The sequence below is a fragment of the Argiope bruennichi genome, chromosome 4, assembly GCF_947563725.1.
Source record: "Argiope bruennichi chromosome 4, qqArgBrue1.1, whole genome shotgun sequence".
Lineage (NCBI taxonomy): Eukaryota > Metazoa > Arthropoda > Arachnida > Araneae > Araneidae > Argiope > Argiope bruennichi.
The window spans coordinates 98,840,126-98,984,304 of record NC_079154.1 but is presented as its reverse complement, the minus strand read 5'-3'; the positions used below and the strand labels follow the sequence as shown (position 1 = coordinate 98,984,304).

Below are 144,179 nucleotides of genomic sequence, written 5' to 3'. Positions count from 1 at the left end.
TTCATTTCTGAAACGAGGATACGATTATAAATTCAGAATTTTCTGAAACATTCCGGTATCAGTGTACTGTATCCGAGATTTTTTGAAAAGTATCAATCTTTTGTGAACATTAAAAAAGATTATGTAACACAAGAATGAATTGTTGTTTATTCAAATAAATTTTCGGACATTGTAAAATATCCATATTATTTCTCGCTTTCTGATGAGAAATGAATCGTCATTCCTCCATATTTTGTATAACAATTTTTGCATGGTCAGTTTTTCTCAAATATAGAAAACATTCGGAATTTGATTCAATGATGAAAATGAATTCATGATTTCACAAGGAGATAAAATAGTTTTAATAACGTCATGCCCAGACACAACTAACCCTCGCTTTGTCCATAAAGCTAGAGTCCAACTTATGATGCATGTTGAAATTGTGGAATTAATGTGTGTGTGTGCGTGTGCGTGCGTGCGTGCGTGTAAAGATATCTCTTAATCTTATTTAAATCCTATTTAATTTCCTAATTTTTATCTTAATTTAGCCCATATTAATTTCAGTCTAAAATTAGATCTGAGAAATGAGATCATTCCTGATACGATTCCCACTTTTTTATTCAATTAATTCTATACGTGATCTATAAAACTGCTGAATTCCTCCTATTCTCACGCTCTGAGCAAAGGGATAAAATCCCTTAATGTTTATCGCATTCTTTTAAAGATACTTAAAATTCCCTTGCCAAAATCGACACGTGTCGAAGAAATCCCTATCAAAATCTCATAATAAAATGATCGGAGGGAAAATTTTTTGTCTTTTCTGTTCTTGTGTCGTGATATAGACTGACGTATTTATTTGTTCATAAATTATACCTCCCGCGGTGAAATAAATCAAAGTTTTTAAATTTGTAAAAGTTTCTTTATTCGACCCACAACTGCTAAAATATATTTACTTTAATATATTACTATAATATATTTACTTTAATATATTACTATAATATATTTAATATATTATAAAAAGTATATAATATATAATTAAAACCCTTATTATAAAATCAAAAAAATTAATAAGAAACCTTAATTACATAAAGTAAATTTTAAAATAACGGGAATGGAACTCGAAATGAATTCCAAATAAAATATGCATTAGAAAAGTATATAACGAAATACAAAATTTATAATAGTCTTAGCAGTAGAGGAAAACAAATTTGTAACTGAATAAGACATAGTCATACATTTGCAATTCCTTTTGGACCTATAGACGAAAAGAGAACACAAATTCTATCACCATCATCGAAGTTTTTATTTCCTTCCATCCGTACGTGTTTATTTCCTTAATCATTCGACATTTAATTTTTCTCTTTTGGGAAGATTTGCTGCGCCCTCTATCGGCGCGTGTCTCATCTTTAACAGAAATCGGTTGACGGAAGTTCATTTAAGAGCTAGCGCTCGCGATGTGAACTCATCAGCTCTCAGCCTTTTTATTTCCTTTTCCCAATTTAAATATCAGAACTGCCCAAACACGACAGTCCATTAAAAAGTTAAAATGTAGGAAATCGGAGAAAAAGCAGTCAAATCATATGGCCAACGAATGATTCTACAATATAAATAGAAATATTTAAGATGAAATTTGCATTTTTTATTGTATATGAACAGAATGGTTTCATTTCATTTAACCATTTTTTTTATCAGCCTCTTCTTCAATTTCATGTTGAATCTTATTGCTTTAAATTGAATGAATATAATTTTTTGAATGGCTTAAAGATTCTTTTAAATTATTTACTCCAATAAAAACTTTAATAAGTGCTGCATTCAATGGGTATTGGGCTCTAAAATTATCAGACATTATTTTATTTGGCGTTCCACTGAACATATTTCAGTGATATTAATGGAAAAATTTCTTCTTATGGTTTACTTAGCAAAACATCAACGTGTAATTAGAATTTAGCAGAAAAGAAACTTTATAATATTTTTTTGCTAGTCAACTTTGGCGACTAGCTAGGTCACTGAGAATATAGATTATGTGTATTTTCAATTAAATCGCTTCTGCATTTCTTAATATTTATGATTCTTTCCATAAAATATTTTTAAGCTTCTAACTGTGGTGGAAATTAAGGTTATAAAACTTTAATAGGATTCCAGCTGTTCTGCTAATTGTGTACCTACTTAATGGAGATGAATAACAAAAAAGTACTATTCTAAACCAAACTATTTGGAAATCTATTCCAAGCTGCGTCTTATCTTTTGTGGTAATCCAATCTCACCGTCTGATTCCTCAAGTAAACTGAGGAAATAACTATCAAAATTTGTCTTCCTTGGCTTGAAAGAGAGAAAAACTTGCAACTGACAACAACTTTGTATACTAATATTTTCGGATGTTATTATGTTATTCAGAAAAAAACATCTTGTAAAACTTTTGATTAATTAAACTTTTAATGGCTGATAGGTACACATTGTTACCCTCTTAAATAAATAGATAGATACATTAACATATATATATATATATATATATATATATATAATATTAAATTTAAAAGCTCTAGTTGGATTTTCCTGAAAATGCCAATAAACATATTTTTCTTTCTCATTTGAGAAATTTGATTAACTGGAATTCTGTAAAACAAATCTTTGATGTATGTACCTAAGATTAACGTTTCAGGGAACGTACGTGATTTCAAATGATAAAATAATTTTTTATGAAAAATACCAAAATCTTAATTCTTTCACCTAAAAGATATCAGGTTGCAATGTCATTTTAATGAAAAAAGTGATTGAATTGTGTTATTTTGATATGGATTTTTACTTTTTTTAGAATTTGACTCTAAATTCAAGTTATACAAACATTGAGTGAAAGAATAAGAATTAACATTTTTTGTCGCTATATTCATAGTAGTTTTTAGTGATTGGCCTGAGCTATTTTTGTCACATCTAAGAGGAAATGTATTTAAAAAAATCTTAAGAAGGAAATATGAATGATTTTTTTCGGTAGATATTTATTTTATATGCTTTTTTTTTAATTTTTTTTTCTTATGAAAAACGAGTCCAGCCTTCAGTTGATTAGAATTTTCGTGATGAAATATTTGTAACAACATCTTAATTTTTTTTTTCTTTTTGATGTTTTTCTTAAACATTAAAAAAGAACTTTTACCTACAGGATCTCTCATTAATTCATTAATCTCAACGCTTTTCATGAACAAAAGATTAAATTTTAAATCAGTTATATCAAGATCGAATTCGTTAATATAATAAATACATTATACCAAATATATAAAATCGAAAATACTGAAAGATTTAACTTGGTTTCGATTTTTTTTTTTTTTTACCCAGACATTTACCTATAAACTGATTGTTATAAAAAGCAAACAATTTTTAAACTTTCGCTTATATTAAATAAAGAAGAAAGGCATTAATTATTATTGATGAATTCTATCATCAGTTGTCAACTTCAGAAAACTAGGCCATTTATTAAAAAAAATTAATTTCTAATTTATCATTTTTTGAAGAAAAATTATTCCTTCACGGATAATTTTTTATGCCTTACTTGTAAGAAAATGAAATAATATGAAATTTTTTGAGAAAATTAGGCATTTATTTTGAATTTGAGTATGTCAAATGAAACTATTCATAAACAATTGCTTAAAATAAATATGTATTAAAATTATCATGAACTTTAAGATATATGCATTATAAGATAAAATTATTTCTAAATTTTAAGTTATTTTAAGCTGTACTTCTAATATAAATATTTCGATATTTTTCTAGATTTTTTAGTTTCTGAAAACCACGTAACTTTGTATTATATGGAAACTTTTGAACCGTATTTGAAAAGGGAAAGTTTTTATACCGAATGATAAGAAGAATATAAAGAATAATAGATAACCTTATTTATACACAAATCTTTGCACCTAAGATAAAAGAAATTTTGAGAAAAATGAATACGAGTTATTACAGAACAGAATATCGATAACCTTATTTATACACAAATCTTTGCACCTAAGATAAAAGAAATTTTGAGAAAAATGAATACGAGTTATTACAGAACAGAATATCGATAACATTTAAACGAGCGAAATCGAAACTGTAAAACTGCACACCTTTCTAACCAGAGGTATTGTTTACCAAATTCCACATAAATTCTAAAACAATAAGCTTTAGGAAGTTTTGAGAAGTTTCTCAAAGTTCTTGCCAAAATATTTTCAAAATTGCTTCAATTTTACTGGATAATGTCAAATAGTATAAAGATTAGCTTAGTCTCATACATCTGAAATGATGATCGAATGATCCAAAAGAAATGGAACCATTGCATTATTCATGAGATCCACTGGTATAGAAATATGATGCTATTCCATTCAAACCCCCATGAGAAAAGATTTCTCTTTTTAAGCATTTCCTTGTTGTGGAATCAGTTACGTTCCTTCAGAGATTACTGAAGATTACAAAAATTTATTTCCTTTTCTTTAAATCAGATTCTTTTTAAAAATGTGAAACATATTTGTTAAAAAAAATTAAGATTTTTTTTATTAAAATGACAGTTAGTCGTAATATTTTGTGTGTGTGTGCGTGTGTGACTTCTTTTTTTTTTTTTTTTTTTTTTGCCTACCCATTTCTATTTCTGGACACCTTGTGGACATTAATACAAAGGACAGAACGGTTAAAAGGCAAGGTTTTGTTTTTGTGTGATTTTCTATACTGCGAAGTGGCAAAACGATCTGAGAAAGAAAGAAAAAAAAACAAGCTATTACCATATATTTTTATCTGAGATATTCTAATTTCAGCTCATCAACTGCAATGTAAATTCGGATTCGCGTTTGGATTTCACCTTGCGCTTGCTGGAACATAGAGGTGTAGCGGATTTTGTTGAGCGAGGATAGAACCTGGGACCTTGTGGTTCGCAGTACAGTAACATGACCACGATACAAAAGCAATTGCTCGGTTTGCGTAGCTGTTAAATGGCTTATAAGCTTTCACCACAGACTCTCCCTCCAGTGAGTCGGAGGTGAGACGAGCGATATGGCTATTGAGTGGTGATGTATTAGCTATTGAGCTTTCACCACAGAGGGCGATACGTTCGTACAAGCGTCCGTAATGCTTCGTTCAAGATCCGGCAATGTTTCTGAAGGGTTGCATATACTTGCTTTTTCAGCATCTTTTGAAAGGGGATGGGAAGCGATATCTCTATGCCACATTGCGGGTCGTGTTTTGCCTTGAAGATAATCATTCTTCCTTCCATTCAAGTTCCGTGACGTCACCAGTGTAGAGAATCATGAAAAGACAAATGAGTATTTTACCAGTTCTATTCTTCACACTAATCTCCACTTGGTGTTCTTTTCGTAATAAATCAATAATGCCCCACATCTGTGTAAATTAGCTCTCTGAAATAGGAATGTTCTCTTCTCGGGTTTCCACCAGATGGCGCCTTAGGCGATTTCATTCAAAAGAACATAGGTACTTTATTGTAGAGACACCACTTTTAAGAATATAACAGAGCCAAGAGGATGGCAAGGGATTTTAGTTGGTGTAATATATATATATATATATATATATATATATATATATATATATATATATATATATATATATATATATATATATAATATAATATAATATAATTTTTGGTTGAAACAGAGTGCAGGTTGAAGACATAGACGAGACGTTGTATTTTTAATTTCGTTTTATTCTATCTCGGGAGGCAAACATGATTATTTACATGAAGGCGCAGCTCGGCACAAACGCAGCAGGCAAAAAGGGACGAACAAATGATCACTACTCTTGTATAACATTGGATTTCTGGCCACACGCCAAGGGAATACATAGGTTGACCTTGAGAAGAGTAACGGAAGTCTCACTTTCATTTGATACGTAGTACTGATGGCGCATTATTTTTACAGAGGAATTAATTAAACCGAAAGTGGAATTGGATCACGAAATAAGAGAATATTTTAGAATGAAGTTACGATGGGCTACATTAAGATAAAATCTACATTAATTTGGATTAAATTACGAGTTTAAAATATCATTACACACACACACACACACACACACACACACATATATATATATATATATATATATATATATATATATATAGAGAGAGAGAGAGAGAGAGAGAGAGAGATTATGAGAAATCCAAAATTATTTTTCTTTTGATTCTCATGCTGTTGAAAATTTGCCTCATGAATAATTTTATTTATCACTTTCTTCTAAAGGACAAAAATAATAATAATTATTATTATTATGTTGTTAAAATTTGAAATTAATCCTAAATTTAACTTTTCTGAAAATCTATTGTAAATATAAAGCTTCATTTAATTTCACTCTCAATATTTGCAGTTTCAGTTTATATCATCTTATTTAATACTTTGGTTTAAGTTACATGAAGTACGGGCTTGGATATTAATTTTTTTAAATTAATTCTAAACCTTGTTTTGCTGAGAATCAATTCTTCTTTTATCATAAGCAAAAACTTCAAAAACAACAAACTTATTACATTCAAAAGTAAAAAATTCGAACATTGCTTTATTTAGAATCAGTTATTCTTTTACCATAGTCAAAAACACAACTTATTATAGTCAAAAGTAAAAAATTCAAATCTGCACTTTAAAAAAAATTGCGTTTTCTAGAATAAATAATATGACGGTCATAAATAAAAAAATAATTAACAACAAATAAACTAAAATATTATATTTCTTGTCTATAATTTTTTTCCAATCTCTTTTTAAGGAAATGACTCCACTTTACATGAATTTTCTAACATTTGAATCTCACTTTTTTTAATAATGCCGATGAGATATTAATGTGTAATTTTCTGGCTTACTGATTTTCTAATAAAGTGTATTTAATAGAAAGTAACTTTTAAATTCATGTAAATTTCATCATCCGTGAAATTATTCGTTATATTTAAATAGAAGACTTTTTCATTACAGAAAAGAACAACATAGAACAGAAGCAACACAGAAAGGGCAAAAGATTATGGGAATCTTGGAATCTTTCTACAACCTTTCAATCAAATTCTATTTTTGCGGGAAAAGCATTTTGCAAAATTGTGCCAGTTTTATATTTTTTTTATATGTCCAAAGGCAATTTCTGATCCAAAGTATGCATCCAAAAATATATGGAATATTTTTGTAAACATATTTTTTTCCTTGTTTATATACCTACAAGAAACATCTTAGAATACCTTCGGTTAAAATTTGATACATAAAACAAAATCCATTCAAAAAGCAGAAGTTTATTATCAAATATTATCTTTAATTATTTTTATATTTATTTCTCTCTTTCTCAGAAAGAATCTGGGTAATGCTTTTACTATTTTTTTTTTTGTTGTTGTTAAGTTTATATTTTAAAAAATAGATAGTCACTATTATGTTATTTTATTTGTTATAATCACATATTAAAATAAGGAATGCTAGAATTTTGAAAAATATTAAAACTTTAAAAAAGAATATTATGCCCATCTTTTTCTAGAATAAATTTGACGAAATTTGGAAAATAATTCTAAGAGGAAAATTCATATCAAAGATTCTTAGCCATTTTTTATTATTTTAATTGGGATAAATGCAGTTTAGGTCAATTTTTATGCAATATTATAAATAATGGTGAAGAATAATTGATGGAGAATTTAGAAAAAAAACTCATAATTTTTTTTAAAATCAATCATAGGTCCGTTTTATTAAAAAAAATCAATCGTGCTCATAACATCTAAATTATAATTCAATGACTAAAATTCACCTTTTATCACCAGTGTGAAATAAGGTTTGGCATTAGTGATGTCTTTTTTTTTTTTTTTCGCTTTGTAGTATGAAGAAAAATATAAAAAATTTGAATTAAAACTTCAGTACATTGAATTTATTCCAAGTAATAGACCTAATTTCTCTACAATGCGCCAAAACTACAATCAGTTAGTCATTTTTTCATAAAATGTGTATTTTAAAATTTTAAATTTACTATTCTTCCATCACTTTCCAATGCTGCCAACAAATTATTCAACATTCTCTATACCCAACCAATTATTAATTATTTTTTTCTCTTAATCACAAATGGCACTCTGATCTCCCAAAGGTACACGGAAATTTTAAAAGATCAGAAAGCCGCGACAGCATCTGCAGAAACTATGTTTGAGTCCTAAGGGCCATCACGGGCGAAGGTATAACCTCCCCCGTAAAAGGATCGATCCATCATGTGTAGGGAGTAACAGATCCCACACCATTTCTGTACCTACTAGGATGGTGAGAAGCAACCATCGTGCTGGAAGCTTTGCACTTCCATACCTAAGCTATTCCCACGAGAGAGGTGCTCATAAAAAATAGTTGAATGATTTAAGATTATAAAGAATGATCTTTATGATAAAATTACAAGCATAGAGTGAAATAATTTTCTTGTTACAATGCAATGTTTATCTCTAAGATTTCATTCAATTTTTATGATAAGTATTGTATTATGAGAGGAATTTTATTCATATATATGTACTTTTAACATTACTATCCATAAATGGATTCAAACCTTTGTGGTGAAAGCTTATAAGTCAGTTAACAGCTACGCTATCCGAGCAATTGCTTTTGTATCGTGGTCATGTTACTGGGCTGCAAACCACAAGGTCCCAGGTTCTATCTTCGTTCATCCCAATTCGCTACATTGGTGACCTTGGACGATGAACCTTCAACCTTCGTACAGCTATTGTGGCGCCATCTACCCACAGCAAACCAAAGTCGTCAGATTCACTTGACGCAGCAACATAAAGCCGTCAGACTCACTTGGCGCAACAGCATCAGCAACCACTCATCCACACACGCTCGCCATAACGCTTGGCGCTACTCAAATGTGTACAAGCGCATTAGACACAACAGGTAATAATACATCACCACTCAACAGCCATATCGTTCGTCTCACCTCGCTTATAAGCCAGTTAACAGCTACGCTACCCGAGCAATTGCTTTTGTATCGTGGTCATGTTACTGGGCTGCAAACCACAAGGTCCTAGGTTCTGTCAACGCTCAATTCAATCCGCCACATCATATGCTTTAGAAATTCCCTGCCTTTTACAGAACTGTACCAATTATCTTTAAAAGATAATCGAATTATTTCTAAAAATTTATTTTTAATGAATTATTTAATAACATAATAATAATATTTATTACTGCTTTTTACCATGCTAAAACAAGTTTTAAAAATCTATTTTTTCATTAGATAAAAAATGTTGAAATGGAACAAAAGTTTTAAAGTAAATATAAAATAAATGATAATAACATTATCGGGACCATTTTTTATGAAATCGTATTATCTTTGCAATAATGCAAGAGAAGTCTTTATCCTGCTTTATCAAATACATAATGATGGCAAAATTTCTTGTGATGATAAAACAAAAATGGTAAGCATTTCGATTCATTAGTGTATCGGCATAAGTGATAAAAAAATATCTATTTACATATCTATTATTATATCCTCGCCACGAGCAAATGATATTTATCTAAGTGAATTTCTTTATTGGTATGAACAATTTTTTTAAAAAAAATTCTAGTAAATTTAATTTTGATCTCGTGATAGAAATATGCCACAAGGGAAATTGGAATATATACTAGGAAAATATTAAATATGATAAAAATTTTTGAATTTAATATACTTTCAAATAGTTTACTTTTAAAAATTAAGCAAAAAAGAATTTTTTGGCAAGTTAATATTATTAAATATTTTTGAAAAATAAATATTTTATTTTTTTCTAACATTTCGTTATTTTTCTTAAACATGAAACTTATTGGTAATTCATATCTTAGCATTACATTAACATTTCAAATAATTATCTCTACAAAAACAAATAAATTTACTATTTATACCACTGGAAAGTATTTGGAAATGTAAATATTCATAGGTTTATCTGATAATTGTGTTCTTTTATTTAAATCAATCCATCGAAAATTAAAAAGTTTTCAATAAATGCAAAGGCACTCTTTATTTTTATTATTTAAAATACTGCTATATTATGAAAAGAAAATTTTAAATCATAGAAAACTCATTACTAATGATTGGGAACAGAAAATTATATTGAGTAAAAAGAGTCTCATTTAATGCTATGTACCTCTCAACTCCGCTTCTATATTTCAACATATACAGATTATCATAATCATATTTTAAGTGATTAAAAAGGAGATTTAATTTAATAGCGAGAAAAATATTTCTTTGTTTGAAAAGAATTGCAATCAAAACTCATCAGAATTCATTTTCTCAAAAACTTTTCTGCTCAGAATTGAATTAATTTTTTTTTCTTTGTTTAAAAAGAATTGCAATCAAAATTCATCAGGATTCATTTTCTCAAAAACCTTTTCTGCCCAGAATTGAATTAAATTATTTTTTCTTGGTTTACAAAGACATGCGCTGTATACTTGAAGTATCTTTAATAAATAAACACAGTGAGACCAAAGTTTAGCTATATGATAGTTCAAAGTAGTATTTAATATAATTTATATTTTTGAGCCACTTCTTCTGAAAATGAGATACGTGACTTAAATATAAACCAAATTTGAAATATTCTTTTTAAGATTCACAATTTACAATTACAGATTAACACAGTTTATTGCATTTTATTCTGCAAAATAACGTCTTTGGATTGAATAGGTTTTTTTAAAAAAAATAGAGACTTTTTTTAAACACATATTTACATAAATTGATAACATAAAAACAAAGATAAAAAAAAGTTGTTCTATTTTTTTTTCTATCAAAAGCTTTTAAACGCCTATTATTCTTGTAACGAAGTACTTATAATGTGTAGTTTAAGTTTAAAAGAAACTTTGGTGTCATGAAAGTTTTTTTTTAATGGAACGATTATACAAAAGAAAATCTTTAATAAGTTTTAAATAAAATTGCCTGAGGAAATTACCTGAAGAATTCATCACAATCATAAAGAAACTAAATTCTGTTGGTGTAAATTTTATATAAGTTATACGAAATTTATCTTCCCAGTTTTCATGAAAATAATGTCCGAATAGTTATAATAATTTAAGTTCAAGATCATTTAAGTATTTAATGATGTTTACAGTGCTTTAATTATATTTAATAAAATAATCGAAAATTATGTTTTGTCATAGTATTTATCAAACCATTAGAATTTTATTAAATAAAAAAAATAACTAATAGTTTTAAAAATTTGTTATACAAAGGCCATTAATTAAAAACAGAATTAATTAATTCAAACACGGTATTTGAAAGTAATTAAAGGAAGCAGAATGAAATTAGAAACATAAATTGCTAGCTAGCGGTATTTTAAGCAATATAAACGAAAGCGTTTAAAATAGTTTTCTTTCAGCTTCTTTCTGTCTTAATTCTATCACATAGAGTGCCTAATTAATCAAAATATTCTTTCTTTTTGGTGCTCTAAGACCAAAAATGCAGAGAAAAGTTTCTATATTTTATTAGTTACCATTCGTGATATTTAATTGCAAACTATTACTTGTCACTTCGAAATTAGTTAAGGTAATAAAGCAATGAACATCCCATTGTGATTTTGCATTTTGATAAGAAAATAAATAAATATAATCAAAATAAATAACATACTTTGTAAAAAAATACAGCTTTCTAAAGTGTTATTTTTCCTCCAATGCTGTTTACTGCATTCCTTTTTAATGTATTTTTAATCATTTGCCCGTGTTGCTGTTAATAATTATTTTTACTCTGTCATTTTGAAGAAAATGTCAATTACTTTTATTTTTATTTTCTTATTTCAAAATATTTACCTATTAATAAAAATGAAAGATAGCATTTCACTATCAGTGTGTGAAGTTTTACATGACAAATTCTTAAGCAATATTGTTTGATTTAGAATACTCGTTCACGGAATGATACGTTTAAGGGTCTCTTTCTCATGTAAATAGCAGAGAGAAAATATCAGGATATTGCTTTCAAGCAGATTGAATTTTGCTTCTTCGAAACAGTTTTGTCTCGTTTTATGCATCCGGGCAAATAAGATCTCCTTGCCTTTTATAGAGGATATAATTCCTCTCTCATTTACTCCTCTTTCATCGACGGGAAAAAAATTCTTGAAAAAGCTGCTTGAAAGAAGGAAAGTGCTTAAGCATGATTACCACTGATGAAATTGTCGCCTTTGGATTTTGTTTTTGAAAAGCAATTTTGTTTGATGACAATCAACTGTAGCATTATAAAAAAAGAGAAATAGTATGATAAATGAACATCAATGTCTAAAGAAGATTATCAACTGAAGAGTGGCTTACTCTTAAGAATGCGACAAACATTCATGAATTAACTATTCATTATTTTTTAGGATTGAACAAAAAATGTGTTTTGAAAGTCATCATTAAAGCTAATATATTTACCTAAGTAAAAAAATTTTTATGAATGATTGTTTATAAATTTCTCCAGATAGTGAACTTACAGATTTTCTTGAAATAAATGCAACGAATTTACGAAGTAAATTCGATTCACTGAGATATACAAAAATTCAATTTATAACAGGTTTATAAAACAATTTCTAGTGTTCATTTATTGCTTTATACTACTATCATTTTTATTATTCTTATTTTATACTATTATTATTTTGATTATAAAATTCATTACTTTATTGATATGGAAAATTATGTAGTAAAATTAATATTTATTTCGAACATTTAATCTTATTAAAATTGCGCTCATACATATGCAATTTTTTTATTTTTTTATATTGATAAGTTCGCGAATATTTTGACATTATTGACATTTAAATTGGACGGAATCTATTATTTCGATTAACATTGCATATCAAGGACATAGAAGAAATTATCCAAAATAAATTATTAACCTTTCAGCAGCAAGAGTAGAAATTAATTCCCATTTTGCAAAATTTCTTCTGATACCTATTTAGATTATCCTATACATAATGGCTGCACTACGTACTTGTAACAAGTCACTAATTATCCATTTCGGCATCTTTGAAATATGGAAGTCTTCAAATGATTTTCATAATTTAAAGCAGTGTTTTCGAACACTTAAATAAACTTTTATCACGCCCATTGTCAAAACGCAACTGGTACAGAATACAAATGTTTGTTAGAGAATGTCTTTTTCAATAATGGCATTGAAAATTCTCGATTAAAATATGTTCTGAATTAAGTAATAGCTTTGATATTAATACTTTAGATGCATTCTAATGTCAGAATTAAAAAAAACAGTGCTCTGACCTATGTTCTGAACTTCTCTGGCATTGCATAGTGTAAACAGTTTATGAATACTGCTAATGGTTCATATTATCCCCTAAGATATTTTTTATTTCATAAATATTTAACATAAAGATCCTTTATTTTCCATACCTTCTTTGCCATAGAATGGAGAAATGAATTAATTCACTCGATATCGCAGTCATGTGACAAAAATACTTTCATATACTATATTATTTTACTGTTACAAATATGTAACTTCGACGTTTCCCTTTTCACTTTCTCGTACACTAAGCATGCAAGAAAAAAAAAATATTACTATCTTCGAAATATTCTAAATTAATATTTTGACGAATCTCCTCATTTCAGATTTCCACTAGTCTAAAAAACACGCTTTTCGAATTATGTCTGTCTATTTCTCTGTGATTTGTTATTATTTTTGGAATCTTGTTGCCTTATTGTCTGTTTCTATTGAGTAGCATAGGATTTCAGTCATCGCCATATCTCATTAGAATATCAGCCAACTTGTTAATAACGACTTTTGTTTACCTAATGTTAAAAGCCACTTACTGAATTTTAGTCAAAAAATGTCAGACATCATTCAATTAGGGTGATAGTCATAAAGATAAATACTTGAAGAGCGTCTTCCGATGCCTCTCCCACTTTATGTCCCCTACACTGTTTAAATAACCAAAAAGATATTGTTGCAGGAGCATTAAATGGAGCTATGTCTATTTCTGAATACGATAATTCAAAAATACTTTATGCTAGAGGGATAAAATTTAGTGTATGGTCTTCATACCAAATTATTAACTTTTTTATGAAATTTTGAATGAAATCCATATAAAGGAAGTCTTTGTATCCGAATAAAAGTGAATGCGGCAATTACAAAATGCATAGAGCTAAATAAATAAAATTTGGTACACAAATTTAGCTCTATATTGTAAGTCCTTATCAAATTTGGAATCAATTCATCAGAGTATTGACTCCCTATCAGTCTGTACATGTATGTAAAAGCGATAGCTCAAAACCTCAATGAAAGAAATGAAATTTCGTATATGATTTTATGATTACACTTGTATTTCTGTGTCAATATCTTTTTAATCGATCGGAAAAAAGCATCAAACATATGTATCCGATTTTCTTATAATTCTGCGTTAGCTACATGTCAGAGATTAATGATAAAATAGGTCGTTTAAGATCGATTTTCAGTACCTATTGTACCTTGTGCAATGGCAAGCAGTTAATACACAAATACCAGTTTTCTTTACTATATTGCAAAGCACATAATTTTCTTATGTGAAAATAAAAATTTGCACACTCATGGCCTTACCCAAGTTCCAAAATTTTGTACATGGGATAGAAATAGCAACATTATTAGAGAATACGTGTAAACCTTTTAAGGAGACCATTACCCCTGGATTCATAAGACGAACAAAATAATACAAAATTAAATTCACACGGCTTATTTTAGGTGGATTCCTGAGTGTTATTTGACTTAATTTAACATAGAATTAGAATAACCAATTCAAAGAGATAGATCTATCTGTTGATTCTTGGAACGACATCATAAAACGATAATTCATTTAAAGAAGGTCTGTATTCAGAATATTTTGCAATGATGAACAGATGTTAATAATAACACTACCAAATGCAGAAAGTTAACAAGAATAAGACAAAGGCATTGTGAAACATATACACATAGACAAATGTTTCCAAGACTAAATGATAACATTTTTCAAACGAAATGCCAGTTAAGCTATGAAATGGAAATCAGGCTCGAAATCCATTAGAGACAATCAAATTATTAGAAAATTAAGCAGAAGAGGAGACATTATTTGGTTTCATTGTTGCAAAGGAATTCTTTATTTCTGTTAAATAAAAAGAATTTCAATATAAATTTATCTTTAATTACCAGAAACACTTTTCAAATTGTTTATAACTTTCTACTGATTATTTTTCTTTGTATAGAAGCCTGTAATTCCAACAAATAACCTATAAGCAATAAAGTTTATATTTTTTTATATTTTCACAATTTCTGAAGTTATTATTATTTTAAAATTTGTATATTAATTCCCTAATATAAATCTTTAGTATGTTCGTAAAATATTTTGTATCGATGATTTCTGTTGTGCAATTTCATTATTAAGTCAAATTTTTGATGCTATTGAATTTATGACTATTACGAAAAACAAACGAAATTTCCCTTTCGTCAAATAATTTATCTATTGCGTTTGTTGTTTCAGTTTTTTCTAGTACTATTTTGAGGCCATTTTTAAACAAATTCCAATTTCAGTCTTTTTATAATTGATAGAAAAAATTATTATTAAATAAAAACAATATATTTTAATAAAATCTGAAAAACCAACACTTTGGGCAGACAAACTTATCATTAAAGAAGCTATTAATGAATACAAGGAATTAAAATAATGTTTATTTGCTAAACATTATCAAATAATTACTGCTAACTTCACTGATTAAATTGATGATGTATGCATTGATTGTATACTAATTAGTACTTTCAATCATTTTCAATAAAATCTTCTGCTTTTTCTTATTTGTGATTGACTATTCTGCAACATTGTGAAAGAAAGTTTCATTGTACTGTATTTCAAAGTGTGCCAAAGAGGGAAAAATATGAAATTTAAGTTAACCATTTAATAAACAATGACATAATGTAAAGTAGAAAAAAATAGTATTTAGAATGGTATAATTAGTAAAATAAAGTATATATTCCTTTTCCGCCCCACAGCTAAATAAATTTTTCATCTTAAGGTGTACGTACACCCTAGAAGACTTTTTTTTAAATTTTAACTTTAAAAATCCAGTTTTTTCACAGTAAGTCTTTAATATATATTTAAACTCATTTCAGCGAGAAAAAAACCATATTTCACTAATTATTAATTAATTACATACTATTTAATGAGCTAATTAGCATATTTTTTTAAACATGATATCTTAAATTCTAATTTGTACAGACACACAATTCTATTTGGAAATTATGCCTAATATTAGTCTTTATGTTGTCTGCCTCAATAAAGTTATAAAAATTTATAGTTTTTTTTAACATGTTTTTCCTCAACGATGAATAGAAAAAACGAGATTTTTTCTGTAATTTTAACTTTTAAATAGCTATTAAAAATTTATTTCTATAAATATAACTTTGGTTGAAGCACAAAGCATCCACTGTTTCATACAAATTATTTTGATATATAAATAATTGTATTTGGTTAATTTCTGGTTGAGTTATGATTGTTTGAAGGAAACAACATAGTGGAAAAATATCATTCTTCATAAAATGAGTTTTAAAAAATCCGTAACTAAAGTTTTTAGTGAAAGCACCTCAAAAAAAATAATTATAACTCGAGAAATATTTCGAATATTGACAACATCTTGGTATCGTTTGAAAGCTAAAGGATCAGAGAACATTTTTAAGCAATAAAAAAATATTCGATATTTTGAACGATTTTCGAAGTTTTAATTAAAATATATTCTGTCTACTTGTTCTAAAATTTTGAAGAAAATATTTTGTTTCGCAATACAATAATAATAACAGTTTTAATGAAATCTCTAAAAGAATATTCTATGTAAGATAACATTTAATTAATCACAAAAAGAATATAAACGTTCATGATTTTCTATAAGAACATTCTGAAAGAAATTATGTATATCAGATAAGAATTTAAATTACTAGAAAATTTTGGAAATATAAACTGTGAATGAATAAATAAATTATAGTAAATTCTTATTTTATCATTATGATCATCTGTACATTTAACTCAATCACAGAAACGAATATTTACTTTGTTTCCATAAAAAGGCTTTTTTTGAGGTAACTCAGCTGTTGGTAATTTATCAAATAACTTCCGTGCCTGGAAATAAAATAAATGTGCAGAATATGTATGAAAGACAAATAGTTTCTAGAGTTCCCTGGATTGTTTAATATCATGCTACCCTACAGACATATTATCACTTCTGCAAACACGAAAATATGAGGGGACTAAATATCTTTGTTTGAGTTGCGCTCTGTATAAATCCTTATATCAAATTATTAGATCTTCTCTTTTTCGCTTAAAAGGCATTAAAGTATCCTTGTTTTGTAACAAAAGCTTAATCATCATTAATTATTTCTTTATCATTTATTATAAAAGGAAGAAATTTATTAACAAAATGACATATGTGAAGAAAAGAAATTATTAATAATTGATTCTTTATCTAGCTGATAATATCTAACAATTTTGCCATTTTTACAATATTTTGGAGAAAGACAAGTTGTGTTTTCAACATAAGAAAAGTGTATTTCATAAATTAAACCTTTTTATTTATTGACCTTATTTCATTGTTTAACCTTTTTATTTTATTATTTTATTTATTTCCATATGGACGAAAAGAAATTATTAATAATTTATTCTTTATCCAGCTGGTAATATCTAACATTTTTGACATTTATACAATATTTTGGAGAAAGGCAAACTGCGTTTTCAACATAAGAAAGGTATATTTTATAAATTTAACGTTTTTATTTATTTCTTGAATTTAGATTTTTGTTTGTAAAAAAATGAAGCTGAAATTTAGCAATATATTTAGCAAGCTTGTTTATATTGCCGTCCAAATACAAGTGAACGTGCCAATACAAAACGTATGTAACTAGATAAATGAAATTTAGTACATAAATTTAGTGTCCACAATATAGGTCCGTATCACCTTTGGAACCAACTCATCAAGGAATTGACGATCTGACGGTCTCTACTTAATCATGCATGTAAAAGCGATAACTCAAAAACTGAATGAAAGATATGAAATTTGATATATGATTTTATGATTACAATTGTATTAATGTTTCAATTTTTTATGTTTAACTTTTCAACATAAGAAACGTATATTTCATGAATTTAGCCTTTTCATTTATTTATTTAATTTAGATTTTGTTTGTAAAAAATGAAGTTAAAATTTAACAATATATTTAGAAAGCTTTTTATCTTGTTGTTCAAATACATGTGAACACATCATACAAAACATAAATAGCTAGATAAATGAAATTTAGTACACAAATTTAGAGCCCATACTGTTGGTTCATAACAAATTTAGAACCATTCATCAAACAATTTCAACATAAGAAAAGTATATTTCATGAATTTAGTCTTTTTATTTATTTCATGAATTTAGATTTTGTTTGTGAAAAAGTAAGTTAAAATTTAGCAATATATTTAAAATATAATAATTGAATTCTGTTACTATACACTATTTTTTTCAATTAATTCCAGTGTATTATTATAAAAAAATAAAATATAAAATAGTATGTAAAATGTTGAAATGTAGTTTTAATTTTCACCTGGATAATTTCTGATAACTTGAATTTCTGATAATATGAAATTTGCAAATTATCCTGGATATTTATTATTTCTTTGTTTTATGACAAGCTATTGTTACAATTGAGATATGAAAAGAGAATAAATATGAAATGAAGTTTATATTTATTTTAATCTTAAGCATTGAATTGAATTTTACACTGTCTTGCTTTAAAAAATATATAACTCATTTCAATCACCAAATCATCTTTCTGAGTTATCGTCTTTACAGGCACATGGACAGACAGACATCCCACAAAGAGATTTAATTATAAATTTGATATGTGTCTAAATTTATAAACTCAATATCTATTCTGTACCTATTCGTTTTATCATAATCAAAAATAGTCCTTATTATAATTATGAATGATGAAGACTTTTTTTGGACAAGAGGAAGTTTAAAATATGAAGATTCATGAATATATTGGAATCATTTTTGACAATCAAAAATATTTGCCTTTGTAAAGTTAATCAGCCACTAATTGGGAATCTTCATGATTCTGGTTGTAGAAGCATAACAATGTTAAAATACAGGAAACAAAGTAATAGGAACTGTATGCTGATGATTCTTAAATTACTTCATCATTTAATTCAGTCTTTTTTTATTCATTATTGCCATTGAACCATCATGATTTATAATATAAGTTGAAACAAGAATTCTTTTCTCATGATTATTGTACATTTTCATGATACGATCTTGCAAAAAACACAAAGATCTCCTTTTGAAATGTTATATTGATAGAGTTGCTTTAAAAAAAGAAAAAAATTTGGTTAATTATACAGCATAACAAATGAATAATCATTCTAAAGATTTGATATCAATTCAGAAAATCAGGTGCCAAATTTCATTTATTTTTCGTATTCCATGTCTGAATTGTGCTGTTTACTGACAGAAAAAAACAAAAATTTTTAAGCAAAAATAAGCAATACCATTTTTTAAACTTGGGGCTTCATCAAAATAACTCTGAGAATAGATGCTTTGACGTTTATAGCATTTATTCGTTTGATATGTCATATACAAGATAATAAAAAAAGATACGTTGAAATAGAAGAAAACGAAATTAATTAGGCAGGCAAATTAAATTATGTATCCAAAACTTAGCAATAATTTCATGAAACCATAAAAACATATCGACGACAATATAGTTAACATAGTTTAACAGTTTTTGATACAAAATCTGCTTATTTTATAAGTTTTTCCTGCTTTTTAGTAAAAGCATGATGTCTATCGATTACTTTTCAATTTTTTTTAATAATATGAACTCGCTTTACTCGAAATAATTTTTATTTCCTCTGTAAGAAAATGAATAAAACGATATGTTATTAAGGCGTATTTATTGGCTTATTGATTCTTTAAAACAGTGATTTATTACAAAATAAAAAAGCAGCATTTATATTCACGTAAAATGTAATCGTTCATAAGATTATATTTAATACCAAAATAAAAGGAATTTACTTTGAAGCGATGCAGATAAAACGAAAAATTATTAGTCTTAAAATATTTTCAGAGGCTCTCCATTAATTTTCTTCCATTTTTAGACGTTTAAAAGGATATTTTGTAAAATTGTGTGTGTTTTACATTTTTGTGATACCCAAAGGCAACTTCTGATCCAGATTAAGCGTCAAGGATGTATAAAAGATTTGACAATCGCCATTTTTCATATTTATGTTGCTGCACGAAAAAACACTTTAGAATTTCCTCAGGGTAAATGTGGAACACAAATACCAAATACAGTCACATGATGGATCTTTGTCGATATATTTTGAGAAGCTCCTTACTTATTCTCAATTTTATGTTACTTCATCTAAAAATACTTTTAAATAATCTTTTGCATTTTTATTAGAATACATGACAAGTCAAAAACACTTTTATAAGCTACGTTATGTATCATGATATTATAATGAAATTGTCTTTGTGCTTTTAAAATTTATGAAGACATTTAAATATCGTAAAAGAAGTAATATTTTATATGTATTGTTCCTTTAAAATAAAAATCAACATTATTTTAAAAGTAATAGATTTATTCATTAATATTTCAATGTTTGAAATGAGAATGTTGAAAATACATAATGATTCTCATATTTCATACTTTGCCTAAAATCGTTGGGCATTCTATAAAATTTCGGCGTTTCATGCATTGTGGAAATTGACCCTATAAATTAATTGTTATATAATTTAAATTAGAGGCCCTAAAATAATAAAGCATTGATATAAATATTTTCTAGTTTTCATATTTAAAAATGTATCTATACTAGTATGAAAAATAGTATCTATTAATAAGAGCAATTTATAATGAAATACTATTTATAATGAAAGCAATGCTAGAGTACAATTGTATTTAAATAATAACCGTAAGCCATTTGTATTATTTTACAAATAGCTTAAGTAATAAAATGAATTGGTTTGAATTACAATCTAGTTGATTTGGAAGTTGCATCTACAGATTTTTGTTTAATTATCAAATATTTTTGCATAATGAAATTCGTTTATTAGTAAAAAGAGTTTGTCAAAACATGTTGCTTCTCAACTTAAAAAAAAATGTTTAAAGTTTCATTTTCTGTCTAATACATGCATTATTTATTCAACGGAAAATATTCTTAAATACCATATGTTATGATGTATAAATTCTTTTAAATTTTAACTAAAAGTATTTAATATTATTAAGAAATAAATGTGAACACGAAATAAAAATTTACTTGGAAGTTTTTTTAATTCTTTATTTTAACGATCACTAACTTTTTAACTTAATGTCAGATAATCTGAGTTAATATGATATTCTTTCACGCTTTGATTTCTCTTTGCTGAAATGTTGAAAGTAATTCCTTGTGAATTTCAAAATACATAAGAAATATATAAATTCAGAGTGTGAGAGTCATGCAGAAATATTAAAGTAACAGTTTCCAAAAACTTAGTAAGATATTTGATTAAAAAAAATTATTCTGAGAATAATTATATGCAGTTGAATAGCTTTAAAAAATTTGTATAAATGTGAAATTAACATTCGATAAATAAAATTAAAAACAGCGTCTTTCATTATGAGTAGAATAATTGGTTTAATTACAAACTTCTGTCGTTTTCGTAATTAGGTTTGCAGTCAGAAAAACTGCCTAAAAATAAATAAAAGCGTCAATTTTTCAGAATAATTTTCGGAAAGAAAAATGAACTGCTTATTCTCATTAATTTATAAAATGCAAAGATTGCTAACAGTGAAATAAGTTACATCAGTTTCATTACTAAGCTTTCTTGTTTTTTTTCTTTATTTTTACTCAAGTATTTTAAATAAAAAAGATACCACTATTAAATTATATGATCACCAAAAATCTTCTGTTAATATTTTAAACTAATTATATGTTGTTGAAAAACATTATAAATAAAATATTATAATTAAAAGCTGCAAAAATGATAATTTTAGAAAAATTCCGTTGTCTTTTTGCTTCGAAATTTATCCGGGGACCTAGGCGAATAAAATTGTGTATTGAAAACAAAAATATTTTTAATATTTATAATTAAATATTTAAAATATTAAAAATGAAATTAAATATTTAAAAATTAAATTAATATTTAAAAATAAAATTTAAATATTTAATTTATTTAAATTAAATATTTAAAATGAAAAATATTAAATATATAAAATATGTTTGATAAATGCTACATTTACGATAACAAGTCAAGATTTATAAGACTCTAAACTAAATTATATTTTTTATTCATCAAATATTTGAAATTAATTAAAAAAGTAAACAATATGAAAAACAAAGTAAAATAAATTTATTTATTTATCCATTGTACAATTGAAATTTAATTTTAACTGAGGGAAAAGTTTAGTTTATGAATTCAAAACTAAATTCGGTCTCATTGTTGTCAAAATTCTAAGAAAACATTTTGTTTCATTATTTCAATATCAAAATAACAGATACGCCAAATTCTTGTTGTATTTTAAACAGCTTTTAATTTTTTTAAAAAATCATATTTATTTTCTAGAAATTAATATACACAGCTAAAAAAGAATAAATAATGATTAAATAATCGAATAAAACTTCGTTTGATTACTGCGACGCGCTTTACAATTAATTCACTCACATATAAGTTTGTTTACCCAAATTCCATAAAGAAACTTTATTTGAAGCAATTCAAAACATTGGCAGCTTATAAAATAAATTTCTTTCCATCAAATGGAACAAATATATAGAATACAATATATCCATTGTCTACGCATAATATATTGTCTTATACAATTACATTCATTGTCTATGGGGTTTTTTTCGTTGTTTTATATTCTGATATTTTGTAGACATATTATCGTCAGTGCAAACACAAGAATAATGGATAGGAAACTAACATCTTTATTTGAGTTACATTCTGTATAAATCCTTTTATCAAATTATTATAGATTTTCTTTTTCTGCTTCAGGCACATTGGAGAGGCTCACTCTGTTCTAATCATCAATGAGCCTTAATTATTTTTACGTTATATGACAAGAGAATGAAGAAAAACATATCAAGAAAATAGAATCACATCAAGAAAACAGCATCAAAGTAAGAAAAATTTTTGATAAGAAAAGTATTTATTTCATAGACAACTGATTATTTAAATAGTTAGATATTTTCGATACTGTTTAGCTTTTTTGTCATTTCTGTATATTTTTAAATGTAAAAGTGAAAAGCGATTGAAACTCATTTTATGAATTTAGAAAATTTTCATAGTGAATTTCAAGTAAAATGTACTCAAACGTTAATTATTAGAGCGATTTTTGTTGTGGAAAGATTATAAATATGGATATACCTTTCGCATATAATAAAAAATATGCTTAAAAATACTTAGATTCGAAAAAGTTAGATTGTTAAATTTTTTAATTAACTGTTTTTTCAATATGCTTATAATTCTTCGACTTAAAAAAAACAGTATTTGAAAATATATTTTTTTAATGTAAAATTGTTGAATATCCAAGAGGATTACAAATGAAGAATATTTTAAAATCTTGAATAGAAAGAGGTGAAAAAGAGGATAAAATATGATACAATGTTTCATTCATAGAGATATAATGCATTTTTATAATATACTTATTTGAAGAAACATTTATAAGAAAAAAATCAATAAATATGAATGGTAGTCTGTAGAATATAGACAAAAATTATATAATTATGTCCACTTTACAAAAACTGCACATCTAAGTAATTTTTTTTTATAGAGTAACTCTCTTGTGCTCTCGGTCACTTTCTATTATCAAAATCAATACTTTCCAAAAGAAAAAAAAACACAAAATTTTTCATTATGAAACTGTAACTAATATATGAAAATGACATCGTTGACAGATATAAAAGTTCAAAAAATACTAACGTATGGGCGTTTAAAAGGAAACTTTTCACATAGTTTTAATTTTATTTACTTTAGTTTTATTAACATCCCATTTTTGAAACAACACTACGCCGATTTTAGGACGGACCTCGTAAGTTTGAATCGTGGTCAGATAACGAGGACGACACTTGAGCTTGCATCCCCTGCCCCTCTAAACTTCCACACCACACCAGCGGCCTTTTCACCTAGTATCAATTAGAAAGAAGAAACTTAAAAAATAAACTACTTAATCCATATTTATATATCTATTCCGTATTCCTGGTGCCTCCTTTATGATGAAAGCAGCCTGCCTTTATACACCATTCTTTTAAATAATATGATTAATTTTTATTATGATTATAGTTCATGATATTTAAATGAATTGAAAAAAATATTTTGCATTCTGTAATATCCAAATCTGTAGTATAATAAGTAAAAACTTTTCAGTGATTAATTAAATCATGTAATCGCAAACTTTTGCCCTTTTAAAGCTATACTAATTATAAATAGTAAACTAATTAGTGGAGATTTCATTGAAAACAAATGCAAAAATATTACCCTGGCTATAATAAATTGGCCCATAGAGATGACTGTGGTAAATACACTTGTTAAAATCTGAGTTTTATCAAAATATATCGGAATTTTTTATTAGATTCACTTGTCTTAAATTGTTTGATTTTGCATCGTGTTTTGATATTTTAATAAACATTCTTGGATAAATTTTAAGTTTCAATAGGATAACATCTTCCAGTTTCATCATATCATACCCTGATGTCTCATCTTTAAACCAAATTTTAATTAATAATGTAAGCTACCAGTTTTAAAAGTTTAATAGAATGGAAAGCCAGCATTTCAGGCGATCGAACTGATGAGTTAAAGCGGATAATAATAAAAATAAGGACTTAAACAAATATTTGTTATCTGAAGAACATTGTACAAGATCTTCACGCTCCAAGCCATCAAGTATTTAATTGTATACTGATTGGCAGGTCGTAGGTTGGATTTATATTTTCTAATTATTTTCATTCAAATGGATTATAAAAGTTGTATATTGAATATAAAAATCCTGCATTTGAACTTAAAATTCTTGTATATAATATACAAAGTATTCTGTATTACATACTTCAAACAATTTTTAATCAAATATGGAATATATTGAAAATGTTTAAATAAATATACTATATAACTGAAATCATATTTTATTATGAAATTTGATATTTATTTATTGTTATTGGAAGTAGTGGAATAGATGTATAGCAAATATTCTCTCTAATGTTTCAAAATATAATACATATATATATCTTGTATATGATTTAATATTTTCGTACATTAGCGATGTCATCTTAACAGTCATACAGAATATTTTTTAATTAGTGAAAGACAAATGAAAAAAAAATCTTCATATAATGATGTAAAGAGCTGAAAGAATTTCTGACATATTTGTTGTTGAGAGTGAAATTTTCAGTTTTTATCTTCCGCTTACAAAATTCTGAAAATTGAAACAAAAAAATATGTTTATTTAGGACAAATTACGACAGTTACATAAAATATTGAATTGATGATATTCGAAATTAAATTAAATCATTTAATAAGAGATTATTTTTTGATAATAAAGAACAAGTTACATTTAATACAACATGAATAATGATAAAGAGAACATGTGTGCGTGAGTGTAAGTGTGTAGGTTGAAATCAAAAATTAAATTAGGTTTTTGTATTTTGTCAGTGATAACTTCCAAAAATATTTCTATTAATGATAAAGATGAAAATGTTTGCATTTGTCAGGCACGACCATTTGATCTAGAGCTCCCGAATTCGAAAAATATATTTAATAGAAGATGTAAATATACACTTTTTTAATTTCAATTAGAATTTTAATTAATTAAAAATTAAACAAAATTTTGAATAATGACATTTTCCAAAATATTACAAAAAAAATTATTTTTAAAACTCCTCAAATTTTTTTTTTAAAAAATGTCTTTTCAATGATGTTTTTCCATACGCCTTTTTTCTATTTTAAATCAATTTTTTAAAAAAAATATATTTCAAGTATATTTTATAATAATAATATATTTTATTACTGATGTTAAGTTCAAATCGCTGGTTCAGTTGTTTCTATTGATATTTCACCCTAGCTCTTTTATATGATATGATATTTATATTATATGATATAATGATTCGATTTATTTGTCATGTTGAATAGATTGAATTCAAAATCAAGCAATGATGAAAAAATTTTGAAGTGCGCCCATTTTTAAATATTACTGTTCTTTCTTATGATATAATTAGATGTATAAAGATATAGATAGAAAAATAAGGAAATGCATAGAAAAATAAACAAAAAAAGGCGTAGCTTCTAAAAAAATATAAATTATATATCAATCTAAATTTCAAGTGTAAAAATTTTTTGTTGAGGATGCCATTAAAACATAATTACAACAATTATTCAATTAATTTTTTAGTAGCCATTAATTTTAGTGAACCAAATAGTTTCCAACGGCAGTTAATTATTTATTTTTATTCCATTTTAAAATATACAAAGGTGTCTCCAAAGCTGGTTAATTATTCTATGAAATTGATTTTTACTCCATTTTAATATACACAATTTTTTTTCTTTTGATGATGCCAATTTAGTTGGCATGCAGTTTCTTTCCTGAATTTTTGCAAATTGTTAAAAAAAATTGCATAGTTTTAATGATAACTTCATTATTTTAATGGAATCCATATTGATTTCATCGCTTTAGCAAATGTTTAATCACAAGTGTAATTTTTTTTTTAAATCTAAGGAAAAAAAAAAGATTATGTTTATTATTTGCCCGCACATACAGTTCACATGAAAAATAAGAAAACAAAGATACTTTATCGTGAAAGACGACTTGCAGTCAGAAGGCAGATTACAATAATAGTTATTTTTTAATGGTATTATAGTGACATGCGACTTCATTCCCTTAAGAAAGCTTATGCACACTATAAACTGAATATGTGTGAGATTAATGAAATAACTTGGCTTCAATATGTATCATCATATATTTTTTAAAAAATACTTTATCAAAAGAATTATGATCATCAAGCTATGCATAAGAGAATTAATTGAAATTGAGTATTAACAACATGTACAGGGTTTGGTTACATCAAACAATAAACAAGTCACCAACGGCTGCTAGTGAAAAATAATATATTCAGATTTTCAGAGCACAACTGTAAATTGTTGTCAGTTGTATCTGCAGTTGAATGAATACCTCAGTTAACGGTTTTTTAAAACATATTCGTTCTCGTTATTTTTAAATTCCAAGAAAATATTTTATTTTTTTATTCCAGCATTAATGCAATTAAAATAATATAAAAAGATTTGAAATGGCGCTCTGTTCAATCTGTCATTTACTTAATCTGAAAGAATATTATCGCTCTTTGTTCCGAAATAAGCATTATCAGAGGAAGTAAATGCATTAGAAAAGAATTTACTCAGGTTAAATTAATGTATGCAGATATAAATTTTGTATAACTAAGTAGTGCAAAGCAAATTCATTTCTTATCTCTATTGCCCTTTTCACATTAAATTTATTTAAATTCAAATATTTACTCAGATTCTATAAAATGGATACCCATAGAAGTTAAATATATTCCCGATTCTGTTATATTTTTTGATGTCATATTACTCTACAGAAATATTATCACTAGAGTAAACACAAGAAGAAGAGAAGAGAACAACACATCTTTATTTAAGTTACGTTCTGCATAATGCCTTATATCAAATTATTATATCTTTTATTTTGCCACTGCAGATAAGGAAGCAATTTCGTTTTATAAATAATAATCATTAATTATTATCATTAATTGATTATTTATAGAGCTGGATACTTTTGATAGTTATATCATTTTTGCCGTTTTTTGATTATAAACGTAACTGCAAGTAAAAATGAAGTGATTACATCTCTTTCTATGAATTAAGATTTTGTCCATGATGAATTAAAACATGAACTGGCGTTGTCGTTAGAATATATTAATTGCAGTCTAACTTAGTATATTGTTTATTTCATTTCTCTCAAAAAAATGTGTTACCGAATATACAGAACATAATATTGCTAATAGATATTTCAAAATAAGAGAAATTTGCTTTGGCCTTTTGTCTGCAAAACTTTCTAAAAAAAATTTATCAGCATAAGATCCAGTTTTTTGGGATAACTCGTTCTAACTTAATGTTTCTGATTTATTTACTCCTTAGCAAAGAATGAAACTATTTGGAATAAATTATAAACATTTCAAAAGGAATGCCACGAATTTAATCATAAACATTTATTTTTCATAAACTTTATCATTAATAATTCAAAGAAGACATAATTTTGACCATTATTTATTAAAAATTCCATTTTCAGACCTTTATAAGCAAAGCTTTAAATTACTATTTATGTGCAATACTATAACTGTAACAAAAGAAAAAGTATTGTACCATATGAAATGTATATACTACACTCCCGAGTATCCGACCTAAAGTGGTAGAAGTGCTGGCTAGATAACAAAACAGCCAAATGGCTAGAATTCTTTGAATTAATTTCTTTGCTCAACAGAAAACAAAGATGTTATACAAAAATTCGCTGTTATAAAACGTATTTTCTCACTTTTTGTTGATTACTATGTCTTCCATTTATTTCAAGTCACATAAAATGTGAACTTGGCCGTGGTCCGGTGAATCATAGAAGCAGTTTCTGGCAACATATCGACTAAAAACAGAAAGCTCTGTACTGGTAGTGTATATATGTTTATATGCTACACTGCATGTTTTAAGAATTTATTAGAGAAAAAGTAAGTTAAAGAATATAAATTGTTCAAATTTTATTTTCACATTTTGCATCACAACTAACTAAATTTTTGCTGTTATACCAGAGTGTAGTCGCTATATAGCGTGTATTTGCTCCTACATTGTCACTACATTTTTTTTCGTTTATCACCCATTTTGAAATCTTCATTGCAGTGCACTCAAAAAACATTAAACATACCACAAGAACAATTTACGAATATTGTAATTGCTGTGCAGTTATAATCAGGAACAACGGCAACAACTGAGGTTCTTTACACACTGACGAAACAATGAACAACTAGCAGAACGCTGCTCCTTTCCTACACAACTTGTATTTTACATGCGATTCGTAGGAGGATGGTAGCAGACACCCGCTTCCAATATCGTGACAATGTTGCCAATGCAATATCTTGCCTTCCACATTTAATTATGATAAAAGAAAGCTAGACAAGATAGACAAAGATGCTCAGGAGTGTATTGTGCTTTAAAAAATGTGTTGAATTAAGGGAAAAGAACCACTAAATTGATATTATAGATAGAATAACTTTTTGAACTGTAAAATATACAAAAAGCATTTTACGTCATAATTTTTTCAGTAGTAATCATCAAAGATCGTTTGAGATATTAAATATATTTCTCTGAAAAGCTTATTCTTTTTTTATTAAAAACATATTCTTTAAAGATATTCTGCCAAACTTGATCTCTCTGAGTCTAACAATCCGTCTTTTGAACGCCAATGATTGGCACGTCCCAGACTATAAGTTGAAATAGAAATTGTTTTTTAAGAATATCAGTGCCGTTGATTCATATTCTTTTATCATATAATCGGAGTGCTAAACTACGATTCATCAATTTCTATTGTAACTTTCTGTGTACAACATACACAGAAAGAATACAACAATTTTCATACATGGTATAATAATTTCATTCTTGAAAAAATAAATGGAAAAAGTGCCATATTCTTTCAAAACAAATAGAATATAAGAAATGATGGATAACTCTGTTTAAATTCAAAAACTTGGATATAAAAGGAAACGAAAGGGGCAAAGAGAGTATTGATTAAACAGCGAAATGGAAAGTGTGAGATTGTGTGTTTTCGTTGCCTGTGGTATATAAATTTGAAATAAGTAACTTCAGAAACTTTAAAGAAGTTTGATAATATCTTCGGAAAAAATTTCAGCTTTACAGAAGACTATGGCAGTCTCAACACCAGAAATAGCTTATAAAGATTAGCTTAGTATCATATGTCCGAAATGATGATCGACTGATCCAAACGAAATGGAACCTTTGTTTTATTCATAAACGCAGCCATGAATGGTATCAAAATATGACGCTACTCCCCAAGGAAATAATATCGCCTCTTGGAGGTTCTTTGTTGAGGAATCAGTTTCATTTCTTCGCAAATCAATAACATTTGTTTAATTTTCGTCTTTTAAATCAATAGATCTTCACTTGAATATGAAAACCCTTGAAAATAGGTATTATAATTCTTTGTGATCCATTAAAAATTTTGGAATTGAAGAAGATAATAATTTGGAAATCCTTCTATCTAAACTACAAATACAATAATAATAAATTTATTGAAACAATTTTTAAATACATAATTTATTAAAGCCTTAAAAAATAATTTATTTTTTAGTTTCATGGAATCCAATAAGAAAAAAAGGTAGTTTATATTAACTATTATGGAATCCTGAAATCATTTTTTTCTCAAATTCCCAATTAGATAACGTCTGAGAATTAGGCTCTAGAAATATTAAAGGAGAATGTAAATGAGATCTCACAAGTATATAGGATTTCAAAACTTTCACCACAGAAAAAGATGGGAAATTAGGTTTCGAAGTTATAAAACATAAAGCAACACAAATAGTAGTAATATAATCACGAAATAAATGACAAACAAAATATCTGTAAAAAAAGTTTACTTATAAAACTTTGAAAATTACATTAAAATCTCTCTTCACCAATAAAGCAAGAACATGTGCTTCAAGAAATCTATTTCTCTAATGTGGTATTTGTAGAAATTAAAACATGCGAGATCTATTGCTATGCTTTTAGAACTGTTGGTCACAGTTTAATAAATAATATTGAAAATTGCATCGATTATTTATATAAAAAATTATTTAAAATCAATTATTAAAGATTTCGCAATTTTGTATCACAGAAAACCAAAAAGAAGTTATTTAAAATTAATTATTAAAGATTGACTATGCAAAATTTTGTATTTCAGAAAACCGTAATTAAGTGATATATGAAACTGACCACGTATATTATCACATGAAAATTGGTGTTCTTATGAGTTATATCATACGACATCGAATATCTGCCTGATTAATAGTTCTATTTTATCTGAATTTTATATTTTCACTTTGTAGTGTTATAAATCTCTGCCCGATGAATATGGTGAAAAATAAAATAGGCCCTATAACATATAGCAATGCTTTCTTTATTCCACAAAAAAGCACCAATAGTAAAACACAGCCGATGCATACATAGAAACAGAACGCACATAGCAAATCGTTTGTAAACAATAGTATTAGCACAAATCACTCAGAGAAAACTCACTGGAGATCAACACTCTGAAGATAAAATTTCTTCGCCTGGCTTATTTTTGCTTTCTCGCATTTGTATAGTCTGCAGTATAAGGATTAAAAATTCAAGAAAAAGCTACAATCTCTAGTTCTAACAAAGAAATCGCCAAAAATCTAGCACTTCCGATAACTTTCATTTTTCTCGCCAAGCCTGGGAGTTGTTGACCTGACATCCATTAAAAATATCGATAAAACTCTCTTCCTTATAATGAGACTTTCTGCACTGGTTATATTACAGATTCATGAAAATTTATAACGAAGCTTCATAATACCATACGTTATGTAGCTCGTCGTCTTCATTATATCCACATTTTGTCCCATAGTAATTAATAACCGATTCGAATCCATTATATCAAGAGTTGAAAATCGTAAAGGAAGTAGAATTGTTCGTATCTACTTAAGCCTACTTCTCCTCTTCGTAAATACATCACATATTCCTTTTGCTTTAAATACTAAAATTTAAGATTGAAAATCTTGCTTTCCAAAGTGCTAATATTTCTGTATTACCGGATGCAAATTTCAAGAGAAATTAAAATATTTGATGATTCAGTTGTTATATTATTACTAAATATATTGCGAAATATAATTTCAAAGCTAAAATTTTACGTATTAAAAACTTTCTTTTGTTACAGTGTAATAAGCAGCTATTATGTCCACTATTTCTTGCGATTTTTCTCAAATAAAAATGCTTGGTCTCACTTCAATTAATTATGTAATTATCAATTTTGGTGATCCTTTAATGCAATGACCTTTTTTAAATATTGTTCAACATTTTCACTCATGCAAAATTAAGTCGTATGTTAAGTTGCTCTTCTAATGAAATTGAAGATCTTATTTCTTTGGAATTACACACATACAAGCACTTAAAGATTTACAAAAAAAAATGAAATGTAAAATCATGAAAGTCTCAAACTACTTCTAATGTTCTTTCAGTCAAATTCTTTTTTCATCATTCTTGGAGCCAATTTGGCATTTTGCAATACCATGCTTGTCTTTTATTTCTTAGAGTACCCAAAAGTTATTTCTGATCCAAAACAAGATTTGACAGTATTCATTTTACCACACTTATGTAGATCTATCTTCAGAAATTTCACAGAATAAATGTGGAATACAAACTGCAAGCCCATTTGAAAACGATGCATTTATCAATGTGTACATTGAAATGAATTATGAAATTATAAAATGAATCCTTTAATTATCGTTTAACTCATGTGACATTTTTCAAAATTATTTTGCTTTAATAATTTTGAAAGCGTTTTTGTTTGTTAATAATCAATAATTAATCGAAATTTTACTGAATGATATTTAATTATGTTATTAAAATTATTCATGGAATGATATTTTTTATAAAATGATGTTGTGACTACATAAAAATGTTGGCTGAAAAAGTATGTCTAATATCTCATTTTTTGACCTAAAGTTTGTTTGTTCTATGAAAAAAAAATATATGTTTAAAATGAATAATTTTATGAATTTAATTTCTTTTTTAAGGCATTAAAGAGCATGGGGGGGGGAATCCTTTCAAGTATTTTAATATTTAAGATTTATGATTTGGATTAGAAAAATATTTTTAAGCTTATTCCTTAAGTTTCTCCAATGGTCGTTTGGAGAATTTTCTTATGAAAGTAATATAACTTAATGGTTAAATACCTGCAAATTTTGAAAGCAGGACAACACATCATTCCTTTTTATTATTAAATGTTCGTCATTAAATATGTGTGTGTTATTTTTTGTATATTAAATTTAAAATTCCAGTTGGAAAAGTTATTCACACATGAGAGGTTGTTTAATATAAACTTTAAGTTCAAATTAGTAAGAGCAAAAAAAAAAATTATGAAAAAAAAAGCTGTTTGACTCTGTATTGACAACTATCCATTAGGGATTTTAACTCTTTTATTTGGTATACTATATTTCACCTGCTTTCTGTTGTGTATTACAAACTTCAACATTCGATGTGTTTGCTTTTATTTTTTGTGTTATTTTTAAATATCGTTTGGCGCTTCTGTTGTGATGATATTGGATGATTTATGCTTTTAATACAAATATACTATACTTAATATTTTGCAATAAACTTTCCCACATATTAATAAGTCTGTAACTGCATATAAAACGAAAAAAATCTTAAAAAAGAAAAATTTATTCAACTAATAAGCATTTAAACATTTTATAAATCTTTCCCTTAAATTTAGATTTAGATCCAATGCAATCAACTGGGATTTTAATAGTCTATCAATTAAATTTGAAAAAACTGAAAATAAAAATGTATATAAAGATTTATTTTATATATTTCATTTCATATCATAATCAGTATGAATATGTAAAGATTCGTCCGATTTATCTTAAAAATTAAAATTTTCAATGATGATAAAAAAAGTGAAGCACTTGTTTTAAAGTAATAATAAAAACAACGAAAGAAATAAATTTAATGAACTTTTTCCTATGTGTTTCCTAAATTCGGCAAAATTTTGTCTTCTTATTAAATAATTAATGGCCTAAAAAATGCTTAAAAGTTGAAAGCGAAAATTTGAAAACATATGTTTTATTAGCATTGTGTTATTAATTATTATAATGAAAAATATCTGATACTGTCTGTAATAAGAATTACCTGGAAAACTTCAATTTTGTACTCTTTACAGGAATATACTATAAGAAAACATTAAAAGAGCATGTAAATAAAATAACCCCATACAAATTGACGTAAAATATTTGAAAATTTCAAAAAAAAAATCTCAAGATAGTCTATATGGATCTAGGAAATATTATTTTATATTTTTTAATACGCTTTAAAACCGTAGTATATCAAAAAATTAATTTAAATAATTATTCAATTTTATAGAGTGGTAATATAATTTCAGAATAGGGGGCAGCGTTAGGGTACTTTTTTAATAGACTGAACTTTGAATAATATTGTTAAATGATTTGTTTTAGTCCTGTTTCGTTCTGTTTCCAGTTATAACAAAGAGAGAAAAAAGCTAATCTCTATTTTATATCTTAGAGAGTTTTAAAGAAGATTTCAAAATTTTTAGGATTCAAAAATTATCCATTAGCAAAATTCTTTTTTCTAGCTTTCAGATGAATAATTCTGTAATAATTTTGCTTCATCGTAAACCACTTGATTATCACTATTTGGAAATGTAAATTGCCACTCCTTATACCATTCATCACACAATAACTATCTTTAATCTTAATATTTTACCATAGATAATGGATTCAAGGTGCGTTATGCTAATTATCTTGTTCTTTTACAGATTATAATACCAAGCCAAAAAACAAAGCGAAGTGAAAAGTGTAAATGTATTGATACTGAAGCTTTAAAATAACGAACAATTAAAGCTGTAAATTCTAAAGCAGGAAAAAAAATATATCAATTAGAACGTCGTATAAAGTATTTAAGGTTAAACTTACAATTTCAATTGGCATTTGAACCTGGGAAAGAGAAATTCAAATACGATTTTCTGCACTAACGCTAAAAAATTATTTTCTACATAAAAAATCTATGTTTAGTACAGCATATAAATAAAGTAGGAAGAATCTGAAGAAGAAATAAGTTCAAAGTTCGGCTTATAAGTTTTGAATGGCCAATATTAAAAATTGATGTTTCAAGTATAATAAAAAAAATAGCTGGAAAAGAATGGCTGTTACATTTTATGACAAGACAAAATTATTTATCCGAAAACTAGAGAAGACAACATTATCAAGGGAACAACTTTGATCCTCAATACGTTGCAATCTTCTTTAAAGCCCTCGAATACATACGGTAGAGAATAAGTCTATTCTCTTCATTGCATCTGGCAGCATAACGAAGTACTAAAACAATAACCACATTATCCAAGATACACTCCACTAAAGAATATCTGGATATTATTCTTTGTACTGGAGCTAATTAATACGCTATAAAATTGAATAATTAATTGTTTAAATTAAGAAATGTCATTTAACCCACTTTTAAAACGGATTAAAAAGTATGAAATAATTCCTATTATTCCCATATAGATGATGCAGATTATCTTAAAAATGTATTTTTTTAAATTAAATTTAATTTAAGTGTTTAAAATGAAAAATTTTAAAAAAATCACAGTCACAAATTTTTAAGACTATTTTTAATGAAAATATATGTGGAGTTATAAATCTACATAGGACTAGGAGCAATTATTTTATAATTTTTAGTCCATTTTAAAAACATGGTATGTGAAAAAAATATTTAAATAATTTAAATTCAAGTAATCCAAATAACGGGAAGTAATCTTTTGTTCTAGTTTGAACTTAAATAAAAACTAATCACACTAATGATATTTTAATTTCTTTTAAAAACAAAGTAAAAATATTTCATTAATTTCATTATTTTATAATTTATATAAATTATAAAATATATTTTGCAATAATTAAATTAGCAGTAATTTCAAAAAAGTAATAATACAAAGCCCCACTTTTTCAGTGATATTATATATATAGGAAAAAAAATTATTAGAAATAGGTTAAATTCTCAATATGTGTGTTACATAAGCTTTCAGTTTTTGCATGCATTTTTCATATGTTTTAAAAACATTTTTATTGCTCGCTAACAACATGACATCAGTGAAAATTGTTACTTTTACCAATCTAGGCCCGAAATATAAAATCAACTTTAGCTTTAATTTAAAACTTTATTATTATTCAAACATTTTCAATAAGTTTGTATAGTTTCTTATGTTACTCCACAATTAATAATTTTACTTTACAATATTTTTTTTTTTTTTTTAGTCTTTAAACATTGTTTAAACTTCAAGAAGCTAAAATAATCTAAGTTAACTGTTTATCGTATACGTACTTAAAGTGGATTTGTTGCCATGTATACCTCTTAATACTTCTTAAATAAGAATAAAGCATATTTATTCGAACATTTTATTCTTGCATTCCCTTCTTTGAAATTTTTAAATTTTTTACCTAACTTCATAAATAAATATTTAAAAAATTATTTTCCAGAAAAACCATATTAAAGAAAATACATCGCTTCTTTTTTTTTTTTAATTTTCATTTTCAAATATTTAACGATAAATAAAAAAAGGAAAGTAGCATTTCACTTGAAGCATCTGGAATTTTACATGCCCGATACTTAAGTTACAATGTTAGGTTAGAATGCCTGCTCTCAAGATGTTAGATACATTTAAAATACTCATTCTCATGTAAATAGCAGAGAAAAAAAACTTTACAGTATCGCTTTCACGGAAATTGAATTTTGCTTTTTCGAACAAGATTCGTGCCCGTTCCAATAAAATCTTCTAGCCTTTTATAAAGGATATAATTCTTTTCTCATTCACTGTTTCTTTTCTGAAAAAAAAAAACTGAAAAAAAAAATCATAGTGCTTAAACATGATTACCCCCGTTGAAAGTGTCGCTTTGGGATTTTGTTGTTGAAGAATAATTTTGTTTGGGGACAATCTGTTCAAACATTCTAAAAGGAGAATGCAATGACAAATAAACATAAATGTCTAAAGAAGATTACCAAAAGAAGATTGGTTGTACTCTTAGGAATGCATCAGGAATTCCTGTTTTTATCTGCTCATTTATGCAGAATCTAGGATAGAATATAAGCTCTAAGACGTGTAGTTTTAAATAATACTTTTACTAAATTATTGATAAATATAATTATGATAGAAGAATAACTGAGCTAAGCAAAAAAAAAAGACATTCCATTTATATAACATTAAAAAAAGATTATTCTAAATAAAATGAGTGCATTGAAATGCATAAAACTAAATTTTCAACTTTTAATAACACAAGCATTTAACTGGGATTGCATGTAAATTTTCCATTTATCTATACTTATAATAAAGCTCAATGTGTGTGTGTGTTGGCGCTCTACAGGCCAGGTCATTTGACATACAACTATCAAATTTGGTACATGTATACCTTAGAGGTCGGGAATGTGCACCTGGGGTCCCTTTTTTTGAAATTTTAATTAGAATTTTAATTATTAGTTAAAAACTAACTTTCCCGCCAAAAAAATCTTCCATTTGTTCCACCGCCAACTTTTCCGCCAAAAAAATCTTCCATTTTCCACACCGCCAAATGAGTAAGGCTTTACTTATTTTTTTCTCCCAACAGAATTGAGGCTAGGGTTAACATTTTTCGGCGGATTATTTCAAACGATTCTGTTTATTTTCTTCATGTTTTATGCATTTAAAATTAAACATTGTTAATTAATCCATATTTCAGATTCATTCTGAAGTACTTTTAAATTAAAATAACACAGAATAAAGGAAATTAAAAATGTATAACCTGCATAGCGTTACCCCAACTGGCGTAGAAAAATTCACGCATTTGCGTTAACGTAACTGGCGAAGAAAATTCAAGCATGCGCATTGTTTTCTGACTGTTGACATGACAACGAAGGGATGATTTAAATTATTTTTAGGTTAGTTGCATGATTTTTTAAGTAAATTGTATTTATGTTAATTATATATTTTTTGTATATGCTTATAGTTTTAAGTACATCGTTTTTTAAGTATTTTTTTAAGCTGTTTTCAATGATTTAAATTATTTTTAGGTTAATTGCATGCTTTTGTAATTAAATTGTATTTATGTTAGTTATATACTTTTTTGTATATGCTTATAGTTTTAAGTACATCGTTTTTTAAGTAGTTTTTTTAAATCTGTTTTCGACCGATTATTTTAAACGATTCATTTTATTTTCTTAGTATTTGATGCATTTAAAGTGAAACATTGTTAATGAATCGATCTGTTCATGATGAATCTGAGAAATTTTTGTTGACAAATTCTTGAGATATTACATAAATTAAGAAAGATATTCTTTAGTGCCCATAAAGTTTAAACGCTGAGTGACTCTATTATCAGTAATCATATTATTAAAAAAAATGCTTTGTTTCAGTAAAAAATATTATTATATTAATTGCAGATTAATCATTTACACTTTAATTTAAAGCATAAATTCTACGAGGGGTAACAGAAAATTAGAGAGACACATATCACGTTATGACTGAAGGCCTTTATAATATTAGGAGTGCATTATATGACTATCAAAATATGAAGTTTTAAAATATTTTGCTGAAGAATCTATTAAAGTTGGAATTGCGTAAAATATTTAATGGTACGACCGGAGTTTAACCTCCTGCTTGGAGCAATTTTTAAAAATCGCCAACAACGGCCTTGCGAAATATTCAAAAGCAATAAGCAGATGTTCAATTATAGTCCATAATAAAGATTCCCAGCTTTGGCGCGTTATCGCAACTTTTCGAAGAAGGGGGTTAAACTCCGGTTCAACCTATTTAATTATTAAAATTTAAACGAACATTAAGATTGGCGAACCATCTGGTCGCCAAAGGCGGCTAGTATACAATATAGTAAATGAAATGATAAATAAAAAAATGTAAATTAAATCAAAATCTTGTGGAACTTATATATTTCATGAATATATACAAAACATTTCGAATGTAATAAAAATGCTGCCTTAGTTTTTCCTTTGGTTTCTCGAAAGAAATTAAAGAAATATTGTATTTTGATTTCTTATTTGTATATATATTAGGAAATGGGAAAATGAATTCATATATATATATATATATATATATATATATATATATATATATATATATATATATATATATATATATATATATATATATATATATAATTCATATATATATATATATATATATATATATATATGCATGCATGTGTGTGTGTGTGAGAAAGAGAGAGAGAGAGTTACAGTGAAAGACCAATATCTGGCAAATATTGGCATTATCCGGGGAATATCGGCATTCGCGCTATACATCCTTCACATCATTACATCATTCACCCGATAAAAATGTCGACACTTACCGGAGAATGTTGACATTCGCATATTTCTTTCATTTTAACATATAAAAATCTAATCGAAGGAATCTAAAGGGGAATCAAGAACATGATAATGTAGAGACTGATATAGGCATAATTTGAAAATTAGCCGTCAGATTTAAGAAACAAACACAAATTGCCGGCAAAAAAATCTTGGCTTATTTTTAATTTCATGACCAATATAAAATTTGCTGATATTTTGGAAAATGCATATATATTTATATTGCTCTATTAGATCTCGCCCATTTTCTCACATTCTGATTCTGGCAGAAGGATCACATCAAGATTCAAGGAAATAATTTCTCTTCAGAAGTGTGCTGAAAATTTTTTCATATTTATACAGGGAGGAACAGATTAATAGATGTTTCTGAAATAGTAGCTAAATCTTTAGTTTTGATGATAAATAAATTTACTAGCAAATATGCGTTCATTATTTTATGGTATTGACGCTTCTGTAACCAAGTTTCGCAGAATGTCTGCGAGGATAGAGGCTTGAATTTCTTAAGATCGCTACTCTGAATTTTGCACCTTTTTTCGAGTACTTTGTGTTGTTATCTAACGTTAGAGAGAAAAACTGTTCAGAAGATTTTATACCTGTGACGGAAATTAAGTTGAAAAGCAGTCATGGATTCACTTCTCCTCACAAAACAAAAATTCTGCTTCCTAACTTCAGGATCAAGTTTGTTGCATAAATAGAAGATACGATTATATATATAGCGTTTGCAATTTTCCGTATGCAAATCTATTTTTCTAAAATTCATAGAAGCTTTCACAATTTATCATTTATTGTTATATAACTGATCTTCTTTTGCAATCAATAGGAGAATTTTCAATGGTAATTTCCTGACAAAAGGATCTTTTTGCCTGAAGGAATATTTAATTAAAATCTTTATAATAAATTTTATTTGAGAATGGCCTTAGCTCCTTATAAATTATAGCAATAAATCTAATATTTCCATTATAAATGTGTGAAAATCGATTATCATTGGACAACAAAAGTACATTGAAACTGAATTATAATGAGTTCATATCATCAATATAACAATATATATACCCCTAATTATTAATATTTCTATTTTATATACGGATGCTGTATTTATTATTTAAATAACCATGCATTATAGATGCAATTCGCGAAGTAGTTTTCCATATAAATCTCATATTTTTCATATAATTAATTTTTTTTATCTTTTTTCCATTTATTACATTTTTTATCCTATTTATAATATATCAACTAAATCCCACGAAAGTATATATTCTTTCTTGCCATCATTAAAAGACTATAGAATAAATGAATATATAGAACATTTAAGTTCTTCAAGAAAAATTATAAAACCAATCAAATTTATGAAATATTCTCACAAGTCATATATTTCAAAATATTATCTACTTCAAAATAATTCAACAGAATAAAAAGTTATTTTAATATTCTTCGCCATTTTTTTTCAATAAGCAATTTTCGATTTATTTTCCCAGAATCAGTAGAGCACTGAAACTGCAGACCGGCTCATAATATTATAAAAAGGAAGCTTCATGAAGTAATTCAGCAGAGTGCAAGATGGAATTTTCCCCAAAGGATCAGCATTTTTATTTGTCATCAAGTAAATCGCCTTCTAGAAAGAGTTTCCAAAATAAGTCTAAAGCTGAAATTTCATCCACTGGAACAATTGAAATATATTTTTACGGCAAATGCAATCATCTTCGAAGATTAATAGATGATAATAAAAATTTCACTAAATTTTGCTGAATAAGAGTCAAAGTTTTATTTTGATATTGCTGAGAAATCCTTCATTTCGAGTTGAAAGATTTTTTCCATTAAAATTTCCGCTGAAACTATCTAAAACACTGTAAAAGATTTATTATTTTTTTATTAATCTCGTTTATTTATATCAATAGATATATTTCGTAGGAAAAAATTAATTATATAACAATAAAATATTTTTACAAGAATTTTGCAACAGTTTAAGAATTTATATTTTACTCTGGGACCCACATATGGGATCAACAAATGGATTCAAATCCAAAGTGGCACATTTTATTATTAATGAGCAATGCTGGTTAGAAATTACTAGGATCGTGCAAAAAATATGGACATTAACCATCTCACAGACTTAAACAAACTTCACAAGGCAGCGGGACATCGAAAAATCGACATTCGAGATCATGAATTATACAGAACAGAACGCCGTCTCATACCCCCGTATCCGTAACCATTCTGGTCACTGAGCTTTATGCCATCATGAACTATACAGAATAATCACAAGGTTTTACCAATGGAAAGCAATTAAAGAGAACAGTTATTATTTCACCGACGTCACTGTAAGCATAGACAACAAAACTGGAAGGTGATTATCCCGGTCAGCACTAGATTGAATGATTTTTGTGAAAAAAGGGTTTCAAGAAGAGATACCATTATCATATAGTGTCGGTGTACCGTTGTCCGCACACCTACTGAAGCGAATAAATGTCATCAAGACGAACTGTGTCCCGTTAGTTGGCCAGTATCAACAGAAGAAATACAGGGTGATCAAGAAATAACAGGAGGTGCTCGGAGCCCTCTAGCTTATTATGTACTGGACGAAATATAACAAAATTTGGCCATCATACACATTAAAATACGCGGTTTCCATTTATCAAAAAAAAAAAAAAATAGTACCAAAAAACGCCGATAGGAAAAATTTCGGCACTGCGATCGAAAACTTTATCATGCATTTTGCATATACGATTGCTTTGTGACTCGATATCGAGGATAAAAAGGAAGGATTGAGGGAATTCAAGTCATTCTGCAAGAATTCAAGGGTCGATGGCTGTGTCACTACGTGAACGTGCCTTATTAGTCAGGCTGTTTTATCAGCGGAATGCAAATGGCAGTGCTGCTCATCGTGAATACCAGCGGTTAAAACAATTCGCAGAGTACCAATGACCATAACTAACTTATGAAGAATGGTTGACAGATTTGAAACAACAGGAATTCTTGATGTGCAGCCAGGCCGAGGACGTAAAGTTAACAAGCAGGAACAAGTTGAAGAAGATGCAACTGCCGTTATGGATGAGGCGATAGCTAATAAGCAGTTTATCAACAGTGCACGTTCAATATAAAGACAAACAGATACCCCGTTCTTGACGATGCAGAAGATATTGCGTAAGATCCTGAAATTTTATCCGTATAAGATAACACCCATTAACTGATGACACTGATCTCAATCTTGGCAATTTTTGGTTATGGCGGTTCTGATTCACTTGAAAGGCGTTATGTATCAAGCACATGTTCCTGACATTCCTCCTTTAAAAGATCAGATAACGTTACATGTCAGACGAATAAATGCCGATATGCTGCGAGCCACCGTAGAAAACCTCGTGTACCGCACGTAATTATTGGAATATCAAGTTGGAGCTTACCTTGAGCCAAATTTGTAAGTTGTTATAATCGTTTTTCATTGGTATTTGGTGTATTGCTATTTACTGTTTCCATTGGCAGTTATGTATTCTTTTTCCGCACACTTTGCGCTTGCAGCGCCAAGATTTCTCCTATCAACTTTTTTTGGTACTAATTTTTTTTCTTGATAAATCAAAACTGCATACTTTAAATATGTATGGTGGACAAATTTTGCTATATTTTGTCCAATACATAGCATTCTACATTGCTCCTAAACACCTCCTGTTATTTCTTGATCACCCTGTATAACAGCAATCGACAATCTGAGTCCAAGTAACACCTCTTAAATACAGAAGAGGTATTGACCTAATATGGTCCTTTGCTTACATTGCAGACGAGTACAGAGACGTTATGACCAGGGGACAAAGAAGGGTGATCAGGGCGACAAACTAGAGATAGAGGGGCATTATAAAGACAAAACACTACCGTTTTATTTTGTCTTTGTTTAAAACGAATTATGATGACAAGAACAACAAATACCATGATCCTCTTCACCATTTATCCTGATTACGATTGATAGATGAAATTTTTTTTATTATGCCTTGTATTTGACCCTTGCTACGCCAGTAATAAGAGCATAATATTTAACGACAAAGAACAAAATAAGGCTTGATGCTATATCAGGGGATAATCGCAAGCTGTAATCTGTAGACGATGCATTCATAGATCCAGGGAATGGTTCATCACAATCAACTGGAAACTACCAGTAAATAATAGAAGTACCTAGACTTGAATGGGAAGTATGCATAATTAAAGTAATATTCAGTTTTTATAAATAAAATGTTTCCAACAATATACTGCATTTATGTTATTATTTCTGTGTTATCTATATTATATTAACATCAGTAAAACTTCAGCTCTTTTTAGATCAAGGGTGGGGGAACAAATTAGAACTAAAGTATGTTTATCTGTTCGTATCATTGTACTAATTTAATATGACTCCTTCCATATGATTTACAATTGATTAATTCCTTACTGATCAAAATCCTCTAGTTTATTAACAAAAAGAGAAATTTTACTTTAGAGTTGAATTTTTATACATCATTAAAGGTTTGATCATATGTAGTTTTCTTCAAGGTTAAAATATCTCACAATCAAGATAAAAGGTCTGGGGAGTGTTCTGAACATGGCAAAACATATTAGTCAGATAGTTTTTAAAGTGAAAGAAGTGTTTTTAGGTCAAACATTATTTGTTGTAATTTATATATTTTTATTCTTTCCAAGCTTTCCTATATATGTAGACCTGAAAGTAAAAGTGATAAGTAAGCCAGATTTATGCCATCATTTCTCTACAAAGTAAAAATGTATATAAAGATTTTATTTTCAAAAGTATTAGATTATAAATAAAACTATTGAATTTTTAAGAATTTTGATGTCTAATTACTTATTTGAAATCTGTGTAAACATCATTTAAATTATTATTTCTACACTCATTACCAATTTAAGAAAGCATCGCTCTGTAATTCAGCAAATAATCCTTTTCATAATCTTTAAACATCTCCTAAAATAAAATGAGCTTGAATTCATGTCAAAACAAAATAAGAATTCATACAATTCATGGTGTGTATGCGTATACTTTTTCTGCAATTTTTCCATGGGCTAGTATTAACATGCATTGATATTTCTAATAATAAAGTTACCGATTTTCAAATGTTATTTTACTTGCAACAGGGTAATAACAACAAATATTTTTTTTATATTGTTCCTAAAAGAAAAAAATGTCACATTGTTGAATCTTTGAATATTTATTATTTATAATTTTAAAATCAAAATAATCAAGTAGCAAGAAATTAAATAATTATTATTTGATTTTTTTTTTATTTATTAAGTGGTTTTTTCCTTTTTAAAAATGCAACATTTAACTTTTAATTTTATTAAAAATATTCTCAGTACCAAAACAGAAGAAAATTTACTTGAGGATACATGAGCTCATTGGAATACCTAACGTCTTTCAATCGAAATTTTTGCCGTGGCTTTTACCAGTTAGAACGGTGTTTTGTGAGATTTTATGTGTGGTTTGAACTATTTTTATGTAAACGATGGTTATTTCTAATACAATGTAAACAAGAAAAATTTACAAAAGATTTCACAATCACTATTTTTCTTATTTACGCTGCTACATGAAAAAACACTTCAAAGTTTCATCAGAGTATATGTGGAACACAAATTTCAAGCACAGCTACAACCTTGATTTTTATTGTTGCATTTTATGGAATCTCATCTTTAGTTATTGCACATTTTTTGCGGCACTTTAACAAAATAAATTTTAAGATGATCTTTTTAGGTTCCTTCATATCTTATTTTTTATAGGAATGAATAAAATAGAGAGACTAAACCTAATACTATTAAGCTTTATTATGAATATTCAAAAATACAATCAAGAAATAATATATTTTTTGGGAATATTCGTAATAATTCTCAAAAATCTTAACAGGAATATTATGTTTAATAACTCAGCTTTAAAACAAGTTTATAAAAAAATATTCTACAATAACATATTTAAACCGAAGACTTTTACCAAGCTTAATATTTTTAAACAGCACATACTAAGTATACAAGATAGTATGCTGAAGAAAATAATTATACAAGTCTTCAGTCAGAACAAATTTAAAAATTAATTATACAAAAGTTTTCAATCAGAGCTATTTTACGAAATAATTATGCAAAACTTTTCTGTCAGAACTATTTTACAAAATAATTATACAAATGTTTTCTGTTAGAACAATTTTACAAATTAATTATACATAAGTTTTGTCAGAACATCTTTGCAAATAATAATTTTCCCGTAATATCTATTACTAGATAATCCAATATTGTGTTATTTTTTATTTATTTTTTCCATAACAGTATACTAGCTCGGAAGAGAATTGGAATTTGTAATTGAGAATATATTATCCTGGTGCAAGTTATCGAGTGATATATCTATGATATTTTTCTATATTCTTATAATTTTCTATATCCGTACAATATCGCGAATATATCATGAAAATATTAAGAAACATTTTATCTAAAAAGAGTATAAATTTGTTCTTAACGCTTCGATTATAACTTTTTTTTACTTAAATTAATTATTATATTTCGTTTACTATCAGCACGAAGTCCATTATGTTCCGTTTATATTTAAATTGGATAAGATTTTTTTATAAAAACTTTGTGATTTAGTTTTATTGATAAAGATTTTTATTGAAATTGATTTATTACACGAAATTATTTGCACTGCATATATTTGTTTTAATTTTAGTTTTTCATGTTTGAGTACAGCTGGCTCATTTCTTTGCTCAAATTGCGAATAAACAGTGGAGTTATTCTTATTGAAGGTGCAAGTGCGGTTATCTTTATTTTGGAACGAACACATTTGCCGTAGCGTTAGTTTCTGTTTCTTATTTTATTTTTTCTGTTAATAATTAAACTTATTCGATAAAAAAAATCTAGTAAATGTTTTGAAAAACGATAATTAATATAACTTAGGTCTATACTGCAATTCTTATAAACAAACCACCATTAAAAGCACAATATTATAAATTTAACATCTATAATGAAACACAATAGACTCTAACGTTGATAAAAATTAATTGATACTACAAAAGAACTGAAAATACCAAACATTTCAGCATTTATTTCTATTGTTTAATACTGGATCTTTAATACTGGATCTACACGATTTATTGTTAAGTTCCTTTCATTTACCTAAAAAAAAAACTAAAATTTTATGCTAATTATTTGAACAAATAATAGTCACAAACAATCAAAAGTTCATTTGTTGAATTTTATCGCTTCTTTACCTTTCAGAAACCAAAAAGAAGAAGAAAAACGTGGCTTTTAAATTAAATAACAAATGATCCGAAATATTTTTTGTGGAACTAAAAAAATTAAATATGTATTTATTTATTTTACTATCTTTCTAGCTTCGTTATTAATTTCTTAAAAAATATTTACTAATTATCACTTACTACAAAACCTATTTATTAATCTTAAATATTTTATTATGGCATTATCTATAAACCCTGGATTAATGCTTATTATATGTAGGTCAAAAAATTTTAAAGCGTAAAATCAGGTGAATATTTTATAGATAAAAGAAATAATAAAAGTGAATTTATTATTTTGTTTAAATCCTATATTGTAAAAAAAATATTTAGAGGCATTTTGTGTTGGCGATTGATATTTAAGCAAACTTTATAAAAATTAAACGAATTCATTGAAATTTCAATTATTTGCATGTCGACAAACAAAATGATTTGAAGCATCTCTCATTTACGAGTCATCTTGTTTGATCCAGAGTTTCTAAATGTATTTTTGAACGTCCGCAAGTGATATTCCCATTAATGTGCCCACTGTCGCCTTTCTTTTGACAAAACAACAACAAAAAAAATGTATTGCCTCTCTTAAGTCACAAATAAGAAATCACAACAGCATGAGTGGTCTCCATAAAATTTTTTCACATATTCGCGAATAAAAATGCTATCCCACAGCCACCACAAAAAATTGAAGACCTTCGATAAAGCAGAGAACACCTTGCATAGCATCGACGTACAATAGTTACGAAATATTAATCTTTGGTGGGAATTTAACATTTTTACTGAATCTATCAAGTGATCTCAGGCGAGTTTTTTTGGCGATTAATCCCTAGCATGCGGCTAGTAGTATCCAAAAATCGAATTTGCACTCTAAACACATTTTTCCCCACTGATTGAAAACTAAAATTGGTACGATCGGAGTTTAATCCCCTGCTTGGTGCAATTTTCAAAAATCGCCAACAACGGTCTTGCGTCGTGTTTTGTGAAATGTTCAAAAGTGAGGGAGCAGATGTCCAATCATAACGCATAATAAAGGCGAAAGATAATACGTTTGCCAATCTAGAGAAAACGATGATTGCCAGCTTTGGCGCGTTATCGCAACTTAGCGCAGAAGGGGGTTAAACTCCAGTTCACCCCTAAAATTTAATAGAACTGCAGTAATAATCACAAAATCACATATCAAATTTGATAAATTTAAATCAATGCGTTTTAGAATGATCGTGTTTACGTGCTCAGAAAGTACATATCAACAAACAATCAACTACTTGTTGGATTTATCTCAAAATTTGATATGGGCCTGATTAACTTTTATAGATAACTATAGATTTTAAATATTCTTATCGTGTTATTTTCGAATAGCCAGACAGACAGACTTCTGAATGGATTTTGCTTAAAATGACAATAACCTACAAATTTGATCCATCTAGCTCCAAGCGTTTTTAGTTAACTTTGTCACAAGTAGACAAATAGGCGGACATAACGCCAAAAATATTCTTTCGAATTTAGGAATGTGGAGATTTGTCAAAATCTCAAATTTTTTGATAATTACAATACTTTCTCCATATTTCGTATGTCAGAAATTAACTAGATATCAAAAGGCGTGATTAGCTTCATAGAAATAATGTTAGAAAATCTGTTGCCATATTATAAACATAAATAAAAGTTATTCTAGCTAATATTTGCAACTCCACAATTCTTCATATTATTTCTGCCGAATTCAGTGAAATTTTACACAGTCATCAAAGTGCGAAAGTTGATTAAGCATTCAATTAAACAGAAAATAACCATGACTTTGTTTTTAACTGCAGTACGCTTTGGTGCAAATCATCCTACGCGAAATATTTCGATACCATCTTAAAAATAAAAATTCTACTTTTTCAGTGATGTCCCTTTCAGTAAAATGCACGATTTCATACTTTTTCACTTTTCTTTTTTCAAATTTAATAATTAATGGAGTAGATGTAAATGATTTTGAGACGAGAAAATGTTTCGAAGATTTGTAAAAATCGTCTAATTTAATCCCTATTCTTATTTTATTCTTTAAAAAAAAATTTAACATTTCAGTGATTTGACGTATCATAATTTATGCATAAAAAAGAAATCTCTCATTCATTCACGCATCAAAAAATATCTCAAACCACTAGAACTAACGAATTGAAATTTGGTAGATAGTTGCTTCTTGCGTAGCACATTACCAAAAATAAAGAATTTTTTTATAATTTTAATTAGAGTTTATTCAAAATTACGCCAAATTTTAACTTTTTTTCGCAGTAATGGTGGATCATGTTGTTGCTCGAAAACCATTTTAAGATCATCTAAAAATTTGAAAATTAGCTTTTCAAAGGCATCAATTTTATTTCCATACATTGTTTTTCTTCATTTTAATGAACTTTTCAAAATTTTGACTTATGATTACTGCGGCAGACGATATATTAAAAAAAATACATTACGGACGATATATTTCCGATTTCTGACTTGTTATCTTTACATTATTTTTTTATCTTCATAAGAAGCGATAAATTGTTTACGGTTTTATTGGATGGTTTTATTCTGTCGGAAATTTTATTTGATAAATATTTTTTGCGAATGCGTTTTTGTTTTTCTGAAAGGAAAAAGATTTATCAGCTTGCATTTCCTGTAATGCAGAAGTTCGCGCCGGTCTATACTATATTTTTTTTTATCTGGCATGTATTAGCATTTACCAAATTTTTCGATGGTTCAGTGCCTGTCGGTTTATATATTTTCATGCATGTTAAAGCAATAACTCAAAAACATAGCGACTTGTATCAATAATTTGGTACGTGATTTGACAAAAATGCATACAAAATGTATGCTCGGTTTTCTTTACTCAGAGGTACAAAACTCTCATTTCTATGACTCTGAAAATAAAAATCTGAGCATTCATGGCCTTTTTAAATAAAATTTTTCCTAAATTTTTGCTAAAATTTTTTCGCACTGAAGGGAAGTAAGAAATAATACATATTTTAAAGTACATGCTAGTAAGTTTCGGATTGACTTCTGGTTAATAAATATCTTTACCTAAATAAATTATATACCACCATTTACAGCTTTATTTCATTGCTCCTTTTAAAAAAGACTAAAAAAATGTATTAATAAGTTATCAATTAAACCTTTTTCAATTTCAATAAAGTGAAAATCTGAATATTCTTCTAAGCAATTGGTACTTAAATGTAAAGAGAAATATTTATTAACATATTTTAAATTAAAAAAACTAAATATTTCTTTAAAATCCAATTAGCACTGCTTTAAGAAATAAGTTAATTCTTTGAATGAAACAACATTTTTAATTTAATATCAGATTAATCTGGCATTTTGTAATATTCTTTGTTTGCATAGGTTTAATTGTGGAAAGGTCTCACAATAAATTATTTCGAAATCATTAAAATAAAATGGAGTATTGAGCTGAAGAAAAAGTATACAGTTTAAACAATAGCTTTTTAGTGAAACATTTTCCAGAATATCTTGTTACGAATTTTCATCGTTGATTAATTAGAAACAGGCAGAAAGCATTACCTGCATTAATTTAAAATAAAAGATTGTTGTGAAATAAATATGAAATACTACCTACAATATCAGTAAAATAATTAGTTTAATTAAAAAAAATTTGTTTTCTGTGTAAGTGAATTTGCAATAAAAAGAATTATTTTCAAAATAAATAAATATTTATCGCAATAACAACTTCAAATAGCAAAGGTGAATATTATATTTTGCTTATTTCTAATAAGCAAAGCTTGCGCATTATGTGAAAAAAAATGAAATAATTTGTCGTTATAAAAGTATTTCATTTTCAATTCTTGGAAATACTTTTAAACGCATGATATGTTACTTAAAGGAATTTTAAATAAATTTGTTAAATGCGCCTTTTTTTTTTTTTTTTTTTTTTTTTTTGAATTTGCTCAATAATCTCGCAATTTTAGAATTAAAGAAAGTAAATATAAAATTAGAATTACTAATTCTGGCATAAACACAGTTCTAATAGTCGGAATGTGAATCTCGGGTTTTCTTTTGAAATTTTAATTAACTAAATATTAAAACGAAATTTTAGCGAATTTCCTTAACATCTTATAGCACGAAAATGAGTTTTACGACATTCGAAAATTCAAACAATTATATTTTCTATGATACGAATTTAGTTGTTGTACAAGTGTTTTCGCTACTTTTGATAAAAAAATTAATTAGTCCATCACTATGTAATTAAATATAATTCTAAATCGTCAGAAATTATAAATAAGTTGAAATTTTAAATTCAGCATAGTTTATTATAAGTATCTCCAAAAATACAGAGGATATTAAAGTGATCCTATAGCTCATCGCTTACTCTTTCAACATCTTTGATCTGATGCTCTGAACGCCTGCTGATATTCATGTCTTAAGTTTATTAACGTCAGTTGATAGGAGGGGAACAAACGCCTTCTGTTGGAAGTAGCCTCAGAAATAAAAATCAGGCATCGCCGTGCACGCATAACTACATCTTTTCAAAGATGCACTTCAGACATACAGAAAAATGTAGGGGTTGAGTTTCTATAAAGCTTCGATATCCTTTAAATTTCTGGTAAAGCTCACACTGAACACTTGTAACTTTATTTAAACTTTCAACTCTTGTTTTTGATTTTCTATGTAAAACAAAACTATTTTGTTTTCTTTTAATAGACCTACAAAATTGCAATATTCATTTATAAAAACCTTATATAATATTTGGCTTTTAACAAAACATTGTTTCCTAACAGTCTAACATAGTTAATAGTCTGAGTTACTGTAAAACTTTGATATCCTTTGGTAGAGTTCACACTGAAAACACTTATAGCTGTATTGAATTTAAACTTTCAACTGTTGTTTTTGATTTCCTATATACAACAAGACCTTACTTTATCTTATTTTCTTTTAATAGACCTGTAAAATTTGGATATTCATTTATAAACACCTTATATAATATTTGGCTTTTAACAAAGCATTGTTTCTTAACAGTCTAACGGATAAGACAGTTTATCGAAGTAGCCAACTACATTGTATAATACGATAAAATGTGAAAGACAATACTGCATAATAATTTTTTTACAATATTGAAGCAATGTGAATTCTAAGATTTTTGTTTTATTAAAATACTACGGTAGAAAATAATTCTCTAGTATTGTGATTTCCCGAAATTGTACAATCAAATTCCTAATATTGTAAAAAGAAACCTAATTACTTGCTAGAACTTGGATAAAATATTACTTTGCAGGACATGTCGTGGTTACTCTTTAAAAAACATTTTCTATATTTATCCAGCGATTTCCTTTGCTATTCCGCTTATTTAAACTCGTAACTCTTTTTTTTTTACCTTTGAAATTCAAACTGAGGAATTTTCGGTTTGTTCAACAGCATTTTATCCATGAGGTTGTGGTGAATAGCATATAATCCAGTTAACAACTACGCTACACAAGCGTACGCTTTTGTATCCTGGTTTAGTTACTGGACTGCGAAACACAAGGTCCCAGGTTCTATCCTTCGCGCATCCCAATCCGCCACAAGGCCAGCAAGGTCTCGAAATAGGAATGTGTAAGAACAATGCATGAAAACAGCTGTAACAATTTAAAAAATTTTAATAGATAACTAATTATACAATACATTACACTTACAATTACACAACAACAATTCTACATTTAACCAATACTTAAATTTACAGATTAACATAATTAATTCTCGAGGTTTACATGTTCACAGTCTTGCAGGTGGCATCATACCTTGGATTGTTGAAGAGGTCGGCGCTTGGTTGGCTCACTGGCATTATTAGAGAGTGTTAAGTTCGAGGGGAGTTGGCGCTTGGTTTGGCTCACTGGCATAATTAGAGAGTGTTACAGTTCGAGGGGAGTTGGCGCTTGGTTAGTGCAACGGCATTATTAGAGAGTGTTACAGTTCGAGAGGAGTTGGCGCTTGGTTAGTGCAACGGAATTATTAGAGAACGTTACAAATGTCTGTCATGGTAGTGAGTTTATGATAAGGAGATTAGATCTAAGGGCGTCATGCATCCCCATATCTGGAATATTCTTTTAATCCCTATTAACAGCACGATATTTTGAATTATTTTTAGACAATACTGAAAACAATACTAAAAAGTCAGACTAATATCGAATACGCATCAATGATATTAAGCAATTTTTAACAGCATTCAAAAGGAGGACTAAAATTTAATTGCTTTTTCAACATTTGATATAGTTTAATTTTGGCTTAAAAATTTATTTCATTTCAAATTTTTTGAAAAAATTGATTGAAACAATTTTTTTGTTGTAAAACCAAAAATTATACTTGAGAGTGAATATTGAAAACAGTATTCGAATATTCACATTCCAGCACGACACTGAAAAAATTTACGACAGCTTTTATTATGAAGAATTTATATGTTTTATACCAAAATTACTATATTTCAACATCAAAAACATTTTGTAGGTAACCCTCCCTTCAGAGCGACATGGCGTGACTCGGGTTTTCTCTTTCTGAGTGTCCATTTAACTCTGAAATTCGAAGTAATAAATCCGTCGGCCGGTTACTTTGAGTAATTGCTTTGCGGATTTTTCAAAAGAACTTGCTTTTTGCTTTCATATTGGGAGTTTAAAGTTATTTTATTTTTATTTTTGCTTTTTTTTTATCACGAAGAATTTTTCTCACTGTTTTTAGAATGATATTCTTAGTATAAAATATTATTTGAAGTTTTCCTGCCTATTTATAAAGTAATTAAAATTAGATTTTCTTTAAAAAAAGCAATGCTCGCGTTAAATTTCTAAAAATGGTAATATTCAATAAATACAAGAAATTAAGTAAAATAAAATTCTGCGAGATATCATTAATTGAAATACATTTTAAAATAACAGATTCCTTCGATTTTTCACCAAGAATCTTTCGGGGATTTTTTTTTTTTAAAAGAAACTCCCATGGAACATTTCCAAAATGTTGCACATGAAGATTTATTTCCAAATTACTGATGAAAAAATAAATTTAAAAAAAAACAGAGATATATGAATATCCAATTCAAAATTATTCATTTTTGTGCATCATTTTTAAACTTTCAAAATATAAATGAACAATTTTTTCCAAATATGGTTCATTCATCAAATGTCAGTTTTAAATTTTTTTCTATCAGAGCAATTCGGTATGTTACGAGAAAAAATATTTTTATGGCTTCGTTTAATATCGAAATAAGAAGAATCTTTTAAATGAAATTCGGAAAAATATCATTATTCGAAAAAAATTAATATATTTTTTATGATTAGGCTACTTTTTGTCTCCATTAGAAATTGAAGAGTTATTTAAGAAATTTTATGAAGATATATCATATTTTAACTACTCATTGACCAAATAAAAACATCTTCAACAATTCTTTATGAATAACTAAAACCTTCGCTATACATACATATATATTCTATTTCGGAAGGCATAATTATGCAACAAACGTAAAATTATTACTTTATTCCATCTCGAGAAGCAAACTTTGTTCAAGAAACGATCATAAGAGATGTGTTAGTCTACATCGCGATACAAGAGTAGAAGAACAAAAGACACCAAAATTTCACAAATATATAATGCATAATATATATATAGCAAAAAATATTTAAAAAAATTATAACTATTATAAATATTAAAGATATGTCACAATACATTGAAAACGTAATAAAAATTTAACCTAGGTCCCAAATCACTCTGTTATTTTTCTCAGAAAATCTCGCATTTTTTTTTTTTGTGTGTGTGTGTTTTGACAAACTATCAAAAGACATGAGTAACTCGAGTTTTATAGAGAAATGTTTTGCCTGATGCTGATTTTTTTTTAACTCAAAAGTAATAAGAAAAAATACCTAAAAGATAATTCGGAAGAAAGTCTCTTTCAAAAGCAATTATTTTGTACTTACTTTTTTAATTTAATCTAATAATAAATTATGATTTCGAAGGAAAATCTCATTTATTTTATTGTATTACCTATCAGAAACCGCAGAGAATTAATTTAATTAAAAGGAGTATTCAGAATTCGATTTAATAATTGTATACTATTTGATGTGTAAACAAGACCCAAGTTTGAACTTCAAGGTAAGGGTTTTCCACTCACTCTCAGGCTCGAATCAAGTGAATTATAAAGATACCAGCAATTATAGGGGTGGCAGATGCTATAATCAATAAAATTTTCTTTCCATAACATTAATTATCTATGGATGTACCTATTAATGGTATTGAGAATTAAACTGTTAAACATTGGAAAACTATTTTTAGTATAAAATACTGGAATCTAGTATTCACAAATATAAAAAAGTCTTACATTTCTCTTTTTTTATTTTAATTTTTTTTTATTATTATAATGTAAAACTTAGCCTGTTATTGGTAAAGGAAACGATGTTTGCTTTCTACTATCAACAAGTCTTAGCAATATTGAGATATTTATATAATACATTTTAAATTCAATAATAGTATGATAACAATATTAGGTAGCTCCAAAACTGCGATTTTTCCAATCACGAAAAAAGAAGGAAAGAAATAGAAGGAAAAATTCACTAATTTGCAAAAGAATTTGAAAACGTTTAAAAGAAAATCTGAGCAGTAAATTTTAAACAACAAGTGACTTTTTTTCAAGATAGAATATATGTCTGTTATAAATGAAACAAAACTACGAAATTGAATTAACTTTCAAATGCCTACAAGAATTAGGAATGTCCCAAAATTGTTGAATCTCAGGCTGTTCTATTTTTTGCCTGTGTGATTATTTAGTCTTGAATGCAAGACGTTGCGTTGTTGCGCAACTATCCAATTGTTTGAATCTCGCCACTTAAATTATTATAGCATTTTCTGCTCAATATCATTAACGTACCTCAGCGATTATTCAAAATTATTCTAGTTCTACCACTGTCAAATGATACAGTGGAAAAGTTAATGTAGAGTCATTCATTTGAAAAAGCTTTTCAAATATATAAAATAAAAATAATTTATAAAGGCATTATTTTTATATTTGATAGTTCTTCACCATTATTGTTTTTTTTTCTTATGAAAATTTTATTTATTAAAGTTTAATATTTTTTCCTTAGCAAAAGATTTCTTTCAGTTCTAGAGCGACGATAACTCAAAATTTAAGAGATCTTTTCTGGCAACGTTTATTCTCTAAGTAAATCCGCGGGTTCGCTTTGGTTATGTTTTTAAAATTGAATCATAATAAAGAAAAAATTTTTCGCCGGATTTTGATATTATGCAATAATGCAGAAAGAAGCATTTGTAAGCCGGATAATTATCTATGAACTTAGAAAGCTATGCTTTTAGAGATTTTCATGATGATTGTATTGTTCTCTGACAGAAAGATTCCAAACTGATTTAACTTGAAAGCTAATCAAGTGGTCAATCCAAAATGATTAATTCCTTTTAAAAATAAAATTGTAAGTGTCTTTAAAATAAAAAGTTTTATTTTCTTGTTGGATTCTTATTTACTGAGCAAGATGAGTGATTCTGTCTCTTCTATTAAAAAAGATAATTCTTCAGGTAAAACAAATTTTGTTTTGTATAACATATTTTTTATCTAAAATTTTTTAAAGTATAAAATGACTGATAATTTCATCCTATAAACTTTAATATTTCTAATTATGGTATTCCTGGGATTTAAATACTTAGAATTTTCTTAATGCGTTTTTCATATTTTGCAATATTTCAAAACTCCATTTTGTAGATCTCTTTCATGATTTTTTTTATGATACCATACTTGATAGTTGTAATTTGAATCTTGCATGCTGTTTCCTATGATTTTTTTTATGTATGCTTTACAGTTTATTTTAGGTATGTTATATGTTATAGTTTTAGGTATGTATTGTAAATACTGAATTAATAATATATATGATCATTCAGAATTTCTTATACTTTTGAAATTGTGTGTCTGAAAACTCAAAATAAATTTGGTACTTGTGTATTAATTACATGGCAAACTTTAGTACAAAAAAGATTATTAGCAGGTAGTCTTTGGTGATTAAATGCATATAAGTACTAAAGTTGTTTTTTTTTTTAATTAAATAGAAGTTAAATTTGTTACTAATCAGAATTTATTGGTACTTCTTTCTGATTAAATAAAAATATAAAATTGATTTAATCATTTGAATTGCCATCAAAATCTTCCTTAAAATTTAACATTTTTATGGTATTAAATATACTATTTTTCAAATTAAGTATTTGAAATAAGTGGCGACCATTAGAAATTGAACTAACAACTTACTATTACCAGACTTACCAACTTACTATTTTGTAGAATCATATTGGTTTAGTTTTGATTAACACAGTAAAGTATATTATAATGAAGGTTTTTTAATTATATGAAGATAATTTCATATTTATTTCTAAAATTAATTTATAAGGTGATAGGACTGATTCATGTACATTTTATTCTTGATATTTTATTTTAATTATAATAGAATGACATGTTTTGTATATCAAATATTATATGACATTTAAAAAAAATAATTTTTAGTGATAATTTTTTTCTGAAATGCATATTTATTTTTCTTCTTTTCGAAATTGATTACATTAGCAACTAGAAGGTTTGTTGAGAAAAGAGCAAATTCAATGTTTAAAGGACAATTTTAATTTTTGTAAATGAATTTTTAGTATTTTCAGAAATATCAGACTGCATAAGCCTTTTAGTTTCTATTAGCATGATAGCAGTCAAAGTGCAAATTAAATGCCTGAAATATAGCTGGCTAGAATTTTTTTCCCACCTTTACAACATTAGATGCATTCTTTGCTCATAATTCGCAGATTGTTTTGTAATCAGTGGACTACATATATAAAATGATGCCTTAGTCAAATATTAATGCAAAACCTCCCTTATCCTACTTAAAAAAAACCAAACAAACAAAAAAAAAACACTACACTTCTTTATTTTCCTCCTCCTTTAAAAAAGTTGCACTATGATGGAAAAGTTAATATTAAACCTAAATAATATATTTATTACAAATATTACATTTTTGAATATTATGGCCTAGCAGTTCAACAGTGCATATACCTTATTCAAATGAACTAATAAAATTAATTATAAAAAGTAAATAATGCATTTTTTATTTTTATTTTTCCTAATAAATCAACATTTTCATTTTATTAAATGTTTGAGTTTCTCCTTCAAGTTCTTTAATGAATAATTCAAATGTTTTTTGAGCAATTTTAATCCCTTGATTGCAATTTATTTTCACTCGGCTATCTGCACAAGTGTACAATTAAATTTTATTATTTTTTAAGGGGAGATTATGAACTTTTTTTTTTCAATAAAAAAAAAACTTTTTCATTAATACAACTTTTCAGAAAAAAGAATCAGTTCTCAATAATTTCTGACAAGTGCAGCTTGTCATTGTCTGTTTTTCAAGAAAGTTCATGACAAGCTGGATTCATTATTTCAGTTTAAGGGTTAATGAAATTTCTTCAAAAAACTTATGAAACCAATTTAAAAATCTTTTAAGGTACTTTGGGATCATCCCGTTGACCATTTTTGTATTTTCGGATTATCCTGTCGACCATTTTCACCAAACTTGATATTATTGTCAAAAGGTAGCTTCTGTTCATACTCGAAAATCTCCAATCCTTTGGCACATTTTCGTGAGTGTTGACAGGTCAACAGGATAATCTCAAGGTACCTCTTTTAAAAGCACTTTTATTTTACATTATTATGATTCTTTGAGATCAAAGAGCCATTTGTATTTTATATTCATAGAGCAGTTATCTCTATTAATACTAAACATCCAGTTGTATTGGTCTATCAGTTGGCATATTAGAGGCCAAAATATTTTGACTTAATTTTACAAAACTTGACATACGCATATACACATACTATGGATGGTGAAACCTGGTCCTAAAAATATTTTTTGGAATATGAATTTGCTTTTTGTAACCAAATATTACTGAATATTTACTTGTTTTAGTGATTATGTAAAGAATTTTTCTGAAAAATATTACTGTACGAAAATGTTTGCAACACTATCTTGAAATTTAAAGTCTGATCTTTCTAGCTATATATACACATATACATATATTTAGAATAGTATATGGTATACTCTTTAATGGATTCAAATAACAATGTGCATGATACACATGTTCCTAGAAATATTAATTAAGCTGATAAAAAAAATGTTCTCCTGAAGAGCGCAGAAGTAGAGTAAAACATTTTAATATTTTCCAATCCTGCTTTAGAAGCATATAAAAATGCTTTAATATTGTTTTAGAATACAAAAAATTAATTTTCTAGCAATGCAAATTTATTTTACAATGTTGAGTTTTATAAATAGAAATATATCAATTTAATGTTACAAACTGGAAGTTAAATAAAGATTTTTATATCTGTCATACAGTAGAATTAAGAAACATTTTAATAAAGTACAAATGTGATGAACTCCATTCAAAAAGAAATGTATACAATTGTATAGAAATTATTCAGTGTCAAATACTGTGCAATAAATAAATGGCTATTAGCTATTAGAATTGCTTAAACTGAATCTATAAAATAGAACTCTTACTCTAGCAAATAATTCATTTTCAAATGCAATGCTAATGCTGTTGACTAAAAAAATATCATAGTTTCCTTTTTTTATTGTTTTGAAACAAATCTACTAATAAATAAATTCTGTGGAACCACAAAAGGTAGTGAGAAATATCAGATGTATAATTTCTTATACAATGTTCTCCTTTTATGACTTGTCTAATTGATTGGCATTTTCAATAAATAGAAATATGAGTGTTGGAGCTTATTTATATTAAACCTGATTTCATATTGAGTCTTGTTGTGTTGAATATTACTTACATGCTTCATGTATATTTTCATTATGTATTTGTCTATTAACACATTGGTTGCCATGGGAATTACTAGTGACTAATATCTGATTATCTCAGTGATGCCATAAGGGGGATCATAGGTGACTGTCAAAGTAGACTGATTGTATACTATTGCTTGGTGCTGACAGTCACACTCTTGTTGAATTTTATTATGTACAGTGATAAAAGTAGCCCTTCTCCTTTTTACTGCAATTTACCCTGAAAATGTTATTTGAAAGAAACATAATATTTTCTCATTTGCAGAAAAATTATTCTGTCAGTCCCATGGCAGTGCAGGTGAACATTTGGTTAAAATATACATTAAAATAATTAAATCCTAATTATATATATATATAGTATATATCCTTGCAAAATAAGTATGAAAACCAATATTCAATTTCAAATAATTTATATAAAATTATATGGTGATCAATATGCTTATCAAGGAAATTTTTTATTTTAAAATGTTCATGATTCAGTTGTTTAACAAATATGAAATTTGAATAATCATTGGAATTTGAAAAATTGCAACATAATTGAATATATCAGGATATTAAATTGAGAGAAGAATTCTTTATTTTTGTTTCTCATTTTTTTAAATCCTGGGGGGAAAAAATGGAAAGAAAATGTTTTTTTTTTGAAATGCTGTTAATATATTTCACTTTTTTTATACTCCCAGTAATGGCACTTTGGGTGCTTACTTTACTTATCCCACTCTAATTATGCCATTTGTCGTAATTAATGATTGCCATTTCCTACCAGTATTGTACCTCATGATGACTGTTGATGAAGAAATTTCATTAGTTACATTGTAGTGCTACCAAAGTTGAATTTTTTTTAAACACTGAATACCTATATTTGGCTCTAAATTTAACACTGTTAAAACTTAATAGTTCATGGTTATCTTAAAAATTGATTGAAATTTTGTGAACTTAGTGACAAAACTGTGTAATGTTTTTCAGTCTGATTTAAATTTTTTTGCATAATGATAAAATTTCATTTTTGAATATTCAAGTAGTCATAAAGATATTGATAAAAATGCATTAGTATTTTTAAAGAATCACTTTGGTTTTTCAGGTTATTTAATCCCTTTATTCTTGAATCATTATTTTTCTAGTTAATCTACCTTTCTGCCAATTTCTGTTTTTAGAATTTTATTTTTTCAAATTTAACCCTTTTGGTCATTTTTTCTTCTTTTTTTTAAAAAAAATCTTTACTGAATATTTTGATTTGGAAAAAAAAAATGTAATTTAAACATTTAATCTGTTAATGCTTTTAAAGAAATTATAAACCATTCTTTTATATATTGAAAGCTTTCACTTATTTTCTTATAGTTATTATATGAGTCTTCTAAATTATATGTAGTCACTATATAAATTTAAAAACATTTATTATTTTGGAAGTAGCAGTTTCATTTTGCAAAGCAGATACTTCTAACTTTTTTTTTTTTTTGATTGATATCCTTGTTAATAGTAATAATAAGAAGAAATATCAAATCAAATAGTGAAGGAAATGAGAGATTAAAAAAAAAAAAGTTAACAGATTTTAACCAGACCTTTTCGATTGGTTTTAATACCCTTGCTTATAATTAAAATTTATGATATACTAGAAAATGTTACAATGATTTTGGATGTAAATTTTAATAAGGAATACAAGTATGCAAGCATTCCGTTTCATCAAAATTTTATTTATAATAAAATTTAACTCTGCGTCCAGGCATTTTTTAAAAAAAATTTTAAATGTTGAAGAATAGAAGTCTGAAAAATCTGTTGTTCAAAAAGTTTTATTTTCCTTTAAGAATAATTGATTTATAGCTTGTATAAGATTCAATGTTCTATTGCAATAAATAAAAAAAGAAGGCTGGTAAGTGAGATATTAGAATTTTGATTTTTGTCCAAATTTGTAATTGAAACCTCTGTAAATTGTTAAAATGATAATTGAAAAGATTGATTTTTAGTCTCTTTTAAAAAAGTATGAAATTATAAATTATTTTATTGTTCGATTAATTTATGCAATGCAGTGAATTTTTTCGATTTTTTTAATCAGTGCTATTGCAATATTGATATTAAACTAATACTTTTATTTTGATGAATAATATTATTTATGTTTCAGATCAAGAAGATATTCTTATAGAGATCCCACAACTTGCAGGAAACGAGTTGGTGAAAAAATCACAACTTACAAGTGAGTATTTAAATTGCAGTTTTATTTATATCATTACTTTTGAGTTTATAACTTTTTTGAAAATAGAGAATAAAAGGAAATCTATTCTTTGCTTATCATATAAAATATAAATTTATTTTAAGGCATTCTTGTTTTCAATAATTTAAACTTTTTTTAACTTGTTAAACTTTTTTTAAACAAATCATTCAAGTAATCTCTTGAAAATTACTTGCCAACTAGAGCAACATTGTATTCAAATGTGCTTTAATATGCAGATGACTATTCCATACAGTTTTACAAAGGAGCAGGCTTTTACTTGTATGGTTTTAGAGTAAAGATTTTCTTTCTTGAAAGATTTTATATATTATTATACTCATAATAATAATTAAAAATGTGTGAAAAAGTTTTAATTTTTCAACTTTTTATGTCTTTAAAAGAGTTTTAATTTAATATATCATGATTTTTTTGTCTTTTTAAGGATGTAAAAAAGGGTTCATTATTTCTTTTATAAAGCTATTTTCTTTCTTTTTTTTTCTGTATTGAAAAATAGAACTTTTTTTTCCAATTATTGCATATTGAGGTACATTATACAACTTTTTAATTTTAGGATTGGACATTAGAGGATTAGTAGTGCGGTGCACATCATGTCTTCATCAAATCAATCATCATGATCCTGATAAACTGAGAAAACATATTCGATTAGGTGTAATTGTATGTAGTGTAAGTACTTAACAGTGTTTGAAGCAATTTTCTTAGTTTCCAGTTTCTATTACAGATAGAAGTATTGAAATTTTAAAAATAATTTGTTGGATTATTTTAATGTTTCTGATCTTTTCGTAACATTCATTTTGGCAAAATTATTCTTTTTAAGGCAGCACATGCAATATCATCTATCATGCAAACATATCAATGTAATGGAATCTTTTCATATAAGTGTTGTTCTATCAAATGAATATATTGAGCTCCCTTTCCTTTTATCTGTATTTTCATGTAATAAATTTTTTATTATGTAATTTTTTATATTAAAAATATGTTTTTTGTCCTGTTTTTAATGTAACGTGTATGGATTCCATTCTGAAATATTAAAAAGTTACTAGTTTTTCATCATAATTATTGGAATGTGATTTTATCATTACTCTTTGCCTTTTTTGTCATTGCACTTCGTAATTGCTCTCAGTTTTGCATTCCCCTCCCCCCCTATTTATCAAAGATGCCCTAAATGCTTGAAGAATGTGGATTGTTGCAATAACAGAGTTTCATTTAATCTGTGAAAGCAACACATAGGTGTTTAGTCTAGTACCATACTACCATAGTTTATTGAATGGTTTGTTTATTATTTAAGTAACTGTGAGCTTATTCAAAGTAGATTAGAGAATTTTATTAAAACAATGAGCTGTTCTAAATCTGTATTTAATACAAAATAGACAAATAAAAAAAATCAATCATTTTGCTGAATGGATTCGAAAAAGTTCCGCAAAATTCAGTTGTTGCGTACTGCACACTTTATAAGAAGATAATAAGCCTAAGTAATATGGGAAAACCAACACTTATTAGTCATGTAAAAAGAGGAAAACTTAAAAGTCTGCATGCCTGACTTTGTATCTAAAAGGAATAAAGGAAAAGAGACACATTGAGTTTAATGTCTGAAAATAAACTGATTTCAAGCTTTTTAGTTCAAGAACAGTAATTTTGAGTTGAATTTTTTTTGGACTTAAAACTTATTTAAAGCTTAATTTTTATGGGCATTCAAACTTGTATCCCATTGCAAAATATATGTTAGGCCATACAGAAATGTTGTACTTTATTTGTTATGGATCAGATCTATTAGCTCCATGAAACTGATGGCTGAAAAATCAGCAGAAGTTGCAAGAATTGATGCCTAAATACTTGAATTGGCAAAAATGAGTATATTAAAAAAGTAATCTTGCTTTGTATTTTTTTCTCTTGTTAAGTAATCATTAAATGATTTGTATTATGATAACTAAAATGTTTTGTGTTTATTTCACCTGATTCCTTAATTTTGTGCAACTTGAGTTAAAGAGCATTATAGGTAATATATCCCCTCTTCTTGATGTATAAATTTTGTCTTGTTAAATTCTAGATAATGAATGGAGATAAAGTTTTTTTTTTTTTTTTAATATGTAAACATAAACCTTTTTTTAATATGTTATTTCAAATAATGTTAAATTGTTGCTTTGCTTTTTCCATTTCTTAAAACCTATTCCATTATAACTAACACATGTGTGCTATTCGCACATATTCTGGTATCTTGAATATACATGTAGGGTAAAAACAGGGAAGACATAAGGATTTTTTTCCCAAATTTTAGTGGCAACCCTCTTACAACTCTAAAAAATTTTTTCTAAATTGACAGACGAATACATTGTCTAGATCATCAAAACTTGTAAAAACACTAAAAATGTCACTTATTGATTTGTCACCATTTCTCAGCAATTTGATAAAAGAATTAAAAGATGAATAAATAAAATTAATTGGAATCAAGACACATACAATAAATGGATGAAGCAGTTAAGATTTTATTGATGTATAATTCTCTATTTTCTATAAGAAATTTGAAACTCAGGATTTTGAATTATCTATGTGCATTAGAAAATTTGTGTGTTCATTTATTATGAATAGCAAATTATTGAAATAAATGACTAAATGTATTTTAAAAATATTAAAATGAATTGACTGAAATATGTACTAAAAAGAATAATCAAGCCTAATTACATTATTGGTTAGAAATAATTTTTCCAAAGGAAATTTCTTTTTAAGTAGAACAGTTTCATTCTTTTTGTTCTTAGTTGAAATTTTACACATCATTGTTATATTACAAATGTCAAAATTTTTTCTATGGATAAAAAATATCTAAATTTTTATGTCTCATTTTTTTTTTCTGTTTCTAGAAATTCATTTCATTTTTATGGTAGTGTCTGCAGAATGCTTTTAACTTTGATTAATTTACAAATTAATTTTTTTAAAATCTTCAACTATAATTGGAAAGTTGTTATATGATTAATCTGATATATTTGTTTGTTGTAAAAGCATTTTATGTTTTAAATGCAAAATTTTGAATATATGGGATAATGATTCCCTATTAAGATATTTAATTATTGGTTTAATTTAAGTTTAAAAAAATCCTTTCACTTTCTTCTCTTAATTATACTATTAGATAACTGTAACAACATTTGTAATATTTTATTAAAGTTGTTGATAAGTAATTGTTTATTCTCATAAAGATAAAATAAATGATTCTAAATTTTTATGACATGTTTTTCTTTTTGAAATTAATGATATTAATATGGCTATTCTGAGATATTAATGATAATAATATGGCTATTCTGAGATTTTTTATTGCAAAAACTGTGCTGCCATAATTTAATAAATAGCCACAGACATTTATAATTGCTTCTTTTCAAAAAAAAAAAAAATGACACACTGCTGTTTTTTTTATTTATTGTGTATTTATTTCTAAATTAAAAATTTACCAACTTAAGATAAAAACAGTTTAATTTTCTATAATTATTAAGTACAAATATGACATTCAAAATTTTATATTTGTGTTTTGAATTATTTATTTGTTTTGGTGATTGGAAACAGTTGAGCATTCTTTGTTGTATTTGTTTGTGTTTGATTATTTCCATTAATGTGTTTTTACTTTTTTAAGTAATTTTATTTAAATTTAACAAATATTTGCATCAGAATTTCATGTTATTGTGTTGTTTTAATGTATGCATTATTTTTTCTGTCTTATTTAGGACTGTTACGATTTTTATGGTAGTAGTGAGTTTTCTCAAGATGAGTCTGGTAATTACAATTACTGTGCATGGTGCGGAAACGGAGGAAAACTGTATCTTTGTGACTTTTGTCCCAATACATTCTGCAGTACATGTGTCCGGAGAAATATTGGTCGTGCTGCAGTCTCTGAAATGTCTAAAGAGGGTTGGAAATGTTACTGCTGTGATCCTTCAAAACTGAAACACAAAGTTGCATTTTGTGATTTACTTTTAGAATATTCAAAAAATGAGCAAAAAAAGAGAGACAAAAAGTCATTATTAACTTCAAAACTAATTAAAAATGGAATAAAAAACTTGCCAGAAGCCAATAATTTCCTTTTATCAGCATTTGATTCTGTTGATGATTCATGCAAATCATTTCATAAACGAGTGGAAAAGCTGAAAAATATTGGTATGTCCCAGTCAAAGAGTCTAAAACATATCATTTCAAAATTTGAAGAAACTGTGAATTCTCACAAACGAGAATTAAATCATGTAATAAAATCATTATCTTCCAAGTATATCAGCTATTTAGAAAACCAGAAAAAATCTGTAGAAAATCATGAGAAATCATCAGAATCTAAAGATAATAATATAGGAGAAAAGAGTGAAAGTAAACAAGATTTAGAGATAAATGGGGATGATTCTTTAAAAGCAGACCAAACTGGTGATGTAGATATGGAAAATTTAAATGATCATAATGATGAGGCCAAACTACATAATGGTGAAGAAAAAATTAATGAAGATAATTATAAAGCAAAATTATCATTATTAAATCAAGCAGAAAGTAGCTTGAGTGAAATTGATGATATTTTGGCTGATGCCCCTGCTTTAATGGACAGTAGTGATGAAAAAAATTCTGAAAATACAAAAACTGATGAAAAGTTATCAGAAAATGCATCAGATAATAAAAATTTAATGGATAATAGAAAGGAAGAAAATTCTAAAAATGCAAAAACAAAAACTAATGGAAAGTTATCAGAAAATGCATCAGATAATAAGAATGTCAGTGAAATGAATATTAAGAAGAAAGATGATTCCGATTCTGATATTGCTGAACTTTTTTGCAGTAAAATTAATAAAACTAAAAAAGTATCTGCTAATAGGAAACTAGATTTTAATTCCTTAACTTTTTTATCATCTGCTAGTGCTGAGAATTCTGAGAGTTCTATTTACCTCTCTTCTGATGGAGAAATTAAAACAAAAGAGAAGGAAAAAAAGAAAGCTGTTAAGAAATCAAGAAAAAAAGTTATTATTACTAAAGATGATCCAAAGCTTAAACTTAAAACAAGTGTAGTACTTCAAAGATGTGATCATTTGTTGCCAAATGGAGAAACCACTATACCATTACCTGCAAGTTATCTGTTAGAAGATCTTGATAAATATATTAAATCACTGACAAAGGAACCAGTAATAAGAGAAAAGCAGGCATCAAGTGATACTGAGAAGGAGGAAAAGCCAAAGGAAGTTAAGAAACCTAAAGGTATTTATTTTTAAATAGGAAAAGTGATTTTTTTCCCCCATCACATATGCTGAGAAATTTCTAATAGGTTTAATTTCTTACAGGTTTTATGGAGTAACTTTATTGCACTTCAATTGTGTGTATTTACTTTTGCTAACTGAAAAATATAATAACAAAAAAAGGGTAAAAAATGAAAGAAACTTTATAATTTATTTTTTACAAGGTTGATTAGGTTTCATTTGCATTTTAATATCTATATTGTAAATAAAATTTTATAAATTTGAAAAAGAGAGTTTAAAGGATTTATTTTTTTCTTAACTGGGCATTTAGACTTTTTACAGTTTTTAATTTTTTCGTTTTCTATCTTCAAGAGAGAAATGCTGTTTAGTGAAAGAAATAGGCATGATGACAAGAAGAAATTTATCTTTTTACAAATAAATTTTTAATTAATATGGCTTATTAAAATTTTTTTTCCTTCAATAATTTTGAGGAATATTTTTCATTTTGAGTTCAATGATAGATTTATACCTTAAATAACTGGTATATTGTGAATCAGTAAATGCATCTCTCTATAATATAATTCACATTTTATATCAACATTTCAGAAATGTAAAGAGATTATGAAATAAAAACATTGTTATTAAAATAAATCAAGCTTTAAAACTCAAGCATGTGTAGTATTTATAAGTTGTAATCATTTGTTGTCAAATGGCGAACCTATTATATCTTTACCTGCAAGTTAAAAACATCTCTTTACACTATTTTTATAAACAAACAAAAAAAAAGGTATTAAATTGCACTAAACTAAATTTTAAAAAAGCTATTTTTGTAACACAAGAAAGCATATTTTTGAGCAGAAAATTTGTGATCACAAAATTGATTTTTCATGACAAATCAAATAAATTAATGTGTTTACATATTACTGAAAGAGATATAACATGATTGAGACTGTTTGCTAATTTTATTTAATCTTATAATGAGGAAAGTATCTACTGCAGTTATTATTAAGTTTAATTGCAAAAGTTTCTTTTTAACCTTTTGGTATTACTTACATAAGTATGATTAGAAATTACAAAACATTTTATTTATTGTTAATTTTTTTTGTTTATTAAACCTTTGCACTATTTTATGATTCTCTGACACTTTTTTAAAAATCTGTTTTGGGTACATTTAATTTGGCTGAGTCTTTATTTTTTTAATCACTTGATTTTGTAGTTTACAATTGACTGTGATTGATTGTTATTTGGTGTCAATTAATCATTCTAAATTGTTGTATTACAACATTTAACTAAAAAACTTCATTTCTCAGCATGTATTATATAATTTCTGAATTATTACGTCCATTCTAATGATTTTGTTTTATAGTTCCTAAAAAGAAATATAGCAGCTCTTCGAGCTCTATTTGCTTATCGTCAACTGAAGATGAGGAAACAAATAAAAAGGCATGCAGTATTTTTTTTCTCATTAATATTGGTAAATGTAGTTATATAAATTAATTTTTTTATTCCAAAATTTTATTTGTATTTATTTCAATACAATTCAGAGCTAGTTTAAGTTTGTAATATTTTTAATGATTTGTATTTACTGATAAGTCAAAAATTTTAAAAGTAATAATATTTCTTAAGTTTTTTAAAGTAATTGCTATTAATTAACTAAAAGAATGCAAAATATAATGAGGCAAAACACTTCATTGTTAACTGACAAGGAGAGGGCACAAGTATGAAAATTTAGTTTGTGATGAGATTCAGTATAATGGTAGTATATATTTAGAAAGCTCACTTTCAAAAATGTTGAAACGCAATAGCTAATTGGTTTTGAGAAAATGGCCCTCAAACCTTCTGCATAGCTTATATGCTGTTGTTGCAGAGATGTGAAAAATTTAGTGGTTAAGACACAGGTGCAGCAAAGAGGAGACCTGAGTTCACTTCTGGGGGAGCATTTTTTGCTTTTAAAATTTTTTTTCCAATTTATTTCAAATTAATTTAACAATTTATAAACTGATTTAATTGATCTATTTTTCCTTTTTTTTAATGCAAAAACAAATATTTATTCTCCTAATTCTTGACTTATAATTTACTTTTTAGAAGAAAAATAATTATACATATGAATGTATTTTTTTAAATCTACAGTATTACTTAAAAGAAAATTAACATTTTAAAGATAATTTCAATTATTATGATACTAATTTGTATCTGGAAAAACAAATATATTTTCTGTTAATACCTGAATTATATATATATATTTTTTAAATTAAGGTATGAACATGTTTTTCTTTTTAAGAAATATTTAAATAAAATTGCGGGAAGTTTTAATTAATATGTAACTTTTATGAATAAAAAATGAACATTTTAAAAATAAATTTCCCTAAAAAATAAATATTCATTCCCATGTTACTTGAATTATAATTTTATTTTTAAGCAGAAAGAATAATTACAAATATAACTTAAATGATGATAAATGTTAATTAAATTTCTGACATCTCATTAAATATTTCATTAATTTTTTTTTATTGCATACAAGAGACAGAATGGTAATTATAAAAACCTTTCAAACACGATAGGTGTATTTTGACTCAAAATTCATAAATAATGATTATCCACAAGAGAAACCTTAAAAGGATCGATAAAAAAAAGTATTGATAAAAAAATTTTTTACCTTCAAAAAATATTTGTTTTTCTTCAAAGAATGTGATAGCATATATCGTATGTTACTAAAATTTTTGAACCATTTGTCTATGAATTCCATAACTTAGCATTTGCTTTCTACTTTTTTTTTTTTTTCAGTTATTAACATTTTGAATGTTTGTGGATATAATTTTACTTATTTTAGCTGCTCTCTTTAATTCCTGATATAAATACAACTTCGTTGAGTTATACATAATTTATTTTTGTAGAAATCCAAAAAATTTTAACTTTTCATGATTTTATGATAAAAATAGATATTTTAAAATATTTTTATAATTTAAATTATATTTATAATTATTTTAACACTTCCAAATTAAATTATAGTTATAATTCAAGGACAATATACATGAATGTAATTATTTTTCTTTAATAAAAGAAATTATGTATTAGAAGAAAATACGTTTATTTTTCCATATAAAAATGAGTATGATATTAATTGAAACCATCTTTAAATTGTTAATTTAATTTAAGTAATTCTGAATATTTAAAAAAAATGCACTCATTAATTATAAGTATATTCCTTCTAAAAAAACATTAGTTAAAACTATTTGTAAATTGTTAAATTAATTTGAAATAAATTAGAATAAAAAAAAAGCAAAAATTGCTAGCCCAGGATTGAACTCTGGTCTCCTGTTTGCTACACCAGTGTCTTAACCACTATACTATTCGTGCCTTGGTAACCTCAACTCATTATTAGTATATAACCTATGCAGAAAGTTTAAGGACCATTTTCTCGAAATTGACTGGCTATTGCGCTTTAATATTTTCATGAGTAAGCATTCTAAATGTATACTACTTTTATATTAAATCTCATCCCGAACTGAATTTTCAACCTTGTGCCCTCCCCTTGTGAGGACATGCCATTAACAAACTTAAACATAATTACAATCCATGTTACACCATTTATCACTATGAAATATTATTTATTGTATCCCTGTATCAAGGAATAATACCAATATCTGATGATAACCAAGTGATAACAGCTTGTCTCACAACATTGTTCTATTAGATCTTCTATTCAGAAAAGGGAGAGGAGCAAAATCCAGGTTTATAAGGCGTAAGAGAGCACATTTCTCTTCCTGCATCTCTTATAAGATATTCTTTATTGCCATAGTATGGAAATATGATTGATATATTGATATGATTAAATACTATTGCATTTCACTTACCTTTAAAAATATAGGATGTTGCATTGATGCAAATGTCAGAGGAAAAGAAGTAATAATGTTGATCGTTATCACCGAGAACTACGCCACATTTTCTTTACGTTTTAAAAATTAGAAATTTTTGTAAGCTTATTAAAGGGTGTAAAATAGTCAAAATACTTCTTTGAAAATTTTAATTTATTAATGATTTTTATCAGTAATTTAAATATTAGTTTGTGAATATTCGCATTTATATATTTCTTCTTTTTTTTAAAGCAAATTTCAAATTTTTGAAGCAAAATTTTGTTAATAAATTCTTATTTATGAGCATACTATTATCAATTTAAATTTTATTTTTCATACTACTGTTCAACTACTCTGTATACTTTTACTTTTATGCTTATACTTTATATTACTATTTATATTTCATATCATTCTGCATGTAGTTTTATTTTTCGTAGCATTCAGTAATTGTCTGTATAATATTAATTCTTGCTTTACAGAAGTTATTCAAAACTAATATTGATGATCCTAACACCCTTGCAAAAAAGAAAATATTCTCTGTGACATCTGATGAAAGTGTTTTTACTGATACCACTGAAGGTAATATAATTTTTTAAAATTTATTAATTTAAATAATTTATTTTTCTATTGATATTTATTGTATATCTTCCTTGAAATATCTTATGAATCCTTAGTTCTTGATTCCAGCATAAATTTTCTTCATTGCTTTTAATAATTTATGTTTTTACTATTTATTATTCAAGCATTGCATATAAAGTGCTTGATTCAATCAGATAATTTTAAAGTGATTTTTTTTTTTTTAATTTTATGAATTACCAACCAAGGGATATAAAGCACAGCTTTTTAATTTTATGTTTTAAAACTTCTTTAAAGTAATTTTTTGTTTGTATTCTATTTTCAGCTGAAACCAGTTTTTATTTGTAAAAATAGCGCAAATTTTATTTTAAATTAAATTTTAATGCTAATTCAACCTTCCAGATCTTTTATTAATCATGTCCATGATAAATAAGGAAATTAATTATTCATAGAAAGAAAAAAATGCATAAAAATAATTAGCTGTAATTTCTTTTGATTGAGCCTCTTAGTTTTTTTTTTATTTTTTTATTATTATTATTTTTTTTTTATTGTGTACATGTTTGGTTTTTATTGAATTATTCCTTTAAACATAGCTTTTCTTAACATCTTTGCTTTGCTTCTGAAACAAATTGCCACATAAATGTATTTACTGTGCATGTGTATACACTGTTTAATTCTCTTATGATTTTTATTTTGTAGCTACACAGTTTCTGTTTTAGATTCAATAATCTTTTTCTTTCACATTTCTGAATTTTATTGTTTCTAGTTTTATTCTATAAATATATAATAGTACTAAATCTTTTGACTATGCATTTCAAAATAGAAATAAAACTACAGTATCTATAATTCTCGTTGTCTTAGTTCAATAATCTATTTGGAAACAAGCTGTGTGAGCCTCTTCAAACTACTGGATCATCAATTCTTTGCCTATTGGGTTCCAAAATAACATAATTTCTTTTTGAAATTATAAAAATTCTGTCATTAGTAAGACACTGTTTTTGGTTATTAATGGTTAAAAAACTTTAAGTGACAGAACTTCCATGTCCAATATTCCAAAATGGCCAAGGATAACAAAATTCCTTAGTCCTTTAGAATCACAAAGTTTAAATCTAATAACTTCAAAAACCACACAGTAAAACCACACAGTATTGTAAAATTCTTTAGTTTTAAAAAGAATAACTGCACTTTAAAAGATATAATGTTTATTACATTTGCATAAAATTTTCTTACTTAATGTTAACTACTAATGTTAAGAATATTGTTTATTTTTAAATTGGTCATGATTTATACAAATTGTAGTGTTTCTTTACTCTTGCTATTTTGATTTGAAACATCATTCAAAAAACAATATTCTTAACAATATAACAATAGCTTTTAGCAAACCATAAATGACAGTTTAAGATTGTTTTAGTTTTTCACTTGCTGTTTTAGCAAGGGTAGATGTGAACAGTTACTGTTCTTTTTATTTTGTTTATTTTTCTCAATTTTCATAAATTCTCTCTTTATTCAATGCATTTTGTTCTTTAAAAAAATGTTTGCTTTCTTGAGACAGAAAAGCATTCCCGCTACATGAAATGGTAATAAAGAAAAGAGACTAAAAAAAAAAAAAAAAGTCAACTAAATGTGGTCTATAAAGTTAGTAGATATTGAAATGATTCATTGTTTGAAGGGAAACTTGCAGATTGGTCTTATTTGCAGTTCTTTTACCCCAAACATTTTTGAAGGATGTATCTTGTTTATCTAACTGTAGAAAAGTCCACTATTTGTCTATAATATGTACATTTTTTGTATGAGAGAATTATGTGTTCAATATCATTAATGCTATTATATATATGACAAAGGGGATCATTATGGTGGTTAAAACAATTCAACAGTCCTGGTGTTATGGTTTTGCTGATTAGTCTGGCCAAGACAACATCTTCCCTCCAATTTTTGGATCCGGAAGACAGTACTTCAATGCTAAAGATATCATCTAAGGAAATGAAATATTTACTGTTTCTATAATTATTTATAGTGATCTGATGTATTGCTTTCTTGATGCTTGAAATAATATCTTCAGGAGAGATCCATTCAAACTTATTGTAAGTTGTAATTATTAGTCTGATGATTAAAGACTAGACTAGAAGATAACGAATAAAATAATATTTAGTAAATTTTTTTTATAAAGTGTGGATATTATTTAATTCTGTGTCAGTAAATAATTTATATTAATTAGGTATAGTATTTATATTCATTATGTCTGTTACTGTTTTTTTTAGAAGATGAAGAAACAACAAAAAAGAAAAAATCTAAAAAAGGAAAAGCACAATCTGACTCTTCTGATGATTTTCAACCAAAGAAGAAAAGGAAGTTTGATAAACTACTTCACAAGCGTATTTCATCAGAAGAAGATTCTGATTTTGAAGGGGAGAAAAAACCTGGAGAAAGGTACATTTTTGTTTCCTTCCAGTTCTGAAATTGTTTTAGGCTGGTTTTTAAAGTATCATTATTTTTATTATATTTGTGAATTCTAAATATCCTTAAATATGTATATTAAAATTTTTCTGAATTGCAACCACTTGAATATAAACGTTGCAAGCTCTGTATTTTTTTTTAATCATTTTCTTAAACAAACATTAATTTATTTCTGCCATTTTATTATATCTGATAAAAAAGAAGGAAAAAAAATTACTTTTCAAAATTTTAACTAGTTTTTCTTATTGATCATAAATTAAGGTATATAAAAATTCTGTTCTGATTCATAGGCTTTTATTCAATGACTGGATTTAGATTACAAATATTATTAATTACAAATGTTATATAAATAGCTGTAGAGAGAAAAACAGTTGGTATAATTTATTTATATTTATATTGCCATTAAATTCTTTCCAAAGATTTTTTTTCTTTTTCTTTCAACAAGTCATGTATTTTATTGATTTCAGATTTACTGAATCATGATCTTCAATATGATAGCATCAGTTTGTTTGGTCTTTGATTCTCTAAATTTCCAAATTTTTAATATCCCTATGAGGCTCTTGTGAATGTTTCTCTTTTTTAAAAAAAGATTTCAATAAAGAATGCATATTTCAATTTTTTTAATGATATATAAAAAATTATGCATAATTCTTGGAACAAATGAACACTTCCCGCTAAATGACAAACAATTCATAATATACCTGCAGAAGGATGCTCTTAATTTGCTGATAAGTTGATTTTCTTGGCATTTTATGAAACAAATATTATTACATATGAATATTTTTTTAAAAAGTATTTCTACTACATTTGTACAAATTTTCTTTAATGGCACTTAGTGATATTAAAGAATACAAATTAAGGGGAAAAAAAAAAAAAAAGAATGTTTTTTTTTTAAACCTATAAACATATTTAGATTTTCATTTTCCTCTATATTAGGCAAAAATTTTATTTTATACTTATAAGAAGAAGAATAATTTCTGTTAGTTATGATTCTTTGGCTGTTGTATTATTAATTTTGTAAATATATATATATATATATATATATATATATATATATATATATATATATATATATATATATATATATATATATATATCTATCCAGTTTTTATGTTGCTTAGAAGTGTACAACATAAACCAAATTAACATTTATTGTTATGCATAAATTTTAATTTGCAAATTTAACGTAAATTGATTTTTGTTCATTTGTTTTTAATTGATCTTCTATTTCAAGGGTTAAACTTTTACAGCATTGATATCCACTTTTTAGAAAGCAAATCTGCAATGTTTTACTTCATCCTCAACGCTTGTAAGACAAATAACATATGTTCTTTCTGAAAGTGATTTTATATATTAGAAAGATTTCTGTAAAAGGAAATCCATCCATTTGTCTATCTATAATATAATTTTATAAAAATATTTCCAATGATGGAGATTTTAAGCCCACAAATTGTCGTAAGATATATTCAAGATCTTGTTGCATGTCTTTAAAAATGCAAGTGAAATGTACATAAAGTTTGAGACCCCTGTTCTAATTTATTAATTAATTCTAAATCCAAAATCATTTTAAAATGAATTCATCCATAATATCTTTTGTTTGAACGATTGTAGGCATGTTAAGATTGCCCCCTCCGTTTTTTTCTGTAGATAAAACTCAGAATGGTTGTGTAATTTTAATGAATTATATGTTAATACTGTATAGCAAAGATCCTAAAATATTATCAAACTTTTCTAGATTAAATATGAACATTTTTTACTGAAAATACTCATTTCCAAAAATACATTAGAAGAAGGAAAAATGATGCAGAGCATTAAAAAAATAATGAAATTTTGGAGGAGGTAAATTAAATTCAAAATTAGTGCTTTTGAAGTAGTTATCTCAAATTTTAGATGTGCATAGCTAGTAATTATTAATGTGGAAAAATGTTCTGCAACACTATTCTAATACTATTTTTAGAGTTGCTGTTGCATTTTCCCTTGCCACAGTTTCTATGATGAGATGATTTAGATATAGAATAAAAAACAAGAAAAAAGTATTTTGGGCAGGAGAAAGAATTGCACCTATACCTGTAATGTTTAAAAACTGTTTATTTATCAACAGTGATTTAGTGACTTTTATTTAGTTACTGTAAGTTGTTTTGCGATTTTTTAAAAATCAAGTTTTAAAAGTGGCATCTCTCTTAGATAACAACAGGATCTCATTAATATTGATTAATTGGGAAAGGAAATATGTTTCTAGAACTATCTTGTTCACGTTTTGTGATATCTGCAGAAATTGATAGCATATTAAGTTCTGTAGTAATTTATAATTTTATAAGCCAGAATAAGTAAATGATATTGAAAATCAGGCAGATAACTTGTAATTAAAATATATCCATAAACTTTCAGAGATTTAAATATTCATTGTGTATGTAATAAAATTTTATTACATCATGTACTACTGAAGAATGAGAGGAAAGTGTTTAACTCTTTATCTGCTTTCTTCAACATTATTTTCTTGATATGTATGCCAGCTTCATTCACTGTTTCTATCTCATTATCTGTTTGCTTTCTCAGTGTATATGTTCTGTTATTTTATTGCTATTAAGAGATTATGGCAGGAAGACTATTTTTTCACTGATTCAAAATTTTGTTTCTCTTCAATAAGTTATTTCTTTATTCCTGGTTCTTAACTATTGATTTAAAATTACAACTTCAAAAATAAAACTATTTTGATATTGATGTTTTATTTAGTTCCTGTTGTAAAAGATTTTTCTATTCAAAGGAAAACTGTTAATTACATTCATTGTGTTAACATTAACTGCAATTAACCTTGTCCATGTATTGGTCATGCAAAATTTAATATATATATATATATATATATATATATATATATATATATATATATGTATTTATTATTTGAATTTTTTTTTTGTTGGAATCGGACAAAAAATTGCCCATAATAGGAATTTTGATATTACTGTGAAAGCATTAATAATAGGCAGATTTACTTTGACCTTGTATAATTAGTAGATCAATGTAAGAAACATAAAATTCAGAAATTATTTGTTTCTTATATAAATTGAAACTTATAAACATTTTTCATATTTTGTTTATATTGTGGATAAATGTAATTAGTGTTTTATTAAGGTTTGTGACAGTCAACTAATTGTTTAATTATTTACAAATAAAAAAAATGTGTCTCCTTGCATTGTGTTACCGTATTTATTGAACGAAATATTATAAATAATATATTTGCCTATTATTTACAATTTTTAATAATTAAGTCATTCTTCCAGAATTACAAATAACTTTGAGAAAATATTAAATTTTGATGGTTTCTAAAAATAATTTGTTATAATTATTATTTTTTCAAGATGGTACAAGGTATAAAAAGTGATTTGGGGCATCTGCTATTCTCATTTTTATTTGGGATTTATGTAAGTTTCAAACCAAATAAAGGTTTATAAAACAACCTTTGGCAATGAGTTGATTTGTCTGGAAAACTTTCATTCTTAATGTTTTTTAAAATTTAATTTCAATAGCTTTCTGTAGAATAGCATTTTTAAACTAGAAATTTAGATAGACATATAATTCATACTATTTAAGAAACACTACATGTTACTGCTCATTGAGTTATACATTTCCATAAATTTTTATTACAACAAAATTTAAAAAAAAAAATTCTTAGAATGTATTGATTACTGAAACTTACTCAATATGAAATATAAGCAAAATCTTAATACCTTGATCATTAGATATGGAAAAAAGCTAGGATGAAAGTCAGTTACAACTATGAAAACAATTTTAGTTTCCTTTCAACACTGAAATATAATGTTGGAAAATGTATGTAAAAAATATTTTTTAAAAATAATTTAAATTAGAAAATTAGATGATAAGGAGGAGGGAGGGTTGTATCATTTAAAAAATAATTTTGTTTATTTTAAAGTGGATGTAAAAATAATTTTTGTTTGATAGAATTTTTGGAAGTTATGATGCAAAAATAGCAAACTTTCATTTGATTTTTAGATAATTGAATTTTTAAAAAATTCTTAGGTGTAAATTATCATTTTTGTAAGTTTTTAATTATATATGTGCTTGTAAAACACCAACGCATGATTGCAGATACATTCATCTTTATTGTTAGTTGGGATAATGATATTTTCATAATAAAATGCTGTTTTTAATAATGCATTTGGGTTCTTTGCATGTTTTTTTTTCCCTTTGAGTTGTGGTAGTAAATATATTTTTAATTTCTTATGTATAATCTATACACCCTGTAACCTGCAGCTGATTTGACATGTTATTTGATATGCAATTATTGTGTGTTATAAGTACTTTCAGTTTTGTTCACAAATGCTAATTAAGTAAAATATTTTAACAAAAATTTCGTGAAATTTATTAAAGTGTCTTTTTTATTAATAAAATACATGAGGTTATTATAATGTCATGCAATGGTGGATGTATCATTTAGTTTTTAATATAAGAGGATTTGAAGGCACTACTCTGAATACCATATTCATTTTAGACTTGATTCTTAGAAAATTAGAAATTTATTTTCACACTTTCATTTGCTTATGGTTATGAAATTTCAGCTGATGTTTCAAGACTCCATTTTGGATAGATTTGATGCTTTATTAAGTTTCAAAAACTTGAGAAGAATGCATCAATTTTTATTATTTAACATCGTTTAATACTAGTTAGGATACTAAAATCGTATAATTTACATTTCTGTCTTATAGAGCACACTAAGTGCATAATGAACATTCATTAAACAATAAATGCTATCACCAACTACTTTTTTAAAAGCAAGCAATTACTGGGTAATATTCTTTTTATAAAAATGATTCTTGTGAAAAAATTCATAGAATACTCAATTTAGTACCAAGTTCAACTTGTGATTAATTAAAGCATATTTTTGTAATTTATTTTTTTATCTTAAAAAATTAAACGAAACAATTATGTGTATATTGTTAATACCTTTACTCATTTATATCCTAAATATTCTGAAATATAGGAAAAAACCAACCAAGAGGAAACGATTGGCTTCAGATGATTCTAAATCTGAAAATAAAAAGTTGGATTCAGATGAAACAACTTCGACTGATTCAGAAGAAGAAAAACAAAGAAAGAAGAGGAAAAGGAAAAGAATAAAGAAAGCCGCAGTTTCTTCTTCTAGTGATGAGGGTAAAAAAAAAGATGAAGAGGCTGAGGTATGTTATATAATTATTTTTAGCTACTGTTTCCCCCATTACTTTTCCAATTTGTGAATCCCAATTTCATATCTTAAAGCATTTCAATACCCAGAATCTGTTTCATATTTCTTTGAAGAAATCTTTTTATGCTTGACTTTCTGTTTCTTTTTACTTTTTTTAAAATAAACCAGAAGCTAATTGCAATATATATTACCGCCTTATATTTTATCATATGCCAATTATCACAGATTTTATTTGTTCTTTTCTGTATATGAAATTAGATAACTCTTAGTAATATTCTATTCAAATGACTTTTGAGATTGTGTTGATTTGCTAAATAGATTCATTTTGCATTACATCTGTATTTTCCATTTGGAATTGCTGGCAGAAATCATTAATAAATCAATTACTATCAGTATTTTTTTCACTTTGTTTTTAATGACTTGGTCTTAAAAGTATTTTGGTGCGTGGTTTAACACGCATTGCCAAATTTACTTTAAATTAAAGTATTAAAACATTTTTATTTAATGAAAACTGCCAGCCATATAGATAACAAAAATAAATTTTAATTACAAATTAAATTAACAAATATAGAATATGATACATTGGCCGTAATTCCATCAACCAGCACGAGGCAGAAGTTCTAAGCCAGCTGGTGAAGGCAGGAAGTGAATCACTCGTATCCGTTGGAGAGCAAAGTTCATCTCCAAAGGTATGATTGATGCTTATCGCCAGTTGGCGAAACAAACAGTCATTTATCGCCTGTTTGGCCGCTGCACACTCCCTCCGCAGTCTCATTGGAAATGGACATAACGACGTGGGGGTCGAACTTGTCGGCCTGAGCGAGTTGTTTGCCTTGCTGGAACGACGATGGATGTCTCAGCTGGAAGTGTTTTGGTACACTTAGTAGTGGAACTTGCTTCCTGCTTGGCCGGTGGTATACTGGAACACTCAGGAGGAATAATAAAAGCAGGTTTCAGACGGTCTATAGAGATGGTATGGGAAGCTCCCTTGATCTCGAGATCAAACGTTTTTTGTCGCCTGACAAAAACTTTGTAGGGTCCATCATATGGTGCTTGTAGGGGTTTGCGTACACCGTCATGTCTCACAAATACATATGAACACTCGTTGAAATGTGGATGTACAAAGATTGTTCTTTGTCTATGACAGGAAGTTGGAACTGGTCTCAAAATGATGTTTTAAGTCCTCCACGAGTTGCTTGGGTGATGCGCCTCCAGGTGTTGGATCGAAAAATTCTCCTGGTAGTCGCAGAGACTTGCCATATACCAGCTCAGCTGTCGTCGCTTGTAGATCCTCTTTGAAAACGGACCAGAATCCGAGTAACAAGGTGGGCAGTGCTGCAGACCACTGATCTGTGTTGTAGGCTTTCAAAGCTGCCTTTAATGGGCGGTGGAACTCTTCGATCAGGCCATTGGCCTGAGGATGATAAGGAGAAGATCTGATCCTTTTAATTCCTAGTAGCTGAGAGAGAGCACGGAACAAATCACTCTCAAACTGTCTGCCCTGGTCAGTAGTAATTCTTACAGGACAACCAAATCTGGCTATCCAGTGCTTAAAAAAAATTTGTGCTACTGTCTGTGCTGTCATGTCTGGAATTGGTACGGCTTCTGGCCATCTCGTGAACCTATCTATCATTGTTAAACAGTAGTAGTTTCCTTGAGAAGGAGGTAGAGGGCCAACAAGGTCAAGGTGCACATGTTTGAACCTCAGCGATTGATCTACAAATTTTCCTACTGGGGTCTTAGTATGGCGAATTACCTTCGATTTTTGACACAGGATGCAATGTTTAGCCCAATTGTTACAATCTTTTCGAATGGAAGGCCAAATAAAACGCGATCGAATTAATTTTGAAGTGCTGCGAATGCTAGGATGAGATAAATTATGTAGTGATGCAAAAATTTGTTGACGAAATGATTCAGGAATATAAAGTCGAGCTGTACCTGTTGATACATCACAATAAATGGAAGTTTCGCAATTTGGAAAAGCAATTCTTTTAAATTGTAATGTTGCAGAATTATCGATTAAATTTTTTAATTCCGAATCAGTTTGTTGTGCATGTGCAATTTCGTTATAATCTATGGGATTTGGCATGTTTATTGCGTTTATCCTCGAAAGTGCATCTGCTAATATATTCTCAGAGCCTTTTATGTGATGAATATCGGTGGTAAACTGAGATATAAAATCTAATTGCCTAGCCTGTCTCGGAGAGCATTTGTCCAAGCGTTGTTGGAAAGCGTAAGTTAACGGCTTATGATCCGTAAACAAAGAGAAATTTCTAGCTTCAAGCATATGCCTAAAGTGTTTGATGGCAGCATGAGCTGCTAATAACTCTCTGTCGTAAGCGCTATAGTTTCTTTCTGCTGGGGAGAGTTTCCGAGAAAAGAATGCGAGTGGTTGCAATTCTTCATCAACTAATTGAGACAATGACCCACCGATTGTAAAGTCTGAAGCGTCGACTTGTAAAATTAATGTGGCATCTGGTTTTGGATGTGCCAATAAAACAGCATTTGCAATTAATTGTTTACAATTTTGGAATTCTTCTTCCGCTTTATCTGACCAGTCCAATTTCGCTTTATCATTCTTTTTCACGCCTTTTAAATATGAAGTTAAATATACCTGATGTTTTGCTATGTTCGGTAAAAATCTACGGAAAAAATTTAAAAAACCTAAAAATCTTTGAAGATCTTTAACTGTTTTTGGTTTTGGATATTTGAGAATCGGTTCAACTTTATGGGGTAAAGGTTTAGTTCCCGAACTAGTAATTAAATGACCTAAGAAAGGAATTTCTGAGACGCCAAATATGCATTTTGAAACATTTATGGTTAGTGCATATGTGTTTAATCTCTCCAGTACGATTCGTAAATGAGCTTCATGCTCTTCTTGACTTGGAATTAAATATTAAAATATCATTCAAATAAACATAGCAAAATTTAATATCTCCCAGGATTTCATTCATGAATCGCTGAAAAGTTTGTGCTGCCCCACATAGTCCAAAATTTAAGAATGGGAATTCAAACAGTCCAAACGGTATATAAACTGCGGTTTTTTGTATATGATCCGGATGCACTGGTATGTGAAAATAAGCACAAACTATATCAAGTTTCCAAAAAAATATTTTTTCCGTGGAGTGCATTGGAAAAATCCTGGATATGGGGTATGGGGTAACGGTCCGGTACAGTACAGGCATTCAATCTCCTATAGTCACCAACAGGACGAATGCTGCCTGAGCTTTTGGAAACGACATGAAGAGGAGATGACCAAAGTGATTTTGATGGTCGGCATATGCCTTGGTCCATCATGAACTGAAATTCTTTTTTGATGGCGTTATACATTTCTGGATTTAGCCTTCTAGGTTTACTATGGAAAGGCGGACCTGTTGTTTCAATAAAATGCACCGTATTATGTTTAACAGGTTTTAACCCAAATGTTAATTTTGTTAATTCTGGGAATTCTTCCAAAATTTTATGGTATATTGATTCAACAGAAATAAGTTTTAGAGATGCATAATTTGTTGATTGTGAAATGATTCCGGGTTGGGTAAATTTAGTTACATTATCAATAAGTTTGCGCCCTTTGTGATCTATTAATAGGTTAAAGGTTTGTAAAAAATCGGCCCCTATTATTGGAACAGGCACATTAGCAATTAAGAATTTCCATGGAAAATTTCGCCTGAGACCTAAGTCCACATTTAATAATTTAGATCCATAAGTATAAATTTTGGAGTTGTTAGCTGCAAAAAGTTGCAGAGAATCAGGTTTTAGATTCTTTTGGTTTTTATTGAGTGGTATGCATGAAACATCAGAGCCAGAATCGATCAAAAATTTGAAATGTGATCTCTTATCAAAAACATGCAAACGATACGATTGCGCGGCTGCCGCCGATGCAGGTTGATCGACAGCCGCTATTGCGAGTTTCCCTGATCCGCGTTAGTTGAGTACGAACATGGCGGTACGCACTTCAGTGCCTTTTCTCCGAAACGTGCTTGATAATAACAGAATTTTCTCCCACGATCACCGGAACGCCCACGCGAAAAACTGCGCTGTTTGTTTTTCCGATGGAAAGGGCCTCTGCTTCTGTCGCGGGAAAGCCGCTGTACCTGTTTACTTAAAGCGGCGATTTCGCTTCGGAGTGCAGTAAACTCATCCAGAGAGGAAGCTTTCCGCATGGCATTACTTTCCGCGCTTCGGCTTACGGCAAAGACGCTACTATCTGTTGAGGAAATACGGACCTCGGCAATTTTGTCAGCCATGTTGACCAAATTATCCAGGGGTTCAGAACTTATTGATAAAATTGCCTGCATTTCTGACGGTAGTCTTTGCAGCCATAAAGTTTTGAGAAAATCGTCTTTTATGCCTGTGCCACCACCGAGTTCGCGCATCTTTCGAAGTAACTGCGATGGTTTATCGGCGCCTAAATGTAGTTCCGAAAGCAGTCGACGGATTTGTTCATTTTCCGAAGCGGAAAATTCGGCTGTAAGTCGAGCATTTAACGCATCATATTTGTTGGTGTCGGGGGGTGCGAGTAAAATATCAGCAACCGCTGATAAAGTTTCCGGATCAATAGTTGCAATCAAATGATTGTATTTTGTAAGATCATTGGTTATTTTTGCTAGAGCGAAATTGCTTTCTACTTGGATGAACCATAATTTTATATTGTTCCTCCACAGCGGTGGTATTTTCAACGACAGATAGGACACCTGCGACTCTGTCGGAACGTCAGCATTGACAGTTTTGTTTTCAGAATTAAGCATTTTTGGTTACTCGATGTGGAAAATTGATCATTTATACAATATTTATGAGTATTAGAAAAAGTTATGATTATTTAAAAATACATTTTTTAAAAAAAATTAGGAGTTAAGAATCATAATAAACATGGTAGCCAAAACGAAAGTAATAAGAAATTAATACTTCGAATACGAAAAATAACACAAAAAATAATGCTGAATATAAATAATACGATTTCTTCGCCAAAATAATGGGGAAATAAAATATTGACCAATCACAGAGAAATGAACAGAAAATTTGAGCACATACCTGGTCCTTGATGCATTACTTCTAGGCACAATAATCCAAAATAATCCATTACGAAAAGTAATTGAAGAGCTCAATTACCAAAATCTGATTTGAGCATATTTTAAAATTTTGAGGCTGGACTTCGCAAATTTTAGAAGAGTAAAAACGAAAGTACGGGTCACCAGTTTGGTGCGTGGTTTAACACGCATTGCCAAATTTACTTTAAATTAAAGTATTAAAACATTTTTACTTAATAAAAACTGCCAGCCATGTAGATAACAAAAATAAATTTTAATTACAAATTAAATTAACAAATATAGAATATGATACATTGGCCGTAATTCCATCGACCAGCACGAGGCAGAAGTTCTAAGCCAGCTGGCGAAGGCAGGAAGTGAATCACTCGTATCCGTTGGAGAGCAAAGTTCATCTCCAAAGGTATGATTGATGCTTATCGCCAGTTGGCGAAACAAACAGTCATTTATCGCCTGTTTGGCCGCTGCAGTATCTTTTCAAGGCAGAAAAATATATATTAATTGGCATGATTCAAATATAGTTCATTCCTCACTAACTATTCAGGAAAATTATTCTGAAAGAATTATTCTGAATTTTGAATTCTAGATTCTTGTTTCTTGTAATTATAGATTCTTGCACTTAAGATTTAGCATCTTGATGTGCAAATGAGTTTCTTCAGTTTTATTTGCAACTTTTTTCAATGATAGAGAATTATTTTTTGTTTTGTATGACAGATCTGAAAAGTAGAAATTTTAATTTTTTACTTTCGGATATTGTGTTACATTTTTTTTAACCATTTGGTATAGATATTAACTTGTTTTTATGCATTAATTTTTATATTTTATTATATTCATAATTAATATTTTTTTAAATTTAAATCTACATAAATAGTTTTTAATGGTCTTAAATTTATATTTCTAATTATTTATAAGTTAAATAAAAATAACAGGTTTATGTAAACTTATATTTTGAATAGAATTTTTAAATTGAGAATAAAATTTTGCGTGTATTCATTAATCAGATGTTTTTCACATATATGTAGTAAAACATTAATGTATTTCTTGTATAATTGTAATAATAATCTTATTCACAGTCTCAAAACACTCCTGGAAAAGGCCGAAAAAACATTAAAAAAATCCTGTCTAAGAAGGATTTAGCTATGGAAACTAAAGAAGCACAAAATCTTGAACGAGAACGAAGGAAAAGAGTCCAAGAAAGACAAAATTTGGTGAGCAGAAGGGCTTATTGAAAATAATGTTAAGTTTTTAATGGAAATTTAAAGTTAGTAGTTTTGAATGTACTTCTAAAAGTTTTCCGATGAATTTTTTTATTTATCATTTAAATATAGCTAATATTATTAACAATAGTCATTATTATTTAGAATGTATATTTAGATGATGCAATATAGAAATTTTGCTTAGTTCTTTAGTTTTGTGCTTAAATTTTTTTATAATAGATTGATTAATAATTATAATATAATTAATTAAAAATAAATATTTTTATTTTGAATGTTGCTTTTATGAAGGCTTATTCAGCTGCAAATTTGGATTACTTTGCAAATAAATAAAGCATTATTTTTAAAAATGCATAGTGTTTTTGCTATGCTACATAAATCTTATCACATATTTTTTTTGGAGGAGGATGAGCTAAGGAAGGAATAATTCTGTTGTATATAGGGTGAAAAAAAGAAAAAAAAAAAAAAAAAAAAAAACCATAAGATTTGCAACTTAAATAATGTATATTCTAATTACTATATATTTTCTAATTCTTCTAATATATTCTAATTGGAACTCTACAGCCACTTTCTTTAGACATCTATATTAGACATATCTCATAGGTTATAGGACTTAGCAGAAATGAAGTATATTTTGTGCAGTTTGATTCAGTTAACATTCTATTGAATTACGAGTTTTAAATTTTTATACAGATTTTTTGTGCTATAAATCATATTTAATAAAATATTCTCGAGACACTAGTATTTTGTATTTAAAAAATCCCACTCTTTCTTTACAAAAACAGAATAAGTTATTAAAATTTGAATATTACTGTTGTATGAAAATACATGATTGTAGATCATTCCCTTGACCCTCTCGAAGATGTTCCAATTGATTCCTAGTTTACCTAAAATAATAAAGTTATTGATTATCCTGAAATAAGGATGATGAAAGCTTTTTAAATAAACCAAGTTTCATTACAGAATGAATTTTTTTAAATTTAAAAATTAGAATACCAAGGACATTTTACTGAATATAATTCATTGGACCAAGAGACTGTATACTTCACAGTTTTTTTTTTTTTTTCAGAAGTGCATTTATTGAATGAAATAAAATAAAATATATAATTTGCATAATTAGAATCCTTTTGAAAAACAATAACAACTGAATTTTATGATAAATTAGATAAATTGTTATTGAAATGTTCTTTGAAATAATGAATAAATTATTAAAAATTGTTCTGTTGTGCACATGAGAATTTAATGCTAAATGATTCTGCTCATACTTTTAAAAAGCATGTTTTATTTTAACAAAAAAGTTTTTGTATTAATTGAAATTTAATCATTTCTAATTCAATTTTAAGTTCAAATTTTATGGAAACTCATTGGAAATTAGAGATATATGTAGTACAATGAACTAAATGCTGTAAAGTTTCTGTTATGGACAAGTTATATGACTATCAAATTGTGAAGCGTAATAAGCAATCAACATTTTTCTAAATTTTAAGGAGAGAGAGAGAGAGAAAATAAATCAAATAGTTTTTTTTTAAAAGTACATTTCATTTCTATCCAGGCTATATACATATCAATTACATAAATTGTTCCTAATAATAATAATTTTTTTCTAAGTAACTACTGACATAATGAAAAAAAAAAATACAGTAGTTATTATTTATTATTGTTGTATCATCACAAATAATATCTATCTTTGTTATATATCTGAATTTTTCCACAGTACAATGTGATAACTGACACAGGAGCTGATGGTTCAGAACTGATTACCAGAAAAATGGTTTTGGAGATTGATCCTGTTTCTAAAGAAGAAATAGTAGAAATTCATCCTGATATTGTTGACAAATTGAAACCTCATCAAGTGAATGGTAAGTTGAACATATGTGTTATTCTCTTTTAGCTTTGAAGTATTAAATTGATAGAATCTTATTATATTTGCCTTATTTTACTATCTGTCTCAAAAATTCAATAATAGTATATTTTGATGATTTTCCTTCGTTACTTATTTTATTAGTAATTAGAAATTAGATGCAAATTAATGCATTGCTTTGTGACTGTTTGTTAATTTTGTGAAAAGGAATATACAATTTCATATTAGTTATTAATTTTTTATTATTTGCTTACCATCCAGTAAGATTTAGTTGAAATTTATATTTTGTGAAATTAGCAAATTATGCAAATAATGTTTTCTTGCTTTTGGTATGTAATAATTATTTGTTCTGCATGTTATTAAAGAATTAAAAGTAATTTTTTTGTTAGAAATAGATAGAATTGTTATAGTATGTTTCATTTTTTAAAATCAATTTATCTTTCTTGAGATAAATTAATTTTCTTTTTATGTGAAAATTTCACAGTGTTTTTTAATACCGCAAACACTTTTTGTGTATCTTAATTTTATTGTTCAATTAATCATAATTATTTCACTTCTCATTGTCGAGCTATCTAATATTTGTGTATGAGTAAAAATGTTAACCTTTCTTAAATTTATATATTAAATTTTTTATATTAGTAATATTATATTTATATATAATAAAATTATTATATATATAAATATTATATATTAGTTTTTACTTACAGAAGTTTGATTTTCTAGGAATAAAGTCAGCTATAAGTTGTGCATTCTGCTGCATATAATTTGCTATTACATATATTAGAAAAATTATTTTTTCAATTAGATGAAATTTTGTTTATTTTTCTACCATAAAAATAGAGAAATGTTTTTTTTTAATTAAAAATATATCTTGGAGTATATTGATTGTTTTTTTTTCTTTCAATATAAAAAATTTAATATATAATATTTTACATTTAAGTTCTGGGAATTTAATTTTATTTTTGTAACTATTATAATAAACATATATATATATATTTCTTTTCTGTTAACATTTCTAAAATTAGAATATATTTTCTAGGAATCAAATTTATGTGGGAGTGTACTATTGAGTCATTAAAGCAATTGGAAACAGAAAAAGGGTCTGGATGTATTTTAGCTCATTGTATGGGTTTAGGGAAAACTCTACAAGTTATTGCATTTTTGCATACCTGTCTCACTAACAAACATGTGAATAAATACATCAAAACAGCTTTGGTGATCTGCCCATATAATACTGTATTGAACTGGTCTAAAGAATTAGATTATTGGTTGCAAGAAGTTGAAGGAAATATCTTGGTAAGTAATTTTTTTTTCGTAGCTTCCTACATATTTTAAAAATAAAACTTTAACATTACATTTTTAGTATGTGGTGATTTTTCATCTGATTGTCTTCATTGTTTCAATAATGTAAAATAGAGAAATCGATTTCACTGTTTTTTTAAATCCTTTATTTTACTGCATTATTTTGCCATCAGTTTTTTGATTTTTTTAAATTTTAGTTTTGCATCTTTTATTGCAAGTTTTATTGCAGAATAACCCTAGGAAAGAGGAACATGTATCTTTAATGAAATTTAGTTATGCATTATATAAAGATTTTTAATTTTCCCCTTTAACTGATATCTACTTCTTACTTTTGTAGCTAAATATCTTAATCTACTTCTGAGTACTGTTAGAAAAATGTGTCATATTGCAAAGATATCAACATGATTAAAACTTTACTTTTAATTACTGTCAGGATATAAAGAGTAAAGTCTGTGTTTTAATTTGATATTCATTAAACAATTTGACTTTTGAGTACTTTTGAGTGTAAATGCATATCTTTGTCCCATTTTTATTTAAGCAGTCACACATCAGTCTGCAGATTTTTTATGAATCACTAAATTTTGTCCTGGTTTGCTCCAAAAATGTATTTGATTTTTTTTTTTGAAATATAAAGCTGAATATCATTTTATTTACTGAAATTACTTATAATGAATTTAATTTATTCTATTCTATTCCACTGTTTTTATCTGCTACCAGATCTTGAAGCTCGTAGATTTCTGAATAATTGATTAAGTGATTTTTCAATCTTTCAAGAATTTAAAATATAAATTGTTTTGAAATGATCTAAATAAATAATAGTTGAAAGGTACAATCTAGTGGAGTTTTTTGGATGAAGGAACAAAACATCCCAATAATATTGTAATTATTATTGTTATTATTTTTGGATAGCTAAGAATATGTAGTTTACCTTTCTTTTACTAGCATGCTATTTTCTTTGTTTAATTCAGATTGTTTCTAATTATTTGCTCTCTTTAATTTACTTAAATGTGAGCAGTATTTTAATGAGTTAATAAGCCAATTTTTGGGTAATAATTCATGATGAATGAAATGATTCCACTCTCACCAGTATTTTAATGAGTTAATAAGCCAATTTTTGGGTAATAATTCATGATGAATGAAATGATTCCACTCTCACCAAATGCTTATTTTCTCCATGTGTAAATGCCTTTTACAGTTGTTGAAAGAGCATCTTTAAAAAAAATTATTTTTTAATATTTGATCTATGAATATTATTATATATAATTAATATTATATATGATTTAATTATTTTTCATCACCTGTAAACATCTGTTTAAAAAAATAAATTTATTTCATTGTTCTTTAATAAGGATATATCCTTAGAAATTTAGATTATCATGCACATAAATACAGTTACCTTATTGATTGCTTCAAATTGACATAATTGCTCGATATTGCAGATTTCTTTAGTCCAAGAATTTCTCAAATTCATGGAATTTTCAGTTGTTAACACTATCATATAGTACAAGTATGTTATGTTTTGAAACTTATTCTGTCATCCAGATTTGATATTTTGATAAGACTGAAATTGTATTTAAGAAAATTTCTAAATTTCTTTATTGCCTTTGAACCTCTAAACCACAAACACCCGGCCATATATCATAACATTGTTTGTTTTTTTGCATTACTTTTTACTATATATATAAGATGTACTGTAATTTTTTGTTAGTTTAGTAAAATTCTGAGAAATTCTTTTGAAATTATTGCTTTTGATATATAAATTTTATCATTAGGATTTTTGTATGCTGCAAGTTTTGTTTCAAGAAAGATCAAGAAAATTCAGTAGTTATTATAGACAGTTATTTCAGATACTTCTTGATATCTGATATCTATAAATCTTCAGAAATAAAAAAAAGAGAACAGATTAATGACAAAATTGCTGTTTCCATTTGATCTTATTTCATAGAAGCTATACTGCATTTTGTATAAGACTTTTTACAATTTTTTCATTCCTATTTTCTTCATGTATATAAATTTAAACATGTATTTTTGTAGATTATCTACTGGATGATTATCAGCTCAGAAATTGTTCTCATTTTAGGTGTAATTTACTATATGTTGGCTGGGTACAGTTTTGGAAATTTTTAGTAATCAGTTCCAGCATGTTCATTGGAGATGGAATTGAGAAATCTTTAATTTCCTCAAGAACGAATCTTGCATATTAACGATTTGCCGCATTGACAAGGGTATTAGAACAAAATTAGGCAACCAAGTTAACTTTGGACACTTAAATCCCTTTTTCTGCATTTCTTAAATATGTTGGCACTGTTTGATAAGGTCTTAATTTCTTTTGTTAATATCATCTGGTACTCGTCCTCTGCAATTAATTTCATTAGATGCAACACTGAATCATTTTTTGACATGCTCTAGTCTATATGGTGGCTAAATTTAAAATGTTTTGGTTATAAGATTAGATTGATTCATTTGATTTTGAGGTACAGCTCTTAAAATTTTTTTTTTTTTTTTTTTTTTTTTTTCTTGCCCTACCTACAATTAAGTATCATCAAAAGCATTTTTCGACTCCATTTTGGAAATGTCCCATGATGTGAGCATGTCATCAGTGTTGCCATACCATTTTTTGCATTTCCATCTAAAGAGAACTACATGTTTGTAAAGGAAAGAGAAGCATACCATTGATTAAATTTTGATTGAAGCACCTCTTGATTCTTATAGCCACTTCATTGGACTTTGTTGGGGTTCGCCTTTAAGGCTGGTTTACTTTTTGGCTCCCAAAATAGTGCTGAAATGAATAGGACTCATTGGGGTTTTACTTTTGGTTTGTGTGATAATTACTTTATTCCCTTTAGCACCTTCTGTTTAAAGTTTTTATTCCAGAAGGAGATGCTTCTATATTGAGATATCACTTCAAATTTCTTCTACTTCCAGAATAAACGGAATATTTGGTGCCTCCACCAAATATGTCTTTTAGAATTATACACAATGTTTTAGTTTGGAAAAGTTAGAAACCTTTATTTGCTAAATGCAAACAGGAAGCATTGGGATGATTAAACTGCCATCAGCTTGATAGCAGTTCTTTATATTCAACCTAAGAATGAAATATTTATCTAACAATTATTTGCATAATTTACAATGAATTACATAAATTTATATATTGGAAATCAAGCAAAAACTAAGCAAACAGCCAAAACTCTTCTCTAGCTCGAACCCTCAATGTGTTCATTAGACCAAGGCAGCCCGCTCAAATTTCCTAAAAAGTGACAATAATACTATTTCACTTATATATTTTGTTTCCAGAATGCCTTAGATGTAGAATTGGAATGTTTTTGAAGTGTGGAGAAATTTACTATTCATATAGCTCTTGCAAGGTTGCATTTGTATTTGGCATTATTTCATATATCCATGGTGTTCTGTTTAGGCATTTACTGATCTTAATGTGCATAGTCTAATGTATGGTGAATATTCAATTAATCCTTGAAACAAAGTAGGTAAATTTACTTTCATTTTTTAGATTTAAAAAAAAAAAAACACACACACAGGCAATAGGGAAGTTGAAGTTAAATATGTGACACCATTTTTAATCTTTTATCCCACAGCTGAAGATATTTTATGAGATACATAATTCTATGGAAAAATTGAATTTGAGAAAATTTTTATCTATCTTCGTAGTTAATCCAACAGTAAGTTGGAATTTTTTGACATATTGAATGATGAAATCTTACAAAAAAAGGTCTTGATAAATGTGAGTAGTAGCATAGGATTCCGAACCGCTTTTTATCTAATGTGTATTATTTATTTGAAGGTTTGTCAGCAAGAAGTGAGGATTGTATTTCAGATTTTCAGAGGGTGAGAAACTTCCAAAGAATTTTTTTATAAACTTAAATATCTATAGATTGCAGCTGCTGCTGAAGGAATAATCAAAATTAGGGAAACTTGGCATTATATGTTGAAAATTGCATATTTTTAATATCAGAATCTAATTTATATACATGACTTGCATCTCTATAGAATTTATGAAGTTTGAAATAACCAAAAATCAAACTGATAAATTTTCATAAAAATATTTAAAGGATCAAAACTCTTTTGAGAAATAGGAATTAATTAAAATTCTGATCCTACTGTCCATCACCAGATCACAATTGAAATGGAATTTTTACTTAAGAAGAAAAGCACGTTGTAAGAGCATGGTTTCAGCAGTATTGAAAAATAAATTTTTTTAAAAAGTGGTACGAAGTAAAGAATTTTCAAATCACAAAAGAATGTATATGCAGAAAAATGCCCTCTCTAAATATTTAAAAAAAATGGACAAGCAGAGATAACAATGTCAAAATGGTGAAAAGCATAATATATATATATATATGTAAATTGAAGAGAACATTTTTAAACTGTAGAAATTTCGAAACAAAGTAATTGAAAAGATAATTGAGATTTTAGTGCATGCAGAATCAGTTTTTGGAATTGAATATTTAACGACAGAATTGATAATGGAAATTGGATATATGCTAATGTTACACTGTTTCTTTTGCATTTGTGTAAATATAAATAAAGATTTCTTGATTTGTATCTGTCCCTTGAGTTTCCCACCTTATTCCGCTAAACACTTGTCAAATCAAAGGTAGATATTCCTATGGAATTAACATTTTTTAAATATATTCTGTTTCAACAGTGTGAATGTATTTGTGACATCAACTCTTTTTAATAGTTTGTGTGAAAGTAGCATCATATAGTTTCTGTATGGTGGATAATGGTTAAGACGTTTGCATTATGATTTTAAGATCCTCTTCGAGCTGCAAGTTTTTAGCTTTTTAATTGAATATGAACATGATAACTACTCTTAGTGCTGTTCTTCCTTAAAGCATTTAGAAGAACAAAAAAGCACGTAAACATGCATTGAAAAATTAATGTTGAAAATATTTTATTTGCATTTATTATTATCACTTCTATATTGAAAGTATGCTATTTTATTATTAAGAAGTTCTTGGAAGATAATTGTTTATCTCTAATAAGAGCGGCAGCCGTGCTTTGAAATGGTAAAACTTTATTTATTTATTTATTTTGTTATTAATATAGGTTCATGAATTAACCTTGGCTAAGGACAATTTAACCAGAGTTGATGTTCTTGAATATTGGCAGCGTGATGGAGGAATTTTGATTATCAGCTATGATTTATTTCGTCGTTTGGCTGTTGCTAAAATAAAGGGATTGAAAAGCAAGAGCAGAACTGCAATTTTTCGTAGTTTAATTGATCCAGGTATTTAAGCATGCATTTTTCTTTTTTTTATGCATTTTAAAAATTTGCATTATTTAATTATAGACAACCATATTTATTACATTTTTCTATTCTTCCTGAAATAGAATTATGTTAATCCTGTTATTCTGTTTACTTTTATTATATGAATGTAATATCAAACCAGTATGACTATAGCATTCAATACTAATTTCAGTAACCTATATTCTTCTTGTATTTAGAATATTTTTAAAATTTTGTAATAAATGTAACATGTAAATGTTTTGTAATATGTTTATATGTTAATAACTTACAGTTTGCATGGCTTGATTTTTTATTCCAGCTTCTTTTCATGTGGAAATATTTGCTGTCAAAATTAATAAAGTTCTATTATTTTATACATACCATATTTTAATTCCATGTTCAACGGGTTATTTGATACATTCTTTGCTAGCTCCCCCTTTTTGGAAAAAATCTAATTACTCATCTGTTGTGACTTTTTCAAAAATGATAAATTTTTTGTTGAATTTCTAGTTATTTTTTTTTTCAAATTTCTCAAAATAAATTTTTGTCAAATTTATTTATTGTCAAAGCGAATACTTTGCAGGAATTTATTTTTAGTTAGTTGAATGTGTAATATACAGAACAAGATTTTTAAGTACTGTTAAGAGAAATCAATATGATTGTTATATTGAAAATAACTGTGCATTTGTGTAATTTGAACAAAAATGTGTAGAAAATCTACAAATAAAGAAATCTTTTAAATATAAACATACTATAAGAAAATAACAACATTTTTGTGGATAAAACTGCAAAATATGTATGAAATATCTTTATATTGTCATTTTTCACAGATAGTTCAAAAATGTTTTGGGTCAAATAGACCCAACCAGAACAGCGAAGTTAATATTTAAAGTGTAGCTGCTAATTTTTTGTTTTTGTTTTTAGTCAAATTTTAGTTAATGAAATTTTAAAATTAATAAATATACATCTATTAAACATTCATTTTGCAAAGTAAAAGCTTAATCACTAATATTATTTCTGAGTTAGTATCAGTATTATATAAATGTGAAAGTGTACAATAATGAGACATTTTTTTCCCATATATTTTTGTGTTTATATTAATCCTATACATCAATATTGCAATTTATTTCAAGATTTAAATTACCGTATAAATTTATCTCTAAATATGAAGAATAATTGCTGGCATTATAAATTTGCATATAGATTTAAAATTAATTTCATAACTGCCTATAAAATCTTGCATTTCAATCCCCACTATCATATGATTTAACTTGATCCATTTTTATGCTCTTCCTTATGATAACAACCCCTCGGCTATTCTAAAAAGGGCATTTCTCTTGTGGACCTCTACTCAAAATCAATTTTGTATTTCTAAGTAGTGAAAATAGTTATATGACTAGCAACAAATAACAGAAAGGGTTGCAAATGCATATATATATATATATATATATATATATTTGTAATGATGTTCTTAAATGATATTTCAGCTTTACATTCATACTGGTATACCCATTGCCATGTCAGCCAACTGTAAAATGGCAAGAAATGGAAGAAACATTTTTTTCAGTTATGCAGTTGAAATGAAAATATATCAAAGCTAAGCACTTTTTTTTTTAAAGGATTACCTGTTAGTCAACACTAAACGCTTTGAAAGCGTGATAGCAGCCATGAGGCTGAAAATATGATTTATGGCCATATGTTAATGCAAAAAATTCCTACATGTAACAAATAATTTTTTATTACCTTTTAGATAAGACCTCATGTCCATTTCAGTCAATATTCTTTTCTCTCTGAAAATTGCTGTTTGCATTTTGTGCTCTTCTCCAGAAAAAGAATTTTTTTTTTTTTTTCCCTTTGTTGATTGACTGGGTTTTTTTCTTCTTCTGAGAAGTGATATTTGTATTATCTAGATTTGTTAATGTGCCTTAAATAATTTTTAAGAATAAAATCTTCACTATGCAAATTGCTGAATTGTTAACGAAGTTGATGGATTTTGGAAACTTTATTTATTTGTTTTCTGCTAAATGCTGTTTATATAATGCTGTTTTTCTTTTTTTTTTTAGGTCCTGACATTGTTATTTGTGATGAGGGACATGTTTTAAAAAATGTGAATTCTGCTATATCAAAAGCTTGTTCTACAATTAGAAGTCAAAGACGAATTGTTTTAACTGGAACACCTTTGCAAAATAATTTACTTGAATGTAAGTTTTATATCCACTCTCTTCTAAATTTATTATTTTGTAGAATTTTCATCATTAATTAGAAATAATTAAGATAATGTTTGTGTTGGTGTATGTAAATAAGTACATTTGCCTTTTTTTTTATTTTTGAATAATTTCCTCCTTCTGTTTACTAATCGGCTATCCTTATCATTAGAGCTTATTTTACATCTTCACAACTCAGATTTGAGGATGAGAAGTTTATGGTATGGTGGTTGCTTCTTGCCATCTGGGTGGGCACTAAATTGATGTGGGGTAGGCAACACCTATTTTCCGTAGAAGGGCTGGTGACGATCTTTAGGACTCGTCCTCAGGTCACGGTGTTCCGGTCATTCAGATTTTTCCATGTGCATCAGGGTGTGTTAGAGTAGTTAATGTGTGGTTATTAGTAGAGCCTTTTTATGAAACTGAATAATTTATCTCTATTTTGCATCAATAAAATGCTTAGTTATGTTCGTTCCATTTTTTATGCTTGTGGAATGCACATAAAATATTGTCATGGAAAAATTTGACCTTTATGAGTATAGCAAATCATTTGACAGGTCCAGTAATAGAAAATGATGTTTTGTTCTACAGCAAAACATGAGAAACAGGTAAAAAAACATATAAATATGCAAACACATATGTAGCAGATCATTATTTCATAATTGCATTAAGTAGTTGGAGAGAAAACATTTAGATCAACATTTCCAAAGAGAAATCACTCTATTACAGACTCATTTTCATCTGTTTACCTTCAAATTTTACTGTCACTAGGACAAGGCATTGAATATTTTAAAATAAATGGTGGAATTTGAGTCCCAAAGGAGATATTGCTGAGTTTCTTGAATATTGCAAAGATTCTCGGAAAATGGAGGCTTCTATTTTCCTGTTTATCACCAGGGCTGGGATTCATTGATTTGCCATTCATTAGAGCTATCTGTAAAACTTTCTTCCTTAGCTTAAAATTAAATGAACAAGGAAATAATGCTAAAATTCAAAACAGTATTTTTTAAAACCTAACAGCATTGAAATATAATGATTACAATTATAAATTAATTATTTATAAACTTTCTTAAAAATTAACTAATCTTAATAAAATTACTGTGTATCTTTTCTGGAAATTTTGAATAATTATTCTGTAATTAGCAAATTAAAGACATAATTTTGTTTTATAATGTTTCAGCATGCATGAAAGTAATCAGATAATTTTATAGGAATATTAGATGTCTAAATATGACTGCACATTTTTAACAGGTGGAGGTAAAAGCATTGCTTGCTTGCAAATAAATCAAGAAAGTTATATTTGAAAGGATTGATTGCGACTTTAAAAAATTAGTAACCTCTGGTTAATTTTTAAAATCTATATTATTCAGGTTTAGAAAATCTGTTGAGTTTTGAGTCAAACAAGCTGATATGTTGCATTATTTCATTGCAAAAAAAACTGCAGCAGAAGTACATCAGTTATTGTAGAAAATTTATGGTAATAGGACCCATCGAATACAACTTATAACAAGTGATTTCAGCAATTGAAAAATGATGTTTTCAATACACCTGACAAGAGCATGATAAATAATCTAGGAAATCCAAGGTGCAGATTTCGAAGCATTATTTGATAAAACCAGCAATGATGAATGACATAAACAACAATTGATCAATTTCAAAGAAACATAAAAGGAAAAATGTGCAGAATATGGACATCCCCCCCCCCCAATGCAAAAATTTTAATGCACATGTTGTCATGATCAATGAAAGAAACTTTAGAATAATTTTGCTCTGTAGTAGCCACGAGTTGTTCCTTTGGACTACTATTTGTTTTGCTGCATGTTATGTGCCTTTTCTAAAGAGAGTTTGACTTATATCAAAAATTAACTCGATGACTGGATTGCATTGAAACAACCAACACTTTTACTTCACTGAATAAGTTTATTGCTTGAATGACAGACAACTGTTGTAGTTTGTGATGACAGATATTTTGAATCGGCCAGTCTTTGTTTTTTAATAGTAAATTACCGTCTTCTTTTAACTTGAAAAAAGATAAAGTCATATTATACACCAAATATTTTTAGTTTCATTCAGATTTCACAATCCATATTCAACTATATTGTCATTGAGCTTATTATGTTCAAGGTTTCTGTATTGCTGAATCAAATATTAAAAAAAAATCTAGTGTTTGAGGTTTAAAAAAAAAAAAAAATGCCAATTAGTTCGTCAAGTGAAATAAAATCATATTCAATAAGTCCAAGTAAAAATACAATAATTAAAAAGGCACATTATATGGCAAAGAAACACATTAAAAATTTGAAAATTTTATAATATGATACAAAATTAAACTAAACAATAAAAGAAAGAGTAATAAAATTTATTATTATTTAGCATTAAAAATGAAAATGTGCAGTCAAAAATTCTCTTAATATTAATGAAAGAGTGCAAGTAGTAGCAGCAGTAAAATAGACTTGAATTAAAATAAACATGAAATTAAATTTTAGAATTAAGCAGTAAAATAGGTTTAGAATTAAAACAAACAATAAATGAATTTTTTGTTCAGTTTGAAAAATTAATTGAAATGTGAGAAATTTTTTTTCATAGATTGAATTGGTATTATTGAAAATCTTTTTAAAGTGCAAAAATATATTTTGTGTAAAAACTTTTTTTTTAAAATTATGGTGGAAAAACAACAATTTTTTTTTCTCATTCACTGCTTTTGGAGAGGCATAGAAATTGTGTAATATCATATTTATCCTTTTGGATGCTATGTAGCATATTCCCACTTTAGTTCAAATAATCAAGAAAAGTGGAATCACATTCAGTTCAAACCAACAAATATATGTTCAATTTTATATGTAGAGATTGTATGTGTGTAAGATTTCAAAGCTAAATCATTATACAGAGATAGGATTATAGTGTTCTAAAAATATTTAGTATTGTGATATGTTCAAATCTTTATCAGCAGAATCTGATTTTAATAAGCACTATACATTTTTGGTAAACTAAAATTCTATTAATTTAAGACCTTCTTTTCCATCAGAAAATTAGTAAGCCTATAAATAATAATTAAAAAAAATCATGTGTGCATTATTTAATTCAGATTTGAAATGCATGGCATTTATGTTTCTTTCTGTGCAAATTAATAGAATCAATATTTTGCAATATCGATTAATATTGATTTCTTTTTTATTTTGACGGTAAACAAAAAAAGGAATGTCTATTGATTATGTGCATTACGTCTTTCATCTTCTTTAGATCATTGTATGTTATCATTTGTGAAACCTCATCTTCTGGGTACTCCTAAAGAATTTCGCAATAGATTTATCAATCCTATAATGAATGGACAGTATGATGATTCTACTGAATATGATGTCAAACGCATGAAGAAAAGGATACACATTCTTCACAAGCTTTTAGAAGGCTGTGTTCAGGCAAGTAGTAAAGTTCATATTTAACTAACTAATTATGACATTCTTATGTTTAAAAAGTTGTTGGCTCTTGCATTAAGGGAAAATTATTCTTTGCCCTCCATATTTAAATTTTATTTATGTATCAGTCAGAGTGTAAAAATTCAAAAATATTACAAGAATTTAACAAAAACTTTGGGAAATAGAATTTTTATCAGTTTTAAAATCTATAATTGTTAAAATAAGATAAATGGCTTCATTGCTTATTTTTTGGTTTTGAACTCAAAACATTTTAAATACCATATTTTTATAAATAATTTTATAAATTAAACTTTAGTCAGTTTAGTCTTTATGCTCTAAATTTAGAGGTTGGCCTAGAAAGTTTAAAAATTGTGTGAGATATTTTATTGTACAAATTTCATATGTTCTTCACCTGAGGTTCACAGTGATTATGTCTTGAAATTTAAGTAATATAAGGACATAAAATGTCAGTAATTAAATAATTGCTCCATACAAATATTTAAATGTTTTGAATTGTCAATGTTGTTTTCTTTATCACATAAACAACATCCAGCGATTTTGTAATCTGTGAATTGATATTCTGCTAAGCTTAGAATATCAGCTTCATTTATTTGGACATTTTGACAAAAGGTGGATGCTAGGCAAAAAATTTCATTTCTGAATTTTCATAATAATTTTCAAATGAATTATTGGCACAATATTTTAAAACAAATGGCATATCTATGATGAAATACCAACAAAACTATATTGCAATAAGCAATTTAATAGTTGTTGAAAGTTAATTTTTTAATTACTAATTTAAATTGAAACTTTGACAATTATAAAACAATAAATTCAATCATTCTTGGTTGTATTTTAATTCTCGAGCACACACACACACATTCTCTTTCTTTCCTCATTTTGCCATCTTTATGTTAAAAAAATTTATATTAATGTCTTCTTTGAGTTTGTATTTATTGTTTATTTTTCTTTTCAGCGATGTGATTATGGTGCTCTTACAAAATTTCTACCTCCTAAACATGAATTTGTTATAAGTGTAAAGCTGTCTGAAATTCAAATTAAAATGTATCGATGGTATCTTGATAACATGTCACGTGCCAGAACACAAGAGAAAATACAAGGAGGAACATTATTTTCTGATTATAATATTCTTAGAAATTTGTGTACTCATCCGTATATCATTCAGACAAGTTATGAACGTGCAGAAAGAAGAAAAGTAAGCCCATTATAATAAAATTTTGAATGTAGTTTTTGTATTTTTGAGTACTTTATAAAGAACAAATTCTTCATGCAATTTCTAGAAAATCTCTAATGTAATGTAAAACCTGATTAATTAATTATAAATATTTTGATCATTATTTTGTAACACTTTTTTTCTGTCTATTAACGAATAAAATATTCTCTGGAAGAATAATGAAGCAATTTCACATTTGGAAAGAAATAAACTGGGTTATTAAGTAGTTTGTATTTCTGTTTGAAATGGAAGAATATCATGTTGAATAGACTTTAAATCTTAATCCTTCATTGCTGTTAAAATATAAAGTAAAAAAAGGAATATAGTAATTTTTATTTAATGGAACTAGTATTTTTTTTAAAGATAACTTTTGTAGTTCATTTCATTTCTGAGTTGAACTGCAATTCATCTTAACATCAGTTGTGTGTAAATTATACAACAATCAAAGCAAGTTTGTCAGCAATTAATTCTTAGCATTATTATTAAAAGAAAAGTTAATGTAAAAATCGACTTTAATAAGCGAGAAAACATAGAGAAATTTTAAAATTTTCATAAAAATTGATAAAATACATTTATTTTTATGTTGCTTATTATCCCCCCCCCCCCATCTAAAAAATGCTGTCGGAATAAAAGAGCATGTTCATTGCTTCCAAAAACGAAATAATTCCATTTGCAATTGTGTAATGCAGAAATTCAACTTTTCCTACTTTATCCCTCTTTTTTCTGTATAGATCAGTCCAGTTTCGATTTGTGAGACAGTTGTTCTTTTTGCATAAGATTCCTGAATTGCAGTTAATGAGCATGCATGACACTTCTGTAACTGCATAAAGTATACATTTCTGTGATGGGAACATTTAATCTGCATGGAAAGCAATGTGGTGTTATTTAGTCTACCATACTTGAGTTTATTAAATGGTTTATTTATTATTTAGGAAACTGTGAGCTTTTTCAAAGTAGATTAGAGAATTTTTTCTATAATAATTTAAATGATTTGTATCATGATAACAAAAATGTTTTACGTTCCTTAATTCCTTAATATAAATCCTTAATTTTTTCTGACTTACAATTAAAGAGCATGAGAGGTAGCAAATTCCTCCATCCCCTTATTATATAAATTTGCTAAATTCTACATAATAAATAAAGAGAAATTGTTTTTTTAATGTAAATATCAAAATTCTCTTAATATGCTATTATTTCAAATAATGTAAAATTATTGTTCCCTTTTCTTTCTTTTTCTATTCCTTAAAATCATACTGCATTATAACTAGCACATGAGTGCTATTTTTGTTTTTCCCTGTATCTTGAATATATGTACAGGGATTATTTTTTTCTTTCCAGATTCGCCTGTTCATGCTTTTTGTGAATAAACTATTTTCCTCGCATTTTTAAGTAAATATGTTACATAACATAATATGCTAATTGTTAGCTACCTTTAGCTAACTTGGATGGAATATTGGTTATGCTAAATTTAATTAAATCTTTTAAGCATAGCTAATGCTCATGATTCCTTTAATGGGTTATTTATTTATTTATTTTTTTTTTTTGTTAAATTGTAACAAATATTGATATTCTATTATTTTGATAGCTTTATAATGATCTGGTTATTGTGTAACCTGCAATCCTTTAGGAACTTGAGTCTCATGTCCTCATAGTGCCATTAGAAATTGAAATGTCTGGCATATCTACTTCAAATTTGTGTTAATGTATTTTATTTTCGGATATGAACAGTGCAAATAATTTAAAATGATCTTTGTCTTTATCTTTCAATAATGAAAGAAAATCAAACAATTGAATGTTTGATTAAACAACGAAAATGGTTAGAATTCATTCAAGAATGAAACTCTTGTTAATAATACTGCAAAATTTTTTAAAGAATTTTTTTTTTTGAAATTTTTTTACAATAATATTTTTATTTGTTATATTGAAAAATGTTAACATTCTGCTGAATTTTTAATTAAAATTTCTGAAAATCACATTCTTTTATAATTCTGCTTTTCTTCAAAGTATAGTGTCTTCTCTCAAATTTAAATAGTTTGTCCTGTAAAACACTAAAATGCACTGTTCTGTAAACATGTATGCACATATTCTCTTTTATTATTGATTGTAATGTTGCTTTGCATAGAAGAAATTTACATATTTTATTAGAAAAAAACATCCAATTTGGGATATGATAATATTTTCAACTTTTTTATTTTTAAAAGTAGAGTGTGTAATTTTATTGTAATTACTGTAAAAGAAGAGTGTATTAATTTATTAAATTAATACACTCTGCTTCATATTATTATTTTTTTACTAACTATTTTTATTCCAATTTTTAATTTTTTTTCTTAACATTTCCACTTAAGCTTCTGAAAGACGACGACGAAGATATTGCAGATTTTATAAATGATAATAGTGAAGAAACAGCTGAAAGTTCTTCAAGCTCAGAGTAAGAAATAATGCATTTATCATTATTTTGCTCTTCTTTTAATAATATTGTAAGAATATAATTGTTGCATTTAATGATATTATAATATTTCTTTGTAATACTATAATAGTTCAACTTTTAAATTGCAGTGCAGATGAAGTTGTAAGAAAATACAAAACAAGATCCAGGAATAATGACCCAGGTAATTTTGCTTTGTGTACTTAAATCAGTTCATCAATTAAATATTTTGCATTATTAAATATTTTATCATTTTAGTTGTCTATATATCCAGATGTGTTTATTACTTTACATTAATAAAACTTTAAGGTTTAATAACATTTTTAATTAATTTGGCTTTTATATTATTACATTTCTAGTTCTATGCACACTGAATCCAATTTCTATTCACTTGTCTTAATAAATAATAATAAATAAATAAAGAGATTTTTATGACATTGTTAATTTTAGAACTAAATATTGGAATATATATCCTTACACTAGTTTTTCATTTTAATGAGTCCTACAAAAGACCTATTGGTAGGTATTTCTCTGAAGAATATCATGTCTTGAATTTGAAACTCCATTTCACCAGATATGCACCATGGTTGCTGGCCTGACACATATTTAGTCTGTTGGATTTTAATACTGGTATATGTAAAAGTTTGAAAGGGCATGCTAACTGAGATGTTGCCATCATCCACTCATATTTGTTCAAAATTACGAGATCAATGCTGAAACTGTTCTTGTATATCTTCAGAATTGAATAATAGTATAACAACCAAATTAAATACAGTGAATTGGGGTAATACCCGATACTAAAATACTTAAACTTTTTATTTTCTTATGTATGATGTAAAGAGAAAGTATTGTAATCGTCAAAACATTCAAATTTAAGTTTTTGCAAAAAAAAAAAAAAAAAAAAAAAAAAAAAAGAGTTTAAAAAACACATTTTCAAACTCGTAACATTTTTGATATTATATCTGTCTTTCTATCTCTCTGTCTGTGACAAAGATTACTTAAAAACACATTGAGAGAGAGTGATGTTATTTGATATATATGGTCTTTACACTTAATTTGTTGATTTCTGTCAAATTTTGATTGAAATCTGTGAAAAGAATCTGTTCTGTTTATTGTCCAGATACAAGTTAAAGTCAAATATAAGTTAGGTGAAAAGAAACAGATGCATGAAATTTAAATAGAGATTTAACATTTAAAGTGTAGGTACCTATCAGATTTGGAACCAAATCCATCAATTTGTGGACTTTCTGCTGGTCTGTAATTTTAGAAGCATATAAATGGCATAAAAACACAATGATTTAAATATATGACATTTGATATGTGATTTTATGATTATGATTGTAATTCTTTATTAAATTTTGGTTACATCAATTAAAAAAATGTGTCTAAATTACAAATTCGATTTTGAGGTACCTATTTTTAAATGCTAGAGATTAACTATCAAGTATATATAGATATTCTCATGTGATAGATTAGTAAAAACACTAAATTCATGCTAAAGATTAAAAATATTCTCATGTGATAGATTTAGTAAAAGTGCTAAATTTATACTAAAGATTAATATTTCATAATCATTGTTCACCAGTGCCATACAGTACTAAGGTTCTCAATTTTATGCAGGTTAAGGGGATACTCTTTTTTCGTATGTACGAAAATTTTAAGGAGAGCATTCCAGTTTATATGAATTTAAAATATACTTCTGGATATTACATAACACAAAAGATTGTCCATTTTTTTCAAATGTCATTTCTTATCTTTAATTAACATATCAAATAAAAGAAAAAGAAATATGATATTTTGTAAACTAATCCTTTTCATTTAAGACCTACTTTTTTATATTTTTTTCTTCATTTTGTTACATATAGATTTGTCTCTTATCATTAACTTACTTCCCCATATGAGAAACATTTAATTAAATTCAATCACTTAATAAATATTTATTACTTGTTTTTAATTCGTTTGTCTTACCATGTTTAATTCTATATTATACTTCATTATTAAGAAAATTGTACTTCTTCAAAACATGTTTTACAATTAGTGCATATGTAGTTTTGAACATTCTCTATTGGTTTTATTAGATGATGAAATTGAAGAAGAACCAGTGGCTGAAGCAATAAAAGAAAAAACCTGGTTTGATGATTTCATTTCTGAGGAAGATAAATATAAAATTGAACTGAGTGGAAAAATGGTTCTTCTAGTGGATATTCTTAAAGAATGTGAGGCTATTGGAGATAAAGTGTGAGTTGGACAATTTTAAAATGAATTCTTCATTTTAAGAAATGCATATTCATTTTTATTTTAATTCTTTGATATCATAGCATATGTAACTTTTTAAAAATTATTGTTATATAATGCATTTTTATTATATTTTCTGATGTCTTTGTTGATGATCTTTTCATAGATTATGTATTTTTTCCCCTGAATCTCAAAGTGTATTTCTGTATTTTATATATATCTCTAAAAATATTGTGTCGATAAAGCAGTTAAATTACTTACTGGAATTGGTATTGCCCCCCCCCCCCAATTTTAATAAATAGAATTTCCCAACAATCATGAATTGTCTTGCAGAAATTTTGCTTCATGGAATCAATAGATTAGATGTTATGAATTTTAAATATGTTCTTTTCTAATCTTAACAAATGTGTGTACATCAAATAATAATATTAGGAGAAGAATTTAATTCAAGTAGTGAATTAGTAATCCTTCTCTTGCACTTGGATTTTTCAGACTTTATATCTGCTGGATTATTTGATTTAATTTAAGAATGTGTTGATCATTATGCACCCTTTAATATCTGTTTACTGGATTGGAGTCAATATGGATACTGTTTCTGTGGATACCTTCCAACTTTTTCAGTTCATTCCATATTATGTCCAACATTTACTTCTGGATATGACATTTAATAACCATACCATTTAAAAAAATTATCTTAAATTTGTACTACAATTTTGTATATTATGATTTCATTTCACCAATGTCAGTATGAATTCTGATGTTCATAACTATAAAAGAAAGTGACTAGTAATCTTATAAGCATCTGAATATGAAATTGATTAGACATGAAGTTTTAAAAAATTCTCCGAAATTTTTATTACAGCTTTGTGTGTTATAATTTCATTTCACCAATGTCAATATGAATTCCTATGCTAATAACTGTATAAGGAAGTGATCAGTACTCTTATAGATCTATGGTGCTTAGGGCAACATGCAGGTGAAAAACTGATATGCATGACATATTGCTTTCTTGGGGATTTTTCAAAGTAACTAACCAGTATTTTTATTATAAGAGTAGAAACCATGACAGACCTGGGACATCAAGGAAAAATCATTGAATTTCATCAAATTAGAAAAATCAGGAAAAAGTCAAGAAAATTCATTAAAATATCTAAAAATCAGGGGAAAATGGTGGTCAGCATTTTCACTAACCAGACACAATCAACAAATTTGTACATCCAAAGCCTAATGTCACTAATTTCATGGAATTTCATTAAGATTAGAATAGCAATAAGTTGATGAATGTGGTTAACAACATTAGTGAAAGTTTCTGAAAGATAGGTTTTCATTTTTTAAAGAATGGGATTTATAATTTTAGTTCAGTCTGCTAAATTGTTCGAAATGATAATACTTTTCCATGTAAACAATAATATATAGAGAGAATGTTTAATTAAAGAGTGCCTATGGAAGAATATGAAAGAGCAAACACTTATTGCAAGACAAATGTTTAATGACACCATTCAAACAAATGGTGGAATGAATAATTTTGAAGTGTGAAAACAATTGATTTTGTGAAGCATTCACAAACTAAATATAAAAGTATAATGAGAAGAAATAAAAGGAAGAGAAAAAATTAAGTGAAAATTTGGAAAGGGGAAAAGAAGCAGCTTATCAATTTAAATAATTAAAAGAAAAATAATCTTGAGGCAACTTATAAAGAGTGAGAAAGAAATTGCTGGCCTCAAAATTTTACAAAAGAAGTTTTTGAAACTTTTTAATTTTCTTTTTTTAATAAAATCAAATGTTTTAATGGTATTTTAATAACTGATGTTTCAATTTTGAATTTAATAATTCATATTGGTAACATTTTGAATTATTAAGTGTAAGAGGCTAGGAATTGTTATTTCTTTATTTGTAATGATAAATAAATATAAATACCTTTTTATAAAATCGCCAGTTTTTGATTAGAGCAATTAATTTGCAATTTGTTAAAGAAAGAATTTGAAGTAATATTATGATAGTTTCCCTTGTTTGCCAAAATATATTATTAGGTACATATAATTATACTATCTTTATGTTTATGCTGCAACATGTTTTCTGGCACTTAAAAGAAAAAAAGAAAAAATCAAATAACTTTTACTGTTAATATAACTTATATTGCAAAAGGTAGCTTTAATGCATCTTCCATTTTTTAAAATTTAAATTTCACAACTGATATATTTTTACTATGAAATAACTCATAAAAGTGTTTTAAGTCATATGTCAGGGAAATTTTATATGTTTATTAATCAGAGAAAAATCAGGATTCTTTTTTTCATAGTTTCTGTAGCCACCTTGTAGAAAACTTCCAAGTTGCTTTATTTAATCATCCGATTTTATAAAGCATATCTTTCGCTGATTAATCTTTTTCATGTTCCATTTTTAAAGGATGCAACTATATTTAAATTTAAGATTTTCTTATCAGTTGAAGATTGTATTGTCCGCTTTTAATTCATAGCTATACTAGCTAGATTTAAATTCTGTTGGTACAGACAAACAATAAATGAATGTTATGTATTTTAAATTATAGTGCTACACATTTTTTTAACATTAATAATTACTGTTCAAATAATTTGATTTCATATAATTAGTAATAATAGTGTTCATCAAATAATTTGAGTGTTTTTAATGTTTTCTAGAATTTTTATGCCATTTTAGAAACAATATATTTTATTAGAGTTTCCAGTATTTATTTTTTTTTTCTATATAAGAAACATAATATGCTATTTTAATGTTCTTTTGGATGTTCATTTCATTTTTAAAAAATGATGTTTCATGGAAATTTATTTTTTTCTTGTTAAATACCTCATAGAATTACTTTTAATAATGTGTATTGTACATGTGCCATAAGATAATTAACAGCTATAATTCAGGGAAATGTTACAAATTTGATCAGGAAATTTTTTTCACAGTGCCTGTAGCCACCTTGTATATTCATGTATTTTGATTTTCATGTGCTTAAGGTTTTTTCCCCTTGTTTTTCTTTTTTCAAGTTCTATGAATATGTGATAATGCTATGAGGTTGTATTTATTTAATACTTGGCAATAAAAACATCTATAATATGTTTGATAAATTATAGCTTTTTTCCAGAAATGAATAATGTTTTAAAAGTTGTGTATTTGGTGTAGTGTGGTCAGAAGTAAACTTTTGAACCATAAATCCGAAGTAAATAAATATTAGTGTGCAAATTATATTTAAAATTTTAAAGCATAATTATTTAAAAAACAGTTACTCTGTATTAAGAGTTGTGCTTTTAATATTGATTAAGACTTTATTTAGTAAAAATATTGGAAATTAAAAGTTGATATTGAGTTTATTGGTATTGATATTTGGGTTAAATGCTTATTAAAACTAATTTTATATTATTTTACAGAATTGTGTTTTCTCAGTCTCTTTTGACCTTTGATTTAATAGAAGATTTGTTAAGCTACTTAGATGAGCATCCAGTGACCGAAGAGGAAGAAGCTCGTGATATTAGATTTACTTGGAAAAAGAATGTTGATTATTTTCGTATGGATGGGTCAACTTCTGCTGAGTTTCGAAAGCAATATATAGATCATTTCAATGATCCAAATAATGACAGGTAAATGTAGTATTTTGTTTGGTCTTTTTTTTTTTTTTTTTTAGATATATACCTACATACTACATGTTATCCCATGTATATTAACTTATATATTACATATTAACCAGTTATAAAATTTTCCTAATAATTAGGCTTATTCTTAATGAAAGAAATTCTTATCAATGTTTAATCCTTTGATTATTTGTAAACATTTTTGTTGCTTCAGACGAAGTAATTATAGATAGAAGTTTTATGTGAATGAAGTATTTTTATTTTGGCAGATTCCTTAAAATACTAAGTTTGGCACAATAACTCATAATGAACTTGAATGCTTCAAAATCATAGAGAAAAAGAAATATATTAGAATCAGAGAAATGCCATTCAATCAGTTAACAAAGATTACATGCACATAGTGTACAAATTGTTTCTCTCAAAAAGCATTTACTGGTCATTAGTGCTTAGTTCTTAACACAGATTTACTTAAGTGATCATTTGATTGCATATTGATTAACATAACCATAGTAGTTTGTGATCACTTAGAAATAATAATTTTTGAGCTTAAATAAAAAAATAATTATATTTCCATTAATTAAGTGCACTGCATTTGAACATTCTAATAGTACTATGGAATACTTGAAATCTATTTGTAACTTTAGCTGCATTAAAGTTAGCATTAAAATTTGTTCAAATTACAATAATTCTGTTAATTAGTTTTTTTTAAAAAATCACTGGCTTAAGTAAAATAACCAGACCCAATTACTTTAGTTATTTGTTTTAAATTGTTTTTGAGAAGGCTATTTTTTATTTGTTTAATTGTTAAAAGTCATTTTGTTTTAATTTTTACATGTAAATTAAAATTAAAATGATTTTTAAGCAATGCAGTGCTGAAATATACAGAATAATTTAAAAATATAACATGGTATGATGTAATGTAAAAATTTTGATACATTTTCTCAGCTACTTCACGTTGTTTTTCACTTTGCATCAGAGTTCTTTTATTATTTATTATGTAAAACATTAATTATGGATTTTTTGATAACTTTGTTGAAAAAATAGGAATGAGTAGAAAATAACATTTATGGAAATTTATTCATAAAATTTATCAAATGTTGTTGATAGTAACTTATTTATTTCTTACATTTTAGAGCACGTCTTTTCCTTGTTTCTACAAAAGCAGGAGGTTTAGGAACAAATTTAATTGGAGCCAACAGAGTTGTAATGTTAGATGCATCATGGAATCCATCTCATGATGTTCAAGCAATTTTCAGAGTCTATAGATTTGGTCAAAAGAAACCTGTGTATATATACAGATTTCTTGCTCAAGTATGCTTTTTGTTGTTATATTTTTAGTAAAAGCTAAACCAACTAGTATTCCATCTAGTTAAAACAATTTGCTTTCTTAAAACTATACAAGATTTTTTTTAAATTCAGTTTAAATTTGTTTCTAAAAAGTTAATGATCTAAATGAATTTTGATGAAGAACATTTAGATGCAATATATATACATGTCTGTATGAAATTATTTTAATGTTATATTTGTGAATTAATCATGAATTGTGATAAAAAGGTACAGATTTCAAAATTCAGTATGTAGAATAAAACTTCAATTATTTTGATTGCTTAAAGACCAGATCTTTTGTATTAAGATAGTTGAATTAAGAGAAAATAAATAGGTTTTTTTCTGATGGAGGGTATTTAAAATTCTTATATTATATGTTTATATTATGACTACATTTGTATTCATACATACTTTATTGAAGAATAATTTTTTTGATAATATCATTCAAGGATAGTTTCATTGCTTTCATTTGTTTTTAATCAAATTTCTTCTCAAAACAGTCTTTTTTTTTTTTTTTTTTAATTAACAAAACAAATTTGAATCAAATTGCAGTCTTTTGTATTAAACAGACTTGAAAATACTAGTGATGACTACAAAATAGTAATGATGAAGATTAAGTATACTTAATTTTGATATGTTTTCTACGTCCAATTTGATGTTCATTTTTTTTACTGTTGCAATAAATGATAAATATGAAATATGTTTATGAATACATTCTATTGATTTTTGCTTATCAGCGATTTTTTTTAATCAACGTTTTTAAGGTAGATTTTTGTATAATATTCTTAAATTATTGATTTAAGTAAATGTTTCTAATTGAAAGTTTCTTTAAAGCAAATTGTTTTTGTAATAAAATTTTTCCTGCAAAGCATGGTTTTCAAATGCAGTAACTTTAATTGTATTGACATTCATAATTTTATGTAGTTATTTATTTTTGAAAACTTTTTCTTGCTTGATTTTAAGACATATTTTTTCAAAACTATGTAGAGTGTGTGTGTGGAGTGATTTTTTTGTTCTATAGAGAACTAGATGTGGAAGTCTTTAACAAAAGGAGTTTAATTTTTATCCATTACTAAGAGATTTCTTTCTAAAATCCATAATTCAGCATGCCTCACTGTGAATAAATAAAAACTGGTGCTAATCAGAAATTAAAACATTGTTTTTGAATGCAGATCAATTGAAATTTTTATGCACATTGAATACTTTTTATGTTATAAATTGAAATACTTGTAATGATTATTTTTTCTTCATTTTATGTTTATCTGAAAGTCATATTACTATCTATTCGTCATGAGAACTCTGATCATCAAGTGTCTAGATTTATTACGATCACTATAGGAATAAGTTTTAATAAAGAATATCTATTTCAAAAAGATGGAATCCATTGGAGGTCTGATATTTATTTTAGTATGGGCATGAATTTGAGGCTATGCAAGATCTGTCGATCATTTATATGCACTTTTGCCACAATTGCAGGCATCTCTGTATTTTCTTAGCTTGTTTCAACTAATTAATGAATAATGAAAATCAATTAACATTAATTATATTTTGTTATTTATTAATTTTTTTTTTAATTTTGAAAAAAAAATGTTTTTATTGCATTTTAATTTTTTGAAAGGAAAGACTTCAAAATTGCAAATATGTAAAATTTTAGCTAATGTTACAGGGTTTTCTCTGAGAATTACTAATAACTGTTTATATTCATTGAAAAGAAATGCTGACTTTTCACTCAACTATTTGAAATGATAATTCTTAAGAGAAAGCTTCCTTTGTAATCTTTGCTATTGGATTTCTTTTTCATGTTTGTGAAAATGAGTATTCTGATCATCTGGAATACCATCTGAAGTAAACTTTTTCATCATCTTTTGGTAGAAAATAATTTAAAGCAATATTTAAAGTGAGATCTTCATAAAAAAAGTCTTTTTTTGGTCATTTTATAGTTTTTGAGAAAATTATGTTTTAAAAAATGTGTGCATGTATTAAGTTAAAAATCAAATATAGGTAAACACATTTTTTTGGATATTTTAGTGTGGTAGTTACTAATTTTCTATTTTGGAAAATATATACTTCTAACAAAGTAAATAAATATGAATTTCAAAAAAGTTTTGTACATATTTAATTTTGGGCACATTTAATTGTGGGACCATCATTTCATAGCATGATATTTGGATATAAACAAGTTTTTATGATATATTATTTATTATATTTATTTGAATTATTATTTATTATCATTTGTACTGTCATTTTTATGTTCATCTAGATGAATTACTCCAATTTGATCTGGAGAATTTGTTGTGAATTACTTTTTTGGGCATGAATTGATCCTAATATTACTTTATTAATGAGGTTTTCAAAATTCTGAGAATAATTTGTTTTTTTTTTTTTTTTGTAATAATTTGCTTTTAAAAATAAAATCTAATGATACTTTGTGTAACCTGTTTGTCACCAAGCATGCAGTGTAAGAAACTTGAATGAACTTTTACATATCCAAAATACCTCGTCTTACAGTAACCTGTTTCTATAGCAGCCACCATAAATGAAAACATTTGGTGGCAAGAGCACTTTTGGTGGGCAGATGGTAGTCTTGTTTGTTTGTATGATTTTTTTTAAAAATCCCAAAGTAAAATATTTTTGAGATTTTGAAATATTTATTATTAAATTATTTTTTTCTATGTTAAAAATTCAACTCTAATGGCTTATTAAAATTAACTGTTGTATTTCAAATATACTTTTACAGATTTGATATGTTCACATTGAAGTTGTTTATTGTTGTATATTTAGTATGTGAACATTCGTTAAGTTGAAGATTCTTAACAATCATGACATGTTTACATTTTAGGGTACAATGGAAGAAAAAATATATGATCGTCAAGTGACTAAGCTGTCTCTATCAATACGTGTAGTTGATGAGCAGCAAATTGACCGTCATTTTAATGCTTCAGAACTTGCAGAATTGTATAATTTTGATCCAGAATCTTTACCTAATCGTCCAACTCCTATGGTTCCCAAAGTGAGTGTAATATTAGTGCTATACAAATTGAATTTTACTTTTTGAAATTAATTAATATTTTAACAGTATGAAAACATTGACTTATACTAATGTATTTTATACTATTTTTTATTACCTAATCAATTTTAAAATCAATAATTGTTAATTTATTTATTTTTGAAAAAAAACAAACACAATTTGCTTTGTGATCTTCACAGAAATAAAATGTTTTTATAGGATACTCTTTTGGCTGAAATGCTTATCAAATATAAAGATTGGATTGTCACTTACCACGAGCATGATTCTCTTTTACAAAATGAAACCGAAGAGGATTTAACTGAAGAAGAACGTAAAGCTGCTTGGGCTGAATATGAAAATGAAAAAGAAGGCAGATATGCTATAGAAGATCTGCCTTTAGAAGAAAGTAAGAAATTTTTTTAATGTCACTGCTTTAATTTCAGATTTAGTAAATGTATGTAACTCTTGATTACTGTCTTTTGAAATTGTTCTTGATTTTTATTTTTTTAATTTTTTTTTTTTAATGTGTGTGTGTGAAAGGGAGATAATTTTGAGTGTGTGTGTATGAAATGTAATGATATCTCTTAATTTAAATCCTAATTAATTGTTTATTTTTTTTGTCTTAAATTAATCCATGCTCATTTATTTTTAAATTTTCTATTATTTCCTGATCCAACTTTTTTAATTTAAAAAACACACTCTGAAAAATCTTTTGTTTTTTTTATGCCATGATCTTATGGATAAGAATCCTGGACGCATATGCAGGTGTTTCAAAGATACCTAAGATTCCCTTCTCTAAATTGACAAATGAATCTCTATCTCAAATGAATCTCTATCGGATTTTCATAATAAAACCACTAAAGAGAAAAATTCTGTCACTTTTCACTCATGTCTTCTTGTGTAACATACACATCACCCTTTGTTCCTGTGTAAAAATTATATCTCCCATGTTAAAATTAATTGAAGTTCAAAAACTTTTTTCTTTTTAGTCACATAACTGCCAAAATGTTATTGTATGTGAGATAGAAAATCTGTGAAAGTATATTTGCATTGCTTAACGATACTTTTTTGTTTCAAAATATGTAATAATTTCGGTTTTGAAGTATTACATCATTACTTTTGCAATAAGACTTTGTTGAACAAGACATGAATTGAACAAGAAATTAATTTTAACGATCTAGAAGCCAATAAAAAACATTTTAAGGTATATTCAGCTGTTTCTTGGTTGAACATTGACGAAGCAATCATAATGTCTGTGAAAGTGCCAGTGATTTAGAGAAATGTTTAGTCTTTTAATAACTGAATGAAACAGAGTTTAATAGCTTTGTTTTTAACTTCTGGGAGATGATTTGCGAGATTCATGGTCAGTCATTGTCTTAGAGAATAATTTGTTTTTGTATTTGTCTAGTGTTAAATATAAATGTTGCAATATTCGATGCTTTTTTGTTAATCTCTTGTTAGTATTTTTTAAATATATTTTCAATATTTAAAAAGTTACACTGTGTAGTTTCTTTTTGATAACTGCTCAGTTTTAACAATAATCATCTTTTGATGTAACTTTGATTTGTGGGCATGTTTTTCATTTGTGAACTCATTGTGTAAAGCATCTGTTATTAATGCATAGAATCCACTCTTCATTACATGTAACAAAACACTGCAGTAGTGGATCATTTCTGCTCTGTGAAAAAAGTGCAGAGCATATCTCTTTATGACAAATCTTTTCTTCTTCATTTCATTTAATCATTTAGGGTCTACTTATCCAGAGTGTGAACTGTTTTTAAAAGTATTTAAAAACTTCTTTTTTTCCCCCCTTTTATAAGAAACTTAATAATGCCCAGTTCGGGGATATATTGATAGAATGGGAAAAATATTTCCTTTTCATTTGCTTGACTCTTCTTTTATCTCCTTTAGCTAGTTTAGATGGGGGGGGGGACCCTTCCTTTTTAGAAATAATTTTATGTATGTTTTAACAATAATTTCAGCTTAGCCCTGCTTTTCTGCACATGATTGCTCCTTTGAAAATATTTGTTAATTATGTTTCAATGCCATTTAGTAACTTTCCATTAGTGAATTTCATTATCTGACCGTAGTTCAAAATTACGAGGTCCGTCCCAAAATAGCTCTAGTGTTGCTTTAAAATGGGACATTAATATAACTAAATGAAACCATTAATGAATTTTTTAAGTATTTTTATTTCAATTAATTTTTGTGCAAAAGTTTAGAACGTCTTAACACATGCTGGAAAATGTGAATTTGATTCATTATGGATTTTAAAAGTGAATAAACTGAATTTTTGAAGGCTTCCAAAAATTAAAATGAAGCAAAATGTTGAAAGTGCACAAAAGTTACTTGTAGGTTATTTTTACTCTTGCAAAAAGATACCAAAAACAATTGAATACCAGGAAAATTACTATTTTACTTTTTTGTATACAAATTATTCAAAGAGAGAATTATAATTACCAAAAAATTTGAACTCGAGATTTTGTCCTCTTTCTATGATTCAAACTTCTGGATAACACATTTTTGGTTTTTTTTTTGTCTCTCTGTGAACAAGATAACTTGCTTGATAAAGTTAAATTTATTCTTTTTTTTTTTTTTTGAATGCAAGTGGATGGGATAACTTCAAAATGCTACATCCGTAAAATGTGGCATACAGTTTTAGCATCTAAAATAAAATAAAAGTTGATCATCTGTCTATCTACATGTTCATGTTCATAACATGCATGTGAATGCTATAACAACAACAACAGAAAAAAAACTTAGATAAATGAAATTTGATAAGTTATCTTGATCCTAAAATTGTAGCTCTTTAAAAATTTTGGATTTAATTGGCTGGCCAGAAAGTTTTGAGCATATTCATTCCCCCCCACCCCCCTCTTTTTTTTTTTTTTTTTTTTTCTATACCAAGATAGAATAAAATCTACTTATTTGTAGCATTCATGGCTTTGTTTAAGATCTCTACTTTTTATGGCAAAATGAGGGGTAATAATCTTCATTATTAAGTATGCATTAATGCAGATATTCTCACCTGGTTTTGCATGTATTTATGGCAGAGTGCATTAAGCCATTTCTTCAAATGTATTAGTCATGACCTACTTTTGCCTGCTTATGTATATGATACATGTAAGTTAGTAAAACAAAGATTTTAAAGAAAATTTCTTTGTTGAAATTATTTCTTTTGTAAATTGCAAAAGCCTTTTTTTAACATCTGCAATTGATCAAGTAAATGCAAGCATAAAAACGAACAAATTATTGAAAAGCTTGCACTCTACAAAAGCAGGATCGATAACATTGTAATCTTTACAAGTATGAATTTTCATTAACTTGTTTTAAAACTGTTGGAATGCATAATGAATTTAATAAATTTTTCATCATTAAAAAATGTTTGTGAGAGAGAAATTATGAAAAATGAATATGTTCTGTGTTGTACTTTCATCTAAGGATAAAAGACAGAATGAAAGAACAAGACAGAAAGGGTAAAAGACAATTGCCATTTTTATGTATTTTATAGATTTCCTGGTCACATCACCTTTGCTTGATTGATTTCAATACTTTTCATGTCTGAAAAATGAGACTGGATGATTTTTTTTAAATAAAAATTCTTTATTTAAAGATTATAAATTTTTAAAAAGAGGGATTTTTTGAAATTTTCATTCTTTCTCATGAACAAGTATCTTTGAGAGAGGATTTGGTATTAATTAAAATATTGAAGTGGGAAATTTGAATGAAAAATATCATGTTTCACAATTGCAATCTATCACCACATGAAGTAGTCTGGTAGAATCCGTTGGGTAAGCATTATTAAAGAATTGAGAAAGTTAGCAATATCAGCCCATTCAAAATGTTGCTTTTTTTGGGGAAACAAATGGCGAAAGAAATAGCTGTCAGTGACATAAAGAAAGCTAGACTCTTATTTCTTGATTTCTTTATGGAAAAGGGAACTGCTGTAATTGAATAAAAAGCTAATGCACTTATTTATTCAACAAGTCTGAAACTTTTCACTATTAACAAAATCAATTAGTAGGGAAAAGTTATTAATGAAAAAAATTGAACAAATTGAAATTCGTTCAATTGAAGGAAATTCGTGAAAAAATCTTTGAAGATAAACAATCTTTTACATACATATGTAATAATTATTATTTTACTTATGTTTTAACCTCTTTGGTGGAATTAGAATGTAAATGAAGTAACAGTAAAACTTTTTTTTTCCCTCCTTATACTACTAACTAGTGTAATTAAGATATGTGATGAAAGTTTTTTAATAAGGTTTTTCAAATAAAATTTACATTGAAAAAACATTTTAAATAACTTAGTTGTTTGACATTATTGGTGAAAAATATTCGGTGATCCCTGGTAGTATTTAATGTGTATATTTGTATAAAATTTTACACTTACTTAGTTAATATCCAACTTATTTCATTTCAACTAATAGTTTTATATTTTAAAATATTAGATTAAGGTTGGTTCTTATTTTTTCTCTAAAGGTGCTTGTAAAGTGCTTATTTTTTAAGATAAAATTCAGTCTACTCAATCTGTTATGAGGCTTTTTAGATTTTCCAATTTGATGCAACTGTCAGACTATTTTTGAGCACTTGATTTTTAAATTAGTTCTACATTCCTGAAACTTCCTAGCAATTTTGATTAATGCATGTCCTTTTTTGCCTTCTCATCTTTTTTAAATCTCCAAGACTTCTATATCCTTCTATAAGCAAAATTTCTTAAAAAGGTGTTATGATGTACATTCCTTGTTTATTCCCTATCCTAATATCCTTTTTCTTCTTATGTGTAACTGATCATGCTGCCAAAAATGCTCTATTATGGGCTGATTTATACTGTTTCAAGCACAATTGCTGCTTTTTGTCTTTGTTTAATAGGGAAAGATATTGAAAACAAAATACTATCTTATACTACTACATTTAAAAAGCTGATTACACTCTGTCAAATAGTTTACAGTAAAAGCTGAATTAAATATATTGAATTTCAAATAATAATAATAAAATATTGAAAGAAAAAGAAACTTTTACAAAATCTGTAGATAGTAAAACTGCTATTATTTTTTCAGTAACATCAAAATTTATTGCATGGTGTGAAACATTTTTATTTGGATAACAGCAGTTTGGATGTTTTTGTAATAAAAAGATTTGTTAATGAAAAAGAATAAATAAATAAAAATCTACAGATATGCAACCTAGGCAAAGTATGAATATATATTTCTAAATTTAACATTGAAAATTTATAACTTAAAAAAAAATAAATTATGTAGTGGTAGATAGCTTTGAAGTTGTCTTATAAACTTTTGTTTAAATTTTGTTAAATTTTTGTATATCAAAGTCAGTGATGACTTTGCCCTAAATTTTTTTAAATTTTTTTTTATTAAAAATTTTATCTTGCTATTTAAAGAAATAAGTATGATTAATCATCTTTTTAGTTGTTGTAAAGTTTATATTGCCTGCAAATCAAGCTTGAATCTGGTTCTGAAATGAATCTTTGTGGGTAAGAACTTGACATAAAATTATTAGGAGTATAATATCATTTTTGTTGAAAGTTATATTCTCTATTATATTTGAATATCAAATTTATTGTCTGCCACATAGTACTTTTATGTTTGAAGGAGGCTGTTAATATATCATTACTGTGAAAATTTAAGGATAAACAAATTACCATCCCTTGTGATTTGCATTTTTGTGTGTCTTTAAATAGAAAATTTTGGATGAAATAATAGATAAAAGATATTGTAATTTTGTCAGTTTCCTTAAATTTGCTTTGAAATTGAGGTTGAATTGGCTTTTTTGAGGAATTTGAAAAAATTAATAGTTCAATTATTGTTTTATTTGTATTTTACAGTTAAAACTTTTTGCAATTTTAGAATTATATAAATTACTTGCATTCACAATAATTAAACATCACAAATTTAATCAATATGTTTCCACTTTCGGCACGTAATGCTTAAAATGTCCATGTAATTTGTTAATTTTTGCAATGAAATATAGTAGTTTTATGGAAAGTGTTTGACTTGATGGGTGCCGAGGTGGGTATTTCCATCTTTGACATTATAATTCCTATAGTATTCCACAGTGCATATTATTGGGAGGAATTGTAACTTAGTTATATGTATTATTACATATATTACAATTTACCAAATATTACTGAAGATTAAGTACCAGGGCTTTTTTTATTATAGGAATTATATTATACCAGAGAAAATATAAAATATCCTTGCAATTATTGATAATTTAAATGCTGTTGAAATTATGAAATATTTATTCTCATCAAAAAAGTGGGAACAGAATTTTTGTGTATAGTAAATATTTTAGGAATTTTTATTTAATGACTTGATAGCTTTGCTAAATTCTTTGCATTTCATTAGCTGTTCTTTTAAATAGCAATTCCTCTGTCTAAATTTGTTAGTTTTTGTACTTCAATTTCACATCTAATACTGGATGGTAAGACAAATAATAATCCATTATCTTAAAGCAAATTGTCTTAATTATACCAGTAGAAAAAAAATCTTAACACAGTTGACGATAACTATTTGAGATGACTCCATAAATTAAACACCTGCCTCTAAAAAATATTTAAGCTAAACCTTAAAACACTGTAAATGCATAGAACAGAATCAACTACATAAAATAGTGCAGTGGAACAAAAAATTTTTAAATATTTTCTTCTTTTAAAATTCTTTTTCACTTCTCTGATTGAATTGCTTAAAAAATATATTTTTACATATATGTATGTATATCATATGTGTATCCTGAATTAGTCGGAAATATATCAGATTTCTGTTCATTGTAATTTTCCAGATTTCAGAAATGGGGTCGCAATCAGACCCATATAAAACACTGAATTTTGATTTGCTATATATTCTATTCCAACATATTTGGTAACTTTTTGCTTTGATTTTTCTATTTTGTTTGAATAGATATTTAAAAATTTTGGTATGCATTTCTGTAATTAAATTTATTTATTTGTAGCAATAAAAGGATTCTGCAGGGAACCTGATTTTAATGAAGCAATTTATGAAGGCTCTGTTATACCAACTGCAAAATCTATGATTGAAGCTATAATTGCAGCTTTCAGGAAACAGGTAATTTTAAAAATAAGTATAATTTAACCTCAATATATTGAATGTGAATATTCTTGGGGGAGGGACTTGTCAGTTAATAGCAGTATCAATGCACAGAAGTGCATATAGCAATGTATTCATCATTTCCTAATTTAACTGCTTCGGTGAGTTAATTTTTATTATTTAAGTAGTCTTGCATAAATAAACAAGCTATCAAAGAAATTTCATGTAAAAATATATTTATAATTTCTAGTTTTACACTGAAAATCCTTGCCATTCTTTCTTATAAAAGAAATTTTTGCAAGCTTGTTGACTACAATAGACATACATTATATTGAGCAATTATTGTATTTTATTTGATTGGCATTTTATTTGATATATAGAAATTTTATTGAATTAACAAAAATTGTTTATTTATTGAAAATACAAAATTCTTGAAAAAAGTTTGGTAATTTGTGATGTATTGAAATTTGATATGTAGATTTTGACAGTATTTGAATTTTATTACTCGGACATTTAAAAAAAAATAATATTTTCTTGTAGTTATTAATACTTTGTGTATCAGTTTATTTGAAAGGATTATAGCATTTGGAATAGATTTAATTTGCTGATGCATGGAATGAAGCATATAATGACAGAAGATTTTGAGTTTGTGAGTTTAAATAAAGGATTAAACTTGTCATCCATAACTTAGGCAAAACAAATGCATGATAAGTTTCAAATTGTCAAATATATCCAAAAAGCTGAATAATCACTTAATAAATTTATTTTAATTTTATATTGCTACTTATTGAATATGAATGATATTATGTTGTCATCAAAATATTATAAAGGAACACTTAAATATAAATGTGAGGAATTTCTCTATAAAAATTAGTTTTTATTTTATTTTTGGCCACAAATATTTAATAGTAAAAATTCATTACAGTGATTTTGAAAAGTTTTCTTATAGAGAAATAGTAGAAAGTAAACAAATTAGATTTGATATATAGCTACATATTTAGTATTTAAAAAAAATATTTTCATTAAATTAAAATCTTTTTTTAAAGTCCCTTTACTGTTTCTTTTTAAGATGTGCATGACCATACCATTTGTAATCAGCTTTTTGAATTAAAAGCAAATATTTGTTTTCAATTTTATATCAATTAAAAAAAATTATGAATTTTGTTTAGTAGTATTAATTGTATCATTTTATCTAATTTATTTCAATAATTAGTTTTTGATTATTTCTTTCAGTATCCTACATCTTCTGCTGTTGAATTGCGAAAGAAACTTCAGATGGCTATCTATACTTTAAGAGCCATGTTTCAAGAAAAACATGTTAAAATTCTGCGAATGAAACAAGAAGTAAACATATTTTATGTTCTTTTAACCCCTTTTACAGTTTGTTGGAACTGCAGGTGTTTTTTTTTCTCTCCCACCTCCCATTTTGATTTTCTTTTTTTCTTTTTAGTATGTTGCTAAGGGATCTGTACCAGTTGCTGTAAATAAATATTTGGAGGAAGTTAACCATATTGTTTCAGATTTAACTATGCATCATGAAAATGTTTCTCAGGTATGTACAAAGGCCAATAATTTCAGTTTTATATAGAAATGGTTTCAGTGTAGATAATGAGAAATTATAGTATTCTCAATTTTCTTTATTGCATAAATTAAATCACTAATTAAAAAATGTACTTGAAACTTAAATCCATTCACATGCCGAGGCAATTCCCCTTTTAGTGCTTTTAATATTCTAGGACAATTGAAATCAAAATGGTATGTTCCTCTTCATTGAAAGAAAAACTTAGGAAAGATCAAATTTTCAGTCAGTAATAATTTCCTTTTGCTCCTCATTTGTATCTCCCCCCCCCCCCCCCCAAAAAAAAAAAAACTTGGTTTGAAAAAAAGAAGGGACTTAAAAAAAAATTGCTGCCTAAGAATTGTTAGAAATGGTATTTTAACTGTTTTTACATTGTGGTGAAATTTGTCTAAGATTTCGAAAAAAAGTAAATTAGTTGCAGGTAGGAAAATTGTTAAAAAAATATTTTATTGTAAAATTTTATTTGCCAATAAATGTGAAAATAGGTCCTTTGCATGTGTTTACATTCAACTTGCAAGTCATAACTTTCTTATTGTTTAGCTGCTTATGCGTAAATCTGCATGAAAAATAGTAAAGAGTGAATGCATGCGCTTTGAAGACAATTTTGAATCAATGTAATTGCTTAATTAAAATTCTTATATTAAAAGCTATCTATCAACAAAAATTTAATTAATAGTTTTCATTAATTAGTTATTAAATTTTTCAAAATTAATTTGAAAGACAAAATCTAAATTATGCTGAAATGCATATGCAATGTGATATAAGTTACAGCATTCTTACAGTTATATTGTTTGAACCACCCCCGTCCCCCAACAATTGCTTAAACATTTAACAAAATTTATCTTATGAATATTTTCCTGTGATGTGAGCCTTGACGAATCAGACGGTGTCTTTTACAGCCCATATCTCCTTTCTTAAATATTTTTTTAATAATAAAAGTTTTTTTTTTTTTTTTTTTTTTTTTTTTTTGTTAATGAAAAGTTTTGATTTGTGTGTGTGTGTGCGCATCCAAAATCAAGACCAAAATTTTTCGCTGTTATTTAACTCAAGTGAAGTACATGTTTTAAACCAGTGCCAAAATTTTTATTATTAAAATGCTGTGGCTGAATTGTATTTCTTGCATCATATACTTGATTCCTTGCAATTTATATGTCTGGTCAAAAATTGCATCATTAATTCTTTGATTGGTTTACTTGATTGATGGAGATATGACTATAACTGAAACATTCTTTAAATTTTAATATGTTTCATTACTTTTTCTTATTGTTTCAAAGAATCTGATTCCTGTTACAAATCCAGAGAAGTTTCTATTCTAGTATTAACATATAAGTAACTCTTAATAGCTAGGTGCCATAAAATGCATTGATCATAAACTTATCGAAATAAAAGTTAATTGAATATATCATCATTTTACAATTTCTCATTTCTAAAATTATTTTTGTACTAATTAAGCAGTTTCCAATGAGCCTAGTTTTTTTTTTCTTCTTCTTTTTTTTTTTTTTTTTTTTTTTTTTTTCTTCACTCCTACTTATAAAAAATATGCACTTTTTTTTCTCTCAATTTTATTTTATCCAGACTTACAGCAATAAATTTAATCTCTTTCTAGTTTATACTTTCTTATTTTTTCTTATTTCAGCAACAGTTTCAATCATTTCCTTTAATAAAGATAAAGCACTTTAATAGCTGCTGAATTTTTTTTTAAAGAGAATTTTTGTTATTATACACTAATTAAAAACTACTTGTTTTTTGCTTTAATGTATAAACATAAATAGAATTTATGTTCAAATAGTAGACTAAATTTATCACAAACCAATTAGGGTTAACTCTTAGATAATTTTAACTTTTCATTATAACATTCATAAATTAACTTTTCACTATAATTTTTACAATTATAGTAATCTACATTAATTCAATTAATTATTTAGTTAATTAGCTACATGCTAATTCAAGCTCTTGCTTAAGCTTTGGATTGGATGGAATATTGATATAATCCCAACCATAAAGCTGAGTTGTGAAGATTGATATATTGGCCCCATTTTATCAAATATTTATTTTATAATTTAGCCTGATATGCATTTATTCTTGAAGAGCCAAACATCTTCACATTGCTGTTTTATATGTCACCCTTTATATATGATCATGAAACAAAATTATGATTGTTTTTGTAAGTAATTCATATATTGAGTGTTGAAATTTTGTTTTTTACTTCTAGTTGGTGAATAGAGATATTAAAGCTGCTTATGAACAGCAAATGGCTCAGAAAATTAACAGTCAAATGCAACAAAATCAGCAACAACAGTTTGGGAATAGACCATTTTCTATGCCAGTTAATGCTAATTATCCGCGAATGAATGCAGCAGCTTTTGGCCAAAGACTTCCTTTCATCCAAGTTAGGATGAATGCAGCAGCTGCAGCTAATTTGAGACCAGGGAATCCAAGATGGACTTTTCAATCACAAAATTTTTCTGAGTTGTATAAGCGATTAGCTGCCAATCAAAATGCACAGCAGAAAAATACGACTACAACTCCTGAACCTGTGATCACAGAAATGGAAACTAATGACATTTCAAATGATACACATCCAAATGTACAGCAAAACAACACTACAAAAAATGCACATTCAACTGTAGAAATTACAGAAATCGAGTAACTTCTTATTTATTTATTTTTTTTTTTTTTGTTGCAGTACAGTAAATGTTTTATAAACATGCATTGCTGATTTTGAAAAAGAAAATCATAAAATATCCATCGTCTGAAAAGCATTTTACTCTGGATTGTAAATATTCTTTGTTCATCGATGTTAAAATCAATATAACCATATACATATGTGAAAATATTCTTTTTTTGACAAACCAAAAACTTGATAAATTCTTTAGTCAGAATCTTTACAAAAACAAATATGTGTGCTCTTATTATTAATTTACATTGCTACATGTATATATGCTTATTTATAATGCAATCTTCTTTTGATTATAAGAAAATCGTATGCTTGATTTTCAAAATGTTATAAGCGTTTTTATCCATGATTTGTACCATATCTTCATTGTTGTACAGCAAGAATTTTAGACTGTAATGTAAAATTATGTCAATAAAGTGGCCAGTTGGAAAAAATTATGGTTTTTTAATTAAAAGTATAAAGTTTATAGAATAGCAAATATAATAGCTTTTATTTAAAAGGAATTTAGAATATAGAGAATAATTTTTTTAAAATTTATGTAGAGTAAATGTATAATATGTAATAATTTACATGAAGAAAAGATTTAAATGAGAATCCATTTTAAATTTATGTCAGTAATGGAAATTCAGGAAATTTTTTGAGCATCATATCCTTTTCCCGCCTATCTGAAGAAATCGGCAAATTTGTTTTATGCCTATGTTCAACCATCCAATTGTATCCATCTGCGTAGCGTCCAATTTCATTCCCCATAGCTCAAAGCGTTTTTGAGTTATCTTTTTCACAGACAGATAGACGGACATTTTCCAAAAATATATTGTTACAAAATTTTTTTCTGCTACAAATACCGCCAATAAATCGTAATGACGCAGCACATTTAATTGCTAGTTCAGCAACTTTCTTGCTGTCTAATCCTCCAGTTTCTCTACGTGTTGGCGACTCCGACTACCTCACACACCACTTCTGACGATAGACACAACTTCTCCGCAGCTTCAGAGTGCTCGTCTTTTATATTTCCGGGAGGCGGGGCTAGAATCTTCAGACCAATCAGGGCGTACCTCAGTGTATCTCGATTATTACTGGATGGATCTTGAAACTTCCCGAACTTTCTGGTATTATCAATTTTGTCGCCAAGCTCAGCACGCACAGTACGGATCTTACAAAGGTTTTAACGGTTTTTCCAGGATGACACTATTCGTGCCGGATAGCAAAATTACAGATTTGTAACAATATTTTTCGAATTCAGTGAGGTCTAAAACGTGTAGATTCGTCAAAATCTCGGGTTCGAATTCTTAGATGATTGTTATACTGTCTTTATACTTCGTAAACGAGAAAGTAAGAAACGGCCGTCGTAGGATGGACAAATTATAAAAGAAATACCAATTATAAGTGTTTTATCGATTTTAGATAATTATTCATAAAAATCATTATCAAGAAAACATTTTGTTTTAATAAGTAACGAGAGTTTAATTTCAAATATCTTAATGAAAAACAAAATAAAATGGAAATAATTAGGATTTAACGTGTTGCGATTTATTATGCTTTTGCAATTATTTACAAAAGAAACGGGAGGGAGGACATTTATATTACGCAAATTAGACAATGAAATGAATGTAACCAATGTAATATTTCACCACCGCCATTTTTTATTTAACAAAATCAATGGCAGAAATTTGTAAGTTTTTTTGAATTGCATATTTTTTTTTCTCGGCGGTACAATATCAATTTAGTATTGATTAATAATGAATGTATTTACTTTTTTAACATAAAAATTACTTTCAAAGAAAGATATTTAAATTATGAGATTCAGAGCATCTTAAATTTACTCCACGAGTGTTAAAATAGCTTCGTGCATTAATCCAGGTGATCCTTTTCAAAATCGAGGCAAAATTCATTAATTGTTTGCGAAAGCTTGGCAAATATGAATCGTCTTTTAAACATTTGGCGGCAGATAAATAGTAGTGTTTTCATTTCTATAATAAGTGCCTTTTGAATGCAAGTTTTTTAATATTCGAATTAAAGGATTAACATGTTTGAAATTGCAATTAACAAAGAATTTAAATCATTCGCTATGGCTTATCAGTTAGTGTAACTGATTTTTCAGCTTATACTGATAAATTAATTCAATCAAGCTTGTGATTATTTTTCTCTTAATTATATTGCTTTGGTTCTAAGAAGTTTGGTGAGAGGAGGGGGGGGGGGTAGATTCCAGCTGAGGTTCCGTCCTTGTCATCTGATCGCGGTTCAAAATTACGAGGTTTGTCCCAAAATAGCTGCTTTAAAAACGGGACGTTAATATAACTAAACCGAACTAAATTTGGATTCGAGAAAAAATATACAGTGGCCACTAAAATCTGTTTTCCCAATATTAACTTGAGGATGGCCTTAGCTATTACCAAAAATTTGGTATCTTAAATATAGTCAGGTAACTATGCATTACAAGGGGAAATACTAAGGAAAGATGAAAGTAAGGGATGTTTACATTTAACAATAATATAAACTCGGATTACACGCAGATTGAATTAAAATAATACGATCAGAAACGACACCATGTTCACTTACACGTGAAAAAAAAATGTGTCTAATAGGGCGAAAACAAGGTCGAAGAATTCCTGGAAATGCGCTCATCCTTCCGCGTCTCTCCCCTTAATGAGATAAAATCGTCGAAAAATGATCGTCTCAGAATTCTGAAACGAATAGTATTATTAAATCGAAGACGCTCTGCAGTTTTGTAACTGATTCCCCCCTCCCCCCTGCTATTTTGTATCAATTTCATGATAGGAATGTTAAATTCCCTTATTTCCAGCTAGATGACGCTCTAATACACCCAAACACTATGTGGTCACAGTTGTCACTGCTCTCAAGTTATTGTGAAGTATAAAGACTTTTGTAGACGTCCTTTCTGTATAAATTATTCTTAAAAAAGATTCTGAATTAAATTAAATTATTTAAATTCCTTATGGAATATCGCGACTGCGTTGAGTGCATTATTCAGTTCTCAATCGCATTGTCTTCTCTTATTTAGCTGAAAATATTACTCTCGTTCCAAATTTAGTTGCATCTTTTACCCTTTTTTTTTTTTTTTTTTTTTTTTTTTTCTTTCTTTCAAGTTGGAAAATGGGCAAAATCATATTTTAAAAGAATTCAGTTTATATATTTGACCATGAATTTTAAAATTATATTTATATATTGGGGTATTTTCTAAACTGCGACTAGCATGAGGGAATAAAAATTGTTCAAAACGCTCTACAGGGCAGATTATTTTAAATTCTGAAAATTATTTGAATGTGAAACAATCGTAAAGTAATTTTTTTCTATAAGAATATATGTAAAAGAGAAACATCAATGCGTTCCATTTCGAAAAAAAAAAAAGACTTGATTTTATATTAATATAATATTTTTTTTAATGCATGTCTTTTTAATAAGAAAATTGTCTAAACACATTTATTTTTGTCTATGTTTCAAAATTTGACGAAAATCAGTCATATCATTATTGCTAAATAGACTTATAGAACGCTTAGTTGTTGCCTTAGGAGGATTATTCTCAACGAAATATGCAGTAATTTCCCTTGCTTTCAGTGGCCTGGTGGTAAAATTCTGCTTCGATACCAGAGGTTCGAGACCTGATCACACAGAAGAACGGTCGTGTAAATGAGTCTGGTGCACTTTAAATCTGTCTCGGATAAGTATGCATTACGTCTGGGCTAAACGAACCCCCGAAGTTGTAGTGTGGAACTTTGGAGAGGGGGGGTGCCAGTTCAGGTATCGTCCTCGTCATTTGACCGCGGTTCAAAATTACGAAGTCCATAACAAAATAACTTTTGTGTTGCATTAAAACGGGACATAAATATAACTAAACTAAACCCATGCTTTCAGCATCGCCTTTATTTCTCTGAGAGGTCGATGTTTTACCGAGGCTGCTATTTCCTTTTCTTTTGTTCTAATCTCCTGCTCCGCTTTTTGCTATGACACAAAATATACCTTCATGACTTCTGCCTATGTTTTTCCACCAGATTATCCGTGCTGTTATCCTCATCCATTTCCATAATATTGTCGAAAGGTCTCTAGACATAAGTCCCAGAGACATAATTTCGTGGGCCTTCATCAAACTCCTCGAAGTCACCTTCGATGACGCTATTCAACAAAAACTTTCATTTAGATATAAGGGTTTCTTTCAAAGAAGCTCACAAAACGGATTGGGGCCGCGGTGGTAATGTTTCGGCTCCGGTGGCGAAGGGTTTCAAGTTCGAGATCCGATTCCACCAAAGATCCGTTGTTTAAGCTGGTCTGGTGAACATTAAAACAGTCTGGGCCAAACGTCCATCTGATTGTGGTTCAAAATTACGTGGTCTGCCCAAAATAGCCCTAGTGTTGCTTTAAAATGGGACATTAATACAACTAAACTAAAGTAAACTAAAACAAAACGGATTGTACAGGCGAATCCAGCATGAGACATCATGGCGTCTTCTTCCCATCGATCTGCGAAAAGTTGTTCGTTAAGTAAGTCGCTTTTTTTCTCCTTTATTATGTGAATCACTCGTTATGCGAGGTTGACTGTAATTACTTCCTGAGCTTTAGGAACTTATAAATATCCATTAATTGGGAAATATAACATTTTAATCGAACGAATTTAGTTTTTGATCTTTATACCAAAAGTAGATATGTGTTGTCTAATTTTAAAGTAAATGACGTCAAAAAAGATATTAGCTGTTTACTTATTTGCTCCGTGTGTATGAATACCATGAATAATTCGAAAACGAAAGTTAATATCACGTAATTTGATATACATGATACAAAATTTCAAATATTCGAAAACGGTGAAAAATGTATACTTGATTTTTTGTGTGTGTGTGTGTGTGTGTATAACTACGAAAAAGAAAACATTCTGTCTTGCGTAAAGATGCAAGCAAGTCAATAAAAGAAAAATCTCCACTTTTTTTTTTAATATTTTGTTTATTATGTTGTTTGTTTATATTTATTGAAGATTGCTTTTTTTTAACGTTTTTATATATAACAGAAGAAAATTTGTGGCTCTAACTACTGTCAAATGATATTATTTACTCTAGTGCATCATTTTAAATGTATTTCATATAATTTTGTATTTATAACGTATAATTTGTCATATTTTATAGAACTGAAAATCTGACAATAACTAATCACTTTTCAGTATAATATATCTCATAAGCAAAACGGTTAACATGGAACCTGATATTGAACCAAATATTCATAGTACAAAGCACAATATTTACTATAATAAAGATGAATGAATGTATGTGTCTGTTTCTATTTATCTGTGCAGTTCTCTTAAAACTTGACTGTTTGACTTCTGCTGAACCAGACTTGACCCATATATATTTTAGAAAGTGAAATGATAATATTAAGTATTAAAAATTCAACTGAATTTTTACTTTTCTTATCGATAACTTACGAAAATATTACTGCGCAAAAATTATCTTTACATTGTTTTAAAATTTAAAAAAGTTTCTTTTTTAATGATATCAGTTTAATGACCATGCAAATTATTTTTGATTTCTAGTAATTTAAAGAAAATTTGTTTTCCTAAAATACATTACATTGGTACCTTGAAATATAATCCTTTATTTATCGACGACAGTTTAAAATACCGTTTAAATCCGGTTGATATCTTCACAATATGACTATATTTTTTCTAACAGCATTTGATAGAACACGAAGAATGTATTTCCAATACAAAACAGTGAATGCTAAATAAAAATAAATTAATAATAAAAGATTAATTAAAATATTTTAATTAAAAAACTTTCTTCTTCCTGGGTTTATTATGTACCAAAACTTAACTAATGGTTAGAAAAATAAATTTGAAAAATTGATAGTAAAATAATTCACTAAATAAAGTGTTAAACCATTTTCATTGTTTATTCAAATATTTTATCGCGGGATTTTCTTCCATTGGACTCTGAAAAAAGATTCTGTTTAATATCTGTATAATTTACAAGGTTAATAAAAAGTGAAATTGCATCATCATGAAATTTAGAAAAGAGATGAATGGACAATTGCGTTTTTAATAGAGCTTATAGGAATTGGTCAGGTAATAATTTGAAATAAATTTTAATTAACTAATATTATAAAAATTAGATCCGGAAAGTAAACATAAGGTTGCCGCATGCACGCAAGGGAACCGCACACCGACTGAAAAATACTTCGAAAAAGTTTGTGTTCCGATGTTAGGGGTTGCCAGTGAATGTTCGCCAAAGGCAGAGATTGGTCATTCTATTTGGCTACTCATTACAGTTTTGGCGATTAGAAAGAATTATCGTTTAGCGCTGTGATTAGATGGATCTGGTCTCGGTTAGGAAAGTTCATATACACAATAAACTGAAAATATGTGCGACTATTAAAATAACAGGCTTTAATATTTGATAATTCGACTGAATCTTGAAATTGTGTCTCAACGGTTTAAATGAAATGAAATACAACCACTATTCCCTTGCGAACCAGTTGATCGCCAAAGGCGTCTAAGTGATATTTAAACAGAATTAAAATTACTTCTTCCTATTGATAGATTTCTCTGATTATTTTCCTTTATCATTGAATAATTCCGAATTTGTCTTCATATTTTCAGTAGAATGCTGAGGTATTTCTCATACCGTTTATTGTAAATGAATAGATTAAAAGCAGCTGTAGTTGTCTCCCGAAAACTTTCTCGCATACTTTCTAATAAAAGGGTTATAGCAGAGATTGCCTTGTGTGGCATTTGCGTTCACTAGTTACAAAATGTTAACCTTTGTGTAACAGTAGTTGCGAAAGGTTAATCTAACAATGTTTGGCGCGAATTTAGCATTTGTACTGAAACTATCATGTCGTGCTTGGCGAGATTTTTGATGATTAAGATCTAGTTTGCGGTTAATAGCATCCTAAAATCGAATCTGTATTTTAGATCCATTTTCCCCAATTTATTGATTCAAAAATTAGTTAAAAAGCTGCACTTGTAGTCACAAAATATCAAATTTAATATATTTAACTCATTGCTCTTTTGATTTATCGCGTTTATATATTTCGGAAAATACAGGCCGACCGACGGTATGTTGGATTTGTCTCAAAATTTGATAGTGTCTACACATAGATGTTACATATGTGTACCGAATTTTATCCGTCTAGCTCTCTTCGTTTTATAGTTATCATTTTAATTTATATTCGGACAGACATACTTCCTCTGAACAGATTTTACTCGAAATTTGATAGAAATCTACTAATTTGATGTAAAGACTGTTTACCAAATTTCATCCCTCTAGCTCAAAGCGGTTTTTAGTTATCTTTGTCATAGACATACGGACATTTTTCGAAAATTTGTTTTTTGATCTCAAGGAGTTTGTCAATTCAAGGAAATTTGTCAAAATCTCGAGTTTGAATTTTTTGACAACTACTATACTTTTTCTATACTATATATACGAAAAAGTAAAATATTAAACTGATAGATTGTTTAACCCTTTAAAGGACCATTTTTTTCTAGTCATATTATGTTAAAATATTTTTAGGCTTGACATTAGAATAAGAAAAGGGATTCATTTAGCTTATTAGATAAATTTAATTGGATTAATTAATTAATTTGGTTAATTAATAATTAATAACAAATCAAGATACATCATTTTGTCTGAGATAAAGAACTGAAGTATCTAAGTTTCTGACTTACTAAAAAAATGTGTCACAACTTATGCCAACCTACATAATTTCATACAAAGATTGATCAATTTGGTGGGAAGCATACTTCCCACGGCCCTAAAAAGGGTTAACTAGATTATTTTTTGAAGAATTCTGTTTATTGACTTTTAATATCTGTTTCTCAAAGTCGACTTATTTCAAAGAACAATGGCAGTTGTTATATATATCGTCCTAGTCTTGAAATAGAGATATTGTTTTTAATTAAACGTAGCCCATTAATTTACATAACATATTTCAATACCTTGACGGTTGGTTGCTTCGTCGAATAAAATCAGCCTTGATAGAATTTGTTTCCAAATTAAATGCATCCATTTTCCCGAGCATTCTTCATTTCAAAGAAGTATTTTCCCAAGCAAGCTAATAAATAAATACGTTAATAGATGACGTTTCTAGTGGAAATATTAATCACTCTAATCTCTGAACTAATTTGAAAAACGAAATACGTACCCTGTTCTTCTTTGCATTTTGTTTAATTTAATTTCAGTAGCATGTCTGAAAAGTTTTTCTTTAGTTTTATGGAATAAATTCAATTTACCTATTAGGATTGAGAAAATAAATATGCCGCTTTTTTTAAAAAAATTCAAGACTTAAAGAACTACAGAAAACAATTATACAAATAAAGTGTTGGGATTTTAAAAATCTGTGTAACACCCACTTATATCTCTATAACTAATAAAGATAAATGCGTGTATATTGGCGTTCTACAGGCCAGACTGTTTGACTTGCAGCTATTGAATTTGGCACATATACTTTAGAAGGTGGGAATGTGCACTTCGAAGTGATTATTTTAATTAGAATTTTAACCAGTTAAAAAATAAACCTAATTTTGGTGTTTCACCGCGATAGCTTCCGACACACAATCCATTGCACAAAAATGAATATCACATCGCTTCAAAATTTTTAAAAGATGTCTTTTCATTGATACCAATTTAATGGTTGTACAAATTTTTGTGTAGTTTTGAATTTTTTAAAAATTTTATTTTAATTTATTTATTCATCTCTTCTCTAACAATAGACAACATTGTTGCCCAGAAATTCAAACCTCTTTCATTGTTTCATCAAATATTAATCGTGTGATTTTCTCTAATTGTTAAAAACTAAAAAAGATGGTTTTTGCTTAATATGTATGCAGTTGATATAACGAATAAAGAAGTTAAATTACATTACCGCGGCATTTAAAAGACTGGCAAAAGGATAACTTTTGTTTTTCATAGCATCATAATGTCATAGGACAGATTTCCATTAGGAATATTCCGATTGCAATGAAAAGAGCACATCTAAGATTATATTGTTGTTTCTTATGGCACTTGCCATCAACAAGCCCACTGACGAATTTTTAGTCGAGAAGAGCGCCTCTTGTTTTTCAGTAGCACCATCTAGGGCCAAGAATATGACTTAACTACTCAAGCATCACAACCCTTTTTACGGGGCGGACTTCATTCACTCATCCACAGATCGTAATTTAGACTTAAATCAGAGAACGATCACCTCTGATCCAGTACTCTCAGAGGTATTGTCTCGACATGGAGGACTTTGTGCCACGACATATTTAAACGTGCGCCAACTACCACATACACGGGGAGTCTTCACCCGGCGGGATCGAACATAGTTATCAAACAGAGTAACAGATACATACTATTTACAATTTTATTGATTTTTAAGAAATAACTAATTTGTCATACCCAATTTTATTTATAACAACATTTCTTTCTAGGATGCTTGTGTAACAGACGGAATGCCTTTTAAAATTTAATGATTGTAAGCGAATCCTAATGATATTTAAGCCTATGAGCCTTGTGGGATTTGCAATCCTCTATACTTGCAGTCTACGTCATGCTGTGGCGCGACATGCATAACAACGTAGCGTGTCTGCAGGACGTGCCCTAATTCTCAGTTTTACAAGTTGTGTAATATCGCGAAATACTTTTGGCCAAGTCTTTGAATAACAATATAATTATCAAACAGAGTACCAGATATAAATTTTTAATAAAATTAAAGATTATAAATAATTTAAATATTATGTATGGAGTTTACAATTAGTCGGAATAAAAAATCACCATTTATGAAGTTTATTTTAACATTCTCTAGACAGCTTTAGATAATCACTGAATACTTATGCAGAAATAAGATAAAATGAAACATTCGGAAATTTCAATAGCTCTTTCCCTTTCGTATAATCAACATCTTCAACGGATAGCGTTAGATTAAAGTATGATACTCATAAAATAGAAATATAAATAAATTTAATCTCAAAAATCTTTTAATACATACTTTTATTAATGGAATGATTTGCAGATTTTTTTTTTAAATTTCAATAATTTTCTATTTCTTAATCATGATACATTTTATTTCTCATACTCGCCACCAGGTGACACCACTGGTATGAAAACATAGTTTAAATTTAATTAATGATTAACTGATTATTAGCTTCTGAAAATATTAAAATAATGTATTAATATCAGGAATACACAAGTCTATAAATTTTCGATTTTATTTTAGTTCCTCAAAGTGTCGGAAAACCTTTAGTAACATGAAACGAATCAGGCTAAACAAATGTGTATAAATGAGATAAATATTCGTTTTGCTAATTATCCTTTCTCCTTCTAATCAATCTTTTCAGCAAACAGTTTCATATACAGCAGCATAATAATTTTAAGAAAATATGAAAATGTTTGCTTATTCGTTGAGCTTTGATAGACAAATAAATTGGAAATAAACCGTCACAAAACGTGAAATATTTTATCAGAATACTGTTTTTAGGCTGGCATACTATCTGTTATGTTGCATAAAATGATATACACAATTAAAAAAATATCTATAGAGCTGCTTTTTGACCTAGCTATCAAATCTGGTATGTAGTTATTTCATGAATTATAGATATTCTTTAAAGAAGAGATTTTCAAAATTTTAGCCAAAAATTAATCAAAATTGCCACTTTTTTCAGTACGAAAATTCGGAACATATATTTTTGCAAAAGAATTACTTTATGCCACTTCCAAGCATAAAGGTTTCAATGACACCAAGTTCATCTTCTTATTTTTTTTCGCAAATTTTAATAAATTTTAAATGCATTTTTAGTATCTCTCATAACAATACTTTTCATTTCTTTATTACTAGATTTATATTCAAATATTTTATGACAATATATGAATAATTTTTTTTTCAATTCATTGTCACTGTTTAATTGCTAAGTTAATCAAGTTAGATAAGAATATTAAATTAATTAAGAGCAAATTTTAAAAATAAATAAAAGGTAAATTAGTGAATCTTTAAATATTATCATGGTATTACATTTAAGACTAGAGTTTTAAATAGTTAAAAAATAAAAAAAATAAAAAAAAAACTTACAATTTAGTTTTTACGCTATAGTATAAGCCTAATTTTAAAAAATTATTTTTATGCTCAGTTCTTCTTCTTAATATGTCAGATAATTCAGAAAATAAAATTAACTTTCGTAGTTGTTCATGTCAGATTTGAAGTGAAATAAATCAACATGAAGGCAGATATAAAATCGTCTGAAATGAATTTAAGATTTAATTTTTATTTATGTTTGAAAGTTCCACGTGTTCATTACTTAAAAGAAGTCTGTTTCTCTTTGAAATACGAGCTTTAAAAAGAATGAGTAAAATGTTCTGACAGTTTCTTTAACTTATTCTGATTTATTCTCACACATAACAATTCATTGGTTAATTTATTATGACGTTAACTCTACTTTGCTCTTTTACTGAAAGTGTATTTTCAAATGAATTATCATTATTGATTTTTTTTTTCTTATCATATAAAGAAAAAAATTATTTGTAAAATGTTCAAAATCACTTTGATTAAATTCATTTCTCTAAAGCAAATAACTATAAAGAATTATTTTATTCTTATCAATAATTTTTCCTACTTTTGAATAAATAATAAAGAGAAGTCATAAAATAGCTTTCTTTATATGGATGCTTCTGTAGCTAAAATCAATGAATGGAATGAATCTAAATTTTATATTCAAACTGTGGGAAGCGTAGGAATAATTTTAAGACATTAATATGAATGTCTTAAAAAGGACTGTATTGGACTTTGCTGATGCAATATCTTACAGAAAGGCAGTGAAAATTTTGCAAGTGCGACAATGAATTTTGATGATGATTAATAAAAGATTGTTTCGCGTGAATTTCATACTTATTGTTATTTATTTCTGTGGGTACATTTTTGCATAATTCATTTTTCGCGCATTCACTGTGATCCATTTTCTTTTCTGCAATGTTGAGATCTATCCTGTCAGTAACTTTTATGAGTAATATATATATATTTTTTTCAAATTCCTTTTCCTGTAGTTTTTACAGTCTGTATGTTGCAGTCAATGTTGATAATCAGTTATTATTTATAATATTAACCGGTCATTATTAATAATAACGACTTCTTTTGGTCTAAGTGAGAAATATCGCACAGATTATTCACTTTAACTAGTTATTATTAATAATTCCCAATGAAATTTGGTCAATGTAATTAAACGGTTTATATAGGATTGGGACATGGGTGCGTCTCTTTGTATATGTTTTTTTTTTTTAAACTAGCTATGAAGGTTTTCTGTGATATTTTTTTCTAACTTCTTTTTTCTTTTATTTCATAATTAATTAGTCTTTTTGGGGGGTAAGGGAGATAAGTCATTGAACAGTCCCAATATCTATCAGTTGAAGGAAAAAAAAAATTTTTTTTTGAAGCATTAAAAAAAAAAACGGGTGAATTTAATGGCGGATATAGCAGATTATTATTATTTTTTTGGGGGGGGCTGGGGAGGCCGATCAACCAATGTTCCCACTAATTTTTTCCGGAGTCCCTGAATTTTAGAGGTCCGTGGTTCAGAGCTGCGGAAATTCTACGAAGATTTCGGATGGAAGGTTGGCATTTCCATATATATGCCTTTGGATGGATTTAAACACACACAAAAAAAGAGCAAAGGTGTATTTTTTTCATATATAAGCATTCTTTGCATATAATTTGTGGGTTAATTTTCTTAAATAATCATTTTCCACTGTGTCGTAGTAAAATTTGTTAAAATAAGTATCTTAATTTGTGAAAAACAATAATATAAAAGCCAAAATTGGCAACTAAAGAATCGAGAGCTTAACTTGTAAAGTAAACAATCAACTGATATTGTCTAGCTGTTGCCAACGCATAAAACAACCCGCGAAAAACTGATATTTACCAAACTTTATTGTTTATTATTAATAACCGGTTAATGTGATAAATGCTCATAAATTATTCATTTAAACGGTTTATATGGTTATTATTAATAATGGCCGGTTAGTATTAATAATAACCGATTATTTACATTGAACGTAACACATATATAAAACTTTTTTTATTCCCCACATTAGTTTAACATTCCTCTAAATAGAAAAAAGTTATTTTGTGGACGTCCTTTAATTGCAGAAAAAGAGTGCAATAATTTTACGTTAAAATTTTTTACATTTTGAGTTTATAATAACAATAAAAAACTCCGAGTAATAAGAGCTGTATCTTATTATGTTTCCTTTAATTCCCTCCGGTGCGGAAGGGCCTCAAATAAGGGGTGGGTGACTGAGAAAGCAAGGGATAAGAGTAAGAGGGATCTCACATTTCGGAGGGGAGAAAAATGATGGCATTACGATGAGTCAGCAAACATACCCAACTCAAAATGCTCTAATGTTTCGCCTTATCTATTACAAATTTTTTAGAATGTTTGCAATGAAGATTTTTCACATTTTAAATGACAAAATTCTCTTCACTTCGACATTTTGACTTATAAAATTTTATAATTTATCTTATTAAATAAACCTCATTTTTCTTTTATTGATTAAAGTGAAAATGAAAGTTCGTTCCATCTGATGACCACTTGAGAAATTTTTTTACATAAAATATTAAGACCTATGTGTTCTTTCATGAATATATTTATATTATATAATTTCTAAAATCAGTCGATCATTTTAGTACCTTGTATCATATTTAATTCCTTTATGGATATATTGTACAAATTAATACGATCTCTCATTACATCTTATATCTTCTATTCATAATAAAATAGTAGAAACAAACAAACAATAAAAGAGCAATAGAATTGCTTACATATTTTGTCAGAATATAGTTCATATTTATTTTAAAGATTAATGACATATCGCATAGGTAAAGCAATTAATTGTAATGTGAGTTGATGAGCAGGTACATTTTGTTTTATTTTATGTTTATATCTTTCAAATTTAAAATTATTTTTTATTAGATATCTAACAATTAAATCATGTTCCACAATGAAATAAATTTGACAAAATTATAATTTTATTTAGCTTGCCTTGTTTCATAATTGCAATGGTTTTTCACTCACTTACACATATGCTGCAATTTTGAGCTTTTGCACTTTTATAAATTCTGCATAAAAATACAGTATTTTAATATTTTCTTAATTTAATTATTGCTGAATCGATAAATTAATTGAATATTGATTCTATGCATGTGGCGCCACTTTGTGGCGAAGTGAAATTTTCTTCATAATATTTATATTTATAAATTATAAGTTAAATATTAAAAGAATAGAAAATAATTTGATTAAAATCTATATCTTTCATTACACTAAGAAAAGAGTGTTTTTTTTGAAAATATTATTAAATTTATCTTCCTTTTAATTAAATAAACTTATTTCTCGAATTCGTTTTTTAAGAAAGTATTGCATCAATTTTCTAAGATTAATTTAAATTTATTAATATAAAGTTCTATATATTAATACATTCATAATGAAACACAGAAAAATATAATTTAATTTATGTAAAAATGTAATTTAAAATAAGCTTTAAAACTATAAAGCAATTTAATATAATCTAATTTTGGTTATAAAAATTTCTGAAACAGTCATTCAAAATAAATTCACATTTTAAAGGAAATATAAAACCTATAAATTACAACAGTAAAACAAGAAGAAAAATAATAAAAAATAAAATATTGAGTGAAATGACATTATCAGAAATGAAATACCTTGATATAAAGTGATAATCATATGAATTAAAATTGCTTTTTTTAACAAAATGTTTTAGATAGATTGAAGATAAAATAATTATTATTCGATGCAAAACATAAAAATAATTAAGAAGTTGTTTAAAATTAATGGAAAATAAATCTCTTTATTTTTATAAATAGCTCCCCAATTTGAAAATAACATTTCTACACGCATTCAACTGCTATCGCTCAATTATATCTTATAATACAAAGCAACTTGGAAAGCAATTAACAATAATTTACTGACATCTCAAAAATTTCAGAACAATTTCTTCAAGTTTTAGTTTAGATAACGAAATTTGCGATTCTAATCACAGGTACTAATCACAGATACTTAATCAGAAACAGATGATTATAAATTAGTTCAAACTAATCGACTTTTAATTTATCCTAAAATGGTTGTTTCGCATGCATGGGGAAAGTGGAACTCATTTCGCATTCACCGAAATAACCGTAAAAAATTATGAACAGATGTGCGATTTTACTCTCATTAGCAACTTTATTATTTAATGATCAATCTAAGCACGTAACTAGCTTTTGTTAATATGGGTGCAAAAGCCAGATTGTTCCACGTAGATAAAGCTCTGATTTTTCTAATGATACTAAAAATCAACCACGAATACCAATAAGAAGAGGGCAGTTTTTTTTGAAGTTGTGGCTTTAATGTTAACTGCAAAGACCTTTTTTTTTTGGTCGCAAATATGCCATTCAGTATTTTTTTAAAAATTCTAATTGCTAGTTAATGACACAAGCATAAAACCGTTAAGCCCATGGCATTGTGGCAAAACTGGGATTTATCCTATTGCCACCATATCTTTTTTCTTTACTTTCTCGTATCAGAAGTATATAAAAAAAAGCAGGTACTATAATAGCTGACAAATTGATCTAGAGATTTCTCTCTCTCTTTTTTTTATTTCCGGATTTCCCAAATGATGACTGTAATGTCTTGATCTAGACTGATCAAATAACGAAGCAGAATTTCCAGAGAATTCTTTATTTTACAGCCCTACTTATACAAAAGAACAACTTGTTCTAATCTTGGTTAAATAAATAGTTATTTACACCTGTAGTAGGAGATACAACAGTCGAAGTCGGAGGCTTTCTTGAAACTCAGTTGGTTCTCGGACTCCGAACTTGTGGGCGTAGTCCAACAGTCCGCCTGCAATTCTTTCTTCTCTTCTCTTCTTAAAAAAAAAAAAGTCTCCGCACTTAATTTCGGCGAAAATCTCCTCCTCTTAATTTACATTGGTCATTCGAGCTCTCTTTCGGCCAATCGAGGTTCAGCAATATGCTTCCTCAGCGGCGCCAGTGGGTCGTGGGAAAGGTCATTTCACAATGAGAAACATTTAGCATCCAGATGTTTGGACACCCCTTTCTCTTTGAAGGTATTATCAATACCTCTTGGATGAGGAATTCCACATGTGGTCTTTCACTGTAGTCGCTAATGAACAGACGCGAGACCACCCAGGTGAAAAGATCCACCATCTGGCCATCTCGAGGAGTTTAGTACTTATCAGTACTGGGAAACGGGGAATGTTACATGACCCTTCCTCTTTATTTCCCTAATCTGAAAAAAAGCCTTTTGGAATTATAAATGCCTAATGGTGAAACCGATAAACAATTCCGACACTGGACACGAATGTGATCTGGCATGCTGCCTTTAAACCAATATTATAAATTTCTGTCAAATTTTGAAGGGGATCAACAACTGAAAATATATCAGTGCCCATGTGAATGTGCATTCAATAACTCAAAAATGTTGCGTAGAATAATGAAATTTTAGTACGTTTTATCAACAAAATTGTGAATTTAAACCCAGTTTATTTAGTATTTATATATCTGTTAGTCTATCGCTAATGCATATATAAAAACAACATAATTAGGTACATAGTCTTTAGGAAATCAACAATTGAAAATTTGCTTGCGTCCATATGTATGTGGATCCAATTAACTCAAAAATGTAACAAGTTAGAAGAATGACATTTTAGATTGTTTTATCAAGAGAATTGTGGATTCAAATCCAGTCCAGTTAATTTAATATTTAGCTTTTATATGTTTGTTGGTCTGTCGGTTTATGTAAATATGAAAAACCCTTAATTAAGTATATAGTCTTCCGACCAAAATTGCATATTTTTATCAATTTTTTGGGGCCGAAAATACTATGGGAAGTCTGACGGATTTTGTTTACCCATCTATGTGCTTGTGTTGTGGCTGATATATTAATATCCGTTACATTTCACCTTCTCATGCCTTTAAAATCAATATTATTATGAAAAGGAAATCATGAACCAGCTTTTTCATTTTTCCATGGGCCACGGTGGCCCAGTGGAAGGTTTCGGCTTCGGAACCGGAGGGTTTCAGGTTCGAGACCTAATTCCACCTAAGAGCCGTCGTGTAAGCGGGTCTGGTGCACGGGGCCATCCATCGGGACCAAACACCCTCCCCATGGTTTTGTGTGGAAGTTTGGAGAGGAGAGCGCCAGCTCAGGTATCGTCCTCGTCATCTGACCACAGTTCAAAATTGCAATGTTCGTCCCAAATTATCCCTAGTGTTGTTTTAAAATGGGACGTTAATATATAATTAAACTTCCCCCTTCTATTAGATTTGTTATTATATTAATTATTTTGAGTTTTATTTATGTTTAATAAAATATTTTTTGATAACTTGTATCTTAATTGATCAATGGTTGATTGAGAAGTACAGATATTTACAATCAGCACTACACATGTAAACATAAAAACATGCCAAAACAAAATTTGTATATTTTTTGTGAATCCGTTTCAAGTTTTAAGTCATAGTTATGAAGCGAGGGAAAGAAGCAAAACATCTAGGCTAATCGAATGTACAGCCGATTGTCTAGTCACTAATGAATTCCTTAGAAAATAATTTTCTGTGTGTGGCATACAGTATAAATGGGTTACAATCTGGAGTTTGTTTTTGTAACAAGACTTTTTTGGTGTTTAATATTATTTTTTTAATACTCATAATTTTTTTCATTGCAATGTTTTAAAAAAGAATATCAAACCTTTTTTCTCTCTCGTGTACGAAATATACAAAGAAAAAGTATTGTAATCGTTACAAAATTCGAATTCGAGATTTTGACGAATCTCTTCTCGTTTCAGAATTTTAGTCAGCAAAACACCTTCTGTTGATAAAACTTCATTCAGTGGTGGTGGCGTGATCAATTGAGCCCAAGAAGTACTCAAGACACGTTTTTAGAATCATCTTTGACCGTTTGTCTGTTTGTGAAACACGGTAACTCAAAAAAAGCTTTGAGATAGACGAATGGAATTTAGTATATAACACCAAATTTGTAAATTTCTGTCAAATTTTGAACGAAATTCTTTCAGAAGAGGTCTTTCTGTCTGGGTGTCCGAATATAAGTTAACAAGATATCTAAGTAACGAAGAGAGCTAAACAGAAAAATTTAATGATCATAATTAAAATCTAAATTGTAGATACATGACGAATTTGGAACCAATTTTGAAATGATATTTGGTCTGTCGGTTTGTACTTTCACAAGCATATAAACACGATAACTCACAAACGCAGTGATTGACATTTAGAAAAGGGCCGCGGTGTCCTGGTGGTAAGATCTCGGCTTGTGAACCGTAGGGTTTCAGGTTCGAGACCCGATTCCACCGAAGAACCGTCATGTAAGAGGGTCTGTTGCACGTTAAATCCGCCATGCCAAACGTTCTCCCGCTGGTGTTGTGTGGTGTGGTGTGGAGAGGGGGGGGTGCCAATTTAGGTGTCGTCCTCGTCATCTGATCGCGGTTCAAAATTACGAGGTCCATCCCAAAATAGCCCTAGTGTTGCTTTACAACGGGACGTTAATATAACTAAACTTGTAACTTGACGTTTAGAAATTTAGGATGCGAATTTGTGACTGCGTTGTAGTACTATGTCAAATTTTGGCTTCAACTGACCGAAAAAAGAAAATTCAAAATACGCAGTCGGTGTTCTGGTTCTTGTTTATTTAAAGCATTCCAGCGACTGATTTCCCCTCCTCCCCCAAAAAAAAATTACCAAAAAAGTGCGCACATCGGCTGTTTCTTAACTATTGCTGACTAATGGCATGCGGTTAATAATATATAAGTACATTTAATAGTGAATATACGGGTAAGCTTTTTAGAGACCACTCATACTGGTTTTGATTTAAAAAAATTATAAGGGGAAATCGAAATTGTAATAGTAATATATTTATTTGTTTATTTTTAAAATAAAAGCCACATATTTATAATGTTTTATGCTATGGTTTATTCTTTTATTTATTGAAGACTGGTTTTAACTATCATACAACAGTCTAATCATATATATAAACCCTTAATTTTTACTATTTACAAAGCATATTTATTGCTTGTATTTCATAATAACTTAATGCCCACACTGATTTTATGCATTCTGTATTATTTAACTTCATCCCCCCCTCCAAATTCTATTATTATCTCAAAATCCCTTTTGTTGTCTAGCAATGGTAAACATTTTTAGGATACATTATCTGATAATGTAATTTGCTTCGGTTAAATATTTGTATTATAAATGAATTACGCTTTTATCGTAAAAAGAGTGTTTAATTATCTTTATTGAACAATGGCAATGGCTGGCCACTATTAACAATTAATTTCGCACAATTGCGATTACATTTGAATTTGTTGCTTTCTGTAAAAATGTATTCATTTGTTTTCGTTCGTCTACAGGCAAAGAACTATATGAAGATTAATGAATTGAAAGTAGCATATATTTAATGCTTACTAACCACAATTCAATTAGTACATGATCACGAGAAAGTTTTAGTAGCCAATCTGATTTAACAAAAGAAATAAATGGAACACAAAACTTAATTTTAGGAATTTCTTGTACATTTAATTGATAATCTTGTTAGTTGTAATCAATTATATTGTTCTATGGCTTTAATAACATGAAATCCATTAGGCAAGTACAATAGAAATATCGGAAAATGGTATGCTCATACAATGCAGCGAACATCTCATTGGTCTTTGCTCTTTTAAGAGGATTGTCATGTTATTGTTGTTATAGTGTATGTTTATTGTATCGCAATTCAAAAGTTACTTTGTTTTTTAAATCTGTTTTTAGTTTTTAAAGATTTCTGTTTGTTTATAATAGTTAAAAATGTGTGTTTTATGAATATATGCACGTCTCTGATAATTGCTGTGGAGATGAACTAGACACAGTTACGGAATCTGGGAAAGGTATTTCTAACAAACACTTTCTAAAATAAACCCATTTTTAACCAAATCAATGAAAAAACAAAAATATTACATGCTTCCAAAATTAAATATCGCATTATAAGTGGCCTGCTATGTAGTAAATTGGATTTGGCTCAATTTAATAACTTAAAGTGTTTAAGCCTTTAATTATGGTGTCTGAGTGTGTTTCATATATTGAATGAACCCTTTAAAAGGCCATTTTTTTCTAGTTGTATTATGTTAAAATATTTTTAGGCTTGAAATTAGAATAAGAAAAGGGATTCATTTAGCTTATTAGATAAATTT

At 27.3% G+C, this 144,179-nt stretch overlaps 1 protein-coding gene across 1 annotated transcript; it reads left to right on the top strand.

The window, feature by feature from the left end:
* The first annotated feature begins 55,385 nt into the window (after positions 1-55,385).
* On the top strand, positions 55,386-124,421 carry LOC129966029 (transcriptional regulator ATRX-like). Its single transcript, XM_056080376.1, has 26 exons — positions 55,386-55,753; positions 61,166-61,237; positions 61,824-61,936; positions 64,978-66,478; positions 67,823-67,899; positions 70,790-70,889; positions 73,145-73,313; positions 78,337-78,532; positions 84,656-84,790; positions 86,511-86,655; positions 87,697-87,953; positions 93,027-93,207; positions 95,271-95,408; positions 98,649-98,824; positions 99,798-100,037; positions 102,401-102,483; positions 102,612-102,664; positions 104,559-104,718; positions 108,108-108,317; positions 109,442-109,619; positions 112,474-112,644; positions 112,861-113,047; positions 119,613-119,725; positions 120,941-121,051; positions 121,158-121,259; positions 123,499-124,421. Exons 1-26 carry the CDS (start codon positions 55,711-55,713, stop codon positions 123,934-123,936), a joined length of 5,349 nt encoding a protein of 1,782 aa, XP_055936351.1. The 5' UTR covers positions 55,386-55,710; the 3' UTR covers positions 123,937-124,421.
* The last annotated feature ends 19,758 nt before the right edge of the window (positions 124,422-144,179 follow it).

Excerpts from the sequence above, each read along its gene's own strand:
- LOC129966029 (XM_056080376.1), top strand. The coding sequence starts at position 55,711 with ATGAGTGATTCTGTCTCTTCTATTAAAAAAGATAATTCTTCAG. Across the intron at positions 87,954-93,026 it reads AAGTTGAAGGAAATATCTTG|GTTCATGAATTAACCTTGGC; the intron begins GTAAGTAATTTT and ends TTATTAATATAG. Across the intron at positions 108,318-109,441 it reads AATGATCCAAATAATGACAG|AGCACGTCTTTTCCTTGTTT; the intron begins GTAAATGTAGTA and ends CTTACATTTTAG.